This window comes from Cyprinodon tularosa, unplaced genomic scaffold, assembly GCF_016077235.1.
Source record: "Cyprinodon tularosa strain WSP-4 unplaced genomic scaffold, ASM1607723v1 ctg1074, whole genome shotgun sequence".
Taxonomy (NCBI): Eukaryota; Metazoa; Chordata; class Actinopteri; order Cyprinodontiformes; family Cyprinodontidae; genus Cyprinodon; species Cyprinodon tularosa.
The window spans coordinates 137,647-254,232 of NW_024037865.1; the positions used below are offsets into that span (position 1 = coordinate 137,647).

Genomic DNA, 116,586 nt, shown 5'->3' on the forward strand with positions numbered 1-116,586 from the left:
TTTTTCAACTTCAGCGATCTCCTCTCTCTCCATGCGGTGCTGCTTTTTCACAACACCTCAGCTCTATCAAGTGGAGAGGGAGGAGCAGTGAATGCTCTCACCACGTGGAGTTCACCGCTCGCCCCTCCAATAGCCTTTACCGCACGATTTGTATAGGCCATACCAAAAAGAGAGATGCGGTTATAAAGTAAAACACATCCGATTTGGGGAAAATACAAATTAAAATCTGTTAAGCGCACAGAGAAACAGCCAGGTTTGGAGTCGCACAGATCATATATAGCGAGACAGACAAATGCAAAAACAATCAATGAAACATTCAAAAACTGAAAACTTCACCCATGATAGTTCCGGAGGCCAGAAAAAAGATATAGTAGTGATTCATTTTGAGACTCATAAAAACAAGGGACAGCTTATCTCTATGTCTTCAATGAAAAAAAAAACTTCAACAAGCTTCAGGGGGACAGAAAATGGATATAAAATAAGTGATGTCCTTTGAGTCTCACAAAAAAAAAAAAAAAACAGTGTGCAGGTAATGGTATCATTCACAGATCTCTCTCTGGGAATCAACTCTTTCTGTCTTAGCCAGCATATAAACCGTCCCACAACGGAGCATTTGCCCTTTCTTTAGACATACTTCCCATTATGTTTTTAACATAGTCCTATAAAAAGTATCTCTCTGTTCTGGTTTGAGATGCCTCACAGACTCATTAAGTGGGCTTTTGGCTTTATAACTGCGCCAGTTATCTATTTTTAATATATTGTTTTAATTTGTGTGGCACAGAGACAGAAGTGGAAAAAAAATCTCCACAGATCTGCTCATCCTGTTAGTCGGAGCCTCTCTACGCAGTCAGTGACAAAAAATGCAATCGGAGATTTTTAAAAAGCCGCACACAACCGGTGTGATCCTACACCACAGGAATGAACAGTAAAGACCTTTTCTGTGTTTTACTTGTGATAAAATATCCATCCATTAATGTAATTACTTCTAGATTGATGTACTGAGCAGAAATATAAACCTGATGGGTTCTTAAACTTCATATGGTTTCATATAAGTTACAATTTTTTTCCCATGTTTTCTCTATTTTTCAGACAACCTAAAGCTGTAAAATAAGTTGTTTAATGGTATTAAAATGTTCAGAGGATGATTAAGAAACATGTCTTAAGTTTTTCTTTGTGTTCATTCCTTGGTGAATTTAATTATGCCAGATTTAGTTTCATTTCCACATGTTAGCTTTAAAAAAGAAAGATGGAGGTGGCACATGAGACCTTAAAGAAAATCTGAATATATCTCTAGAACCTGAATGTCAGTGGTTTTTAACCAACAATTTATCTTTAACATAAATTCTATAATAATTGGTGGGGGGGTCAGATCTATACTGTATACAGTATGGTATATGCTTATAAAATAAGTATTGAACACACCACCATTTTTCCCAGTAAACATATTTCAAGAGGTGCTATTGGCATGATATTTTCATCAGATGTCAGTGACAACTTACACAAATTTAATCAATGCATTCCATGTAATATACACATAAAAAGAAATCAAACCATAGATATCCAGAAATTGAGTTATTTGTAAGAGAGTAAAATAACTGGGGGGTTATTTAACACATTTACTGAAATGTATTTAAGACTTTGTAAAAAAAAAAAAAAAAGCCTTTTATTGGCATTGACGGCTTCAAGACGCCTCCTGTATGGAGAAACTATTCGCATGCCTTGCTCAGGTGTGATTTTGGCCCATTCTTCCACACAAAAAGTCTTCAAATCTTGATGGATTTGTGGACCTTTTCTATGAACTCTTATCTTTAGTCCTTTCCATAGATGATCTATTGTATTCAAGTCAAGGAAATTGGCTGGGCCATTCTAGCAGCTTTATTTTCGTTCTCTGACACCAATAGAGAGTTTCCCTGGCAGTGAGTTTGGGATCATTGTGTTCCTGAAATGTCCAACCATGTTTAGTCTTCATCATCCTTGTAGATGGTAACAGATGTTTCTTAAAAATGTCTGTGTATATTTTTTCATTCATCCTTTCTTCAATTCTATGAAGTTTGCCAGTACCATATCCTGAAAACAGCCCCATGCCATGATGTTCAAACTTCACTGTTGGTGTGGTGTTTTTGGGGTGAAGTGTAGGGCCATTTGACCTCCAAACATGTATTGTATTATGGACTCCAAAGTGTTCAATTTGGTCTCATCTGAACAGACTGTATTCTCCCAGTATTTCACAGCCTTGTCTAAAGGCAAACTTTAAAAGAGCTTCATCATGCTTTTTCTCCAGCAATGGCATGGTTAGCGTGCATACAGGCAATGGTGGTTGAGTGCATTATTGTACCTGTTAATGCCAGGTCTTTCTGGAGTTCTCCAAAAGTGGACTTTAAGAGGAGCACCTGGTTGGTTTATGGTGAAATAGTTCTTTCTAATTCCGGATTATGGCCCCAACAGTGCTCTCTGGAACATTCAGAAGTTTAGAAATTCCTTTGTAACCAATGCCTTCATTAAGGTTGTGGAGGTCGCAAGAAAGTTCTTAACTTTTATCAATCATGAGATGTTTCTTGTGTGATGCCAGTAAAACCCTTTTATAGGCCACCATTAAGGACTGAACCAGCTGAAAATAATTTGCACTGACCAGGAGCAGGATCGCTTTCTAATTACTGAGAGATTTTAGTTGGTGTCTTGGCTTTTAATAGCTGTTTGCACCTCCCTTTCTTCACATGTTCAATGCTTCTTCCCTACGCCATTCCACTTTATTACACACAACTTAATTTCTGGACATCCATGGTTTGATTTCTTTGTATGTGCGGATTGTTACTGACATCTGGTGAAAAGCATCTGGATGCTCTCTATAAATATATTTACTTAGAAAAATGGTGCATATTTGTTCAGTTTTGCTCCTCCATCAGTTAAATAATCACACCGTCTGTAGTCATGCAGAATGTTTACTCTGTCTATTCTTCATCATAGCTTAGCTTCTTCATTAAAGAAAGTGCAACATAACAGTTAATTTCTGTTTATTTATATAGCGCCAATTCACAACAAATGTCATTTCAAGGCACTTTACAGTTCAACCAGATCATACAGTCGAATTGATTCAGTTTTCTATCTAAGGAAAACCAGTTGATTGCATCGACTCATTGACTTGAAGGCAATCCGTCACACTAAGCATGCTTGTAGCGACAGTGGAGAGAAAAAAACTTCCTTTTACCAGGAAAAAACCTCCATTGAACCAGGCTCAGTGTGAACCGCCATCTGCCGACTGGGCCCCAAGAATACAGAAGCAGACCTACAGAAAGAAGATGAGATACAAATGGCAACCGTCAACCAGATCCACAGGTGGCCCCATCCAGGAAACACACAGCCAGGCAGACAAGCTCTGAGCCAACTCCCATATCAGAGGACGAAGAGAGCACATTCAACCAGTCACAGTAAGAGAAACAGGACTATACTGAAAAAAAACACACAAAAAAACAGGCCGAGCTGAAACATCTATAAACAAGGGTGTTGATGGCAGCAGCACAGCTGATATTTCTCTCTAGGATGGAGTCACAGCCAAAAAGGAAGAGACCAGATGAAGCTACTATGAGAAAAAGCAGAGAGAGCAAAACGTTAGATAGTCAAGTAACAAATCCTGCAGAGTGGGAGAATAGAGATAGATGAAGCAGAATGATGAAAAATGGGTCCCTATGACCTCCAGAAGTCTAAACCTATAGCAGCATAACTATAGAGATAGCTCAGGATAACCTGAGCCACTCTAACTATAAACTTTATCAAAAAGGAAAGTTTTAAGCCTAGCCTTAAAAGTAGACAGGATGTCTGCCTCAGTCTAAAACTGGTAGTTGGTTCCACAGGAGAGGAGCCTGATAACTAAAAGATCTGCCTCCCATTCTATTTTTATAAATTCTAGGAACCACTAGTAAACCTGCAGACTGAGAGCGAAGTGCTCTGTTAGGAACATAAGGAACAATCAGATCTCTGATATAAGATGGAACTTGGCCATTTAAGGCTTTATATGTTAGAAGGAAGATTTGAAATTCAATTCTGGATTTAACAGGAAGACAATGAAGAGAAGCCAGGATAGGAGAGATATGATCTCTCTTTTTAATTTTCATCAGAACTCTGGCTGCAGCATTTTGGGTCAGCTGAAGGCTTATAAAGGTCCTGTAGGAGATCTTTGGAAAACTGTTCCAGCAGGCTATATTTTTGAATATACACACCCATCCCCCTCCCTTCAGACCACCCCTTGAAACCACACCTTCAAAACATATAAACGCGCATTCTGTCTGTTGAGGTGCTTGAGAACAAAATTTGCAGCCATGGCATCCTCTTCTCCTTCTACGTTAAGATTGTTCAACATCTCAATGAATGTAAACAGGCTGTCACAGCTGTAACTTCGAGAAATATTGATAGTAGATGTATACTATACGAGTTGATGAAATTTTACTTGTTGGTTTGATGCGTGTTACTGACCCATTCATATAGTAATAACACTGTGACGCCCGTAGCCTGTAGGTTACAAAGTAACTGATTATGCGTAAAGAAAACAACCAAAGCGATAAGCATTAATGAAAGTGTGATTGGTTTTTGATGGTGTTGTCCGCATATTTTACTTATGTATTTAGACAATCTTTGACGAGAGCTCGAGCTCCGACTTGCCCAGGCCATCACAAACGAAACAAGCGAAATGTCAGCCCAGTAGAAGAGGTGGACAGAGGGCCAGAGATCGAAGAGGAAGAGGAAGCAGAGGTCAGAGAATGGGGCGAGGAAAGGGACGAAGTTAGACTGCTGGTCTGCAACTTTCACAGGAGGACTTGGACAGAATTGAAGCCCTGCAAGCCGACAAGTTTGCAAATGAGGATGTACGTTCATCATGTATTTATATTCTTTTTTAGTACCAGACACTGTTTGGTTCCAGAGATGTATAAAATAGAAGTAGGCCTGTTGTAATGGATGTTATTACATCACCAGTAGTTTAATATTACATGTTTGTAGGTACATAACATCAATAGTCTTGAAATTGCATCCATAAGAGCCCTTCTGTTTTATACATCTGTTTGCCTCTGACACAATACAGGTTTTTAATCTAAATCGAGTGCTCAACAGCTTGTATGCTTACTACATCGGCACATCTACCCAATTACATAATTGCTAAAGTCCTCACAAGGATCATCATTAAAGACAATACATAAAACATTTATTTCTTTACAGGCCCGGATTCAATCGCTGAATTTAGAGCAAAGCCTTCATTTACTGCGGTGCGCCCTGACCCGTAACCCCAGTCTGATGTTTGACTTGGCACACCTGACAGCCTGACCTCCAGGTCCACAGCCCCCAGCAGCTACACCTACATGGTGTGTCTGAACAAACTGCAAGGAGATGCCCACGGACATCGAAAGGAAGTGTCATAGAGAAATCATTGACTCTTGCATGTCCATGATTCAACACATGGACCAGTTTGTGTTGTCAGAGGGGGTTCTGTGTTTCGCCAGAAGAATTTGGGCAGAAATCCGGGCAAAGGCTGATGTTATAGGGTCAGGTGAAAGCAACAGAAGCTTCAGGCATGCAGCCTACAGACAGTTTGTGATATGGCAGCATGGAGCACTGGGGCATGGTTTGGTAATACCCAGTTTGTGTGAGTGGAGAATCCATTGCTGTTACCCTGATCCACTAGGGCAGTACAAACGGGTTGAACCAAGTAGGGTATAAACAATAAATGCCAGTGTACATTTTTTAAATTTATATATATATATATATATATATATATATATATATATATATATATATATATATATATATATGTAATTTATTTATATATATTTATATTATTATATATCTATTTATTTATACCTATTATTATTTATATATATTTCTTTATTTTCTGTTATATATTATTTTCTATTATATTTATTTTATCATTTGGTTTATTTTTTCATACTCTTCACTTTTTTTGGTTTAGAACAATGTTTGTTTATTAGATTTTTTTTTTTTTTACATGTTTCAAAGCAAAATGTCACATAAGCTTATGCTTGTTGTGTAATATATAATTTTAAGATTTTATTTGCAAAACGGTGTATCCACCATTTTTGACTTTTGCATTTTCTTATAGCAAATGACTTCAGAGCTCCTATCACCTACTTGTGAATTCTTGCCATTCTATTTTTTCGAGAACATGTTATTTTATATGTCAACCTATAGAAAAATGCATTTTGCAATGGAAAGCCCAATACTAAAATGTCAATTTCCCACCATTCTACAAAACAGAGATAAAACATTCTGCACATCAACTCTTCATTTGTTCCCATCCATATTCTGAGCAGAGAATGAATAAAAACTAAAGCACAAAGCCAAATAGTGTAAAAAAATATTTAGTGAAATATTAAATAGTATGGTCATTAAAAAAATATGTCAAAAATTAAACTTTTTTTAGAAATTAAAGGGAAGAGGCTAGTCTGTTGGTGGAGGGGTCTGTGCGGTAAAGAGAAAGAGAAACAGCAAAGGGAATTAGAAATCACATATCTGACAGTTGTGATATTTCAAAACGTGGGAAACATTTAATAAAACATACCAATTCCTCTGATGACTTGTTTCTATAGCAGCTCTGGAGTTTTTGGGGCAGGGTCACCCAAGAGCGAGGCCAAGTCTTCTCTGATCATGTGGCCTTGAGGGTCTGGTGTCCTCCATCCCTCTTGTTACAGCCAGTCTTCCACGCAGGATGTTGCTCTGGAGATCAGCACTATAGCTGCGACCCTTGTCGACCTTGATGGTATGCAGCCTCCAGGTCCTGGACCTTTTCTTATACAACTTGCCATGTCTGACACATGCAATGTGTCAAATTTTACTATAGCTTTATTAGATTACATCACACTCAGCTGGTGCTTTTATCCAAAGCAGATTATTGGTTACAGTCCCTGTAGCAATGTGCAGTTTTGTCCCTTTCTAATGTGCACTCCAGCCATGGATTGAGGTGTAAGTATAGATTAGGACCACCGCTTTAACCATTAGGCGATGCCTGCTTCAAGTCTAACTTATGCCCCTAGTTGTGTTTTGAAATTAACATATTCTTTACATCTTTAAAAAAATAAACAATATAAATGCATTTATCATCATCATCACTCTCTAGGCCTTTAGAGCACATTTACAGAACTAAATCGGGATGTTGATGATGATACATGCTGAATGGAGCCACCTTTCTCTTGGCTGGTTTCTTGAGGTGATGGTTGTAATCCAGGCCAGCCAATGAGGTCCGGGCTTCATAGACGGGAGGAGTGAAGGCATAGCATTTGCTGGCATACATGAGTATGCGGTTGTGGAAGGACTCCAAGTCTGCAGTTCACCTGAGCAAAGAGCAATAGCTATTATATATTTATTATTGATAATATAATATAATATTGATCCTGTAGTGAATTTTAAGTGTACACAAATACACATTGCAAAAGAGATTAACCATATGTTATAGGTTCAGACAAAAGACAGATAAGTCATCTGGTGACCTACAGTGTAGTGCATAGAGAACAAGCCAAACTAGACCACCGTAATGCACAGACACGCAGACAAGATGGATGTGCAAGCTGGGCCCAGACAGTTACACAGACAGAGATGTGATGTTTGCTCTTGGGGCCAATGTTTCATGGTAATATATTCCCTCTTTCTGGTTGTAGCCCTTTGCTACATACCTATATTTACTTATCTTGTTGTTGTCCAAGTGCTTAAGGGTATTAAGGATAATATACCGGTACCCATTCTCCTCCCACTTGATGATTACCTTCAAGTATCTGGGTGATTTAAAATGTGATGTTTGCTTTTAGTGAGTTTATCTTCTCCTTCATGTCCTGTTCCCACTTGAGCATTTCAGGTAACATCCTGGATTCACTGTATTTTGGGGGGATTACACTCACAACCCTTTTAACAGTGGTTAACAGATGTTTGAGTTACATCGTTTTCATACCTAGGGTGTTTCTTTTCCCTTCTAAGGTAACAACGGGTCTGGTTTTGTTTTAGTTCTGTGTCTATGTCTTTATCATCTTCATTTTGTTCTTGTTTAAACTGTATTTTGTTTATATCTTCCTCTCTCTCTGTCTCGTCAACGACATCATCTCCACGGTTTTCCTGATTCTGTGACACATCTGTGTTCTTCTGTATATCTAGGAGCCAGAGATGGGGACTCGAGTTTGTGGCTCGTACTCGAGTCACACTTAAGTCGCATATGTAATGACTTTAGACTCGACTCAGACTTGCATTTGAAGGACTTCAGACTCGACTGAGACTCGTGATTTCTGACTTGTGAACAATATTTTAAGTGTTTTTTGTTTTACTAACTTGACCGATCGCCGCTCGCCTTACCCGCACACAGCAGAGGTAAAAAGAAAATAAAAAAAAAACGGCAGAGGGGCTGTTAAACTGTCACGTAGCACTGACGTCACTGACGCAATGCTACGTGACATATATGCCCACGCGCCCGTGCGCATGCATGCATGATCGACAAGCCAAGCTTTAAAAACTTCATGTCAGTCGTAGAGGAGATATAAGTTGTGAATAATGTTGTGAATTGGCACTAAATAAATAAACTGAATTGAATTTAAAATACTGCCCGCCAAGTTGGTTCTGTCTGTTCCAGGGCATTAAGTTACAAAAAGTTATTGCCACAATGTTTCTTTCATGAAAGAATTGTTATTGTCCTGGTATTTATTTTGGGTTTTTCTTTATCTTTATCATATGTATTAATAAAATACATACTAGAAACTAGAAAAAGTTGTAACCACACATGTCAGGTAAATACTGTAAGAAAATTGTTGTTTTTGAAAGAAAAAAATAAAGATGCAAAATTTAACTGGAAAAAACTGCGTGTGTGCTTTTTTAAATTGTATTTTTCATTTACCGGTACCAGTTCAAGATAATGATCATTCCATAGATATAATAGTAACCTTTAAGCTATACCGTCTCAGTGACGGAGATGAAAACACAAGGAGAAACAAGCAAGCACGAAAATTATTGCACTTATTTTAATAAATCGAGTGATTAGAATTTATTGTGCGATTAATTGATAATTGTGACAGGCCTTCTCAAGACTTGAGACTTGACTTGGACTTGAGCTCTTAAGACTTGACTTGGACTTGCAAAAAATGACTTCTGAACATGTCTGCTAGGAGCACCAGCTTCTAAATCACTCCCGGCAGTTTGAGTTTGCTGTTCAATACTGTTCCTATGAATGAATTTTATTATTAAGTGTTTTTTACCTTTTCTGTAACTGGGCTAAAGATCAGATATGCTGGGCTGTTCTTACAGTGACCAAAAAATATACCTCTTTCACATTTGGGCTGCAATTGCTGTTGTTGTCTGTAAGCATAACAGTCTGATCCAAACACCTACATTTTTAAAAAATATCTGGTTTCTTCCAGTCTTTGTTTGAAATAGTGAATTTTTGGTCCTCTCATTGTAACATTTGTCATGAATATAAGCAGCAGGCTGCACAGCATAAGGCCAAAGCAGTTTTTGTAGCCCTTTTCCTAGCAATATTTTGATGAGCAGAATAGAGACAGGATGTTTCGTGTCTTATTCCTTTTTCCCTTAAAATTGTCTGGAATGCATTACTTGTGTATTCTGTGCCATTATCAGATCGAATGCATTTGCAATTTCCATAATGGTGCCATGTCAGCTAAGGACTTTTCTGTAGCTACAGTCAATTCACTTTTATTTCTGAGCAAAGAAACTGCACCTGAGAGTCATCTATAAGGATGGCTTATTCATGCCTCTCCAGGCCAGTGGCCCGATGGGCCTAACCGCAGAGTTTTTGAGGTATTTTGAATCTATTTGTTTGTACTGTGTTCAATTTATTATATATAAAATAATTATTATATAATATTTTTCCAGATGAAAATCTAAACTTCTCTGGGCTCTGATTGTTCTGCTGTAATATCTGTATTGATGGATCAGGATGTTCTGGTTTCTCTTCCTCCTTTCAAATACTTATTTACAGCTGTATCATAAAAATAATTAGTTTAAAAATCCTACATTGTGTTTTCTGGATTATTATTTTTTTTTTAGATTGTGTCTCTCACAGTGGACATGCACCTACGATGACAATTTCAGACCCCTCCATGGTTTCTAAGTGGGAGAACTTGCAAAATAGCTGGATGTTCAAATACTTATTTTCTTCACTGTAGGTATATATACTATTTACCCCGCTGCTCAAAGTTGAAGTGTCTGTTCCTAATTTTCCCTCAGACATTGTTCTGTGAATGTTTATCTAATATCAACGTTCTTCATCTTGAACATCTGTGTTTAATATTTCTGTAATGAATGTTGAAACTCTGTTTTAGATGGTTGTTAATCTTCCACTGTGTGTTTGAAAAGCGGGCTGCATGGTCACATAGTTTGTAGCACTGATGCCTTGCAGCAAGAAGGTTCTGGGTTTGATTCCCGGTCCGGGGTCTTTCTGCATGGAGTTTGCATGTTCTCCTTGTGCATGGTAGGGTTCTCTCTGGGTACTCCAGCTTCCTCACACAGTTCAAAGACATGGTTTGTCCTTAGGTGTGTGCGCATGGTGGTGTGTCTCTGTGTTACCCTCTGATGGACTGGCATGTGTCCAGGGGTAACCCCTCCCTCTGCCCATAAGCTGCTTGAGATCAGCACCGACCCCACTACAACCCTGAAGTTATCCTTCAGGGTGGAAAAGATGGATGAATGTTTGAAAGCACTGCTCCAGTTAGAACGTAAAATGTATAGATCCCTGATAAAAGATTGGGCAATAGTAGAGAATTGAAAATGAAAAATAAACCATTTAATATACACTCACTGGCCACTTTATTAGGTACCCCATGCTAGTAACGGGTTGGACCCCCTTTTGCCTTCCGAACTGCCTCATCTCTTCGTGGCATAGATTCAACAAGGTGCTGGAAGCATTCCTCAGGGAGTTTGGTCCATATTGACATGATGGCTTCACACAGTTGCCGCAGATCTGTCGGCTGCACATCCATGATGCGAATCTCCCATTCCACCACCTCCCAAAGATGCTCTACTGGACTGAGATCTGGTGACTGTGGAGTGTTGGGATCCAGAGGTCTGCCCTCCAGAGGGCGATGTGGATCCCTTTCTGAGGGGTTCTGCTGTCGGTTGGGATCCAGAGGCTTGCCCACCAGAGGGCGCCGTGGATCTTCTCCTGAGAGTTGGTGCTCATTAGAAGCAGCTGATCCCCATCTGCTGATTAAGGAGCTCTCCCTATATAAGCTGAGTGAAAGCTCCCCTCTAAGCCGGATTGTTGTCCTTGCCATGGAAGCAAACCTGAGCCACCCTGCCTGTCTGAACCTGCAAACCTGTGAGTTTGAGACCTGTAAACCTGTGCATCTGAACCTAACCTGCTCTGTCCTCTCTGCCTTCCAGGGCAGAACCCTGTGTGTTTCCAATAAATATTGGACTTTTAATCCTGCCTGAGTCTCTGTGAGTTCTGCATCTGGGCTAGTAAACCTGCTACATCATGACATGGAGGCCATTTGAGTACAGTGAACTCATTGCCATGTTCAAGAAACCAATCTGAGATGATTCCAGCTTTATGACATGGCAGATTATCCTGCTGAAAGTAGCCATCAGAAGTTGGGTACATTGTGGTCATAAAGGGATGGACATGGTCAGCAACAATACTCAGGTAGGCTGTGGCGTTGCAACGATGCTCAATTGGTACCAAGGGGCCCAAAGAGTGCCAAGAAAATATTCCCCACACCATGACACCACCACCACCAGCCTGAACTGTTGATACAAGGCAGGATGGATCCATGCTTTCATGTTGTAGACGCCAAATTCTGACCCTACCATCCGAATGTCGCAGCAGAAATCGAGACTCGTCAGACCAGGCAACGTTTTTCCAATCTTCTATTGTCCAATTTCGATGAGCTTGTGCAAATTGTAGCCTCAGTTTCCTGTTCTTAGCTGAAAGGAGTGGCACCCGGTGTGGTCTTCTGCTGCTGTAGCCCATCTGCCTCAAAGTTCGACGTACTGTGCGTTCAGAGATGCTCTTCTGCCCACCTTGGTTGTAACGGGTGGTTATTTGAGTCACTGTTGCCCTTCTATCAGCTCGAACCAGTCTGGCCATTCTCCTCTGACCTCTGGCATCAACAAGGCATTTCCGTCCTCAGAACTGCCGCTCACTGGATGTTTTTTCTTTTTCGGACCATTCTCTGTAAACCCTAGAGATGGTTGTGCGTGAAAATCCCAGTAGATCAGCAGTTTCTGAAATACTCAGACCAGCCCTTCCTGCACCAACAATCATGCCACGTTCAAAGTCACTCAAATCACCTTTCTTCCCCATACTGATGCTCGGTTTGAACTGCAGGAGATTGTCTTGACCATGTCTACATGCCTAAATGCACTGAGTTGCCGCCATGTGATTGGCTGCTTAGAAATTAAGTGTTAACGAGCAGTTGGACAGGTGTACCTAATAAAGTGGCCAGTGAGTGTATACTGGTATATTAAATGCAAAGAGTATTGGTTTATGTAGTATTATTCATCAAAAGAAAACTGGAATTGATGACATCATTTTAGTGAGCGGCGTAACATGATGCAACAAAGTATATCAATGTTAAGCAAAATCAAATAATTCACATCTACTTTATTTCATAATGGCAAATTCTAGAGTGATACTAAATTTACCCACCACTTTCATACGTATGAAACATAAGTAAACTTGTTTGAATAAATATCTTCACAATTGTTGTTTTATATAAAGTAATTCATTTGATCCTGGTGTTACTTCACATTACAGCATTAAATTTGTGTGCAAATACATACATACAATATATTTTCTAGTAAATCTTACGAGTTGTTTATTTTTTCAGTGAGGTTCAGGAACAACAGTCTTCTTCTGTTCTTCCTGAACCTTTAATGCATGGGCGTAGGTTTGCTTAGGGACCATAGGGACATGTCCCTACCAAAATTTTGGATCGACCTACTTGTCCCTACCAACAATTGGATGTGAGCAACATGTTTATAATTTACTATACAGCGTTGTTGCAGCAGTGGATTCTTTTCCTCTCTCAGCTCCTCTGCCTGGTAGCTGCAGCTGCCTGGTCTTTCATGTTTCTTTCACGTAGCAGCACATCAACTGTGCAGTTTAACTCCATTCTCTGATTTTTTTCCTATAAGTTCCTCCTTCTCTCTTTCTGATTGCTTGTTTTCTAGTCTGTATGTGTGTGTGCTTGGAGCGCAAAACAAAAAAAATTGACACTAGAATACAGCGGTTACCAAAATAAATAATAGGCTACAAAACTAGTTCCAATTAAAAACTAAATATTATCTATGCTAAATATGGCAAAAGCTTCTAATTGCAGTTCTGTAAAGAAGCAGGAGAGAGTTTGGATTTGTGGAACTTGAGAAATGAAAGTAACAAATTTTAGGATTTATTTTATAAAACTAAATAGAGACAGACAGGAGTTCTGAAAACTGCTGTCAAAATGGACTACAAAGACTATCAACATCTCTGATTGCCTTTCACCAATATTTCTTTGCTATTACTGATTTCATTTTTGACTGCAGTTCAGGTATAAATAACAGGTTTTATTTCTTTTTTAGAACATAACAGATAAAGATGCTAAAGAATCCATCACCGTTACCCTGATCCACCAGGGCAGTACAAAGGGTTTGTACCAAGTAGGGTATAAACAATAAAGGTCAGAGAAAGATGCTAAAGATCTGCTATTTTTGTTTTCCACATAAAAATTATTCTATTTAATTTACTTCTACTTCTAGAAATAGGATGCTGTTTATTTTGGTTAATATTACATTACAGATAAGATAGTGTTATATCGTCTTTTATAATTGTTAAAAGTTATTTCATATTTGAATAAACTTAGGCTCATTCTTAGTGTTGTGTTTGTAGATGATGCCATTAAAAAAGAAGATAAAGAGCTATTTTAACATTCAGACAGTAAGCAATATAGGATGATGATAAAAGGTTGTTACATTTAATCCTTTAATATTAAAAACCCACTTGTATAATAGAAACATTCTATGATTGAAACACAGATATAATAATGAAGGGCAGCCTCAAGGTGAAGCAGCTGCCCTTCAGTATTATGGAAGAAATGTGTTTGGAAAGTTACCATAAAATTAGGGCTGCAATTAATGATCACTCTACCGGCTAAAGGCATATTTTAGTGGCCCTATACTCTGGTTGACGATTAATCAATTACTAAATTAGTTGATGATTACTTGAATAATCAATTAATATGATTATTTCAGCCCCGGATAAACTTCATGAAATGTGCTACACAGAGTAACTACAGCCCAGATGTACAACTTGTATAGTGAAGTTAATATTTTAAATGCTCAGTGTCAGTTCCTCTTATAGTTCCAGTGCTCATGTAAATACAACACATTTCTTTGCCGTCCCTTTAATGAAGCTCTAGCGGAAGTTCAATTGAAGAAACTCTGACTTACCTCCATCCAATCAGAAGCTAATCCGTCTCCGAAGCGAGCCATTCAGCTTCGAACTACTCCACCTCAAGCCCAATCAGCGTCCTGCTCTCACTTTATAAACGCTCCAAATCTTCATCCCAGCCGTTATCCTGCAATCGCAATGTCGGACTTCGATTCAGACGACAATTCAATTCTCCCTGCTCACAGAGGCTCCCGTTTGGCTGCTCTCGCATCTCCTTCTTCCGCATTGCGCTCCGAGGGCGTGTTGCCGGGCTCCGGCAGGGACTCTGCTCGTCTGTCTCGGCTGGCCTCCCTCCTGCCTCCTCGTGGTTCATCTCCCTCGCCCTCCGCTCTTCAATCTGCTCCGATACCTGGCCGCAAAGACATGCAAGTCCTCCGCTCCCCCCGCCAGCACAGAGGGCTCCAGATGCGCCCGCTCCTCTCATCGTATCGATGCGGGCTTTGGACTTTCTTCAGCTTCCCGATTTGTGGCGGCACCCACGTCCGGTCCTTCAGCTGTTTGGCAGCTCCCGGCCTCCCTCCACTCCTCTGGACTCTCTAACTCAATCCGTTTCGACACTGTCCGCACGCTCCGAACCTGGAAAATCCCCGCACTGCCACGTCATCCCTGCCGCTGCCTGCTGAGACGGACCTCCCCCCTCCCCCTCCCATTCACATTAAGGAACGCCCGCGGGCCAGCCCTAGGTAAGATGTATGCAACCATGTTTTCTTCCATATCTTCTATTATTAGATTCGCTTCATGCTTGTCTGCCCCTTATTTAGGCATACACTTTATTTCCATGCATGCTATTTCACTAGCTAGCTAATTATTCTAGGGAAACTTGTTAATTTAGTCTCTCTTTTCCTCCCTCCCCTGAGTCGCATCAGCAGGTGACGTCTCAGCTTTAATCATTGATCAGCCCGTCATCTTACTACCCCTTATTATTTTCTGATTATCGTCTTGTCTCCTCATCATCTGTCGTCTATAATATATAATAATAATAATAATAATAATAATAATAATAATAATAATAATAATAATCAATAATAATCATAATAATATAAAAATAATAAATAATAAATAAATAATTAGATATTTAAAAATAATAACAAATATAAGACGATATTATCAATCTTCTGCATGCTCCATTCACGGGTGCTGGTTCATCCTTAGGTTTTGGGGGGTCTTCAGGTTAGGTGTTCGTGGTCCACGGCCTTTATTCTTCACCCATCATCTGCCCTGGAGGCTACCCCGTTCCATAGCCTGCCGTCAAGGGGCGTTGGGAAGATCGCATATCCGCCCACCACGATATTTGCAGTAGTAAAACTTTATTAGGTCGCTCCCGTTTCTTATGCCCTCACAGAGCATCATCCGGCAGCAGTTCTAACATTTCATCATCTAGCGCATCATGTTCAGGCATTCTAGCTTCATTACACCCGAGGGTTACCCCACGTCACTCGATGGTTCTTCATCACCTCAGGATACTTCAGATTCATGCGGCTTTCCTCAGGGTGTATCTGGGCATCGTTCCGATTGGAGCAGCTACGTAGTCAGCTACTCACGGGGTTTCTGAGGCTTCCCTCAGTACTGGGCCGATGGTCTTAGCTATACCTCATCTTCCGCCCAGATCTCATCAATTCTCGCAGCGCGGCACTCTCTGCCTCTAGGTAACTCTAACACAAATACTGGTGGTGGTTCGAACTCTTTCTCATCATTACCTGACCTAACCATGCCCATCCTCTAGCTCGTCTTCTCCTCCTCCTACTCATCAGTTATCAACATTCTTGCTTTGTGCAGCCTTCATGCTGTCTCCCTGCTATACTTATGCTGTCTTAATTCTGGCTTATACGTGCATCTCACCTTTATGTCAGGCAGCATCATGCCTTCCCTTGTGTGTCTCGTCGTGTCTGGTCTACGTCTCGTCATGCTCTTTACGCCATTTTGATGCATTTCCTAATGCACCAATATGCACCATGTCTGCGTCTCGTCATGCGTCTGTATTTCGTCATGTCTTTTGTTCATATATGTCATCATCCGCAAGATATATGTTTTATGTCATCCGCAAGAATCATCCGCAAGATATATGTTCTATGTCATCCGCAAGAATCATCCGCAAGATATATGTTCTATGTCATCCGCAAGAATCATCCGCAAGATATATGTTCTATGTCATCCGCAAGAATCATCCGCAAGATCATTATCAAACTCATCCGCAAGATTCATCATCATCTCACCTTATGCCAGGCAGCAACATGCCTTCCCTTGTGTGTCTCGTCGTGTCTGGTCTACGTCTCGTCATGCTCTTTACGCCATTTTGATGCATTTCCTAATGCACCAATATGCACCATGTCTGCGTCTCGTCATGCGTCTGTATTTCGTCATGTCTTTTGTTCATATATGTCATCATCCGCAAGATATATGTTTTATGTCATCCGCAAGATCATTCAGCTCATCCGCCAGATTCATTATCAGACTCATCCGCAAGATCCATTATCAGACTCATCCGCAAGATTCATTATCAGACTCATCCGCAAGATCCATTATCAGACTCATCCGCAAGATCCATTATCAGACTCATCCGCAAGATCCATTATCAGACTCATCCGCAAGATCCATTATCAGACTCATCCGCAAGATCCATTATCAGACTCATCCGCAAGATCCATTATCAGACTCATCCGCAAGATCCATTATCAGACTCATCCGCAAGATCCATTATCAGACTCATCCGCAAGATCCATTATCAGACTCATCCGCAAGATCCATTATCAGACTCATCCGCAAGATCCATTATCAGACTCATCCGCAAGATCCATTATCAGACTCATCCGCAAGATCCATTATCAGACTCATCCGCAAGATCCATTATCAGACTCATCCGCAAGATCCATTATCAGACTCATCCGCAAGATCCATTATCAGACTCATCCGCAAGATCCATTATCAGACTCATCCGCAAGATCCATTATCAGACTCATCCGCAAGATCCATTATCAGACTCATCCGCAAGATTCATTATCAGACTCATCCGCAAGATCCATTATCAGACTCATCCGCAAGATCCATTATCAGACTCATCCGCAAGATCCATTATCAGACTCATCCGCAAGATCCATTATCAGACTCATCCGCAAGATCCATTATCAGACTCATCCGCAAGATCCATTATCAGACTCATCCGCAAGATTCATTATCAGACTCATCCGCAAGATTCGTCGCCGTCGTCATCATCATCGTCGCCGTCATCATCACCATCGTCACCATCGTCATGGGGTTCATCATCATCATGGGATCATCATCATCACCATCATCATGGGATCACCAGCATCATCACCATGGGACCTTCAGCATCATCATCATCATCATGGGTTCATCGTCATCATCATCGGGGGATCGTCATCATCAGCAGCAGCATCAGCATCATCATCATGGGGGAATCATCATCATTATCTTCATCATCACGGGATCATCGTCATCACGGGATCATCGTCATCACGGGATCATCGTCATCACGGGATCATCATCGTCATCACGGGATCATCATCGTCATCAAGGGATCATCATCACCATCACGGGATCATCATCACCATCACGGGATCATCATCATCACGGGACCATCATCGTCATCATCACGGGATCATCATCAACATCATCATCATCACGGGATCATCATCATCATTATCATCACGGGATCATCATCAACATCATCATCACGGGATCATCATCATCATGGGTTCATCACCATCATCATCATGGGATCACCAGTATCATCACCATGGGACCATCATCATCATCATTATCATCGGGGGTCATCATCAGCATCATCATCATGGGGGAATCAGCATCGTCATCATCTTCAGCATCATCATCATGGGGGAATCAGCATCATCAGCATCATCATCATGGGGGAATCGGCATCATCATCAGCATCATCATCATGGGGGAATCAGCATCATCATCAGCATCATCATCATGGGGGAATCAGCATCATCATCAGCATCATCATCATGGGGGAATCAGCATCATCATCAGAATCATCATCATGGGGGAATCAGCATCATCATCATCAGCATCATCATCACAGGGGAATCAGCATCATCATCAGCATCATCATCATGGGGGTATCAGCATCATCATCATGGGGGAATCAGCATCATCATCAGCATCAGCATCATGGAGGTTCATCATCGTCATCATCATGGTTTCATCATCGTCATCGTGGGTAAGTATTCATCGTCATCACCACGGTTTCATCATCGTCATCGTGGGTATGTATTCTTCGTCATCATCATCATCATCTTCAGTAGTAAGTTTTCAGCGTCAACCTTGGTCACCATTCTCTTCAACAACCTGGCTCGGTAAGTTGTTCTCAAATCTTCTCAGCATTTCACTATGCACACTTTTATTCTGTCCTTAGCGTATGCCTCACGAGCATACGGACTTTCCGGCCTCTACCTCGGCTTTTTTTTGGGGTGAACATCCCTATTCTCATTTATCTACTCATGCATGTTAAAGCATAATTCAGCATGAATGTTCCTGCCGAGGTCTGAGCGCCAAAGACTATACTTTCTATCAATAAATTCTTCTAATTATCTTTTCTCTCTGTGTGAGTTTTTCAGATTGAAATGAAGCTCTAGCGGAAGTTCAATTGAAGAAACTCTGACTTACCTCCATCCAATCAGAAGCTAATCCGTCTCCGAAGCGAGCCATTCAGCTTCGAACTACTCCACCTCAAGCCCAATCAGCGTCCTGCTCTCACTTTATAAACGCTCCAAATCTTCATCCCAGCCGTTATCCTGCAATCGCAATGTCGGACTTCGATTCAGACGACAATTCACCCACCTCCATCCCCTTCCCCGCCATCGCAGCTGAATCGTCATCCATGACTCGACTTCGCCTCAACCTCATCAGAGAGTATTAATCCCAGTTGTCACCATCCCCTGTCTCACCGCATTGGTCCGGCAGAAGACCACCATGTTGAGCCCGGTTCTGCCAGAGGTTTCTTCCCAAGGGGGAGTTTTTCCTCTCCACTGTCGCTTCATGCTTGCTCATCATGGACAGTTCCCGAGTCTCCGAGTGAAGCCTGGCGTCAGCTCCCTCAGTCTTCTAGTCCCACATTCTGCTCAGCAGATCACCTTGTCAACCAGCTCAGATTAAACCACCACCAGTTTCAGGCCGGGGGAACACCCCTATTCTCATTTATCTACTCATGCATGTTAAAGCATAATTCAGCATGAATGTTCCTGCCGAGGTCTGAGCGCCAAAGACTATACTTTCTATCAATAAATTCTTCTAATTATCTTTTCTCTCTGTGTGAGTTTTTCAGATTGAAATGTATACAGTCACCACATTCCACATTTTAAACATGTTTAGTTGCCCTTCCACCTTGCAGCAATGTGACCGTACCTCTGAAAGTGGAGGAGGAACATCAGGCCTGACTGGATAACAGAAAACAGAGACTGACATCAAGAAAGAACTGCTGGGAATGCCCAGATCCCGCCTACTAGTTAATATGTTAGCTAGAAATACCCAGAAGGCATCACCAGGTAACCATGGCAACAATGCTGTCAGAGAGAGACTGTAGTCGACACTCCTCAGAGATTTATTCCAGTCGACCAGCAACTGATTGACATCAGAGACTCCCTGAAGAAAGCTGCTGAAAATAAAAAGTCTGTAGGCTCTGTTTGGTTCTACAACATTTGGATGAAGTCCAAAAGGTTCTGTCTGCTGCTGCATTGAGCTCAGTTATCGCTTCATGCTGATTGTTTTAATGTTTTAAATCGTTATTAGGAAAAAAGGATGTCATATTTCTATTAGGGGCGTCACCAAGCAAATATCTGTAGGAGGCGACACTGAATGTTAGAAACCATAGAAACCAAAACTAGAAGCAACAGAACATCCTGACCCAACCTGTGGCCTGCCTCCTCTGAGCCCCGACTGCCCCCTGCTGGTGTTCTGATGGATGAGGAAGATGAAGAAGATGTTCTTATGAAAAATGATTTATTGATAAACAGCAAACCTTTAGATGTGATCAGGATATCTATCCTGGTTCTGATCCAGTTACTGATGGGAGGAGATTCTGTCTCATTCAGCTTGACGGCATGCTGATTCAGTTTGGTTTTTAATAATTTCAGCCTTAAAGTACTTTAAACTAAACAAATTGTACTATTTATAAGTAACATTTAAAACTGAATTATTTCAGTTCTTTAATTATAATTATAAATTGATTTCAGAATAACAGAAAAGGGGACAATTAAACCAACGTTTTATTTAAACAACATTGAATTATTTTCAAATCTAATCATTTTATGTAATTATGCTGGTGTTTTATGGCAGAGGAGGTCAAACATAGAATCTACTGGATTATTTGTATTTAGATAAGGAGTCTTTATCTCCAAATTGTGTCTTGTGCCTAAAAAACCATCAGGAGGTTCAGTGAATCTCAGATAAAATTCAAAAACATGAAGTAACATGATCCATAAACTGCTGCCGTCCCTCTGTAGTCTAGTTCAAAACAGCTCCTGCAAACATCAGTTGGCTTCAAAATGGGAACTACAGAACTAATTCTTTTAGAATAGGTATATATTAGGGTGAGTATATTTAGATTTCCATAAAGAAGACACTTTGCCTCCAGACGGATTCAGACAGGCTTCTCAAAGGTTAATGAACAACTTTATTATACATAAATGGTACAAAAAGAACATTTGTAGTAAGACAAAATCTGTAACAACCAGAAACAAAATTATAGCTCTTTTTCAATCCATAAATAAAATAAAGTTCTAAATATGACCTCTTCTGTATTAGAAAATACAGCTTCAGCAAATGTTCCCAGGTCTAACAAAGTACTCAGTCAGCTTTGCAGAATAACTCTCACCTCTCAGAGCTTTTTCAGGTTTTTCAGTGTCCATGTGAGCTTTGAGATCTCCAGCACCTTTATTAGACACTGAAACTAATGAGCCAGCTTTGCACACGGTGCACTCAGCCTCCCACTGGACTCCAAAGGTTTTCTGGAGTTCATCTGTGAAGCTGATCTTTCGATTTGGCATTTTGTAATGATTTTTAAAGAATAAAACATCAGATTCGGTTCCCTTCAGGCTGCATTGTGAACATAGCCATAGTCAGATCCTTCATTCCTCTAGTTGCTTGGTTGCAGCTGCTCTGGACACACACAGTTATAGCAACTGAAACACTTGTTTTATCAGGTGCCAAACCAACTGGGCCAGAATACATACCTACATTATTTCCTAATCTAAGTTCTCCAACAAGCAAAGGAGGATTTATCCAATGGCCAGATTTGAACACACTCAGGATCTAAAAAGCAAAAAAAGATTAATGCTGACGGAGGAGCAACAGGAAAGACTGGAGAATGACATTAAACTATTTATTTTACAGCTTTAGTTTGGCTGAAAATATCAGAGAAAACATGGAAAAAGATTGTTTGAAACCATATAAAGAAGCACATGTTTACAATCCATGAGGTTTTTATTTCTGCTCGTTCATATATTTAGAATCGATTACAATAATTAAAAACATCCACAGCAGAATATAATCCATAAAATCAGTTGTATAAAATAGGTGATAGTTACTTTCAATCATAGCAGGTAAATAGAACATCTACAGAATCAAGGACAAAACTGTTAAAATTAGTTCAAAGGAAAATTATACTTTCAAAAAATCTTTAAAAAGCAGAAACTTCACACTTCTAGAGGAGAGTCAGATTTCTTTAATACATTATTAAGACAAAGGCTTTTTACCAAGTTAAAGCAGGTTCAAACTGATCAGTAAAAATAACAACATCATTAATTTTGTTTATTTTTTTGTTGGGCCTGGTTTCAACAACACACATAACAGGGCTGATTGATGCATTGCTAATGAAAGGTAACAAGATACTGAATTAGCAAAACTGATCATTTACAGCTGATCTCTTAAAAAATCCTCCAAAAACATCAGCAAAACTGAGCAAAGCTCATTAAATCTGTCCGAGCTTTGCTTTTCTGCTCCTGGAATATATCTGTAGTGACTATCTGTACAAAACTAAAATTTCAAAAAACTTAAGATGTGATCTAAGCAAAAGGTGAAAGTTAAGTCAAATAGCCGCCTGATGCACCATGGATTCTGGCTTCAGTCTAAAAAGATCAAAAGAGGGTCAAAATCCAGTTCTCTGCTTGCTTTATCTGACCAAATTGTTTTTATAAACATTTTTTTTTTAATAAAGCATTTTAAATGCCACAATAAATACATTTAATGAATTTTAATGCCAATTAAGGCCTTAATTTAAGAAATAATTTAATGACTTTTGATAACCCTTTATTTATACTGTGAAACACCCAAATCCCAAACTAAAATGAATTAACTAATTAACCGAATCACTAAACAAATCTTATTCTAAATAACAAATCAAACTAAATAATCCAAATTCTAAGACTTAACTGAAAATGGATAAATAGCTCCTATAATATCCAATCAATAGCAGAAAACGTTGTCCCACACCATATCAAAATGGCACAGTAGGGGTCAGTCTGGTTTCTTTAATTTAAACTTCTTATAATTTCTCAATTGCTTGCTGAATGGACAGCAAACTTGCTTCATCTGTAAACAAGATGTTGTCGTTGCACTTTATTATGTTTATTCCATTCATCACAGAGAAATTAAGAAATTTTGAATGCAAACAACTTTTTCCTTTTTTAGGGAAACATTCTTTTTTTGGCCAAACATTCTTTTTTTTTAGTTTCTATGTAAACAGAGTGGTAAATGAATGGCTTTATCAAACCTTTGCTTTAAAAAGACCATTAACACGTGAGTTTCTCATGTAATGAGGTGAAGAAGTTTCTAGATGGACATTTTATCACCACTTAAACATGGAAAACGTCTCTACTGTTCATTCCTGTGGCGTCTAACTGGTGCAGCTTATTTGAAACAAATATTTTTTTAAATATAAATCATTCCAGATCAGGTATGAATAAGTGTCATATGAATACTCACATAATCTTCTCGTTTAAAACCTTTGTCACAAATCATTCAGGAGAACAGCATATCACCTGTGTGAGTTCCCATGTGTCTATTCAAATGAGGTTTTTGAGTAAAACATTTGCCACAAATCGTGCAGGAAAAACGCTTCTCACCTGTATGAATTCTCATGTGTTTATGAAGGTCGCTCTTAAAGGTGAAGCTTTTTCCACAGGACGGACATCCAAAAGGTTTCTCACCTGTGTGAATTCTCATGTGTCCAGGCAAATGACTTTTTAGAGTAAAACTTTTTCCACAAATCGTGCAGGAAAAAAGGTTCTTATGACCTGTGTGAATTGTCATGTGTCTTTTCAAATGATTTTTTTGGGTGAAACTTTTGCCACAAATTGTGCAGGAAAAAGGTTTCTCACCTGTGTGAATTCTGATGTGTTTCTCAAGATTAGACTTAGAGATGAAGAGTTTTCCACAGGAAAGGCATACAAAAGGCCTCTCGCCTGAGTGAATTCTCATGTGTCCAGTCAAATGACTTTGTACAGTGAAACATTTGCCACAAATCGTGCAGGAAAAAGGCTTCTCACCTGTGTGAATTCTGATGTGTTTCTCAAGATCAGATTTCTTTTTGAAAATTTTTCCACAGGACGTACATTCATTAATCTTCTTAGCTGTGTGAGTTCTCATGTGAACCATTAAATGTTTCTTTTTAAGAAAGTTTTCTCCACATGTCAAACATGGGAAAGTTTCCTCTTCTTTATCTTCCGGCTCCTGCTTCAGAACAAGCTGCTCTTTCTGCTCACTTATAGGGAGCTCCATGGTTTCTTCTTTTGTCCAGGGATGTTCTGGTTCTTGCTGCTCTTCTTTTATCTGCAGAGGTTCTGGTTCCTCTTGGTCCAAACTGGAATTCCTCTCCTGTCCATAGAGCTGCTGGTCAGAGAAATCCTCCTCTTTTCCAACATAATCCTGCAGGTGGTCTGGAAAGAGAAACACAGCAGAAAGACTTTGTTGGTGGTTATAGAAAGGACACCTCACATAAAAGCACCAAACTTTGTTTGAGGAGCGAGTGGATCCAGTAAAGCAACCTGAAGATATGAAGTTCATTCTGGCCTAAATTTGCTAAATTAAAGTTTACGGTAGAGGTGGGGAGGTTGGGTTTTATGAGAAACAGCTTACAATGTAGGGTAAAAGTTCTTCTCAGTATATACTTGTTTATGGAAAAAAAGGATTTCTCATAATACTACTGACTATTGACTGTGAGATTGTAATGTTACCCAAAGGTGACAAAGAGGGGATCCTTTTAACCAGTGTTCATTAATCTAGTTAAAGGGTTTAATATCATTCTTTGCAGAATACTGTAAAATTGATCATCTAGAATGTTTACTGATCCGACAGCTGAAACCCTGATCCTATAGGTTTTTGACATTGTTTTATCTTCTGCAGACCGATATAGTTCTGACTAAGTGGTTATCTTGGGGGCTCGTCCGGGATCAGCGCCACAGTTATATCATGTTTAAGGGTTAAATGCCTACAGGATTGATAACAGACTTGCATTAAAGAGTACAAACATGATGGTTCCATTGTAAAAAATAAATAACCCAGATAATTTAATTAAAAATATTATATTCACATGACTTCACTAGTTGGTTATTCACAGAGATGATGGTACGATCACTGAAAGCGTAGATGTTTAAGACTACTTAGAGGTTGGTTTGAATCTTGTTGCATTCGTGATGTGGAGTTTCTTCATAAAGAAAGCAAAAAATAAAGTCGCAGACAAAGTTAATAATGTTACATCCAACACCACAGTGACTGTCTGGCAAATGATGGAGCAATGAGACACCCTAGCCTCAGCAGAGCTTAATCTACGCCTCGGCCTGAAAGAGACATACCCCAGCTCAATGTGTCAGAGGTTGAGCAGATTTTAAGTTATTTTCTAATGAAATTTCTCTGTTCTATCGTATTAAAAAGAAGCATTATGGTTTACGAGAAAAAAAGGCCCAACTATAAAGCTGTCTGGAGCAGCTTCCTAATTTATTGCAAAAAATGTTGCTTTTCAGCAGGGCAACAATGCTGCTTTTTTCCTGTAAAAATAGTTTGATTCATAAAATGAAGTGAGGACAGTTATAAAAAGATCAGTGCCAGAAGAATTCTGTTGTTGAAAAGTCTAGACTCTACTGGAGGCAGGAAGGCCTGGATGATGAGTTGATCACCTTCAGTCCCTTACGTGGAAATGCAGTATTCCACTCTGGACAGGTTAAAGAGGCAAGTTTTTGATCACATGGAAACTCTTGTCTGAGTTCCTATCACAGAGGAGTAAAGTCACTCAGCCATATCACTCCAGAGGAGGCTTTCATCGCCAAAAAAAGCTATTTGACCAAACCAATTTCAAATGCTCCGAAGAAACGAAGAAAAAGAAATTTGACCAGACCAATTGAAGAAACTCCAATAGACAGCATAAAGAACGGATGCATTTGATACAGTTTATCAATATTTTCTTTTAGAAAGACTTGAATATTTTGTTGGAATTAGAGGAACAGCACTAGACTGGTTTAAATCTTATCTGATAGATTTCAGTTTGTTCACGTTAATGACGAATCTTCCGCATGCTCAAAGGTTACCTGTGGAGTACCACAGGGATCAGTGCTAGGAACAATTCTCTTTAGTTTATATATGCTCCCAATCGGTAGAATTATTAGACAGCATGGAATTAATTTCCACTGCTATGCTGATGATACCAAGCTATATCTGTCTATAAATCCAGATGAAGCTAACCCATTACATAGATTACAGGCATGTCTTGAAGACATAAAAACCTGGATGACTCTTGGCTGTGACGTCATCCTGGAAAGAAATATCAGTTGTGCTGCTTCCATCAACACCTTTGTTTATAGATGTTGGAGATCGGCCTGTTTTCCAGTGTGGTCCAGTTTCTCTGACCGTGACTGGCTGGATGTGCTCTCTTCGTCCTCTGGCATGGGAGCTGGCTCGGAGCTCGTCTGCCTGGCTGTGTGTTTCCTGGACGGGGCCGCCTTTTACAGCTGCTTTTTGTATTACTGTTTCTGTCTCCTTGAACCCCAGTGGGCCTCAGCAGATGGCCGCTCACACTGAGCCTGGTTCTGCTGGAGGTTTCTTCCTGTTAAAAGGGAGTTTTTCCTCTCCACTGTCGCTACAAGCATGCTTAGTTTGAGGGATTGCATTCGAGTCAATGAGTCAATGAAATCAGCTGGTTTTCCTTGGATAAAAAAACTGAATCAGTGTGACTGGATATTCTGATAATATTGTTCGTAAAAAAAAAAAAAAAAATCCAGTCACACTGATTCAGTTTCTATCCAAGGAAATTCCGCTGATTGCATCGACTCATTGACTCAAATACAATCCCTCACACTAAGCATGCTTGTAGCAACAGTGGAGAGGAAAAACTCCCTTTTAACAGGAAGAAACCTCCAGCAGAACCAGGCTCAGTGTGAGCGGCCATCTGCTGAGGCCGACTGGGGTTCAAGGAGACGGAAGCAGAGACACAAAAAGCAGCTGTAAACCACATTTCTGTTTTTGATTTCGCTTAATTTCAAGAAACTTTATGGATCCAATGTATCTCCACAAATGTTCTTCTGCCTTCATGTGAAAGACAGTTTTCTGTTGGTTGAGTCTAAAATGTTAGCATATTAGCTCAATAGAATCCAGATCATGTGATCAATTGACTGCTTTAATTTTTGCATTTCAAATCGTTTTCAATAATACTTATGTGTAAATTTTAGAATTTTTGGACAATAGTTTCCAGGTTTTGTGATCGATTGACTCAGAATCTGTGGTACTCTGCTGGTTTCATGAGATACACCTTTTAGTTTTGCATATCAAACCTCTAATTGTGTTATAAATATCTTAGTATATAGGTAGCCTGATAGCTTTTCGGCTTCAAACCGAGGCCTACAGTTTTAGTTTGAGTCAGTACACACTGTAGCAGTTTTCTCTATAGGCATAATATAAGAGTAGACTCTGCATCAACCACTTCCACCAATGGATGCTGGCGTGATTTGGTGGCGCCACCTTGGAGCACTTGACACTTCCACTCAGTATAATGTGTTGAGCAGGAACAGAATCAGTTTTAATCAACTTTAACTCACTGATATTGAACTAATTTTATCAGTTTTGTTTTTTTTTGTTTGTTTTTTTTTTTGTTGAAAACAAACAAATTGTTCAGTGTATTTAAATATTCATAGTGTGGTTAAGAGTAAAAGAGTATTCTGATAGGATGTATACATGTTACAAAGCACAGACACTCATGCATTTTTATAATTTTTATTACTATATACAGAAACATATTTATACGGGTATGCACAAAAAGTATTTTTATTTGTAAAAACACTGCACAGTACAGTATTTTGTTTCCGTTTTATATTTATTTATTTACATTTTATGTGAATGTTATTTTTACCCATGTTTTACTTGTTTAGTTTTTTTTACTGTTTTGTTTTACCAATTTTTTTTTTTTTGGATTGTTATTATTATTATTTTTTATTATTATTATTCCACTTATTCTATTATTATGCACTTTTTAAGGTCCACATTGTGTGGCCACTTTTACTGTAATCTGTTGCTGCTGTAACTCTGTGGGACAACAAAGTGAGTTTCTATTCTATGTAGTGTATATCTGCTGTTTATTTAGTAATGTCTTCCAAAGCTCTGATGCCTTCATGAAGTTCTCCCTCCAGCCCTGATGTCAACAGTCTGTTGATTTAAACAAAAACACTCTGCAGTGCTGAGGCATCCTTCTACTGTTCTGCATAGAGCAGCAGGTCGACCTTCCCAAGATGGCGGCCGCAATTTCTGCGCCGCGACAGTCAATGCGGGGTCTGCTCTTATATTATCTCTATGGCAGGGACTACTTTCTCCGATTGCAGTGAACTCTGAGCGAAGAACAGGTTTAACCGGAGCAAATGACAAACTAGACCGCAGTCATTAGAACCCAATGCTGTAAGTGAGCGAGCTGACCCTAGTAAGATGGCCGCCGACCGGAAGTTAGCTTTAGCTTAGCATCTTTATCTCCTCTAAGCAGTTTTGTCAATCAGATGAGGCTAAAATCCACAGTGTGCATCATCAGGGAATCGTTTCTATCAGGTGTTTCCTACCTATCCGGTGTAAGATGATCTGGGGGATCCTGGTGAAATCCAGCAGTAGATGTTGATCGTCCATCTTTTCCTCCGAATTGACCAAACTCCCTTTAAACTCCGTGAATGTTTCTTCAGCAGGAGTTAACTGCTCGGTGATAAACTCTCCTTGAAGCTGGACTGAAGACATTCTCACTGCAAACACTCCCAGATTATCAGCCTCTCTACAATGACTCCACACACAAGCTAAGCTAATGCTAGCAGCAGTAGGAGCATTAGCTTAGCTTCTTCTTCATGTGTTATTGGCGGTTGTCAAGCAACCTTTGGCGCATTGCCGCCACCATCTGCACAGGACTGTGGTTTGGGATTTAAAACACAATAAAAGAAAATATATACAGGTGCTGGTCATAAAATTAGAATATCATGAAAAAGTAGATTGATTTCAGTAATTCCATTTAAAAAGTGAAACTTGTATATTATATTCATACATTACATACAAACTCATATATTTCAGATGTTTATTTTGTTTAATTTTGATGATTACAAATGACAACAAATGAAAATCTCAAATTCATCATATCAGAAAATTAGAATATTACTGAAGACCAATAAAAACAAAGGATTTATAGAAATGTTGGCCAACTGAAAAGTATGAACATGAAAAGTATGAGCATGTACAGCACTCAGTATTTAGTTGGGCCTCCTTTGGCCTGTATTACTGCAGCAATGCGGCGTGGCATGGAGTCGATCAGTCTGTGGCACTGCTCAGGTGTTATGATAGCCCAGGTTGCTCTAATAGTGGCTTTTAGCTCTTCTGAATTGTTGGGTCTGGTGTATTGCATCTTCTTCTTCACAATACCCCATAGATTTTCTATGGGGTTAAGGTCAGGAGAGTTTGCTGGCCAATTAAGAACAGGGATACCATGGTCCTTCAACCAGGTACTGGTAGCTTTGGCACTGTGTGCAGGTGCCAAGTCCTGTTGGAAAATGAAATCTGCATCTCCAAAAAGTTGGTCAGCTGCAGGAAGCATGAAGTGCTCTAAAACTTCCTGGTATGTGGCTGCATTGACCCTGGACCTCAGAAAACACAATGGACCAACACCAGCAGATGACATGGCACCCCAAACCATCACTGACTGTGGAAACTTTACACTGGACTTCAAGCAACGTGGATGAAGTGCCTCTCTTCTTTTCCTCCAGACTCTGGGACCTTGATTTCCAAAGGAAATGCAAAATTTACTTTCATCAGAGAACATGACTTTGGACCACTCACCAGCAGTCCAGTCCTGTTTCTCTTTAGCCCAGGCAAGACGCTTCTGACGCTGTCTGTGGTTCAAGAGTGGCTTGACACAAGGAATGCGACAGCAGAAACCCATGTCTTTCATACGTCTGTGTGTGGTGGTTCTTGAAGCACTCACTCCAGCTGCAGTCCACTCTTTGTGAATCTCCCCCACATTTTTGAAGGGGTTTTGTTTCACAATCCTCTCCAGGGTGCGGTTATCTCTCTTGCTTGTACACTTTTTTCGACCACATCTTTTCCTTCCCTTCGCCTCTCTATTAATGTGCTTGGACACTGAGCTCTGTGAACAGCCAGCCTCTTTAGCGATTACCTTTTGTGTCTTGCCCTCCTTGTGCAAGGTGTCGATGGTCGTCTTTTGGACAACTGTCAAGTCAGCAGTCTTCCCCATGATTGTGTAGCCTATAGAACTAGACTGAAAGACCATTTAAAGGCTTTTGCAGGTGGTTTGAGTTAATTAGCTGATTAGAGTGTGGCACCAGGGGCCATCAATTTTGAACCTTTTCACAATATTCTAATTTTCTGATATGATGAATTTGAGATTTTCATTTGTTGTCATTTGTAATCATCAAAATTAAACAAAATAAACATCTGAAATATATGAGTTTGTATGTAATGTATGAATATAATATACAAGTTTCACTTTTTAAATGGAATTACTGAAATCAATCTACTTTTTCATGATATTCTAATTTTATGACCAGCACCTGTATATAGTATAAAGAATTACCCTCTGATTTAGAGTCTTTATCTAAAAGGTCTTTAATGTTTAGTTGTAATTTGTTGGCTTGTAATCTATTTACCAATTAATTCCTCTGATCTACAAATTTAATGCAAAACAATAAATCATGATCCAATGAGTCTTCTGGAAAATAAAAATCTAATTTCCCTGTAGTATGTTTCCCTAATTTAATTAACATTCGGTTTAAACCTGTTTGACCAAAGTAGAATCTTGATCTGATTATTTATTCCTTTCTATTCTTTCCTGTTTTTCCTTCTATTATATCAATCTGACTGCTTTTAGTAGCTGGTTTTGCAGATTTAGCAGTATCTCATTCCATTTTTATTCCTATATGAGAAATAATCCAGACGAAAGAAATTATTAATCCCAATACATTAAGGACTACTGATGAATTTCTAATTAGATATCAGGTCTGCTGTCTGAATGATTGAATTAATATAACAATGAAGTAGAATCAGGGCAAACTAAACTAAACTGATGGAATTCTAAATGCCCCATAAAGTACTGAATGTTATATATTATTATTATTTATTAACTTATGTATTTATTCTTAAACAAATTTATTATTAGATTAAAAATTCCCTATCAGGGATTGATAAAGTATCTCTGTCTGTCTATGTGTCTATGTGTCTATCTGCCTATCTATCTTCTTCAATCCATTCTAACACCAATGGCATCAGGTCATTTTTCCTCTGTACACTAAAACTCCATCACTGATTCTTTTACCTGATTTGAAATAAAATTCTTAATTTTAAACAATTGTAGCATGATATAGACAATTCACGTTTATATAGTTAGTGCCAGCCATGTTAAAGCATTAAGAAAGTTCTACATATGTACGAAACTATGGGTTCTGTCATTTGCACAGAAGAATAGAAAACATTTTATTGCTTGATAACCAACATTTGTGGTTCTGCTGTTAATTTGCACCATATTATTATGTGACACAGTTTATCTTACATGGTATCTAAGTCAAATCACAATTGCTTCTTAATTCACCTCATCTCTAATGATTATTATGAATCAGGAGTCACTGCAATGATCAGAGGAATATGTTGATATTAAAATCATGGAGATGCTGGGGATTGAACCCAGGACATTATACATGCAAAGCATGCGCTCTACCACTGAGCTACATCCCCATGTAATTAGCTGATAAAATATGTAAAAAACAGAGCGCTATAACTATGATCTACTGTTATAGAGGTATGAATTACATCCCTCCATGTAAAGCTCCTTGATAAAATGTGTGAACAACAGAGTGCTATCGCTATGTGCTACTGTAGAATGGAATAACACTGAATTGTTATTTGGAATAGCAATGAAACAGAGATCTCCCTTAAGTCACATAATTTCTAATGATTATTATGAATCAGGAGTCACTGTAATGATCAGAGGAATGTGTTGATATTAAAAGCATGGAGATGCTGGGGACTGAACCCAGGACCTCATACATGCTAAGCATGCGCTCTACCACTGAGCTACATCCCCTCATGTAGATGGATTCAACGAAATGTGTAAACGCTCGAGTGCTAACGGTATGCGCCATTGATATGGTCAACTGGCAAAATCTTATTATGTTGGTTTTCCTGTAGTATGGAATAACAAAGACTTGCTATTTGGAATAGCAATGAAACCTCCCTTGTATCCTCCATTGTATCTCTTCGTAGTCGGTAGGATCCAATCCAAGGGACCAGAAGAATTTTCTCCCTGCTCTGACCTCTACGTATCACACCCAACTGTTTTGTTAAACTCAGTGATACAGAATATTTATTCCAGGTGTCCTTTTTTTTTGCTTTTTCAATATACTATTTATGAGTGCTGTAATTTAATGATCAGTTCTATTCCCAGCCAGCTGGGAATTTATACTTCTGATACTTTAAGATGTTTATTGCGATCCCTGAAATGGGGCGGGTTAAAATATCTTATTTTACAGATATTGTTTCGGCTGTTATATACTGTTTATGACACACAGCCCTATTGGCTGTACGTTAGAACAATAAATGAAAGAGTGATTCGAGCTCTAATCATGGTCAAACAGTTAATTCTGCACATATATGGAATAAATTCACCACAACTTCTGTTCAAAATATAAGAGTTTATTAACAAAAATCATTCAGCTCCAAGTCAAACATATTTCAGTTTAACACTCTCAACTAAGTCTAGTAAAACTCAACTAAACTAAACTAACTACTATCTACAAAGAGGAAGGGAAACATGGTTGAAAACCATATTACAGTTTAAGATGGATTTTGTGTTTGAAACCAAAGTTTATCTGGAAGAATTTGAGATATGTTCAAATTAGCTTTTCACTAATTTGATAGAAATTGGAATGTTTTCAGACCAATTCACAATGTAAATCCATGAGGTTATTTGGCCAAATAATGTTTTATTGAGTGATTTGCTTAAACAAGAACCAACAACCTTTATTTAAATGATTCTTTACCCTCTTTGAAATAGCTAGCAGTGAATAGACATCAGGATTCCACTAAATGACTCTTGGTCATACTTGCTAATGGAAATGTAATGAGTATCTGAGGAACACATGAACACTAATGTTATATCAGTGTTTAAACCCTTAGTGAAATAAAGCTTGTCCAAGCTTCAGCAACAGCTCAACACATATTCCTGTAGCATAGCGTAGCGTGCAGTCTATTCTGTTAGCTTGACTTTACTCATCAGTAAACACATGTTGTTCGTTCTGTCCCTAATCATGCCAGACCTGCAAACCTTTTTCCATGTCCATTTGGAAAGCTTGAGTTTCATCCATTTGCACAGCAGGGGTTCTTTGTCTCAGTGGTTCATCAGGCAGTCCTTCTCTCCAGTCTGGTTCTATAAGTTCTGAAACTCCAGAGAAATGTGTTGCAAAATGTCTGTTTTGCAGCAGTTTGATTCTGAAAGGTTCTGACTTATCCTTGATGGTTCTGGAGATCTGGTTCCCCTGGGGCCCGCATCTCCACTGTGGTGGAGAACCAGCTTAAGCAGACCTCAGCTTCCTGGGCAGGGTAGAGGAGGCAAAGAAGGCAGGAGCAGAAGAGAAAAGAGAGAGAATTCTGTGTGCTCTGTGGTTTTGTCTGTCCTCACACAGAGGGGGCTGGTGGTTGGTCAAACCTCTGTGACTTGCCACATGACTTGTCTGTGGAGGCCTTGGCTGAAACAGGGTTGTTGCAGAGATTCCCCAGCTGATTCCACATCATCATGTCAAGATGAAATATGGACACTGGTTCCCAATATCCAAAAAGTATGATCATGGCATATGGCACAACATGAGTGAAAATGACTTTTGCTTAAGTCTGACACAGAATAGACGATTCCCCCTTTTCATTAAAATGAGTCATAAGCAGTGGTGTCAAAAGTACACACATTTGTTACTTAAGTAGAAGTATACACTCACCGGCCACTTTATTAGGTACCCCATGCTAGTAACGGGTTGGACCCCCTTTTGCCTTCAGAACTGCCTCAATTCTTGGTGGCATAGATTCAACAAGGTGCTGGAAGCATTCCTCAGGGAGTTTGGTCCATATTGACATGATGGCATCACACAGTTGCTGCAGATTTGTCGGCTGCACATCCATGATGCGAATCTCCCGTTCCACCACATCCCAAAGATGCTCTATTGGATTGAGATCTGGTCACTGTGGAGGCCATTTGAGTACAGTGAACTCATTGTCATGTTCAAGAAACCAGTCTGAGATGATTCCAGCTTTATGACATGGCGCATTAGCCTGCTGAAAGTAGCCATCAGAAGTTGGGTACATTGTGGTCATAAAGGGATGGACATGGTCAGCAACAATACTCAGGTAGGCTGTGGCGTTGCAACGATGCTCAATTGGTACCAAGGGGCTCAAAGAGTGCCAAGAAAATATTCCACACACCATGACACCACCACCACCAGCCTGAACCGTTGATACAAGGCAGGATGGATCCATATTTTCATGTTGTAGACGCCAAATTCTGACCCTACCATCCGAATGTAGCAGCAGAAATCGAGACTCATCAGACCAGGCAACGTTTTTCCAATCTTCTATTGTCCAATTTCGATGAGCTTGTGCAAATTGTAGCCTCAGTTTCCTGTTCTTAGCTGAAAGGAGTGGCACCCGGTGTGGTCTTCTGCTGCTGTAGCCCATCTGCCTCAAAGTTCGACGTACTGTGCGTTCAGAGATGCTCTTCTGCCCACCTTGGTTGTAACGGGTGGTTATTTGAGTCACTGTTGCCCTTCTATCAGCTCGAACCAGTCTGGCCATTCTCCTCTGACCTCTGGCATCAACAAGGCATTTCCGCCCACAGAACTGCCGCTCACTGGATGTTTTTTTCTTTTTCGGACCATTCTCTGTAAACCCTAGAGATGGTTGTGCGTGAAAATCCCAGTAGATCAGCAGTTTCTGAAATACTCAGACCAGCCCTTCTGGCACCAACAATCATGCCACGTTCAAAGTCACTCAAATCACCTTTCTTCCCCATAGTGATGCTCGGTTTGAACTGCAGGAGATTGTCTTGAGCATGTCTACATGCCTAAATGCACTGAGTTGCCGCCATGTGATTGGCTGCTTAGAAATTAAGGGTTAACGAGCAGTTGGACGGGTGTACCTAATAAAGTGGCTGGTGAGTGTAGATACTGCAGTTTAAAAACACTCTGGTAAAGGTTGAAGTATCAACTTGACCTCTTTACTCAAGTAAAAGTGAAAAAGTATCTACTCCAAAAACTACTTAAAGTATAAAAGTATAAAGTAACCTTAAAAAAAACAGCCAGATGGCTCTGTATGAATTGAAAGCAAAATTTTTTGACTATTTAAAAAAATTCTCTGAGATAGGGCCAAGCCTGAGGGAGGTCATGGTGGTCTCCGTCTCCATCTCCCGATACGCTCTCGCCTGTGTCCAACCTTTCAGACATTTCAACATCTTTTTCTGAATCCCACATTGTAGCATGGTATAGACAATTCACGTTTATATTGTTAGTGCCAGCCATGTTAAAGCATTGAGAAAGCTCTACATATGTACGAAACTATGGGTTCTGTCATTTGCACAGAAGAATAGAATACATTCTATTGCATGATAACCAACATCTGTGGTTCTGCTGTTAATTTGCAACATTATTATGTGACACAGTTTATCTTACATGGTATCTAAGTCAAATCAAATTTGCTTCTTAATTCACCTCATCTCTGATGATTACCATGAATCAGGAGTCACTGCAATGATCAGAGGAATATATTGATATTAAAATCATGGAGATGCTGGGGACTGAACCCAGGACCTCATACATGCAAAGAATGCACTCTACCACTGAGCTACATCCCCTCATGTAGATGGATTCAACGAAATGTGTAAACGCTCGAGTGCTAACGCTATGCACTATTAATATGGTCCACTGGCAAAATCTTATTATGTTGGTTTTCCTGTAGTATGGAATAACAAAGACTTGCTATGTGGAATAGCAATGAAACCTCCCTTGTGTCTTCCATTGTATCTCTTCGTAGTCGGTAGGATCCAATCCAAGTGACCAGAAGAATTTTCTCCCTGCTCTGACCTCTACGTATCACACCCAACTGTTTTGTTAAACTTAGTGATACAGAATATTTATTCCAGGTGTCCTTCTTTTTTTTTTTTGCTTTTTCAATAAACTATTTATGAGTGTTGTATTTTAATGTTCAGTTCTATTCCCAGCCAGCTGGGAATTTATACTTCTGATACTTTAAGATGTTTATTGCGATCCCTGAAATGGGGCGGGTTAAAATATCTTATTTAATCAGATATTGTTTCGGCTGTTATATACTGTTTATGACACACATCCCTATTGGCTGTACGTTAGAACAATAAATGAAAGAGTGATTCCAGCTCTAATCATTGTCAAACAGTTAATTCTGCACATACATGGAATAAATTCACCACAACTTCTGTTCAAAATATAAGAGTTTATTAAGAAAAATCATTCAGCTCCAAGTCAAACATATTTCCGGTTAACACTCTCAACTAAGTCTAGTAAAACTCAACTAAACTAACTACTATGTACAAAGAGGAAGGGAAACATGGTTGAAAACCATATTACAGTTTAAGATGGATTTTGTGTTTGAAACCAAAGTTTATCTGGAAGAATTTTAGATATGATCAAATTAGCTTTTAACTAATTTTAAAGAAATTGGAATGTTTTCAGACCAATTCACAATGCAAATCCATGAGGTGAATAAAACATTATTTGGCCAAATAATGTTTTATTGAGTGATTTGCTTAAACAAGAACCAACAACCTTTAGTTAAATGATTCTTTACCCTCTTTGAAATAGCTAGCAATGAATAGACATCAGGATTCCACTAAATGACTCTTGGTCATACTTGCTAATGGAAATGTAATGAGTATCTGAGGAACACATGAACACTAATGTTATATCAGTGTTTAAACCCTTAGTGAAATAAAGCTTGTCCAAGCTTCAGCAACAGCTCAACACATATTCCTGTAGCATAGCGTAGCGTGCAGTCTATTCTGTTAGCTTGACTTTACTCATCAGTAAACACATGTTGTTCGTTCTGTCCCTAATCATGCCAGACCTGCAAACCTTTTTCCATGTCCATTTGGAAAGCTTGAGTTTCATCCATTTGCAGCTCTGCAGTCATTGCACAGCAGGGGTTCTTTGTCTCAGTGGTTCATCAGGCAGTCCTTCTCTCCAGTCTGGTTCTATAAGTTCTGAAACTCAAGAGAAATGTGTTGCAAAATGTCTGTTTTGCAGCAGTTTGATTCTGAAAGGTTCTGACTTATCCTTGATGGTTCTGGAGATCTGGTTCCCCTGGGGCCCGCATCTCCACTGTGATGGAGAACCAGCTTAAGCAGACCTCAGCTTCCTGGGCAGGGTAGAGGAGGCAAAGAAGGCAGGAGCAGAAGAGAAAAGAGAGAGAATTCTGTGTGCTCTGTGGTTTTGTCTGTACTCACACAGAGGGGGCTGGTGGTCGGTCAAACCTCTGTGACTTGCCATGTGACTTGCCTGTGGAGGCCTTGGCTGAAACAGGGTTGTTGCAGAGATTCCCCAGCTGATTCCACATCATCATGTCAAGATGAAATATGGACACTGGTTCCCAATATCCAAAAAGTATGATCATGGCATATGGCACAACATGAGTGAAAATGACTTTTGCTTAAGTCTGACACAGAATAGATGATTCCCCCTTTTCATTAAAATGAGTCATAAGCAGTGGTGTCAACAGTACACACATTTGTTACTTAAGTAGAAGTATAGATACTGCAGTTTAAAAACACTCTGGTAAAAGTTGAAGTATCAACTTGACCTCTTTACTCAAGTAAAAGTGAAAAAGTATCTACTCCAAAAACTACTTAAAGTATAAAAGTATAAAGTTACCTTTAAAAAAAACAGCCAGATGGCTCTGTATGAATTGAAAGCAAAATTTTTCGACTATTTAAAAAAATTCTCTGAGATAGGGCCAAGGATGAGGGAGTTCATGTTGGTCTCCATCTCAATCTCCCAATACGCTCTCGCCTGTGTCCAACCTTTCAGACATTTCAACATCTTTTTCTGAATCCCACATTGTAGCATGGTATAGACAATGCAAGTTTATATTGTTAGTGCCAGCCATGTTAAAGCATTAAGAAAGTTCTACATATGTAAGAAACTATGGGTTCTGTCATTTGCACAGAATAATAGAAAAGATTCTATTGCATGATAACCAACATCTGTGGTTCTGCTGTTAATTTGCAACATTATTATGTGACACAGTTTATCTTACATGGTATCTAAGTCAAATCACATTTGCTTCTTAATTCACCTCATCTCTAAAGATTACCATGAATCAGGAGTCACTGCAATGATCAGAGGAATATGTTGATATTAAAATCATGGAGATGCTGGGGATTGAACCCAGGACATCATACATGCAAAGCATGCGCTCTACCACTGAGCTACATCCCCATGTGATTAACTGATAAAATATGTAAAAAAACAGAGCGCTATAACTATGCTCTACTCTTATAGAGGTATGAGTTACATCCCTCCATGTAAAGCTCCTTGATAAAATGTGTGAACAACAGAGTGCTATCGCTATGTGCTACTGTAGTATGGAATAACACTGAATTGTTATTTGGAATAGCAATGAAACAGAGATCTCCCTTAATTCACATAATTTCTAATGATTATTATGAATCAGGAGTCACTGTAATGATCAGAGGAATGTGTTGATATTAAAAGCATGGAGATGCTGGGGACTGAACCAAGCACCTCATACATGCAAAGCATGCACTCTACCACTGAGCTACATCCCCTCATGTAGATGGATTCAACGAAATGTGTAAACGCTCGAGTGCTAACGCTATGCGCCATTAATATGGTCCACTGGCAAAATCTTATTATGTTGGTTTTCCTGTAGTATGGAATAACACTGACTTGCTATTTGGAATAGCAATGAAACCTCCCTTGTGTCAATTCAATTCAGTTTATTTATATAGCGCCAAATTCACAACACATGTCATCTCAAGGCACTTTACAGTTCAACCAGATCATACAGTCAAATTGATACAAAGTTTTTTATCTAAGGAAAACCAGTTGATTGCATTGACTCATTGACTCAAATACAATCCCCCACACTAAGCATGCTTGTAGCGACAGTGGAGAGGAAAAACTCCCTTTTAACAGGAAGAAACCTCCAGCAGAACCAGGCTCAGTGTGAGCGGCCATCTGCCGAGGCCGACTGGGGTTCAAGGAGACAGAAACAGAGATACAAAAAGCAGCTGTAAAAGGCGGCCCCGTCCAGGAAACACACAGCCAGGCAGACGAGCTCCAAGGCAGCTCCCATGCCAGAGGACGAAGAGAGCACATCCACTCAGTCACGGCCAGAGAAACAGGACCACACTGGAAAACAGGCCGATCTCCAACATCTATAAACAAGGGTGTTGATGGAAGCAGCACAGCTGATGTTTCTTTCCAGGATGACGTCACAGCCAAACAGGAACAGACGAGGCAAAGCTACTCTGAGGAAAAGCAGAGAGAGCAGATGGTTAGAGATTGAACTAACAGATTCTGCAGAATAGGAGAACAGAGAGAGAATGAAGCAGAATGATGAAATGGGGGTCCCTATGTCCTCCAAAAGTCTAAGCCTATAGCAGCATAACTATAGAGATAGCTCAGGATAACCTGAGCCACCCTAACTATAAGCTTTATCAAAAAGGAAAGTTTTAAGCCTAGCCTTAAAAGTAGACAGGGTGTCTGCCTCACGGACTAAAACTGGTAGTTGGTTCCACAGGAGAGGAGCCTGATAACTAAAAGATCTGCCTCCCATTCTACTTTTAGAAATTCTAGGAACCACTAGTAAACCTGCAGATTGAGAGCGAAGTGCTCTGTTAGGAACATAAGGAACAATCAGATCTCTGATATAAGATGGTGCTTGGCCATTTAAGGCTTTATATGTGAGAAGGAGGATTTTAAATTCAATTCTTGATTTAACAGGAAGCCAATGAAGAGAAGCCAGGATAGGCGAGATATGATCTCTCTTTTTAATTTTCATTAGAACTCTGGCTGCAGCATTTTGGATCAGCTGAAGGCTTTTAACTACAGTTTGTGGACTTCCTGATAGTAAAGAATTACAATAGTCCAGCCTTGAAGTAACAAATGCATGGACTAGTTTCTCAGCATCACCCCTGGACAGGATATTTCTAATTTTTGCAATGTTCCTCAGATGAAAGAAGGAAATTCTAGAAACCTCTTTGATATGGGATTTAAATGACAGGTCCTGATCAAAAATAACACCAAGATTTTTTACTTTATTATCTGAAATCAGTTTAATCCCATCCAAATGAAGTGACTGGCTAATCAGTTTCTTTTTCAGAGACTCTGGTCCAAAGACTATAACTTCTGTTTTATCTTCATTCAGAAGCAGAAAGTTAAGAGTCATCCAGGTTTTTATGTCTTCAAGACATGCCTGTAATCTATGTAATGGGTTAGCTTCATCTGGATTTATAGACAGATATAGCTGGGTATCATCAGCATAACAGTGGAAATTAATCCCATGCTGTCTAATAACTCTACCAATTGGGAGCATGTATAAAGTAAAGAGAATTGGTCCTAGCACTGATCCCTGTGGTACTCCACAGGTAACCTTTGAGCGTGTTGAAGATCTATCATTAACATGAACAAACTGAATTCGATCAGATAGATACAAGATTTACAAACCAGTCTAGTGCTGGTTCCTTTAATTCCAACAATATATTCAAGTCTTTCTAAAAGAATATTATGGTCAACTGTATCTAAATGCAGCACTAAGTTCCAAATCGACAGCACAGATACACAAGTCCAATATCTGAGGGCGCGCACATTATCATTCGACTTTTCACCAGAATCTGTTTCAGTGCTTATGATGAGCTCTTCAAAGCCAGACGGAAACTCTTCAAACAAGTTCATTATGGTGTAAGTGATCGCAAAACCTTGTTCTGAGGCAACCTACTTTCTCAGAATTTTTGAGGAATAACAAAGGAAGATTGATATAGTCTATAATTGACCAAGTCACCCATGGTCCAAGAGACGGTTTCTTCGCAGAGGTTTAATTACAGCCAACCTTAAAAGCTTAGGTACATATCCCTGTAACAGACGATTAATCACATTCTAAAATGGAGGAGGAGATCAAAGGGCCATACCATCCTGTAAAATACACCCTGGTTGGAACTGGATCTAACATACAGCGGTGATTGGAATGCTGAGATGCGAAGACAAATAATTTTGCTAATATCAGGGGGAGATTTCAACTGGATCAAAGCACCTATAACCCGGTTCAGATTCCATGACTAACTCAGGTACAAATCGTCGGATAAGAGGACTGCTTGTGATCCAGATGTTTTAATACAAGATTCTCTTATGCTAAATACACACATCCCATACAAAGTCATTGCTGCTAAGAGCAGGTGGAATGGACTGTTTCAACAGAGCTATGGCTCGAGGGTGAAGTTTGCAACTGTAGGTATCAAATACGAAATCTAGAGTAATTCTTATTCCTCCCATACATTAAATGATGGAGAAGACCCTGCTTCCAGCTTTACTAAAGGTCCTCTTATAAGCATCAACCATTATTTCCCAGACCTAGCGAAGGACTCTCGCAGGCCTGTGGAGACGATTCTTTACATATCCATTTTGAATACCAGAATTTTGCTTCAAAACGTAAGCAGCTCTGCATTAAACCAAGGAGCAACGCGTATCTAAGCTTTTTAACGGGTTTCTTTTCATTTTCTAAGGACTGGTCTGTCTAAGGCAATACGCAGGAGATCGAGCAACCCCATCAACAAAATCGATGCTACAACCTGTGACAAGATCTAGGACAATCAGCTAAGTCTTTATTCTTCCACTCTGTCAGCACTGCGTCAGTGACAGCAGAGGAGAGAGAAAAGTGAAGCTCAGATTCTTTAAAATTTTTTTAGACAACTGCACATCTGAATAAAGACTTACTAAATTTGAACCTTACTTATTATATGCGGGAAGGACAGAACTCTGTTAAACTACAATCTGAAGTTATTAGAAAGCTGGTGCAGAGGAGGACAGAGGTTGTGAAGGAATACGATTATTTTCTTCACATTCTATGCCGTATTCTCTCAGCACACGTGCGATCATCCAAGCGTGAGCATTGAAGATGAGAATAGGCGTGGGAGGACCACTCACTACTCTGAACAAGTTCCCCCCCAACTAGTGTCCTCAAGACAAGCATTATAATATATCTGGCTCCTACTCAGCTCTTGCGCCTTTCAATTGTGCCAAGCATGGATAGTTAAAACTCTCTCCCACTATGATAACTCTGTCATATTAGCATACCAAGAGTCTAGAAAGGAACTCTGAACAACGTCATCTAAAACTAAAAAGTCAGAGTAAGGACCTGGTAGGACAATACAACTAGTTACAAAAAGAGCGAGGATTTTCTTGCCTCTGAATCATTTATGGATTCAGTCAAACTTAAGAGAGGTTACAATGTTCAAAAGAGTGTTGTAGGTATTAATTGTTTCGGGAGTAATCAGTATAAGTCATACTGGAAGATTGTTGCTACTCCTCCTCTCGCCCAGACTCTTCTGGGATGGTGAAAAATTTAAATAGCTTGAAGGGAGTTGGCCCTCACTTATGCTCACATAAGGGTCCTCTTGCTGCAGCCAGGGTTTCCACGTAAGGCAAAACAAGTCAATGGATTATCACAAATCAAGTCCATTAACTAATAGACTTTTTAGAGGAAAGCGATCTTATGTTAAACAGACGCATTTTAAATTGAGTTTTAACTTTTTCCCCAATGGGAGTTATTTGGATTTTAATTAGATTCATCTCATGATTTACTCCTTTGGAAGTCTTGCTACATTTTATTAGATTATTGGTCGTGGGCAAGACACTGTCTGGTATGGTGTAACGATGGGGTTAACCAGTGAGAGATACCTGCACGATGACATGTGTGTTAAACTACAACTCTGCTTCCTGAGTCTGCACCCCTGGGTGGTCAGGGTTTGAGGACTAATAAATGTGGCCAGATTCCCTAAAAGAAGAGCTGCAGCCATCCAAATGGATGGATCTGACGTCTCTACCGAATCCACCTAGGACTTTCCGCCAAAAGATTTGCCAATTAATTAATGTAGCCACGTTTTTGTTTTTCAGGACACCACCTTAGACATCCACGGTTGAATGACGACATGCGGCTAAACAAGTCATCACAGTGGTTCAGATCAGGGGAGGGGACCAGAGAAAATTTACGGAGTCGGGGTGGGACAATTTTTTGGACAAACTTACACACCAAGCACACTACGGTTCATAGTGACTCTGCGCGATCGTCGTAAACCGGGTCTGTCATTACACCAGGCTTGACTTAGACAATCTTACTGTATTTAACCTTATCCTTAGCCATAGTTTTCAGTATGATTTGATGTCGCCCGTTCTGGCCCCCGGCAAACACATTTGACTATGGTCCCTGTGGAGTCTCTAATGACCACGTTCCTGAATATGGGGAAGACTTAACCACAATCACCAGAGTGGGCTTTCTCAGTGGGTGTGTCCCTGATTGGGGGAAAACCGGTTTAGAAACGTGAACGGGTTGGTGTTGATCCAGTGGGGACCAGAGATCCACGACTACGCTTTGCCTGCGTACAGTTACCCAATCAGTGCCTGGCTCTGCTCAGGCACTTTTGTATGAACAGCTACGTGGGGGGCCTAACTTTAACTCCATGATGATTCAACACGCACTGAAGCCTGGGATTCTAACTCCTGTCGTTCCATTGTACTCTTCGTATCGGTAGGACCAATCCAAGTGACCAGAAAATTTTCTCCCTGCTCCTGACCTCTCACTATCGCACACATCAACTGTTTTGTTAAAACTCACGTAATACAATAATATACTTATTTCAGTTGACACCTTTTTTTTTGTTTTGTTTTTCAATAAACTATTTATGATTGTTGTAATTTAATGTTCAGCTTCTATTCATTTTATACTTCTGATACTTTCAAATGTTTATTGCGATCCCTGAAATGGGCGGGTTAAAATATCTTATTTAATCAAGACATATTGTAGTTCGTCTTATATATACTTTTTATGACAACACAGCCCTGTTACACTCGCTGTACTTTAGTAACATAAATGAAAGAGTGATTCCAGCTCTAATCCTTTGTCAAACAATTAATTCTGCACATATATGTAATAAATTCACCACAACTTCTGTTCAAAAAATAAGAGTTTATTAACAAAAATCATTCCAGACACCAAGTCAAACAAATTCTCAGTTTTAACAGCTCTCAACTAAGTGTAGTAAAACTCACCTAAACTAACTAACTCACTATGTACAAAGAAGGGAAGGAACCATGATTGAAAACCATATTACAGTTTAAGATGGATTTTTGTGTTTGAAACCAAAGTTTATCCTGAAGAATTGGGATATGATCAATATTGCCTTTTCTCTAATTTATAGAAATTGATGTTTGTCAGACCAATTGACAATGTAAATCCATGAGGTGAATAAACATTATTTTGCCAAATAATGTTTTTATTGGAGTGAGATTTGCTAAACAAGGAACCAATAACTTTAGTTAAATGAATTCTTTAACCCTTCTTTGAAATAGCTAGCAGTGAAAGAACTCAGGATTCCACTAAATGACACTCTTTTCATACTTGCTAATGGAAGATGTAAAAGAGTATCTGCTATGAACACATAACACTAAATGTTATATCAGTGTTTAAACCCTATAGTGAAATAAAGTCATATGTCCAAGCTTAGCAGACAGCTCAACACACTATATTCCTGTAGCATAGCGTAGCGTGCAGTCTATACTGTTACTTGACTTACTCATCAGTAAACCACATGTTGTTCGTTCCTCTCCCTACATCATGAGCTCAGACCATGCAAACCTTTTTCCATGTCATCTTTGGAAAGCTGAGTTTCATCCATTGAAGCTCTGCAGATCATTGCACATAGCAGGGTTCTTGTCTCATTGGTTTCATCAGGCAGGTCCTTCTCTCCAGTCTGAGGTTCTATAATTCTGAAATTCAACAGAGAAAGTGTAGAGCAAAATGATCCTGTTTTGCAAGCAGTTTGATCTGAAAGGTTCTGACTTATCCTTGTGGATCGGAGATCTGGTTTCCCCTGGGGCCCGCATCTCCACTGTGATGAGAACCAGCTTAAGCAGACCTCAGCTTCCTGAGGCAGGGTAGAGAGGCAAAGAAGGCGAGGCAGAAGAGAAAAGGAGAGAATTCTGTGTGGCTCTGTGTTTTGTCTGTCCTCAACACAGAGGGGCTGGTGGTTGTCCAAAACCCTGTGACTTGCCCATGTGACTTGCCTGTGGAGGCCTTGGCTGAAACAGGGTGTTAGCAGAGATTCCCCGCTGAGTCCACAATCATCATGTCAAGATGAACAAAATGACACTAGTGTTCCCAATATCCAAAAAGAATTATCGAGAGGCATATGGGCACAACATGAGAGAAAATGATTTTGCCATTAAGTCTGACACGAATAGATGATTCCCCCTTTCAGATAAAAAGAGTCATACGCAGTGGTGGTCAAAAGTACACACATTTTGTCTTACTTAAGTACAAGTATAGATACTGCAGTTTATAAAAACACTCTGGTAACGCAAGTATGAAGTATCAACTAGACCACTTACTCAAGTAAAGTGAAAAATTATCTACTCCAAAAACTACTTAAGTAATAAAAAGTATAAAAGTGACCTATTAACAAAAAACAGCCCGCGTGTGCACTTGTATGAATTGAAAGCAAACATTTTATCGAACTATATTAAAAAAAATTCTCTTGAGGATAGGGCCAAGCCTGAGGGAGATCATGTTGGACTCCGCTCCATCTCCGATACGCTACTCCCTGTGGTTCCAACCATTCATACATTTCAACATCTTTTTCGAATCCCACATATGTGACATGGTAAATCAGAGCAATTCCACGTTATATATTGTCAGTGCCAGCCATGTAAAGCATTGAGAAAGTTCTACATATGTAGCGGAACACTATGGGTTCTCTCATTTTCCATCAGAACAGAATAGAAACATTCTATATGAGCATGATTACAACCAACATCTGTTGATAGTTCTTGCTGTGTAAATAGTGCAGACATTATAATGTGACACAGTTTTAACTTACAGGTACTAAAGGCCCATTCAGGTACCGGTCACGTTCGTGGCCTGCCACACTCCGAAGTTTCTGTCCGTGCACGTTTCTAAGCCGTTGACTCCTCATACCTCCGTCCAGTTGAGGTGCGCAATAAACCCAATTTCCTCTAGTGGTGGCGATCGCTAGGGTGCCAAATGATTCAGTCCTTGATCAAAACATGGCGATGGGTCCAGATGCGCGGCGATGATTCTGTTGGGCTTTTGCTCGTAACGCGAAAGAAAAAGTAAAAAACGAGAGTAGAACGGTGGGAACGAGAGGCCCATTGAATACAGTCGCCCCTTTTGAATGGGGAATTTTCAATATTGGTGTTGCCCTATAGCGGAGGTAATCGGATACACAACAGAGCTAGGCATTTCCAACTACTTCAGTGATGATTCCGACTCCCACTTTTGACAGTTGCCTTGAGGCACATTTCCCCCCGCATCCAACATGCCGCTTCCCACAGAGCACCGATTGGGAGGCACGCGCCTGGCCGTGACCTTACGGCATTTTTGGCTCCTGGGATTCCAGTCAAGCAAGGCCTACGCAGCCAGCTACAAACTGGGGATTCCACGGTTAGGGTGGGAGTGTGAAAAGGTAGTGTCAGCGCTCGTCCTAGGGAGGAACTGCGAGCGGGACTTTCAGAAGTACCCTGCAAGGTGATGATCTGGGAGGTGATCGACGTGAGTTCTGGCAGCAGGGCAGTTTCCAAATTGTACATTGGGGGCAATAGATGGGAAGCAAACTTATCGAGTGCAAGCGCCAGCCAACAGCGTGAAGTTGTTTTTTAATTATACAAAAGGGTTTATTATAGACTCTTGTATTGGTACTTTGATGACGCTTGCCTGACTGACGCGCGGGAGTTCTTTGCCCGCACAGATTTTTAGTGAGCGCACAACACGAGATCCGAGGTCTCCAGCTTCATCCTCCTTCAGCCTCATGCACCGTTGCCTGGGAATGGACTGACTGGAAGGCCCACAGTTGTTTTGTCGCCTGAAGAGGCCTTCCTCAAAAGCGCCTGAACCTGATGCGCGTCAATATCCAAGCAACGCAAACACATCTCATGACAACACAATGACATAAATTAACAATGAGACCTACTCTTGTAAAATTTCTCACATGAAATGTACATTGCGACACAGCATCTTCAACCCTCTAATTATATTATAATCTCTCATCATATCTATCTAATCAAAGTTCTACAGTTTTTCTCATATTCATTCTGTGTCTTTATCATCCCTTTTTCTACAGCGGTCCAGTCCACATCGAGCGACCAAAAGTGTATAACTTGCGGCACATATAACCAGGGCCCAGGCGCGCGGTGCGAGAACATGATACAACAACGCATTTCGAGCGTTTTAAGCAGCACCGTGTGGAAGGATCCTTGTGCGTGCCTAAGGAGTGCTGCATAGAACAGCGGCAAGCGACATAACAAGCGGCATGCCTCATCCTCCACAATTTCCTGAACGCACCACACGACCACACAGGATGACGAGGAGACACGATACCGCTAACATCCCCCACACCCACGTGCGACGAAGATGGCAACTGCCTACAGTCGAAGTGGAGAGATTAGGTCCAGGGTGACACCAACTTCCGGAGCTCTCGAGGCATACATACTGTCAGACAACTGTCTCGCAAGATGACTGGCTTTAAGAAAATCTTTAAAGAGCACTCTTTCCAAACACGACTAGCCAAGGTAGCAGGTGGATTCACGTGGCAAGAACAGGCACACGGAGCTCTCTACGTTGGGACCCTAGGACATCATTAGTTTGTTATTTATGTTTACTTAATTTTACACGCGCTACATTACAGCTTTGGGCCTGTTCTGCAAAAATATCGCCAATCAACATGTTTTTATTTAGCTAGATAGAAAGAGCGTAACATGTACATCGAACAATTAAAAATAAAGCACTACTATCAATCACAATCACACTGTGAAGCTTTTTCTTTTTTTATTTTTACAGTTCACATACAGAGCATGCCATCACAGACATAGTCAATGCCATGACCATCAAAACAGGTCAAATTTGAGAGCGAATATGAGAATATCTGTATCACATAACATCATATTACTAAACACATATATAATATTATCACATATATATAATCTTATATATAATATATAATATATATATATAGACACTATATAAACATATCATATTATATCATTATATTAGGATATAATACATATTAGATATAGTACTATATATATAAATAAATTATATATATATATTATATACTAAAATAACTTCAAGCATATATAATATATAAAAACATATAATATAAGTAAACAATAGATATATAACACTATATAAAATATATAATCTTAAAACATATACATAGATCTATGCTAAACATATATATATATTAAACACATATATATAGATATATAAAACAAATAGATTAATAAATCATATCTCACACATCTATACTCATTTAGTATTAACCTCAAAATAGATTTAACACATCTAATTATACAGTGCAGTCAAGGCTTTGTTATATTTTGTAAAAAAATAACCAATAAAATCCAAAGTGCAACCATAAACGGAGTGAAAGCAACAAACATCAGTGATATGTCAAACTCTCTCATCCATATAGGTCAGCATAAGGCGCGTATGGATCCCTTTTTGACCAAGGCCTTGCAAATACATTTGCACACACTCGAAGAAGCGCAAGATTAAGATTTGAACATTTAAGCTACATGATCCTACTGGAAATGTCTGGATAGAAATACTCTTTCTCTTGCTCGAGTACAATCGAGAATTCTCCCTAAGACATCGCGGCATCAAATAGGGTCGAATGTCCTCCAACAACCTCTTTTTTTATGTCCTATAGGCTAGTCTTATCTGGCAAAGGACTCTCTCGATCGCAGTCGACACAGAGGTAGTTGTCCACAATGGCTGTGAAGATGGTGATCTGTATGCTGCGTCTGCTTGCTGCTGCTGCAGGTGGTTGAGTGTAGCAGGGGATTACACTGCAATAGATCTCACCCATGTCAGTCATCTTACTTGACACTCTTTACATCATCTGTGTACAAATAAAACACGTTACAGACTGTCCCATTAATGAAGCTACCTAAAAAAAAAGGGCCAACCACACGACGCGATTAATCTTAAGAGGCAAGTCATATCAAAACTTGAGAAAAGGGGGGTACGAAACAAAATTATTACAAAACAGCACTCACTTCCCGCAAGTTAGATGGAAACATTGCTCACAGTGGCTCGATACGAGAATATAGAGGGCTACAAGCCCCACACCAGGCCGTTTTCTATAAAATTGGAGGGCCTGCTGCAGACATCCCCAGTTTGTCAGCCATCGCCGCTTTTTTTACCTCACGCACAGCTAAATATTGGGTGCGCACATAGCTCTCCCTAATCTTCTCGACGAGCCCACTTGGCCTTTGACAGAACAACCTCACTAGTGATGCCCAGAGCCTCGCGCGATCTTCTTATCCTTGAAGAGCGTTATTATATAAACTTTCATTTTTCGTATTTGTCCATTGCACCGCCGGACACTACAACATCAGTATAGCGACACATAGTGGATTAGTTGGACTTAGGACAATGCTCCTAGTACAGTCGTTTCTTCGCCGGAATCCCGCACATTGTTTAAAGCCCAAAACATTCTAACCATTCTTTGTGATTCATTGTTGAGCATTTTGTACAAAAACTTCAATTAAGCGCCCCACCGTTCTTCCGGTAGTATTTGCTCACGTAATGTTCCTGTTTCGGACGTAAGCGTAAGCTCCCAACTTTCGTGTCAAGTAAGGACGAAAACGACGTTATAACCGACGATGAAACTACTCACACACGTCTCCGCTCTTATACGTGAGGCATATGAATGGCCTTAAGTCAAATCACATTTGCTTCTTAATTCCCCTCATCTCCTATATGACTCTAACCTATGAAATCAGGTAGTACACTTCACAATGGATCAAAGGTAATCATGTCATTATAGTCAAAATCATAGAGAAGCTGGTGGATTGAACCAGAGACATCATACATGCAAGCATGCGCTTTTTCTAACACTGTAGCTACATCCCCAATGTAATTAACTGATATAATATGTAAAAAAACAGCGCGCTATCACTAATGCGCTACTCTTATTAGAGGTATGAATTACATCCCTCCATGTAAAAGCCTTCCTTGATAAATGTGTGAACAACAGAGTGCTATCGCTATGTCACTTACTGTAATGTGAATAACCACTGAATTCTGTACTATTTAGGAATAGCAAGTCAACCAGAGATCTCCCATAATTTCACATACTATTTCTAATGATTCTATATGAATTCAGAGCCACTGCGTAAGTGATCAGAGGAATCTGTTAGATATTAAAAGCAGTGGATGATGCTGGGGACTGAACCCAGGACCTCAATAACATCAAAGCATGCGCACCTACCACTGAGCGACATCCCCTTCTCTCTACAGATGGATTCAAACGAATGTGAAACACTGCGTAGTGGCTAACGCTATGCGCCATTAATAATCGGTCCTACTGGCAAAAACACTATTATGTTGGTTTTCCTGTAGTATACGGAATAACACTTGACTCTTGCTACGTGGAATAGCAATGAAACCACCCTTGTATCTTCCATTTTGATCTCTTCGTAGTCGGATAGGATCCAATCCAAGTGACCAGAAGAATTTTCTCCCTGCTCTGACCTCTACTGTAAAAAAAAAGAAAAAAAAAAAAAAATCACACACAACTGTTTTGTTAAACTCAGTGATTACAGATATTTATTCCAGGTGTCCTTTTTTTGGCTTTTTCAATAAACTATTTATGAGTGTTTTAATTTATCTATGTTCAGTTCTATTCCGATTTTATACTTCTGATCTTTAAGATGTTTATTGGCGATCACAGAATGGGGCGGGTTAAAATATCATATTTAATCGGGGGGGGGAGATATTTGTTTCGGCTGATATATACTGTTTTATGACACACAGCCCTTATTGCTGTAATTAGAACAATAAATTAAAGATTGATTCCAGCATAACCATGGACAAACAGTTAATTCTGCACATACAGGAATAAATTCACCACAACTTCTGTCAAAATATAAGAGTTTATTAACAAAAATCATTCAGCTCCAAGTCAACATATTTCCTAGTTTAACACTCTCAACTAAAGTGTAGTAAAACTCAACTAAACTAAACTAACTACTAATGTACAAAGAAGGAAGGGAACATGGTTTAAAACATCATTACATGTTAAGAGTGGATTTTTTGTTTTGAAACCAAAGTTTATCTGGAAGAATTTGGGGATATGATCAATTAGCTTTTCACTAATTTTATAGAAATTGGATTTTTTCAGACCAATTCACAATGCAAATCGCATGAGGTGAATAAAACATTATTTGGCCAAATAATGTTGTTTATTGATATAGTGATTTTCTTAATCAAGAACCACATCCTTTTAGTTTAAATGATTCTTACGCCTCTTGAAATAGCTAGCAATGAATAGACATCAGGATTCCAACTAAATGACTCTTGTCATACTTGCTAATGTGAAATTAATGAGTATCATAGGAACACATGAACACTAATTATATCAGTGTATTAAACCCCTTTAGTGAAATAAAGCTTGTCCAAGCTTCAGCAACAGCTCACTCACTTATTTCCTTTCTAGCATAGCGTAGCACTCATTCTATTCTGTTAGCGCTTTTACATTACTCATCTCGGTAAACCATGTGCTGTTTCGTTCTCTCCCTAATCATTGCCAGTTACTGCACACCTTTTTCATGAGTCCATTTGGAGAAAGCTTCTGAGTTATCTACTCCTCTTCTACTTTGCTTCTCTGTTACAGATAGTAATCTAATCAAATCACTTGCTTCTTAATTCACCTATCACTAATGAAGATACCATGTAATCAGGAGAGTCACTGCAATGATACAGAGGAATAGTTGAAATTAAAAACACTTGGAGATGTCTGGGGATTAAACTCTAAGACATCATACACATGCATAAGTCATGCTCTCTACCACTGAAGGACGTTACATCCCCATTGTAACTTATCTATTAACAAATATTGTACCAAAGAACATAAGCGCTATCTAACTATGATCTACTCTTATAGAGGTATGAGTTAGAGTGCTATGGCTATGTGCTACTTTTTTGTGCTACTGTAGAATGGAATAACACTGAATTGTTATTTGGAATAGCAATGAAACAGAGATCTCCCTTAATTTACATAATTTCTAATGATTATTATGAATCACGAGTCACTTTAATGATCAGAGAAATGTGTTGATATTAAAAGCATGGAGATGCTGGGGACTGAACCCAGGACCTCATACATGCAAAGCATGCGCTCTACCACTGAGCTACATCCCCTCATGTAGATGGATTCAACGAAATGTGTAAAGGCTCGAGTGCTAACGCTATGCGCCATTAATATGGTCCACTGGCAAAGTCTTATTATGTTGGTTTTCCTGTAGTATGGAATAACACTGACTTGCTATTTGAAATAGCAATGAAACCTCCCTTGTATCTTCCATTGTATCTCTTCGTAGTCGGTAGGATCCAATCCAAGTGACCAGAAGAATTTTCTCCCTGCTCTGACCTCTACGTATCACACCCAACTGTTTTGTTAAACTCAGTGATACAGAATATTTATTCCAGGTGTCCTTTTTTTTTTGCTTTTTCAATAAACTATTTATGAGTGTTGTATTTTAATGTTCAGTTCTATTCCCAGCCAGCTGGGAATTTATACTTCTGATACTTTAAGATGTTTATTGCGATCCCTGAAATGGGGCGGGTTAAAATATCTTATTTAATCAGATATTGTTTCAGCTGTTATATACTGTTTATGACACACAGCCCTATTGGCTGTACGTTAGAACAATAAATGAAAGAGTGATTCCAGCTCTAATCATTGTCAAACAGTTAATTCTGCACATACATGGAATAAATTCACCACAACTTCTGTTCAAAATAAAGGAGTTAATTAACAAAAATCATTCAGCTCCAAGTCAAACATATTTCAGTTTAACACTCTCAACTAAGTCTAGTAAAACTCAACTAAACTAAACTAACTACTATGTAGAAAGAGGAAGGGAAACATGGTTGAAAACCATATTACAGTTTAAGATGGATTTTGTGTTTGAAACCAAAGTTTATCTGGAATAATTTTGGATATGATCAAATTAGCTTTTCACTAATTTTAAAGAAATTGGAATGTTTTCAGACCAATTCACAATGCAAATCCATGAGGTGAATAAAACATTATTTGGCCAAATAATGTTTTATTGAGTGATTTGCTTAATCAAGAACCAACAACCTTTAGTTAAATGATTCTTTACCCTCTTTGAAATAGCTAGCAGTGAATAGACATCAGGATTCCACTAAATGACTCTTGGTCATACTTGCTAATGGAAATGTAATGAGTATCTGAGGAACACATGAACACTAATGTTATATCAGTGTTTAAACCCTTAGTGAAATAAAGCTTGTCCAAGCTTCAGCAACAGCTCAACACATATTCCTGTAGCATAGCGTAGCGTGCAGTCTATTCTGTTAGCTTGACTTTACTCATCAGTAAACACATGTTGTTCGTTCTGTCCCTAATCATGCCAGACCTGCAAACCTTTTTCCATGTCCATTTGGAAAGCTTGAGTTACATCCTCTCTCTGTTTCTCTGTTTCATTGTATCTAAGTCAAATCACTTTGCTTCTTAATTCACCTTATCTCTAATGATTACCATGAATCAGGAGTCACTGCAATGATCAGAGGAATATGTTGATATTAAAAGCATGGAGATGCTGGGGATTAAACCTAGGACATCATACATGCAAAGCATGCGCTCTACCACTGAGCTACATCCCCATGTAATTATCTATTAAAATATGTAAAAAACAGAGCGCTATAACTATGATCTACTCTTATAGAGGTATGAGTTAGAGTGCTATGGCTATGTGCTACTTTTTTGTGCTACTGTAGAATGGAATAACACTGAATTGTTATTTGGAATAGCAATGAAACAGAGATCTCCCTTAATTTACATAATTTCTAATGATTATTATGAATCACGAGTCACTTTAATGATCAGAGAAATGTGTTGATATTAAAAGCATGGAGATGCTGGGGACTGAACCCAGGACCTCATACATGCAAAGCATGCGCTCTACCACTGAGCTACATCCCCTCATGTAGATGGATTCAACGAAATGTGTAAACGATCGAGTGCTAACGCTATGCGCCATTAATATGGTCCACTGGCAAAGTCTTATTATGTTGGTTTTCCTGTAGTATGGAATAACACTGACTTGCTATTTGGAATAGCAATGAAACCTCCCTTGTATCTTCCATTGTATCTCTTCGTAGTCGGTAGGATCCAATCCAAGTGACCAGAAGAATTTTCTCCCTGCTCTGACCTCTACGTATCACACCCAACTGTTTTGTTAAACTCAGTGATACAGAATATTTTTTCCAGGTGTCCTTTTTTTTTTGCTTTTTCAATAAACTATTTATGAGTGTTGTAATTTAATGTTCAGTTCTATTCGATTTTATACTTCTGATACTTTAAGATGTTTATTGCGATCCCTGAAATGGGGCGGGTTAAAATATCTTATTTAATCAGATATTGTTTCGGCTGTTATATACTGTTTATGACACACAGCCCTATTGGCTGTACGTTAGAACAATAAATGAAAGAGTGATTCCAGCTCTAATCATTGTCAAACAGTTAATTCTGCACATACATGGAATAAATTCACCACAACTTCTGTTCAAAATATAAGAGTTTATTAACAAAAATCATTCAGCTCCAAGTCAAACATATTTCAGTTTAACACTCTCAACTAAGTCTAGTAAAACTAAACTAAACTAACTACTATGTAGAAAGAGGAAGGGAAACATGGTTGAAAACCATATTACAGTTTAAGATGGATTTTGTGTTTGAAACCAAAGTTTATCTGGAATAATTTTGGATATGATCAAATTAGCTTTTCACTAATTTTATAGAAATTGGAATGTTTTCAGACCAATTCACAATGCAAATCCATGAGGTTATTTGGCCAAATAATGTTTTATTGAGTGATTTGCTTAATCAAGAACCAACAACCTTTAGTTAAATGATTCTTTACCCTCTTTGAAATAGCTAGCAGTGAATAGACATCAGGATTCCACTAAATGACTCTTGGTCATACTTGCTAATGGAAATGTAATGAGTATCTGAGGAACACATGAACACTAATGTTATATCAGTGTTTAAACCCTTAGTGAAATAAAGCTTGTCCAAGCTTCAGCAACAGCTCAACACATATTCCTGTAGCATAGCGTAGCGTGCAGTCTATTCTGTTAGCTTGACTTTACTCATCAGTAAACACATGTTGTTCGTTCTGTCCCTAATCATGCCAGACCTGCAAACCTTTTTCCATGTCCATTTGGAAAGCTTGAGTTACATCCTCTCTCTGTTTCTCTGTTTCATTGTATCTAAGTCAAATCACTTTGCTTCTTAATTCATACTAATGATTATTATGAATCAGGAGTCACTGCAATGATCAGAGGAATGTGTTGATATTAAAAGCATGGAGATGCTGGGGACTGAACCCAGGACATCATACATGCTAAGCATGCGCTCTAGCACTGAGCTACATCCCCTCACGTAGATGGTTTCAACGAAATGTGTAAACACTCGAGTGCTAACGCTATGCGCCATTAATATGGTCCACTGGCAAAATCTTATTATGTTGGTTTTCCTGTAGTATGGAATAACACTGACTTGCTTTTGGGAATAGCAATGAAACCTCCCTTGTATCGTCCATTGTATCTCTTCGTAGTCGGTAGGATCCAATTTGGGATATAATCAAATTAGCTTTTCACTAATTTTAAAGAAATTGGAATGTTTTCAGACCAATTCACAATGCAAATCCATGAGGTGAATAAAACATTATTTGGCCAAATAATGTTTTATTGAATGATTTGCTTAATCAAGAACCAGCAACCTTTATGTGACCAGCAGAGGAGGTAGATCTTTTTAGGCAAGACGCACCAGAGCACGGAGTAGTCTCCAATGATTTATTAACAAATTTCATTAAAACATTTTTCTTTTAAAACATGGCCTCGGGCCCACTACTCAGCCCCCAGAAGGAAAAGGCATCAAAAATAAGGACAATTTAGATTATTCCCAAAAAATGAATGAACAAACAAATCATGCAATGCAAAAGAAAACAAATTAGTAAATCAAAACAAAGGAAAGTAAACAAATTAGTAATTTAAATTATAAGCAAACAAACGGCAAAGAAAAGAACACAACCACTGCAAACGATGGGACAAACTGTCGTCGTCCGACTTCTTTTCACGGGGCCAGAGGAGTCGTGCCCCGCTCGTTCCGCCAGCCCAAGCGTCAGCAGGCTCCGCCGAGAGCGGCCCCAACAAAACCGACAGGACAAGACAAGACAGCAGGAGCGTCCAAGCGCTGCAACTCCGGAAGAATCCTAAATTAGAAAACTCGTCAACGGTGGATTCAGGTAAGAGTAAATTAAATTCTAAACCAGTAGCTTACCCAGGTGTGGTGACACAGCCGACCAGGGAGGGAGCGGATCAGCAGGCGAGGGGCCGGATGGAAGCCGCTCGCCGCACCAACCTCCAACTGCAGCCGCCAACGCCAGCTGCGCAACGCTGCAGAAACGCACGGCAGGTATTGCACCAGAACCCGACAACAATCCCCAGCCCAGATGGCAAAATGGCACTTACTATTTTGGATGAGTGGATCGAGCACACCAGCCACTCGGGCAGCCGACACACGGTAAGGAAACAAAGCACACGCACCTCGCAGCGGACTGCTCAGCTTTAAAGCTATCTGCCCCGCACCCCAATCAGTCACTACACCTGGTGTGTGTAGTTGCGAGGGCGGAACACCATCCCACCACATTTAGTTAAATGATTCTTTACCCTCTTTGAAATAGCTAGCAGTGAATAGACATCAGGATTCCACTAAATGACTCTTGGTCATACTTGCTAATGGAAATGTAATGAGTGTCTGAGGAACACATGAACACTAATGTTATATCAGTGTTTAAACCCTTAGTGAAATAAAGCTTGTCCAAGCTTCAGCAACAGCTCAACACATATTCCTGTAGCATAGCGTAGCGTGCAGTCTATTCTGTTAGCTTGACTTTACTCATCAGTAAACACATGTTGTTTGTTCTGTCCCTAATCATGCCAGACCTGCAAACCTTTTTCCATGTTCATTTGGAAAGCTTGAGTTTCATCCATTTGCAGCTCTGCAGTCACTGCACAGCAGGGGTTCTTTGTCTCAGTGGTTCATCAGGCACAACTTAAAGTATAAAAGTATAAAGTGACCTTTAAAAAAACAGCCAGATGGCTCTGTATAAATTGAAAGCAAAATTTTTTGACTATTTAAAAAAATTCTCTGAGATAGGGCCAAGAATGAGGGAGGTCATGTTGGTCTCCGTCTCCATCTCCCGATACGCTCTCGCCTGTGTCCAACCTTTCAGACATTTCAACATCTTTTTCTGAATCCCACATTGTAGCATGGTATAGACAATTCACGTTTATGTAGTTAGTGCCAGCCATGTTAAAGCATTTAGAAAGTTCTACATATGTAAGAAACTATGGGTTCTGTCATTTGCACAGAAGAATAGAATACATTTTATTGCATGATAAGCAACATCTGTGGTTCTGCTGTTAATTTGCAACATTATTATGTGAGACAGTTTATCTTGCATGGTATCTAAGTCAAATCACATTTGCTTCTTAATTCACCTTATCTCTAATGATTACCATGAATCAGGAGTCACTGCAATGATCAGAGGAATATGTTGATATTAAAACCCTGGAGATGCTGGGGATTGAACCCAGGACATCATACACGCAAAGCATGCGCTCTACCACTGAGCTACATCCCCATGTAATTATCTAATAAAATATGTAAAAAACAGAGTGCTATCGCTATGTGCTACTTTTTTGTGCTACTGTAGTATGGAATAACACTGAATTGTTATTTGGAATAGCAATGAAACAGAGATCTCCCTTAATTTACATAATTTCTAATGATTATTATGAATCACGAGTCACTTTAATGATCAGAGAAATGTGTTGATATTAAAAGCATGGAGATGCTGGGGACTGAACCCAGGACCTCATACATGCAAAGAATGCGCTCTACCACTGAGCTACATCCCTTCATGTAGATGGATTCAACGAAATGTGTAAACACTTGAGTTCTAACGCTATGCTCCATTAATACGGTCCACTGGCAAGATCTTATTATGTTGGTTTTCCTGTAGTATGGAATAACACTGACTTGCTATTGGGAATAGCAATGAAACCTCCCTTGTATCGTCCATTGTATCTCTTCGTAGTCGGTAGGATCCAATTTGGGATATGATCAAATTAGCTTTTCACTAATTTTAAAGAAATTGGAAAGTTTTCAGATCAATTCACAATGCAAATCCATGAGGTGAATAAAACATTATTTGGCCAAATAATGCTTTATTGAGTGATTTGCTTAATCAAGAACCAGCAACCTTTAGTTAAATGATTCTTTACCCTCTTTGAAATAGCTAGCATAGACATCATACATGCAAAGCATGCGCTCTACCACTGAGCTACATCCCCATGTAATTATCTGATAAAATATGTAAAAAAACAGAGCGCTATCACTATGCTCTACTCTTATAGAGGTATGAATTACATCCCTCCATGTAAAGCTCCTTGATAAAATGTGTGAACAACAGAGTGCTATGGCTATGTGCTACTTCTTTGTGCTACTGTAGTATGGAATAACACTGAATTGTTATTTGGAATAGCAATGAAACAGAGATCTCCCTTAATTCACATAATTTCTAATGATTATTATGAATCAGGAGTCACTGTAATGATCAGAGGAATGTGTTGATATTAAAAGCATGGAGATGCTGGGGACTGAACCCAGGACCTCATACATGCAAAGCATGCGCTCTACCACTGAGCTACATCCCCTCATGTAGATGGATTCAACGAAATATGTAAACGTTCGAGTGCTAACGCTATGCGCCATTAAAGGAGAAGTTCGTTTTTTTACACTTTAAGCCCATTTTCTGTAGTGTCCAGGATGAAATCGAATGATCGACACCAAAAGTTTGACAATTGCTCCTGTCTCTGCTTTTTGGCTCATTTAGAATCCCCCCCTGGCTGCTTCAGAATGGCTTGCATAGAGCATGTCCGATAATGTCCTTAAAACAACCTTAAACGTTCTTTTTTTAAAATATGCTACTCACCGTGTCGTCAGCGCTGTTCAATGACGTTCCAAAAAAAGTTTCGTAAAGAAAAAACATTCCTGTAGTGTTTTATTTAGCATTTTGTAAATCCCATTGAGTTCTGCAGGAATAGTCAATATTCCCCTGCCACCGGAAACGGAAATGGGGCCTGTTTACACAGTTGTAGTCTTTTCGCTTCACTCTGTGTACTCCGACGTCGAGAATCAAGAATCCACCTTTCGTATTCCATTTTCAGAGTTTTTTAAAGTGTTTAACAGAGACGTTAGCACCTCGACGTCGGAGTACACAGAGTGAAGCGAAAAGACTACAACTGTGTAAACAGGCCCCATTTCCGTTTCCGGTGGCAGCGGAATATTGACTATTCCTACAGAACTCAATGGGATTTACAAAATACTAAATAAAACACTACAGGAACGTTTTTTCTTTACGAAACTTTTTTTGGAACGTCATTGAACAGCGCTGACGACCCGGTGAGTAGCATATTTAAAAAAAGAACGTTTAAGGTTGTTTTAAGGACATTATCGGACATGCACTATGCAAGCCATTCTAAAGCAGCCAGGGGGTGATTCTAAATGAGCCAAAAAGCAGAGACAGGACCAATTGTCAAACTTTTGGTGTCGATCATTCGATTTCATCCTGGACACTACAGAAAATGGGCTTAAAGTGTAAAAAACCGAACTTCTCCTTTAATATGGTCCACTGGCAAAATCTTATTATGTTGGTTTTCCTGTAGTATGGAATAACACTGACTTGCTATTTGGAATAGCAATGAAACCTCCCTTGTATCTTCCATTGTATCTCTTCGTAGTCGGTAGGATCCAATCCAAGTGACCAGAATAATTTTCTTCCTGCTCTGACCTCTACGTATCACACCCAACTGTTTTGTTAAACTCAGTGATACAGAATATTTATCCCAGGTGTCCTTTTGTTTTTTTTTTTGCTTTTTCAATAAACTATTTATGAGTGTTGTAATTTAATGTTCAGTTCTATTCGATTTTATACGTCTGATACTTTAAGATCTTTATTGCGATCCCTGAAATGGGACGGGTTAAAATATCTTATTTAATCAGATATTGTTTCGGCTGTTATATTATTCCTAAATTATTCCAGATAAACCAAAGTTTATCTGGAATAATTTAGGATATGATCAAATTAGCTTTTCACTAATTTTAAAGAAATTGGAATGTTTTCAGACCAATTCACAATGCAAATCCATGAGGTGAATAAAACATTATTTGGCCAAATAATGTTTTATTGAATGATTTGCTTAATCAAGAACCAACAACCTTTAGTTAAATGATTCTTTACCCTCTTTGAAATAGCTAGCAGTGAATAGACATCAGGATTCCACTAAATGATTCTTGGTCATACTTGCTAATGGAAATGTAATGAGTATCAGAGGAACACATGAACACTAATGTTATATCAGTGTTTAAACCCTTAGTGAAATAAAGCTTGTCCAAGCTTCAGCAACAGCTCAACACATATTTCTGTAGCCAGTGTTAGGAAAGTTCTCTTTCTACAAGAACTAGTTCAAAGTTCAGTTCACACATTTTAAAATGAACTAGTTCAGTTCATAGTTCATAATTCAAAATTTTGAACTAAGTTCACAGTTCCAAAAAATGAACTAGTTCATAGTTCTTTTTTTTATATATATATATTGCTCAATTATACGGAGCCCCTCTGACATGGTCAAAAAAAAAAAATTTAATTGTGGCCACAAAGTAGTATTTCGTGCGCACGTTATACTTATTGCGTGGCCACGAAGTAGTAGCTATTTCGTGCGCATGAAATACTACTTCGTGGCCACAATTAAAAATTTTTTTTGACCATGTCATCAGAGGGGTTCCGTACAATTACACCATAGCCTACTGTAGAACCACAGACAGCAATTATTTTATCAGTTGTAACACTGAAACTGTGCATCAGATTTCATCTTCATATCCAGTTTTGAATCCTTATCCAACCAGGGTTTACATTAGCATTGAGAGGACAGCATTTCCCCATTGTTGCTTTAATGCTTTGTTGCTGTCCATTCACTTCACACTAGTAGCAGCTGCAGCGTTCACCCCTACAGTATATTCTCAAAAACATCAGGAAAAATGTGCTGCTTGAATGGTCTTTTTTATGAGGAATTATTAAAAGAAAAACAGGAAAATAGTCTTTAAGGTGCAAATGTTTTTTTAATTTTAATATTTTTTCAATTTGAAATTCCATTTCAGTACATACTAAAAAGGAATCCTGGAATCCTGGAAAATTATACCAGGCAGGTTTACATGAATAGTAAATCCCTCAAGAACATTTTACTAACACAAACTGAGGGACCAGGCTGAGGTAGGAATTTAAGGTTACTGAAGTGCAGATTTTTTTACTGAAAGCCGGCGGGCAAAGTTTGCAGAGAAATGTAAGATTGTTGCCATCATCCTCACCAACCACCTGGTCATAAAACTGTTTTAAGTGATCATACTGCTGCTTTGTCGCATCCACGGTCGCCTCCATGCTGCTGTGGCTTCCACGCTGCATTTTGTTTTGATGACGCACGCGGCTGTAGGCTACGACACTGGTAGCTGGTGTTGCCAGATTGGGTGTTTTTTTTTTACATATTAAGGCCTGTTTACGGTGTGATTTAGCCGGGGTTTCGCCTGGAGGGCTCTATAGAAATCTGGCAACCTATTGAACGGAGTTGAACTGAGAGAGCGTGCCGTTCACAGACACCAGGGGGCGACAGTGGCGTTGGATGGAGGAGTTTGCCCTGTAATCGAAGGGTTGACGGTTCAAGCCCCGACTCCGACTTTCATTGTTGTTGTGTCCTTGGGCAAGACACTTCACCTGCATTGTCTACTGATGGTGGTCAGAGGGCCCGGTGGCGCCAGTGTACGGCAGCCTCGCTTCTGTCAGTAAGCCCCAGGGCAGCTGTGGCTACAGTGTAGCTTGCCACCATCAGTGTGTGAGTGTGTGTGTGAATGGGTGAATGAATGTAGTGTAAAGCGCTTTGGTCAAGTCTCCTAACTTGAATAAAGGTGCTATATAAGTACATGCCATTTACCAGAATGAATGAGTTCCCAATAACATTCATCAGGCAGTAATACAGTACGTTCAGTTCACGTTTGCCCAAAATATGAACGAGTTCATGAACTTTCGTTCAATGAACGCGTTCAGGCACAACACTGCCTGTAGCGTAGCATAGCGTAGCGTGCAGTCTATTCTGTTAGCTTGACTTTACTCATCAGTAAACACAGGTTGTTTGTTCTCTCCCTAATCATGCCAGACCTGCAAACCTTTTTCCATGTCCATTTTGAAAGCTTGAGTTTCATCCATTTGCAGCTCTGCAGTCATTGCACAGCAGGGGTTCTTTGTCTCAGTGGTTCATCAGGCAGTCCTTCTCTCCAGTCTGGTTCTATAAGTTCTGAAATTCAAGAGAAATGTGTTGCAAAATGTCTGTTTTGCAGCAGTTTGATTCTGAAAGGTTCTGACTTATCCTTGATGGTTCTGGAGATCTGGTTCCCCTGGGGCCCGCATCTCCACTGTGATGGAGAACCAGCTTAAGCAGACCTCAGCTTCCTGGGCAGGGTAGAGGAGGCAAAGAAGGCAGGAGCAGAAGAGAAAAGAGAGAGAATTCTGTGTGCTCTGTGGTTTTGTCTGTCCTCACACAGAGGGGGCTGGTGGTTGGTCAAACCTCTGTGACTTGCCATGTGACTTGCCTGTGGAGGCCTTGGCTGAAACAGGGTTGTTGCAGAGATTCCCCAGCTGATTCCACTTCATCATGTAAAGATGAAATATGGACACTGGTTCCCAATATCCAAAAAGTATGATCATGGCATATGGCACAACATGAGTGAAAATGACTTTTGCTTAAGTCTGACACAGAATAGATGATTCCCCCTTTTCATTAAAATGAGTCATAAGCAGTGGTGTCAAAAGTACACACATTTGTTACTTAAGTAGAAGTATAGATACTGCAGTTTAAAAACACTCTGGTAAAAGTTGAAGTATCAACTTGACCTCTTTACTCAAGTAAAAGTGAAAAAGTATCTACTCCAAAAACTACTTAAAGTATAAAAGTATAAAGTGACCTTTAACAAAAAACAGCCAGATGGCACTGTATGAATTGAAAGCAAAATTTTTCGACTATTTAAAAAAATTCTTTGAGATAGGGCCAAGGATGAGGGAGGTCATGTTGGTCTCCGTCTCCATCTCCCGATACGCTCTCGCCTATGTCCAACCTTTCAGACATTTCAACATCTTTTTCTGAATCCCACATTGTAGCATGGTATAGACAATTCACGTTTATATTGTTAGTGCCAGCCATGTTAAAGCATTGAGAAAGTTCTACATATGTACGAAACTATGGGTTCTGTCATTTGCACAGAAGAATAGAAAACATTCTATTGCATGATAACCAACATCTGTGGTTCTGCTGTTAATTTGCAACATTATTATGTGACACAGTTTATCTTACATGGTATCTAAAGGCCCATTCATACCTCACGTTTGGCCTGCACATCCGTATTTCTGTCCGTACGTTCTATCCGTTGACTCCTTCATACCTCCGTCCGTTGAGGTGCGCAATAACCCATATTTCCTCTAGGTGGCAGTGCTGGGCGCCAATGATTCGTCATTGATCAAAACATGGCGATGGTCCAAGACCTGATTCTGTTGCATTTGCTCCGTAAGCGAAAGAAAAGTAAAAAACGAGATCGACGGTGGAACGTGAGGCCATTGAATATCAGTCGCCCTTTTGATGGGGAATTTTGCAATTTGGTGTTGCCTATGCGGGAGATGGATGACGAGCGGCATTTCCAATACTTCAGGATGTCCGCTCCCACTTTTGACAGGTTGCTGAGGCACATTTCCCCCCGCATCCAACATGCCGCTTCCCACAGAGCACCGATTGGGGAGGCAGAGCGCCTGGCCGTGACCTTACGGTTTTTGGCTTCTGGGATCAGTCAACAAGCCCTGGCAGCCAGCTACAAACTGGGGATCTCCACGGTTAGTGGGATTGTGAAAGAGGTGTGTCGCGCTCTCTGGGAGGAACTGCGAGCGGACTTCATGAAGTACCCTCAAGGTGATGACTGGGAGGTGATCCGACGTGAGTTCTGGCAGCAGTGGCAGTTTCCAAATTGTATTGGGGCAATAGATGGGAAGCACGTTCGAGTGCAAGCGCCAGCCAACAGCGGAAGTTGTTTTTTTAATTACAAAGGGTTTTTTAGCTTTGTTTTGATGGCTGCCTGTGACGCGCGGAGTTTTTGCCCGCACAGATTTTGGCGCACAACTGTTCCGAGGTCAGCTTCCCCTTCCACCTCATGCACCGTTGCCTGGAATGGATATCTGGACCCCACCAGTGTTTGTCGCTGATGAGGCCTTTCCTCAAAAGGTGAACCTGATGCGTCCATATCCAGGTAAGCAAACACATCTCATGAATGAATGAATAAATTAATGACTACCTTGTAATATTTCACATGAAATTACATTGACACAGCAGCTTCAACACTTAATTATATTATAATCTCATCATATGACTAATAAAGTTTGTTTCTAATAATGCATTCTGTTCTTTATATCCTGTTTTACAGGTCCAGTCCTATCAGAGGACCAGAAAGTGTATAACTTGCGGCACTCCAGGGCCAGGCGGGTCATTGAAAACGCTTTCGGCGTTTTAGCAGCCCGGTGGAGGATCCTTGGGCGTGCTATGGAGTGCTGCATAGAAACAGCGGAGGACATAACTAAGGCATGCCTCATCCTCCACAATTTCCTTGCAGCCAACGACCAAGGTTTGACGGAGACTGACCGCTACATCCCCCACACCATGTGCGACAGAGATGGCACGCCTGGTGAATGGAGAGAGTTGGTCCAGGGTGACACCAACTTCCGGAGCTCTCGAGCATATACTGCTGCAAGGGCTACGCAAGATGGACTGGCTGTAAGAGAAATCTTTAAAGAGTTCTTCCAAACAGACCAGGGCATGATTCACTGGCAAGAACAGCACGTCCAACGTGGGACCCTAGGTCATCATTAGTTTGTTTATTTGTTTATTAATTTGTTAATTGGCTGTTAAAAATCAAAATCAACATGTTTTTTTTAGTAGTAGTAGTAACATGTACATCGAACAATAAAAAAACTCACATCAATCACAATCACTGAAGTTTTTTTTTTAATATTTAAGTGCAAAACAGTGCTGCATAAAGACATTGCATGCCATGACCTCAAACAGGTCAAATTTGAGAGAATAAGAGAATACTGTAACATTATATATATAAACATATATATATAAACATATATATATATATATATATATATATATATATATATATATATATATATATATATATATATATATATATATATATATATATATATATAGATATATATATATATATATATATATATATATATATATATATATAAACATATATATATATAAACATATATATATATAAACATATAGATATATAAACATATATATAGATATATAAACATATATAGATATATAAACATATATATATATAAACATATATATAGATATATAAACATATAGATATATAAACATAAACACATCTATACTCATTAGTTTAACTAAAATAATTTAACATATCTAATTAAACAGAGCAGTCAAGGGTTGTTATATTTTGTAAAAAAATAACAATAAAATGCCAAAGTGCAACAAAACGGGTGAAGATAGACATCAGTGATATGTCAAACATATCAATAGGTCAGCATAAGGCGCTGTATGTCCTTTACCAAGGCCTTGGCATCATTCTCAGGAAGCTCAAGTAAGAATTGATTTAAGTATGCAGTGAATGCTGTAAATACATTCTTGCTCTCATCGAGCTTCCTAAGAATGGCGGCATCAATAGGGTCGATGTCCTCAGCAGACCTCTTTTTTTTCCTCTGGCCTAGTCTTGGCAAAGGACTCTCTGAGGGTGGAACAGAGGAGGTTCCACAGGCTGGAAGAGGTGATGATGCTGCTGCTGCTGCTGCTGCAGGTGTTGGTGGAGGGGAGTCACTGCATGTCTCACCCATGTCATCATCTTCTTGACACTACAAATGTGTACAAAACGTTACAGACTGTCATTAATTAACTCTAAAAAAAAAAGGACAACCACACTGAAATTATCTTAAGAGGCTAGTCATTAAAACTTGAGAAAAAGGGGGGTACGAAACAAAATTATTACAAAACAGAACTTACCGCATTAGATGGAAAATTGCTCACAGTGGCTCGGTGAGAAATATAGGGGCTCAGCCACACCAGGCGTTGTAAAATTGGAGGGCCTGCTGCAGACATCCCGTTTGCGCCATCGCCGCTTTTTTTACCTGTCACTTTATTATGGGTGCGCACATAGCGCTCCCTAATTGCGGCCCACTTGGCCTTTGCGACATCCCCTGTGATGCCCAGAGCCTCGCCGATTTCCTGAAAGCTATTTATAATTTTTTGTTTGTCCCTGTGCCCCGGACACGACACATCGTATAGATGTGGATAGTTGCGGACAAGCTCCGACAGTCGTTCCTCGAATCCCGCCATTGTTTAAAGCCCAAAATTCTAACCTTCTTTGTGATTTTGTTGACATTTTGTACTAAAAACTCAATAGCGCCCCCACCGTTTCCGGTAGTATTGCTCCGTATTGATCCGTTTCGGACGTAAGCGTAAGCTCCCAACTTTCGTGTCAAAGTACGGACGAAATCGACGGTTAGAACGTATGAAACACTCCACACGTATCCGTCTTTTACGTGAGGTATGAATGGGCCTTAAGTCAAATCACATTTGCTTCTTAATTCACCTCATCTCTAATGATTACCATGAATCAGGAGTCACTGCAATGATCAGAGGAATATGTTGATAGTAAAATCATAGAGAAGCTGGGGATTGAACCCAGGACATCATACATGCAAAGCATGCGCTCTACCACTGAGCTACATCCCCATGTAATTAACTGATAAAATATGTAAAAAACAGAGCGCTATCACTATGCTCTACTCTTATAGAGGTATGAATTACATCCCTCCATGTAAAGCTCCTTGATAAAATGTGTGAACAACAGAGTGCTATCGCTATGTGCTACTGTAGTATGGAATAACACTGAATTGTTATTTGGAATAGCAATGAAACAGAGATCTCCCTTAATTCACATAATTTCTAATGATTATTATGAATCAGGAGTCACTGTAATGATCAGAGGAATGTGTTGATATTAAAAGCATGGAGATGCTGGGGACTGAACCCAGGACCTCATACATGCAAAGCATGCGCTCTACCACTGAGCTACATCCCCTCATGTAGATGGATTCAACGAAATGTGTAAACACTCGAGTGCTAACGCTATGCGCCATTAATATGGTCCACTGGCAAAATCTTATTATGTTGGTTTTCCTGTAGTATGGAATAACACTGACTTGCTATGTGGAATAGCAATGAAACCTCCCTTGTATCTTCCATTGTATCTCTTCGTAGTCGGTAGGATCCAATCCAAGTGACCAGAAGAATTTTCTCCCTGCTCTGACCTCTACGTATCACACACAACTGTTTTGTTAAACTCAGTGATACAGAATATTTATTCCAGGTGTCCTTTTTTTTTTGCTTTTTCAATAAACTATTTATGAGTGTTGTAATTTAATGTTCAGTTCTATTCGATTTTATACTTCTGATACTTTAAGATGTTTATTGCGATCCCTGAAATGGGGCGGGTTAAAATATCTTATTTAATCAGATATTGTTTCGGCTGTTATATACTGTTTATGACACACAGCCCTATTGGCTGTAAGTTAGAACAATAAATGAAAGAGTGATTCCAGCTCTAATCATTGTCAAACAGTTAATTCTGCACATACATGGAATAAATTCACCACAACTTCTGTTCAAAATATAAGAGTTTATTAACAAAAATCATTCAGCTCCAAGTCAAACATATTTCAGTTTAACACTCTCAACTAAGTGTAGTAAAACTCAACTAAACTAAACTAACTACTATGTACAAAGAGGAAGGGAAACATGGTTGAAAACCATATTACAGTTTAAGATGGATTTTTTGTTTGAAACCAAAGTTTATCTGGAAGAATTTGGGATATGATCAAATTAGCTTTTCACTAATTTTATAGAAATTGGAATGTTTTCAGACCAATTCACAATGCAAATCCATGAGGTGAATAAAACATTATTTGGCCAAATAATGTTTTATTGAGTGATTTGCTTAATCAAGAACCAACAACCTTTAGTTAAATGATTCTTTACCCTCTTTGAAATAGCTAGCAGTGAATAGACATCAGGATTCCACTAAATGACTCTTGGTCATACTTGCTAATGGAAATGTAATGAGTATCAGAGGAACACATGAACACTAATGTTATATCAGTGTTTAAACCCTTAGTGAAATAAAGCTTGTCCAAGCTTCAGCAACAGCTCAACACATATTCCTGTAGCATAGCGTAGCGTGCAGTCTATCCTGTTAGCTTGACTTTACTCATCAGTAAACACATGTTGTTTGTTCTGTCCCTAATCATGCCAGACCTGCAAACCTTTTTCCATGTTCATTTGGAAAGCTTGAGTTTCATCCTCTCTCTGTTTCTCTGTTTCATTGTATCTAAGTCAAATCACTTTGCTTCTTAATTCACCTTATCTCTAATGATTACCATGAATCAGGAGTCACTGCAATGATCAGAGGAATATGTTGATATTAAAAGCATGGAGATGCTGGGGATTAAACCTAGGACATCATACATGCAAAGCATGCGCTCTACCACTGAGCTACATCCCCATGTAATTGTCTGAGAAAATATATCATATACTGTAATTATCGGAAAAGTACACGTTTTCAAGATTTTCTTGCACAGATCTTCCAGTTATCTGTTCTTATGAAAAAATGTAAATTGTGTTTCATTATCACTTGGTTTGTAATTGTTATTGGGTTATTTATTAAAGCCAGCTATTACAAAAAAATGTGACAGCCATGGCCAGATGGCATTGAATTTTGATCTTTGTTTTTTTCTTTGCTTTCCCCCAGTTCATTCTGACATTTGCAGGTTTGTAAAGTCAATAATGTAAAGGGATTCTTAACCCAAAATTACAATTTAAACCTTGAGTGATTGATATAAAAGTGATCAGTTTTGGGTGAATATCACTTCAACATAGGTGACTTTACAATCCTTGCTGAGAGTTGTGTTGGCACATGAAGTAACCATAACATATTCATGTTCCTGCAGGAGCTTTAAAGAAGAACGCCTTAACCAACCAGATCACCAGGAAGGATGTGGAGAGGGCAGTTTCCAAATGGCTGTTTGGATGAAGGGACAGGGGAGGCAATAGACAGGCCAGAAAGGTCCCATGAATCAGGAGTCACTGCAATGATCAGAGGAATATGTTGATATTAAAAACATGGAGATGCTGGGGACTGAACCCAGGACCTCATACATGCAAAGCATGCGCTCTACCACTGAGCTACATCGCCATGTAATTATCTGATAAAATATGTAAAAAAAAAAAAAAAGAGCGCTATCACTATGCTCTACTCTCATAGAGCTATGAGCTACATCCCTCCATGTAAAGCTCCTTGATAAAATGTGTGAACAACAGAGTGCTATCGCTATGTGCTACTTTTTTGTGCTACTGTAGTATGGAATAACACTGAATTGTTATTTGGAATAGCAATGAAACAGAGATCGTTTGACTTTTGCTTAAGTCTGATAGAATAGATGATTCCCCCTTTTCATTAAAGTGAGTCATAAGCAGTGGAGTCAACAGTACACACATTTGTTACTTAAGTAGAAGTATAGATATTGCAGTTTAAAAACACTCTGGACAAAGTATCATCTTGACCTCTTTACTCAAGTAAAAGGGAAAAAGTATCTACTCCAAAAACTACTTAAAGTATAAAAGTATAAAGTAACCTTTAAAAAAAACAGCCAGATGGCTCTGTATGAATTGAAAGCAAAATTTTTCGACTTTTTAAAAAAAATTCTCTGAGATAGGGCCAAGCCTGAGGGAGGTCATGTTGGTCTCCGTCTCCATCTCCCGATACGCTCTCGCCTGTGTTAAACCTTTCAGACATTTCAACATCTTTTTCTGAATCCCACATTGTAGCATGGTATAGACAATGCAAGTTTATATAGTTAGTGCCAGCCATGTTAAAGCATTAAGAAAGTTCTACATATGTACGAAACTATGGGTTCTGTCACAGAAGAATAGAAAACATTCTATTGCATGATAACCAACATCTGTGGTTCTGCTGTTAATTTGCAACATTATTATGTGAGACAGTTTATCTTGCATGGTATCTAAGTCAAATCACATTTGCTTCTTAATTCACCTCATCTCTAATGATTACCATGAATCAGGACTCACTGCAATGATCAGAGGAATATATTGATATTAAAATCATGGAGATGCTGGGGATGGAACCCAGGACATCATACATGCAAAGCATGCGCTCTACCACTGAGCTACATCCCCATGTAATTATCTAATAAAATATGTAAAAAACAGAGTGCTATCACTATGCTCTACTCTTATAGAGGTATGAGTTAGAGTGCTATCGCTATGTGCTACTTTTTTGTGCTACTGTAGTATGGAATAACACTGAATTGTTATTTGGAATAGCAATGAAACAGACATCTCCCTTAATTTACATAATTTCTAATGATTATTATGAATCACGAGTCACTTTAATGATCAGAGAAATGTGTTGATATTAAAAGCATGGAGATGCTGGGGACTGAACCCAGGACCTCATACATGCAAAGAATGCGCTCTACCACTGAGCTACATCCCCTCATGTAGATGGATTCAACGAAATGTGTAAACACTTGAGTGCTAACGCTATGCGCCATTAATACGGTCCACTGGCAAAATCTTATTATGTTGGTTTTCCTGTAGTATGGAATAACACTGACTTGCTATTGGGAATAGCAATGAAACCTCCCTTGTATCGTCCATTGTATCTCTTCGTAGTCGGTAGGATCCAATTTGGGATATGATCAAATTAGCTTTTCACTAATTTTAAAGAAATTGGAAAGTTTTCAGATCAATTCACAATGCAAATCCATGAGGTGAATAAAACATTATTTGGCCAAATAATGTTTTATTGAGTGATTTGCTTAATCAAGAACCAACAACCTTTAGTTAAATGATTCTTTACCCTCTTTGAAATAGCTAGCATAGACATCATACATGCAAAGCATGCGCTCTACCACTGAGCTACATCCCCATGTAATTATCTGATAAAATATGTAAAAAACAGAGCGCTATCACTATGCTCTACTCTTATAGAGGTATGAATTACATCCCTCCATGTAAAGCTCCTTGATAAAATGTGTGAACAACAGAGTGCTATGGCTATGTGCTACTTCTTTGTGCTACTGTAGTATGGAATAACACTGAATTGTTATTTGGAATAGCAATGAAACAGAGATCTCCCTTAATTCACATAATTTCTAAGGATTATTATGAATCAGGAGTCACTGTAATGATCAGAGGAATGTGTTGATATTAAAAGCATGGAGATGCTGGGGACTGAACCCAGGACCTCATACATGCTAAGCATGCGCTCTACCACTGAGCTACATCCCCTCATGTAGATGGATTCAACGAAATGTCTAAACGCTCGAGTGCTAACGCTATGCGCCATTAATATGGTCCACTGGCAAAATCTTATTATGTTGGTTTTCCTGTAGTATGGAATAACACTGACTTGCTATTTGGAATAGCAATGAAACCTCCCTTGTTTCTTCCATTGTATCTCTTCGTAGTCGGTAGGATCCAATCCAAGGGACCAGAAGAATTTTCTCCCTGCTCTGACCTCTACGTATCACACCCAACTGTTTTGTTAAACTCAGTGATACAGAATATTTATCCCAGGTGTCCTTTTTTTTTTTTTTTTTGCTTTTTCAATAAACTATTTATGAGTGTTGTAATTTAATGTTCAGTTCTATTCTACACCCAAAACATGATTAGCCTTCATTTTCTACTCACCCCCATGCTGAACAACACTCTGGAGTACTTTTTTGATATCTCAAATGCATCTGGAGATCTGGGAGGCTTCTTGCTGTCTGCTGACATTCAAATAATGGAGGTCTATGGTGCCCGAGGCAGAAAGGTCCATAAAAGTCCACAAAAAACGTGTCAATATTCCTCCATACTGCTCGTATAATGTATTCCAAATGTCCTGAGTGGGTAGCGTCCATAATTTACTCGAAATAAAGTCATTTAGAATGTTTTTAGAGCCTAAACAGTAGTGTCTAGGATTTCCTAAAAGCGCGTTCACGAGTCTACGGAAACCGCGGCAGACCAAACCAGATGAAAGTGCGCATTCAGCGTCTGCTCTGCCCATAATACAAGCGTAGAAGAAGAAATGTGCTGTTTACCTGTGCAAAGAAAGAAACAACGAAAGAAAAATGTCTGAGGACTTCAGTGTTGAGGAAGAGAATGAGTTCTTTGCCGAGCTGAATTAGCCCTATTGGCTGTACTTTAGAACAATAAATGAAAGAGTGATTCAATCTCTAATCATGGTCAAACAGTTAATTCTGCACATACATGGAATAAATTCATCACAACATCTGTTCAAAATATAAGAGTTTATTAACAAAAATCCTTCAGCTCCAAGTCAAACATATTTCCGGTTAACACTCTCAACTAAGTCTAGTAAAACTCAACTAAACTAACTACTATCTACAAAGAGGAAGGGAAACATGGTTGAAAACCATATTACAGTTTAAGATGGATTTTGTGTTTGAAACCAAAGTTTATCTGGAAGAATTTGAGATATGATCAAATTAGCTTTTAACTAATTTTAAAGAAATTGGAATGTTTTCAGACCAATTCACAATGCAAATCCATGAGGTGAATAAAACATTATTTGGCCAAATAATGTTTTATTGAGTGATTTGCTTAAACAAGAACCAACAACCTTTAGTTAAATGATTCTTTACCCTCTTTGAAATAGCTAGCAATGAATAGACATCAGGATTCCACTAAATGACTCTTGGTCATACTTGCTAATGGAAATGTAATGAGTATCTGAGGAACACATGAACACTAATGTTATATCAGTGTTTAAACCCTTAGTGAAATAAAGCTTGTCCAAGCTTCAGCAACAGCTCAACACATATTCCTGTAGCATAGCGTAGCGTGCAGTCTATTCTGTTAGCTTGACTTTACTCATCATTAAACACATGTTGTTCGTTCTGTCCCAAATCATGCCAGACCTGCAAACCTTTTTCCATGTCCATTTGGAAAGCTTGAGTTTCATCCATTTGCAGCTCTGCAGTCATTGCACAGCAGGGGTTCTTTGTCTCAGTGGTTCATCAGGCAGTCCTTCTCTCCAGACTGGTTCTATAAGTTCTGAAACTCAAGAGAAATGTGTTGCAAAATGTCTGTTTTGCAGCAGTTTGATTCTGAAAGGTTCTGACTTATTCTTGATGGTTCTGGAGATCTGGTTCCCCTGGGGCCCGCATCTCCACTGTGGTGGAGAACCAGCTTAAGCAGACCTCAGCTTCCTGGGCAGGGTAGAGGAGGCAAAGAAGGCAGGAGCAGAAGAGAAAAGAGAGAGAATTCTGTGTGCTCTGTGGTTTTGTCTGTCCTCACACAGAGGGGGCTGGTGGTTGGTCAAACCTCTGTGACTTGCCATGTGACTTGCCTGTTGAGGCCTTGGCTGAAACAGGGTTGTTGCAGAGATTCCCCAGCTGATTTGCAACATTATTATGTGACACAGTTTATCTTAGGCCCCGTCCACACGAAGTCAAAACGAACACGAAACGCTGATATTTTTCAAAACGTTTGTCGTATAGACGGACACGTAAAATAAATGTGAGCGTCCACACGAATGCATGAAAACGCTGCAAAATGTATGCCAGGCCTGTAAGTGGCGCTGTGGTGCCAAAGCAAAAATAAGCGACGAAATGTTGGGCATGCACACTAATATTTATACATGGTTGCCCTGCGGGTCCATTTTCGTGGTTTAGTCAAATTCAGGTGCTGAACTATGTCGTCGATATTGCTCTGTTCTTCCTGGAGATATTCCAGAAGAAGAAGATTCTGTTGTAAGCCCGACAGCAGGGTGAGTAGCATGAGCAGCAAACATTCAACACAGTACGGCGCCATTGTTGTTGTGATACTGTGTCGCGCATGCGTGTTTAGAGGCGACGCTATGACGCATGCGTGTAAAAAAAATGCGGTTAGAACTTAAAGATGGAAACGCGAAAACGGCGTTTCGAAATCTTCCCACTCTGAAGGCTGAATAAAAAAAAAGAACGTTTACAGACCCCCGAAACGCCGGCTTCGTATGGATGAGAGGCTGGTTTGGTGAAAAATTTGTACGTTTAGGCCAGGGTTCGGCTTCGTGTGGACGGGGCCTTACATGGTATCTAATTCAAATCACATTTGCTTCTAAATTCACCTTATCTCTGATGATTGCTATGATTCAGGGCAATGATCAGAGGAATATGTTGATATTAAAATCATGGAGATGCTGGGGATTGAAGCCAGGACATCATACATGCAAAGCATGCGCTCTACCACTGAGCTACATCCCCATGTAATTATTTGATAAAATATGTAAAAAACAGAGCGCTATAACTATGCTCTACTCTTTTAGAGGTATGAGTTAGATCCCTCTATGTAAAGCTCCTTGTTAAAATGTGTGAACAACAGAGTGCTATCGCTATGTGCTACTTTTTTGTGCTACTGTAGTATGAATAACACTAAAGAAGAAGAATTTTCTCCCTGCTCTGACCTCTACGTATCACACCCAACTGTTTTGTTAAACTCAGTGATACAGAATATTTATTCCAGGTGTCCTTTTTTTTTCTTTATTTTTGCTTTTTCAATATACTATTTATGAGTGTTGTATTTTAATGTTCAGTTCTATTCCCAGCCAGCTGGGAATTTTTTACTTCTGATACTTTAAGATGTTTATTGTGATCCCTGAAATGGGGGGGTTAAAATATCTTATTTAATCAGATATTGTTTCGGCTGTTATATACTGTTTATGACACACAGCCCTATTGGCTGTACGTTAGAACAATAAATGAAAGAGTGATTCCAGCTCTAATCATTGTCAAACAGTTAATTCTGCACATACATGGAATAAATTCACCACAACTTCTGTTCAAAATATAAGATTTTATTAACAAAAATCATTCAGCTCCAAGTCAAACATATTTCAGTTTAACACTCTCAACTAAGTGTAGTAAAACTCAACTAAACTAAACTAACTACTATGTGCAAAGAGGAAGGGAAACATGGTTGAAAACCATATTACAATTTAAGATGGATGTTGTGTTTGAAACCAAAGTTTATCTGGAATAATTTGGGATATGATCAAATGAGCTTTTCACTAATTTTAAAGAAATTGGAATGTTTTCAGACCAATTCACAATGCAAATCCATGAGGTGAATAAAACATTATTTGGCCAAATAATGTTTTATTGAGTGATTTGCTTAATCAAGAACCAACAACCTTCAGTTAAATGATTCTTTACCCTCTTTGAAATAGCTAGCAGTGAATAGACATCAGGATTCCACTAAATGACTCTTGGTCATACTTGCTAATGGAAATGTAATGAGTATCTGAGGAACACATGAACACTAATGTTATATCAGTGTTTAAACCCTTAGTGAAATAAAGCTTGTCCAAGCTTCAGCAACAGCTCAACACATATTCCTGTAGCCATAAGCGTTGTTAGACCTATTTAAGGGTGGCTTCAGTCATCCTTTCTTTGGCATTAGCCACCCTATAATTATTTTGCAATTTTAAAAAAAATAATTTTTTTTTCTGTGTTTATTTTTTTCTCATATTTTCCCAAAACAAATGCAGTAAAGCACCGAATAAAAGCCATAAAGAAGACAAGGTAATCTGAACAATCATAGGCGTAACTTCCTTAAGGACTGGTGTGGACATGTCCCCACCAATATTTTGTACACGTATTTTGCTTTCGGTGCTGTGTATGTCTGATTAAAACCCCATTCATGCCGCTCCTCAGAAAGAAAATAAAAAAAGTTCTCCCCGCTGCTCACCGTCCACAAACCCCGACAAAAAACTCAGAAAAAAGAATCTGTTGCCTCTCGCTTTCTCCCCATCACCCCCCTCCGCCCTCTCCCCATAACATTTGAATTGAAGATATCCGCGGGTGACGGGTCGGGTTCGGTAGTCATCCTAACGGGTTCGGGCGGGTGCGGGTTGGTAAAACTCGACCCATGCAGGTCTCTAAGCTACACTACATTCAGTATCGTTGCCATAGAAACAGACAACAGCGCCAATATATCAGAATTATTCTAAAACACACGCAAATAATTTCCCACATAAAAAACAGGACTTTCAGTCCATTACAGTTTTCCATTTTTAGAGGGTTGTTTATTTTGCGTTTATTAAGCAGTGATTGATTAATTTAAACACCTGCTCTGCTGATGGTCTATCGGAGTTGGTGTTTAGTTTGAATATAAAGAACACCTTTTATTTGAAGCTTCTTGTAGCTATAGTGTTTTAATCCTGGCTTTACTTAAAACTTTTTCCTGACTTTGATAGTGTTGCCATTCAGTAGCAAGCACTGCGCCCCTTTTTCTTTTATATGTACACGTACATTTAAGATTTAGCGTGTTATGTTGACAACTCATGAGCAAGCTGCTTTTTGCAATCTATCAGGAAGGTAAGGATAGGATCTTGCAGGTGTGACGTCACTCTGCAGGGGGTCCAAAGATAAAAGATTTAAACAATTTTGGCATTGGAATTTCAGATTTAAGGGAGTTAGAAAGTTCACTTAGTAAAAGTGCAAATAATAAATCTGATTACTTTTAAGCTGGTTGAACATACTGCGACAGACTGGTGACCTGTCCAGGGTGATCCCACCTCTCACCCAGAACGTGGCTAGAGATATGCACCAGCACCTCCTGATCCCACTGAGGGATAAGGTTAAAGAAAATGGATGGTTGAAGATAGTCCGCTCTCCCAGATTCTATCAAATCAGTATTGATACCCTCAGGGGCGGATTTAGGAAATTTGGGGCCCTAGGCAAAGACAGGCAGGGGGCCCCCTGAGAAGAAAACCCATAAAACAGACCCATTCTACAGATAGAGAAATGTTAATAGAATAGACATCCATTATTTGTTCTAGGTTTTGTCCCTCTCTTCCTGTCCCTTTTTCCTCTCTATTTATCAGCGTTCTGATGGCATTTTAGCCAAAGGATTTTTATCAAAAACATCATTAATGTGCACAAATAAGGATTAGTTGTATTAACCATACATGGAAACAGAGTTTTATGGGGCCCCCAGAACTTGGGGCCCTAGGCAACTGCCTAGTATTGCCTAATGGTAAATCCCCCCCTGGATACCCTGCTGGTGGATGTTCTTGACAGAAAGACGGAGTTGCTTAATCATATTCTGCTTAAGGCCCCTAAAGATCTTCTCTGAGTCCTGGTTTAAAAGTAAATTAATTTTAAAAAGTGACCCAAAATTGACTGTCAATAAATGTTCTACAAAATTGATATATTTATTTGATTTCTTTGATTTGTACTGTCTGTTTAGATTTATGTGATATTTTTTGCACAAAATATATAAGTGAATATTGTAACAGTTATGTTTTCAACTGTAAGCATTAAATTGATAAATGTTATTCGCATTTTTTTGGCTTTATCCTTTCCAACAAAAAAAAAAAGGCGTCACGCAGGGACCTCCCTTTCCTTATGAGCCGTTCCCACCAACTTTCAACACAAAGTTACACCCTTGTCTTAGACAACGCCTTAGCAGGTGCACTGAAAAAATTTCGGCGCCCGCTTAGCGCGCGCAATATCTTCTAGGGGCTGAGCCACCCTTGTCTCTTAAACCTAGAGACGCCCCTGCCTGTAGCATAGCGTAGCGTGCAGTCTATTCTGTTAGCTTGACTTTGCTCATCAGTAAACACATGTTGTTCGTTCTGTCCCTAATCATGCCAGACCTGCAAACCTTTTTCCATGTCCATTTGGAAAGCTTGAGTTTCATCCATTTGCAGCTCTGCAGTCATTGCACAGCAGGGGTTCTTTGTCTCAGTGGTTCATCAGGCAGTCCTTCTCTCCAGTCTGGTTCTATAAGTTCTGAAACTCAAGAGTAATGTGTTGCAAAATGTCTGTTTTGCAGCAGTTTGATTCTGAAAGGTTCTGACTTATTCTTGATGGTTCTGGAGATCTGGTTCCCCTGGGGCCCGCATCTCCACTGTGGTGGAGAACCAGCTTAAGCAGACCTCAGCTTCCTGGGCAGGGTAGAGGAGGCAAAGAAGGCAGGAGCAGAAGAGAAAAGAGAGAGAATTCTGTGTGCTCTGTGGTTTTGTCTGTCCTCACACAGAGGGGGCTGGTGGTTGGTCAAACCTCTGTGACTTGCCATGTGACTTGCCTGTGGAGGCCTTGGCTGAAACAGGGTTGTTGCAGAGATTCCCCAGCTGATTCCACATCATCATGTCAAGATGAAATATGGACACTGGTTCCCAATATCCAAAAAGTATGATCATGGCATATGGCACAACATGAGTGAAAATGACTTTTGCTTAAGTCTGACACAGAATAGACGATTCCCCCTTTTCATTAAAATGAGTCATAAGCAGTGGTGTCAACAGTACACACATTTGTTACTTAAGTAGAAGTATAGATACTGCAGTTTAAAAACACTCTGGTAAAAATTGAAGTATCATCTTGACCTGTTTACTCAAGTAAAAGTGAAAAAGTATCTACTCCAAAAACTACTTAAAGTATAAAAGTATAAAGTAACCTTTAAAAAAACAGCCAGATGGCACTGTATGAATTGAAAGCAAAATTTTTCGACTATTTAAAAAAATTCTTTGAGATAGGGCCAAGGATGAGGGAGGTCATGTTGGTCTCCTTCTCTATCTCCCAATACGCTCTCGCCTGTGTCCAACCTTTCAGACATTTCAACATCTTTTTCTGAATCCCACATTGTAGCATGGTATAGACAAGGCAAGTTTATATTGTTAGTGCCAGCCATGTTAAAGCATTGAGAAAGTTCTACATATGTAAGAAACTATGGGTTCTGTCATTTGCACAGAAGAATAGAAAACATTTTATTGCATGATAACCAACATCTGTGGTTCTGCTGTTAATTTGCAACATTATTATGTGACACAGTTTATCTTACATGTTATCTAAGTCAAATTACATTTGCTTCTTAATTCACCTCATCTCTAATGATTACCATGAATCAGGAGTCACTGCAATGATCAGAGGAATATGTTGATATTAAAATCATGGAGATGCTGGGGATTGAACCCAGGACATCATACATGCAAAGCATGCACTCTACCACTGAGCTACATCCCCATGTAATTATCTGATAAAATATGTAAAAAACAGAGCGCTATCACTATGCTCTACTCTTATAGAGGTATGAGTTAGATCCCTCCATGTAAAGTTCCTTGATAAAATGTGTGAACAACAGAGTGCTATCGCTATGTGCTACTGTAATATGGAATAACACTGAATTGTTATTTGGAATAGCAATGAAACAGAGATCTCCCTTAATTCACATAATTTCTAATGATTATTATGAATCAGGAGTCACTGTAATGATCAGAGGAATGTGTTGATATTAAAAGCATGGAGATGCTGGGGACTGAACCCAGGACCTCATACATGCTAAGCATGCGCTCTACCACTGAGCTACATCCCCTCATGTAGATGGTTTCAACGAAATGTGTAAACGCTCGAGTGCTAACGCTATGCACCATTAATATGGTCCACTGGCAAAATCTTATTATGTTGGTTTTCCAGTAGTATGGAATAACATTAGCTTGCTATTGGGAATAGCAATGAAACCTCCCTTGTATCTTCCATTGTACAGGTGCTGGTCATAAAATTAGAATATCATGAAAAAGTAGATTGATTTCAGTAATTCCATTTAAAAAGTGAAACTTGTATATTATATTCATACATTACATACAAACTCATATATTTCAGATGTTTATTTTGTTTAATTTTGATGATTACAAATGACAACAAATGAAAATCTCAAATTCATCATATCAGAAAATTAGAATATTGTGAAAAGGTTCAAAATTGATGGCCCCTGGTGCCACACTCTAATCAGCTAATTAACTCAAACCACCTGCAAAAGCCTTTAAATGGTCTTTCAGTCTAGTTCTATAGGCTACACAATCATGGGGAAGACTGCTGACTTGACAGTTGTCCAAAAGACGACCATCGACACCTTGCACAAGGAGGGCAAGACACAAAAGGTCATCGCTAAAGAGGCTGGCTGTTCACAGAGCTCAGTGTCCAAGCACATTAATAGAGAGGCGAAGGGAAGGAAAAGATGTGGTCGAAAAAAGTGTACAAGCAAGAGAGATAACCGCACCCTGGAGAGGATTGTGAAACAAAACCCATTCAAAAATGTGGGGGAGATTCACAAAGAGTGGACTGCAGCTGGAGTGAGTGCTTCAAGAACCACCACACACAGACGTATGAAAGACATGGGTTTCTGCTGTCGCATTCCTTGTGTCAAGCCACTCTTGAACCACAGACAGCGTCAGAAGCGTCTTGCCTGGGCTAAAGAGAAACAGGACTGGACTGCTGGTGAGTGGTCCAAAGTCATGTTCTCTGATGAAAGTAAATTTTGCATTTCCTTTGGAAATCAAGGTCCCAGAGTCTGGAGGAAAAGAAGAGAGGCACTTCATCCACGTTGCTTGAAGTCCAGTGTAAAGTTTCCACAGTCAGTGATGGTTTGGGGTGCCATGTCATCTGCTGGTGTTGGTCCATTGTGTTTTCTGAGGTCCAGGGTCAATGCAGCCACATACCAGGAAGTTTTAGAGCACTTCATGCTTCCTGTAGAGCGCCAACTTTTTGGAGATGCAGATTTCATTTTCCAACAGGACTTGGCACCTGCACACAGTGCCAAAGCTACCAGTACCTGGTTGAAGGACCATGGTATCCCTGTTCTTAATTGGCCAGCAAACTCTCCTGACCTTAACCCCATAGAAAATCTATGGGGTATTGTGAAGAAGAAGATGCAATACGCCAGACCCAACAATTCAGAAGAGCTAAAAGCCACTATTAGAGCAACCTGGGCTATCATAACACCTGAGCAGTGCCACAGACTGATCGACTCCATGCCACGCCGCATTGCTGCAGTAATACAGGCCAAAGGAGGCCCAACTAAATACTGAGTGCTGTACATGCTCATACTTTTCATGTTCATACTTTTCAGTTGGCCAATATTTCTATAAATCCTTTGTTTTTATTGGTCTTCAGTAATATTCTAATTTTCTGATATGATGAATTTGAGATTTTCATTTGTTGTCATTTGTAATCATCAAAATTAAACAAAATAAACATCTGAAATATATGAGTTTGTATGTAATGTATGAATATAATATACAAGTTTCACTTTTTAAATGGAATTACTGAAATCAATCTACTTTTTCATGATATTCTAATTTTATGACCAGCACCTGTATCTTTTCGTAGTCGGTAGGATCCAATCCAAGTGACCAGAAGAATTTTCTCCCTGCTCTGACCTCTACGTATCACACCCAACTGTTTTGTTAAACTCAGTGATACAGAATATTTATTCCAGGTGTCCTTTTTTTTTTTGCTTTTTCAATATACTATTTATGAGTGTTGTAATTTAATGTTCAGTTCTATTCCCAGCCAGCTGGGATTTTATACTTCTGATACTTTAAGATGTTTATTGCGATCCCTGAAAGGGGGGGGTAAAATATTTTATTTAATCAGATATTGTTTCGGCTTTTATATACTGTTTATGACACACAGCCCTATTGGCTGTGTTGATCTAGTTTGGAATCCTGTCTCTACCAGAGGCTCTGGATGAGCTAACCTGCCGAGCCTGCCCTCGTGAGCCAAACCTGAAGACTCCTCTGTGGATTCCCCTGCAGCTCTTGGCTAAGAGCTGGTAACTCAAATCAAGGTCTGCCCTCAAAGTCAGAAGTAAGACGCTGAAGCAGTTATTGGACTCTCCTGAACAAACAGTCTCTGGACCCAACAGTTCTCTCTCTCAAAGTGAAACCCGGACTCCTTTAAGGTATTCTTCTGAAATATCAAAGACTCATTACTCATCAGTTCATTTGCTAACTGAACTATCATCTCTGCAGACTCCAGTGAACCTGCCCCCTGACCAGTTCCTGCTCAATATACATGTGCTTGTGAAACAATAAACTCTGTTAAACTTTTCATCCAGCCTCCTTGTGTGTTCTACATATTGGGCTAGCTCTGATACCCATCATGACAGAACACTGCGGCCAAACACTAAGCCCAGCGGGTCACCTCCGTCAGAGGCTTGAGGAGCAAGATGCTCAGATCCAAGGACATGCTCAAACCCTCCTTGAGTTACATACTAAGATTGAATGTCAAAATCAAATGCTTCAAACGTATGCTGGCTACATGGGCAGTGCTAACGCTGCATCGGCGGCACGTCTGTTTCCGGATCCACTTCCGCCTCTAAGGTCACCAGTAGTGACGTCATCTCCTGAATTCCGCCCCTGTCTCCCTGAAAAATTCTCAGGTAACCAGAAGGATTGTAAGGGATTTTTGTTTTAATATCGTCTAATTTTTGAGAACTCTCCAGGCAGTTTCCCTACAGATAAGAAGATGATAACTTTTATTTTGTCCCAACTAACTGGACGAGCCCTAGAGTGGGCGGAGGCAAGGTTCAATTCCGAGGACAGTTTCAGATGTACATTTTCTGATTTTGTTTCTGAATTTTCCCAGGTATTCAATCAGGACTCTGATCAAACAATTGACTCTCGAGCTCTGCTGAATTTAAAGCAGGGAAATTCCACGGTGGCGGAGTTTTCCATCGACTTCCGGGTCAAAGCCGCAGCTTCCGGATGGAACGAATGTGCTCTCAAAAGTGCATATTTTAAGGCACTGAATGACAATATCAAGGATGAACTTGCTACTCTCGACGAACCAGCTAGTCTGGAGGAATTAATACGCCTAACTATTAGGTTGGACAACAGACTTCGTGCTAGAAACAGCTCAAGACAAAAGAATCTAAATTTTTCAGTGTCAGCCCCTGCATTGAATATTTTTTCTGTTTTTTCTGGCTCCACAGAACCCGTTTCCAAGCCAAGGTCTAAAACCCAGACTCTCTCTATGCCTGTCCAGGTCTCTCACTCTGATGGAACAGAAGCCGAACCCATGCAGGTTGGACACACAAGGCTAACCCCTGAGGAAAGACTACGACGTTTCAGGGGCAAATTGTGCATATACTGTGGTGAGACTGGCCACTTCATTGCTTCATGCCCTGCTAAGTCAAAAGCCGGGGCCCGTCAGAGGAACTGAGGAGTCTGACGGGCCATTTGAAAACTGAAAAGTCTCCTCATTTGATGCTTCCAGCCACTCTGTTTTTCTCTAACCAGAATCTCACATTGTCAGCTTTTATTGACTCTGGATGTGAGCGTAATCTTATAGACCCTAACCTGGTTCTGCAGCTACAGATTGAAACGGTCCCGCTAGCCAAGCCACTCAGTGTCTCTTTATTGATGGAAAAAGACTCCATCAAGACTCCATCAAACACAACCCCTAGAGCTGTTGATCTCCGGAAATCATCGTGAGACTTTAACATTTTTTGTTCTTCCTTCTACATGTTCTCCCTTGGTGCTTGGTTTTGAGTGGCTGGAACGACATAATCCCCATATCAACTGGGCTGAACGCCACATTGAGTCGTGGTCGACCTCCTGCCATGAAACATGTCTTCGTTCTGCAGCTCCTGCTGTGCAGTCTCCTAGAGGTAGGGGGGAGATGGACTCTCCTGACCTTACTTCTGTCCCTTCCGAGTATCATGATCTGGCTCCTGTCTTCAGTAAGGTCAGTGCTACGTCTCTTCCACCCCACAGACCATATGACCGTGCGATTGAACTATTACCTGGTGCTCCCCTGCCCAGCAGTAGACTTTATAACATTTCCAAGCCTGAACGTGAAACCATGGAGAAATACATAAATGAGTCTTTAGCTGCTGGGATAATCCGTCCATCCTCTTCTCTCTTGGGTGCTGGTTTCTTTTTTGTGTTCAAGAAAGATGGTTCCTTAAGACCTTGTATAGACTACAGAGGCCTTAACCAAATAACTGTCAAAAATAAATACCCACTTCCGTTACTAGCATCAGCCTTTGAACCAGTTCAGGGGGCTACTGTCTTCACCAAGCTCGATTTAAGAAACGCATATCACCTTCTCAGGATAAGAGAAGGTGACGAATGGAAGACAGCCTTTAAAACCCCTTTGGGCCAGTTTGAGTATCTGGTTATGACTTTTGGTCTCACAAATGCTGCTGCATGTTTTCAAGCGCTCGTCAACGATGTCCTCAGAGACTTTCTGAATATTTTTGTATTTGTATACATTGACGACATTTTGATCTACTCCAAGAACCATTCTGAGCATAAGAAACATGTCCGCCTGGTCCTTCAAAGATTGTTGGAGAACAAACTTTTTGTAAAGGCTGAAAAATGCGAGTTTCACCAACCTTCTCTCACCTTTTTAGGGTTTGTGCTCGAGGGCGGGCAGGTTAAGCCATCCAAAGAAAAGATAAAGGCAGTGTTGGACTGGCCGACACCTGAGAACCAAAAACAGCTGCAGAGATTCCTGGGTTTCGCTAACTTCTACCGACGTTTCATCAGGAATTACAGTCAGACAGCTCTACCTCTCACTACTCTAACATCAGTCAAAAAGACCTTTCAATGGACTCCAGAAGCACAAGATGCTTTTGATAAATTCAAGACCCTGTTTTCCAGAGCTCCTGTGTTAATCCAGCCAGATCCTTCTAAACAATTCATCCTCGAAGTGGACGCCTCTGACTCTGGTGTTGGTGCTGTGTTATCCCAACAACTCGACTCTGATCAAAGGATTCACCCCTGTGCATTTTTCTCCCATAGACTCTCCCCGGCTGAACAAAACTACGATGTAGGGGACCGAGAACTTCTGGCCATCAAACTCGCATTGGAGGAGTGGAGACACTGGCTCGAGGGGGCTGAACACCCAGTTCTGGTGTGGACTGATCACAAGAACCTAGCTTATATCCAGTCCGCCAAACAGGCTAACCCACGTCAGTCAAGATGGTCTTTGTTTTTCTCTCGGTTCAACCTCATTATTTCTTACAGACCTGGCTCCAAGAACATCAAGCCCGATTCTCTCTCTCGTCTATACTCTGCTGATCAATCCGAGACGCCTGAACCTGTACTTCCTGCCTCCTGTACTGTTGGAGTGGTTTCCTGGGAGATCTCCGATCTCATAAACTCTGCCCTAGCTTCAGAACCTGACCCAGGTAACGGTCCTCCTAACAGAACCTATGTCCCTTCTTCTGTCAGATCCCGTTTGATCCAGTGGATGCACACAGCCAAGTTTTCTAAGCTCTAATCTAACGTGGCTACACGTTAGAACAATAAATGAAAGAGTGATTCGAGCTCTAATCATTGTCAAACAGTAAATTCTGCACATACATGGAATAAATTCATCACAACTTCTGTTCAAAATATAAGAGTTTATTAACAAAAATCATTCAGCTGTAATGTATTGAGTATCTGAGGAACACATGAACACTAATGTTATATCAGTGTTAAATCCTTAGTGAAATAAAGCTTGTCCAAGCTTCAGCAACAGCTCAACACATATTCCTGTAGCATAGCGTAGCGTGCAGTCTATTCTGTTAGCTTGACTTTGCTCATCATTAAACACATGTTGTTTGTTCTGTCCCTAATCATGCCAGACCTGCAAACCTTTTTCCATGTCCATTTGGAAAGCTTGAGTTTGATCCATTTGCAGCTCTACAGTCATTGCACAGCAGGGGTTCTTTGTCTCAGTGGTTCATCAGGCAGTCCTTCTCTCCAGTCTGGTTCTATAAGTTCTGAAACTCAAGAGAAATGTGTTTTGCAGCAGTTTGGTTCTGAAAGGTTCTGACATATCCTTGATGGTTCTGGAGATCTGGTTCCCCTGAGGCCCGCACAGTGTGCGAAATACCTGTCAGTATTTGGGGGGGTCCCCATCTCCCGATTGTTGCGCAATACCGATCAAAATTTTCTCGATATGCAGTAGGCCTATAACATTACAGTGTCAAAGTTGAAGTCAGCTTTAATGTAAATTCATCAGATTCACCAGACATACAAGGACTGGAGAGGACGTTTCTCATTCATCAACAGTAAAACAGATAAAGTGCACAGGCACAACAGATAAAATCAATTCCTAATACTAAAATTTAAACATTCAATTTCACAATAAAATATAATAATATTTAAAATATAATAATATGTACAATAATATAAAATAAACAATACTTATGCTAGTGCAAAAAGGCAGATGGCAATGGCAGCAGAAAAAATATTATTATTATTACCAATTATGTAAGATATATTTGTAACAGTTACAGTGCAAAAGAACAGTAAATAAATATAGTAATAATAGTAGTGCAGGAGAAAGTTTGTCCGGAGGGAGGTGGGGTCAGCTTCCTGACAGCCTGGAGGATGAAGCTTTTTGTGAATCTGGTGGAGTGGGCAAGAGCCTGAACAGACAGTCAGTCTATGACAACACACACACGCACAAAGACTCTCTCTCTGTCTCTCTCTCTGTCTCTATCTTTCTCTCTGTCTGTCTCTCTCACTCTCTCTGTCTTTCTCTCTGTCTGTCTCTCTGTCTGTCTCTCTGTCACTCTCTCTGTCTCTCTGTCTTTCTCTCTGTCTGTCTCTCTGTCACTCTCTCTGTCTCTCTCTCTGTCTGTCTCTGTCATTCTCTCTGTCTCTCTGTCTCTCTCTTTGTCTGTCTCTCTGTCTCTCTGTCTGTCTGTCTCTCTGTCTCTCTCTTTGTCTGTCTCTCTCTCCCTTTCACACACACACGCTTGCACGCACATATACAATCACTCTCCAACTCCAAGGCTAGGCTGCTTCACTAAGACCACAACCAAACACAAGGCCTACATACAGGACAATTTATAAAATAGCCTCTTACCTTAAGTCAGAACCAAACTAAATATGCCTCGGCTTGACTTCTCGTGGTTGCAGTCCTGGTTTCCAGGAAGCAGAGAGACGATGTCCTGCTTTAATGCAGTTTATGATGTATGGAACTGGGTCAAATTTGTCCAGAGGAGGTCTGTTGAGGTCCACAAACAGGAGTGAAGACCTGCTGTCTTCGCGCAACCTGTTCTGCATCTCGTTACCGGGTTATTAAGTGCGGAAAAGCACATGGCTAATTTGCATAAGCGAACAGGATTGGCTGGCTCCACTTGGCAAAAAAAAAAAACATATTTGTGAATAAATGTTTTACATTTTAAATATTGGACATGTTGAGCTTAAAAATATTTTTGTTACCGTTGGTGACAAAAAATTTTTTATTTTTAATATTTTGACACAATTTAAGACCCCCTTTAAATTTAACTTTTGAGGCTTTCAGGGGGTCTCATGGGTTAATCGGGGGGGTCGAGCCCCCCCGGACCCCCCCGTATTTCGCACTCTGGGCCCGCATCTCCACTGTGGAGAGGTGGCGAAACGTCTTCAAATCTTGGAAACCAAGTCCCGTGGATTTTTTTTTTTTTTTAACTTTTATGGAATGACTATGACCTGGATGACTGGGAATCTTCATCAGCAATATCTTATGTTACATCTTTAAAATGTGTAAAAACCAAAAGTGCTGTTAATTGTTTTTCTTTTTGTGGGTAAACTTAATCTGCTGGTTTAATGTGCTGTTCTTGATTCTATGTATAATATAATGTTGCTTCTTTATTATTATTACTTTATTATTTTTATCATTGTTCCTTCTCCTTTTATCTTTGCTTTTATTCTATATTAAAGGGGAACACCGTTTTTTTTTACATTTGGCCCTTGATTTTACGTTATTACATCATGTTCTACTCACCCATATTAGTTTTGTGTCATTTGGAGCTGATCTGAAGATCTGAAGATATTCCTTATTGGCAAAGAGTTGTAGGCACAACATTCATAACATGTAGGTGAACTGTTTAAATATATATATATATATATATATATATATATATATATATATATATATATATATATATATATATATATATATATATATATATTTTTTTTTTTTTTTTTCTTCAAAACTTTATGGAAAAGTTGCAAATTACAAAACATTGACAAGATATAGAACAGTGTCTCCTTTTCAATCGGTCTCCGCCAAGTGACGTCAATTGTTTACCTCGGGCGCGGTACACTATGCCTTTTCCACTTAAAATGGCGTCTTAGCAACAAATGTCACGTGACTGGCGGAGACCGATTTTCCTAAATCCGCCCCTGTTTTCAGGCTTATGTTAACTGTAATGACTTATCTTGGACAGGCTGCTATGTAAACAGGCCTTTAGTCCTTCGTTTAGCTATGCTGCGGTTGTTTACACTACACCTTTTCCAACTAAAATGGCGTCTTAGCAACAAAAGTCACGTGACTGGCGGAGACCGATTATGGAGTACAATTACAATTAAGATATAACATACTAACTTAAATAAATAACGGAAGAGACTTAAACACAACAACAACAAACAAATTAAAACAAAACAAAAAAGGCAAGATATATTACATTTCTCCAAATATTTTCAATAGTTATATTTTTTTTAAAAAAGCGGAGTGTGTATGACGTCATCTATGTTTGTCTGTCAATCTTGATATTTTCAATAAAGAAAAGGAGAAAAAAGTGCGCATGCGCAATGAGCTGCTGGTAGGGATCGGGTAGCATTAGCAGCATTAGCTTAGCTTGTGTGTGGAGTCATTGTAGAGAGGCTGATAATCTGGGAGTGTTTGCAGTGAGAATGTCTTCAGTCCAGCTTCGAGGAGAGTTTATCACCGAGCAGTTAACTCCTGCTGAAGAAACATTCGCGGAGTTTAAAGGGAGTTTGGTCAATTCGGAGGAAAAGATGGACGATCAACATCTACTGCTGGATTTCACCAGGATCCCCCAGATCATCTTACACCGGATAGGTAGGAAACACCTGATAGAAATGATTCCCTGATGATGCACACTGTGGATTTTAGCCTCATCTGATTGGAAAACTGCTTAGAGGAGATCAACATGCTAAGCTAAAGCTAACTTCGGGTCGGCGGCCATCTTACTACGGTCAGCTCGCTCACTTACAATATTGGGTTTTAATAACTGCGGTCTATTTAGTAATTTGCTCCGGTTAAACCTGTTTTTTATGGCAAGCCAAGAAGGTCACATTTCGCATTGAATTGTCGCGTTAAGATTGAAGTTAACCCGCAAAAAACGCGCGTTCTCCCGAGATTACGCCGCTTTTTACGCCGTCTTTTACCAACAAGCGCCGCCTTTGACGCGCGTCATGAGAGTACCGCAAGACGCGCGTTAAATACGCGCGTTGTGTCGTTCAGAACGCGCGTTAAATACGCGCGTTGTGTCGGTCAGAACGTTTTCCTAATATGATAATGATGTCCTTCCTTCTTTTCCCACAGCCAATGCATTTGAACTGGTTGCATCCAATGGCTGATCAAGGCAGTCAGACCAAGAAAGTTCAGCACAGATCTGCTTTGTGGAAAACTGCACAGAGCTCAATGTTGCAGCATTGCCAGAATTCACTGCATTGCCGTTTCACAAACCTTAATGTTAGGAGTAAATCCACTACTTACACTTTGCTGTTATTTTGAATCCATTCCATGCCTATTTTCATGTAAAAACGGTTTACATTGCCAACTAATGTTTTGTATTCACCAGGATTACTAGGAATGTTTCACCGGTTCTTACTACCGAGAGGTGGCGTAGTGGGTTAAGTAACTGCCATTGATGCGAATCTTTTGCTTCGTGGCGGGTTCGAATCCGGCAGAGGCCGTCCGACTTTATCCTTTATATTCTGTCTTGTCTCCAACCAAGCCCATTTATTTATTTATTTTTTTCTGAGAATATAATCATAAATGTAGCCTACTTCACTGTTTTTGATCCATCGCCATGCATTCTGTCATGTAAAAACTTTTTATATTGTACTAATAAAATGACAATAAAGGGGACACTTGTCTTCCAGAAAATTTGCCGGTCTGACTTGTTTTCTGTATATTTTCCTGCATATCACCAACCTTTTCCCATAATGCTTTCTACAGCCATGGAGTAACTGCTGTTAAAATTAAATGAACAGGAAAATTTCTTATTAAAAGTGTTATTAGTGCAATGAGAAAAAACTTGCTTAGTTGAGCAAGTGGAGGTTTGATGATCCCCATAGCTCATGTTCTCTGTCTCCTACATATATATATATATATATATATATATATATATATATATATATATATGTATTAACCACGTCACATAAATGTTCTTTCAGTCTGCAGATGGCGCCATATAACGAGTAGGCTACTGGCAGAGCAGCAAACAGGTGTTTGCACCAAAGCTGGGGAACAATATAGGCAAGGTGTGTCTCTTTTTCAAGAGAGAACTGGATACTGGATTCTTCTATCTTTTTTATTTATTATGAACTATTATTTATCTATTTCCCACTACCTTTGACCACTAGTCAATACCTTTACTTATGTGTACTAGAACAAGATCCAAATGTGCAAGAGTCTAATTACATTTTCATTGTGGAGTAGGAGACAAGGTATGGGTGCAGCACCTTCCATTGGGGGTGTATCCAGAAAACAGGTACTACGTTACTTAGATGTTACATTTAATTTTAACAGCAGTTGTTCCGTGGCTGCAGAAAGCATTATGAGCTTGGGAAAAGGTTAGTGATATGCAGGAAACATACAGAAAACAAGTCAGACAGACACATTTTCTGGAGGATAAGTGGCCCCTTTAATGTCATTTTATTAGCACTATGTAAAAAGTTGTTACATGACAGAATGAATAGCGATGGATCAAAAACAACAGAGAAGTGGGCTACATATATGGATTATATTCTTGGTTAGAGGCAAGAGAGAATATCAAAGGCATAGGTTTGATTTCAGCTTTGGCAGGGACACTATTGGTCTTCAGTTTCACTGGTCTAATGTCATTGGTCCTTTGCAAAAAGATGCATACTCCTTTTTTTAATGCTTAATGTGAGCATCAGGCTTTGATGTGTTTAAAGAGAACAGCATAATTTCTTCCTAGATTAATACAAATCTTATAAGCACTACACTCACTAGATGCTGTTTAGCAATGTTTGAAGCATCACTGGCTCTGATCAATGTGCAATTAGGACTTTTTTCCACTTTGAAAATGTTTGCATTTAAACTTACCAGTAAGACAGAAGGTAAATACATTCCTATTTGACCAAATATAGTCTATATATGCCTGTTATATGTTGACGTATCATGGGTTTTCTTTTGAAGATGTATAACTGTACAGAGGTAAACAGGTGAAACCCACTCTTATTTTTTTATCTAATATGCTCTCTCTGTGTCATGCAAAATAATACATTCAACGGACGGCAAATAAATGTATTGTATTTACATGTGCACTGGAACTATAAGAGGAACTGACACTGAGGATTTTGAATATTAACTTCACTATACAAGTTGTACATCTGGGCTGTAGTTAGTCTATGTAGCCCATTTCATAAATTTGTTCTATGGCTAAAACAATTAATCACATCTATCAATAATTTAAATAATCGTCAACTGATTTAGTAATTGATTAATCATTAACTGGAGTATAGAGCCACTAAAATGTGCCTTTAAGCCAATAGAGCGACCCACTTAGAGCAGGAATTATACCAAGATTGTGAAAAAATATGTAAACATTTTGCATTTAGGACAAAAAAAAAAGTTTTAGTCTGTCAATATTCTCCATCCAGAACTCCTCCAGAGGAAACGTTTCTGTTTCACCTGGGGTCATTTCGTAAAAAAATCTACTTTAAGGAACCTTTGGGTGATCTGATTATTAATCAATTCATCAAAAAAATAATCAACAGTTTCAACCCTTATTTTATGGTAACGTTCCAAACACATTTCTTCCATCATGCAGCAGTGAAGGGCAGCTGCTTCACCCTGAGGCTGCCCTGCATCATTATATCTGTTTCCTACAATCATATAATGTTTCTATTCTACAAGTGCGTCTATAATAGTAAAGGATTAAATGTAACAACCTTTTATCATCATCCTATATTGCTTGCTGTTTAAAAGCTCCTTATGTCTATTTTCTTTTTTAGTGGCATCATCTACAAACACAACACTAAGAATCAGCCAAAGTTTATTCAAATATAAAATCACTTTAAACAATTATTATCTGTAATGTAATAGTATCCAAAATAAACAGCCAGATTCAAGCATTATTTACCAGAGATTAATGTACTAATTTACTTATGGACCATGTGGAAATCTAGAAAAATAGAATCAGTGTAAATAGAGTTCCTCTGTGTGTCTTTATCCTATTTCTAGAAGTAGAATCAATTGAATAGAACTATTTTTATGTGGAAAACAAAAAAATAGAAGAACGTCAGCATCCTTCTCGTGTTGTTATGTTCTACAAAATAAATTAAGAGCTTTTATATACACCTGAACTGCCGTCAAAAAACAGAAAACAGTAATAGAAAAGAAATACTGGTGAAAGGGAATCAGAAATGTTGATAGATTACAGACTGCTCATTTCAACAGCGGTTTTCAGAACTCCTGTCTGACTCAGAATATTTTGTTTTATAAAAGAAATCCTAACTTTGGTTACTTTCATTTCTCAAGTTCCAAAAATACAAACTATCTCCTGCTTCTTCATAGAACTGCAGTCAGAAGCTTTCGCCTGTTTTAGCCTAGAGTGTCCCTGCCAAAGCTGAATTAAAACCTATGCCTTTGATATTCTCTCTTGCCTCTAACCAAGAATATAATCCATAAATGTAGCCCACTTCTCTGTTGTTTTTGATCCATCGCCATTCATTCTGTCATGTAACAACTTTTTACATTGTGCTAATAAAATGACAATAAAGGGGCCACTTGTCCTCCAGAAAATGTGTCTGTCTGACTTGTTTTCTGTATGTTTCCTGCATATCGCTAACCTTTTCCCAAGCTCATAATGCTTTCTGCAGCCACGGAACAACTGCTGTTAAAATTAAATGTAACATCTAAATAACGTAGTACCTGTTTTCTGGATACACCCCCAATGGAAGGTGCTGCACCCATACCTTGTCTCCTACTCCACAATGAAAATGTAATTAGACTCTTGCACATTTGGATCTTGTTCCAGTACACATAAGTAAAGGTATTGACTAGTGGTAAAAGGTAGTGGGAAATAGATAAATAATAGTTCATAATAAATAAAAAAGATTAAAGAATCCAGTATCCAGTTCTCTCTTGAAAAAGAGACACACCTTGCCTATATTGTTCCCCAGCTTTGGTGCAAACACCTGTTTGCTGCTCTGCCAGTAGCCTACCCGTTATATGGCGCCATCTGCAGACTGAAAGTATTGTAGACTGAAAGAACATTTATGTGACGTGGTTTATATATATATATATATATATATATATATATATATATATATATATATATGTGTGTGTGTATATATAGGAGACAGAGAACATGAGCTATGGGGATCATCAAACCTCCACTGGCTCAACTAAGCAAGTTTTTTCTCATTGCACTAATAACACTTTTAATAAGAAATTTTCCTGTTCATTTAATTTTAACAGCAGTTGCTCCATGGCTGTAGAAAGCATTATGGGAAAAGGTTGGTGATATGCAGGAAAATATACAGAAAACAAGTCAGACCGGCAAATTTTCTGGAAGACAAGTGTCCCTTTTATTGTCATTTTATTAGTACAATATAAAATGTTTTTACATGACAGAATGCATGGCGATGGATCAAAAACAGTGAAGTAGGCTACATTTATGATTATATTCTCAGAAAAAAATAAATAAATTAATGGGCTTGGTTGGAGACAAGAAAGAACATAAAGGAAAAGTCGGACTGCCTCTGCCGGATTCGAACCTGCCACGAAGCAATAAATTCGCATTGAAGGCGGTTACTTAACCCACTACGCCGCCTCTCGGTGATGATAAGTGGTGAAACATTCCTAGTAATCCTGGTAAATACAAAACATCAGTTGGCGATGTAAAACGTTTTTACACGAAAATAGGCATGGAATGGATTCAAAATAACAGCAAAGTGTATGTAGTGGATATATTCCTAACATTAAGTCTTTGTGAAACGGCAATGCAGTGAATTTTGGCAATGCTGCAACTTTGAGCTCTGTGCAGTTTTCCACAAAGCAGATCTATGCTGAACTTTCTTGGTCTGGCTGCCTTGATCAGCCATTGGATGCAACCAGTTCAAATGCATTGGCTGTGGGAAAAGAAGGAAGGACATCATTATCATATTAGGAAAACGCGCGTTAAATACGCGCGTTCTGACCGACACAACGCGCGTATTTAACGCGCGTTCTGACCGACACAACGCGCGTATTTAACGCGCGTTCTGACCGACACAACGCGCGTATTTAACGCGCGTCTTGCGGTACTATCATGACGCGCGTAAAAGGCGGCGCTTGTTGGTAAAAGACGGCCTAAAAAGCGGCGTAATCTCGGGGGAACGCGCGTTTTTTGCGGGTTAACTTCAATCTTAACGCGAGAATTCAATGCGAAATATGACCTTCTTGGCTTGCCATAGTTTTTCGCTCCTAGTTTACTGCAATCGGAGAAACCGTCCCAACATTTTAAGTGCACCCGTATTACAGACTTTACAGTAATAAACTGCGAGAGAAAACTTCTACATTGTGTAGCGACTACATGTTTTTAAATTAAAAGTGTAGGCTTAGCTTTTGAAGCAGAGAAACTATCAGGCTATAATGTTAGTTAACCTATTTAATAGTTAGTAATGGGTTAAAGAGGCATCTTGAAGCTTTTCCACTCATTGCCAAACTGTATTATTCTGCCTTGCACAATACTGACACCTGCTGGACCTTTAAAGACACTACAGGCAGCTTATTGGACAGGCTAAACTGAATGGATTGGATGACCTAGTACAGTGATATATAATTTAAGTTATTGTTGGTTATATTGTATTATTTAATGTCTATGTTTAAATTGAAAATATCTTTGATATTTTTAGATGTAGCCAATAAATAATGTAAACATATATCATAGCCTAAAAATTAAAGGGAAAATGTGAATGAGGATGCTTGTGGACTAGGATTTAAGTTGTGTGATAACTGAGAAGAAAAGGATGAGAAAATTTAAATAAAAACGCAACGGCTGAAACATTCTTATTTCCGTTTAGGCTGCTGCAAAATTGTTGATAATTTTATTGAGAAACGTTTTTAAACAAAGTTTAGTTAGTCAGTCAGAAACAACTCCTGTATGGGTCACAGGACTTTCTTGAAACGAATTGTGCACCGATACAGTGTTTTGCTCTATGTGCTCCACGCATTGGTGTTACTGGACCCATCACTACTATGCACTAACATTTATAATAAATATTAATTTATTTTGATATGCAAAACTAAAAGGTGCATCTAATTAAACCAGCAGAGTACCACGATGCCACATCGTTTTTGAGTCAGTCCATCACTGGAAACTATTAAGCAAAAATCCCAATATTTGCACAAAATTCATTAAGAGATTTAAAATGCAAAAATAAAAGCCATAACTTTTGAAGCCAATGGAGAACTATGATCCAACATTCATTTTGAGTCAGTCGATCACATGACCTGGAACAATTTTGGATTGAACCAAAAGAAAACTGTAATTCCCATGAAGATAGAAAAACATCTGTGGAGCTACATTAGGGCCATAACGTTTCTTTAAATGAAAAGAAATCAACAACAAAAAAAACAAATTTTCCAACTGAAATGAGATTTAAATCTAAACAAATCCATCCATCTTCTTTGGCTCATCAGGCATTTTCACTGTGGGGCTGGTGCCTGCCTCCAGCACTCTGTCTCTGCCTTGATGTATGGAATGTTGGCCTCAGGCTCTTTCTCTGGTTGCTGAAACCAAATAGTTTTTCACTCTCCATAGAGAAAGATTTAATGAAATTGATTGATTGATTGATTGACTTTATCAATCTCACAGTGGAGAAATGTACTCATTACATCGGCTCAAATAGTCAAAGAAGAAGAAATCAGCTTCTCCTCTAGAACCGACTGTTTATGCAGCCTGTAGAACAAAAGGCAGAAATAGAGAAACAATCAGATTAAATTGTGACAAATGGGGTCTATAACACAGATGATAGGAGAGATTAGGTGGCTGCAGGGTTGCCCCATTAAAACTGAAAAACTTAAACAATTGTGTTACATTTCCTAATTTCTGGCCCCAGATATATCGAGCACATGTTTGGTCTGTGTTCTAGCCACCCAATTTTAATTTATATATTAGGAAACTTTATTAGCTTAGATATATTTCTGTTAGTTAATATTTCAGCTGAGGGATTACTGTATAATATTTTCCATAACTTGAAATAGATATTCCCAATGAACCCTATTGAACGCCTTTTCGGCATCTAACAATAAAACAGCTGAGTCTGAGGTACCTTTATTATAATGAATTATATTTAATACTCGCCTCACGTTATGAAAGCCTTGCCTCCCCAAAATAAACCCATTTTGATCTCAGTTAATTGTCTTTGGTAAAACCTTTTGTAATCGTGCTAGCAACTTAGATATTATCTTTAAATTCAATAAACTAATGGGCCTAAAATTCCTAAATTTGAAGGTCTTCTATAAATCTACTGGGATACCGTCTGGACCTGCTCTTCTGTTGCAATTTCTTGACTTAAGTTGTCCTTATCTTCATTGGAGAATTTGGGTTTATTTAAGTTGACTAAAAATGTATTGTTTTCAAATTTTATGTTTATTTCTGTTTTATACAATCTTCATAATAGTTCTTAAAGGCTACATTAATTTCTTGGGGATCCTGTAAGATTAGATCATTTGATATAATCGAGGTTATTGGTTGTTTTGTTTCCAGCTGTTTTATTTGCCATGCCAGTAGTTTGCCTGCTTTGTTACCCTGTTCATAAAATGTTTGTCTGAGTCGTAAAAGACTTGCTGCTGCTCTGGAGGCTGAATACTCGTCATATTCTGCTCTCAAAATCAATAATTCCTTTCCTAGTTGTGGGTCATTTTCTTTGTTTACTTTAGCTTGAATTACCTGTATTTTATCTTCCATTTGTATTCCATATCTGTCCATTTGTTTTGTTTTAGACCCTGTATAAATGATAATTTGTCCTCTAAGGAAGGCCTTAAACGCTTCCCATTTTATACTCGCTGTTGTTTCTGCAATATTAGTTAGGAGGAATTCATCGATCTGTTTTTCTAGATATTCCATAAAATGTCCATCTTGTAACCATTTATGTTGAAATTGCCATCCCGGAGTGTCTCTTTAATTTATCATCTTTGTAGATCAAACAACATGGAGCATGATCTGAAATTACAATATTATCATGAGAACAATCTTGAATTCTAAACTGCAACCCTGTAGAAATTAAGAAATAATCTATTCTGGAGTGAGTTTTGAAAGTACTCGAGTAACAGGAGTATGTTTTATTTTTTCTCTCTACAAACATCTAACTTCAGCTCCTTCATCATTCTATGAATCGCAGCTCTGCAATTAATATGTGACTGATCTAGTCCAGTTGATCTGTCCATGTTTTGGATTTAATGTACAATTAAAGTCTCCCCCTATTAAGTGTGATCCTTTAATCCTTAAATACTGTCATCCACATTGGGTCCATAGATATTGGTTAAAATTAGATTTTCCGACATTAAGGAGCTTTGGAGTATTAAATACCTTCTTCTTTTATCTTTAATAATGTTTTTAATTTGCAGTGGCAGTGATTCATGTATTAGGGTCACAACTCCTCTGGAGTGAGATGTGAATGTTGCTATATATATATATATATATATATATATATATATATATATATATATATATATATATATATATATATATATATATATATTTAGCCCCTCCACTTCGTCTTCACCTTTAAACTATTCTCATCAAGAAGATGTATTTCCTGAAGAAATTTTAAAGTTAATTTTTTTCAATCTTTTTCTAACTTGCTTGACTTTTTGGAGACGTTGCAGACCCCGGCAGTTCCATGAAATAACATTTTACAGTTTGAGGCATAAAGTAACAAAAGTAGTAGGTCGCTTTACTTTATAGAAATGTGAGGCATAACAAAAGCAGATGCTAGAACATGCATCCAATACACAAAACGTTAAAAAAAACCTTTCTACCTTTTCCCTTCCCCAAATTGCAAAAGTCCCTCCCACATGCATTAGACTCCCCTTATAGCAAGAAGCCAATAACAACCAGTGAGGATCTAAACCACCCTTAGCTTATTCTATAGGAATTATTCCTGTCGTTGCTAATAATAATTTGACTCCTGTCCACTGAGACTGAGAAAATATTTTAAGGGACCACATTAAATTTAAACACTTCATTGCTACAACATTGAGAACATGGATATGTAAGATATTAAGGAACGTAAAAATAAAACAAACCAAGTCAACACATTGGAATATGAAGAAAAAACTCAAATAGCCTGAAAACGTTCTAACTGTAAGGCATCATATGCTGGATTTCTATTATTTGCGCACCCTACTTTACTGTCTATATGAAGCTTCATTCTTCAATTAATGCTCTTTGTGTCCTGAGCCCTCTTGAATTTTCTTGAAAAACTCCCCTGCATCCCCAGGTTTTAAATGTCAGTGTTTTATTTTCATCACTAGAAGCGTTGCAGAGTGAGTTACTCCGTTACGAATGCCCAATTTACGCAGCTCCTCCCGATCGAACTTTTACCTCAGCTGGTGAAGCCCGGTTTCCAGGTCTGGGTAGAAGCAGATCTGTTGTTCCTTTTAGAGGACGTCCTTTTTCTTCCATGCAGCTGGAATGATGGCTTGTCTTTCTCTGTAGTTGAGAAACTGTGGTGGGAAAAAAGTATTCAACTATTCACCCTAGTTAAATAAACAGAGATAGGTGGATTTCACTCAGTCGTCATTTTATTCATCGTATCTTTGAGAGAACAGTTCATCATACAGCCCTTATGGCACAGTATTCAGCCCTGTTCTGCCTGAGCAGCGTTTGTTTCCCCTTACTTAAAACAATGGAAAGTAGTCAGAGTTAAAACAAATTACAGACACTTTGGTTAACAGTAACATGTTATGCATAAACCATGAGAAAGAATTTGGTTTGTTATGAGAAGAAGCTATGTCTGGTCTACAAACACCATCCCACAGAGAATGGTGTGGCCTTCAAGGTGAAACAGACTGAGTGAAAACTTTTATAGTGAGTAAATAGGATAAAATAATATACAATAGAAGAGAAATCTTAATTTTCCAATAACAGAAACTTCATTATCAGGGCTCTTGGTCCTAATCTGCTCTTTCCAGGCTCACCAAGGGTTGCAGCTCCTCATTCCCCAACGCCCCCGGTAACCACTTTTCCAAAAAGGCTCATAGATCTGGACCCTCGGCAACGTCCCGTAAATTCACAAGTCTCAAGTTATTCAGGCGAGACCTTGTTTCCAAGTCCATGAGTTTGTGCCCCATCGATTTTATTTTAAGCCTGCAAGGAACTCACGTTAGCTTGTAGATTAGCCACGTCATCTTCTCCAGTAGAAATAGAGTCCTCCACCCGTGACATACGTTCATTATAGTCTTTCATTTCTTGTTTTACATCTTGTAGTGTCACATCACTCCATTAAGGTTCACAGAGAACTCGTTTCTCAATGAATCCAGTGCAGCAAGGATTTGATCCGACTTACTATTGTCGGATTCACTTTTCCCTTCTTGAGCAGCCATGTTTTTGTCCTTTATGTTATGTTCAAACAGCTTTGTTTTCTTGGATGCCTCACTTTCCCTTTGTGTTGTCTAGTCGTGCTAGGCATTATACATCAGATTGTCCCTTTTTTTGAATCAATCTTTGTGAGCAGCGGTTATTTTCCCCTTATTGAAGCAACAAGCAGCAGGGCAAAGTACAATGCCTCTTCTCATGTGGCCGCCATAACCGGAAGCCTTTTTTTCTTTTTCTTTTATTAGTGAGTTTGGAACTTTATTAAATCACCCTATCTAACACATCGGTTGTATGGAAGCTGAGAGGCTCTCTGGTGCTTTATGGGTGGTTGAAAATGGCACAACTAGAAATATTTCAAAACCATTATTTCCATAGCAGCATTTTAATGATCAGACAAGAACACAGCCACCTAACTTTGTAAAGACATCTGTTTTGCAGATCTCATTGGTCTCAGCTGAAGGCTTTTAACTACAGTTTGTGGACTTCCTGATAGTAAAGAATTACAATAGTCCAGCCTTGAAGTAACAAATGCATGGACTAGTTTCTCAGCATCACCCCTGGACAGGATATTTCTCATTTTCGCAATATTCCTCAGATGAAACCTTTTTGTCCCTGATTATTATCTGAGACCAATTTAATCCATTCCAGATAAAGTGACTGACTAATCAGCTTCTTTTTCAAACCCAAAGATAAATACTTGTATTTTGTCTGCATACAGGTACAGAAAGTTAAGTCATCCAGGTTTTAATGTCTTCAAGACATGCCTGTAATCTATGTAATGGGTTAGCTTCATCTGGATTATAGACAGATATAGCTGGGTATCATCAGCATAACAGTGAAAATTAATCACATGCTGTCTAATAATTCTACCAATTGGGAGCATGTATAAAGTAAAGAGAATTGGTCCTAGCACTGATCCCTGTGGTACTCCACAGGTAACCTTTGAGCATGAGGAAGAGTTTTCTTTATTTTATTAACGTGAACATACTGAAACTGTTCAGATAAATATGATTCAAACCAGTCTAGTTCTGTTCCTTTAATTGCTACAAAATATTCAAGTCTTTCTAAAAGAAAATATTGATAAACTGTATCAAATGAGAACTAATAGGACATACAAGTCTATTATCTGAGACCAAGAGATTATCAGTTCTGACAATTCACAGCAGATCCTTCCCTTATCCTAATGGCTTTTGGAATACTGGTCATCCGTATCAATATTAATATGGTTCAACCATCAGACCCCTCCTTTATGCTGTCTATTGTAGTTTCTCCAATTGGTCTGGTCAAATTTCTTTTTCTTTGATTCTTCTGCACATCAAATGTATTTTTCTTCTGCAGTGAAAGCAGGTATGCTCCTCTTCAGTGATATGGCTGAGTTACTTTGCTCCTCTGTGATGGGAACCCAGACAAGAGTTCCCGGATGAGCAAAAACTTGCCCCTTTTAACGTGTCCAGAATGGGATACTGATTTCCATATAAGGGACTGAAGATGATCATGTCATCATCCGAGCTTTGTAGGCCTTCCTTCCTTCAGTACAGTCTAGACCAGGGGTGCCCAACCTTTTTTAAACCAAGATCTACTTTTGAAGTTGACGGCATGCCGAGATCTACCAAGCCAAACACAAGGGATGGGCAGTATTTGTTTTTTATTTGCACAGGTGGAGAATAAACAGTAAGTCCAACAAACGGGGAAATGATCAATTGTGTCAAAAAATAGGTAGCAAAAACAGAACTCAACAATCTCATAAGAACTTCACACCATATCACTCACTCACTCACTCACTCACTCACTCACTCACTCACTGAAACTATAGAAAAGAGCAGTCAAGATCTCCAGGCAAAGGCTGTGCAGTCAAAAAATCTAAATACACCAATTGATACACACACACAGTCCAGTAGAGAGAAAACAAAAAAACTTTACAACTGTAAATTTACAGTCATATGTTTATATCACTGTTTATATATATATATATATATATATTAGGGATGGAACGGTTTATGAAAACCGTCCGAACAGTTCGGTTCGACTGTCTCGGTTCGGTTCGCGTGTGTTTCATTCGGTTCATGCGCTGCTCCATTTTCTCATAGGCGAAGTGTTTACACTCCCGAGCAGAAGGTGGCGGTACTGCGACCAAAGCCAACTACCAGTAGTAAAGAAGAAGAAGCGAAGCGCAGCAGGGAAAAAAATCAGTTGTTGTGGAGAATTGTGTAGGTATGGCAAGTGGGAAAGAACAGGAGTTGGAAGACGCGCCAGCAGCACTTTGTAGGTCCCACTTTGCATTTAGATTGACCTACGATGACGGCGGAAAGAAAGTTGTGGATAAAAGTGCAACAGTGTGCAAGCATTGTGCGACACGTTTTGTTTACGCTAAAAGCAAATCCCACATACTCCGTCAGCAACCCCCACTCCGCCCCGCTGCCCTCCAGACCGGCTGCTCAAAGCAAAGCCTACAGCCTCCACTGTGGCTCCCTCCGCTCCCCTCTGAGTTCCTTGGAGATGGTAGAGAGCATGCGCCAGATGATTAAATTCAAAGCAGCAAAACATACGGAAATTATCCAGGGTTTCCGCGGATCATTTAAAATAATTACAATCCATTATTTTTTGGGGGATTTTTTCATTAATTCCATAAATTTTTATGGGATTTCGGTGTAACAATCGACATGTGTCGAATCGAACCGAACCGAAAACCGTGACCAGAAACCGTGAATCGAACCGAACCGTGGATTTCTTTTGTTTTTTGTTTTTTTGGGCTTTGAGGCTGTTGTGTGTTTTGCTACTTTTCAAGGCTGCACTTTAAAAAAAGATTAAATTGTCCAGAGAGATGTTCAAAACTAAATTTTCTTTTTGTTTTACACTTGTGTAAACAAAATGACAAATAAAATCTGTCTAAGATGACTTCAAAGCAGAAAGAAGGAGAAGGTAAGTCCCCTATTTCAGAATGATAAACTTCACTGGGCATTGGCAGAGAAACTGGCAGATGGATTAAAATTCAACAGGAAAACAGATAAAAATAGGAAAATACTAAGAACAAACTATGTGGATGTGAAGATGTAACATACAGCAGAATGGGTTGTTGTTTCTTTAATTTAGGGGAAAAGTTCCTGTGATGTTATGAGCCGGAAAGCTCTTGTACTCCAATACCCAGCATGCAATGGGGCGCGTGGCGTCACGGGTTGAAGGCTAGAGCGAGAGGGCAGTTCTGAATGTAGCTTGCTACTGAAAGGTTCTGTGGAAGTTTGGAAATAAATATACAGAACAAATATACAGAATAAACGCCTCTGAAAACTCCCGGCCCGAACAGAGCAAGCGATCTTCATCGCAGCGTCCATGACATGCTTCATATTTAAAATACTGCAGCACAGCTGTTGCTGAATGATGCAGTGGTTGATCCAAAAAATCCAGGAAAGTTTCAGACAGCTTGAACAGAGCAACGAATCCAGCAGTGAGCCCAACCATAGATGGAGCCCCATCAGTTGGGATAGATTTCATTATCTCATTATCTCTTCAGATTCCTCTTTGCAATTTAGAGTCCGTGGTAACACCCTAGCAACCGTGGCAAACCATGCCCAGCAATCAGCATACATAAAAAAGGTTCCCTGCATACTTTTTACTTCTCATTTTATTATTATGAAAATAGACGTTGGCCTCTCGTGATCAATGTTTTGATTATTTTTTTTAAAACGTTTTTGTTTTTTTTATGTCATAGCCATAAATAGATCTACATTGTAAAACTTCTCGCGATTGACTGAAACTCCGCCCGCGATCGACTGTTAGATCGCGATCGACTAGTTTGGCACCCCTGGTCTAGACTTATCAATAACTGAATTCTTCCAGCACTGTGATCTTTTTATCACTGTACCCACATCATTTTATGAAAAAACCATAGCCCTCTTGCCCTGTTGATTGCTACATTTTGCTTTTCCAGACGGCTTGATCATTGAGGCCTGTTTTTCTCTTTCTTACCATAATGTTTCTTTTTAATACGATAGAATAATTTAAAATCGGCTCAGCCTCTGACACATGGAGCTGGGGTATGTCTCTTCCAGGCAGAGATTTAGAGGTGCTGTTGAGTTTAGGGTGTCTCATTACTCCCTTATTTGCAAGACAGTCACATGTGGTGTTGGATGTAAATGCTTTACTTTCTTAAATGATTTCTTTTCACGAAACAAATTTAGGCCTTTGCTTTACTGGATCCACTTGTTCCTCAAACTAAAGGAGAGAGTTTGGTGCTTTATGTGAGGTGTCCTTTATTTAACCACCAATAGAAAGTCTTTCTGCTGTGTTTGTCTTTCAGACCACCGGCCGGATTATGTTGGAAAAGAGGAGGATTTCTCTGACCAGCAGCTCTATGAGCAGGAGAGAAATTCCAGTTTGGATGAAGAGGAACCAGAACCTTTGCAGATAAAAGAAGAGCAGCAAGAACCAGAACATTCCTGGACAAAAGAGGAAATCATTGAGGTCGCCATAGGTGAGCATAAGGAGCAGCTTTTTCTGAAGCAGGAGCCTGGATATAAGGAAGAGAAAACTTTCCAGTGTTTGACATGGGGAGAAAACTTTCTTAAAAACGAACATTTAATGGTTCACATGATTACCCACACAGGTGAGAAGACTGAAGGTGATCACCTCATCGTCTGGCCTTCCTTCCTCCAGTACAGTCTAGACTTATCAACAACTGAATTCTTCCAGCACTGTGATCCTTTTATCACTGTACCCACATCATTTTATAGTTCAAACAAATTTTACAGGGGAAGAAAACCATAGCCCTCTTGCCCTGCTGATTGCTACATTTTTAGCAAAAAATGGGGAAACTTTTCCAGACGGCTTGATCATTGAGGCCTGTTTTTCTCTTTCTTACCATAATGTTTCTTTTTAATACGATAGAATCATTTAAAATCTGCTCAGCCTCTGACACACTGAGCTGGGGTATGTCTCTTCCAGGCACAGGTGTAGAGGAAACGCTGCTGAGGCTAGGGTGTCTCATTACTCCCTTATTTGCCAGACAGTCACTGTGGTGTTGGATGTAAATGCTTTACTTTCTATGATGATTATTTGTTGAGAAACAAATTTAGGCCAGAATGAACTTCATCTCTTCAGGTTGCTTGATAGGATCCACTTGCTCCTCAGCCTCAAGGAGAGAGTTTGGTGCTTTTATGTGAGGTGTCCTTTATTTAACCACCTATAGAAAGTCTTTCTGCTGTGTTTGTCTTTCCAGACCGCCTGCAGGATTATGTTGGAAAAGAGGAGGATTTCTGTGGCCAGCAGCTCTGTGGACAGGAGAGGAATTCCAGTTTGGACCACGAGGAACAAGAAGCTCTGCAGATAAAAGAAGAGCTGCAAGAACCAGAACATCCCTGGACAAAAGAGGAAACCGTGGAGCTCCCCATAGGTGAGCATGAAGAGCAGCTTTTTCAGGAAAATGAAGAAACAGGAGAGAAACGTTTCCCATGTTTGACATGGGGAGAAAACTTTCTTAAAAAAGAACATTCAATGGTTCACATGAGAACTCCCTGGTTTAAATAATTCCAAGATAAGAGCAGAATTTTTAAAACTCCCTTTTGGTTTTGTGAAAGCTTATTTCTGCATGGTGAGACTTTGTTTTGCATCTGGGCCACATGTTTAACCTGGCATAAGCCAGATTGAAACACGTAGTTCTAAACAGTTCCTACACCGTATCAATCTGGGTATCGTTCTGTAGAACATGTCAGCAAAAGGGAGGGACATTCAGTACAATTCTTCGAGCTGATTGGATACCTACCTCCCATGTCGAGTTTTTAGCCAATCTCAGCCGCAAAAGCTGCAGAGAAATATTACATTCTTGGTTACTACTACCGTTTATGTTGTTAATTGATAAATCACATTCTTATCAAATCCTTTTTAGATGAAAACGCAAACATATTTTCCATCCACAGAGGCAAAATTCATGTCCTTTTGCTAATTTTTCTAAAAGAAAGATGAGGTAGTCCAGCTAAAACAGGCACAAATATATTTGCGCCTGTTTTATTATTTTAATTCAGCCTTCTGCCTCTGGTTGACATGTTGTCATCATACACGTCTGTATTTCAAATAGTTCAAAAGGAATTATTGGCTTTGTCATTATTCTATTCTCATCATGTATGATATCTAAATGCTTTAGACTTATGATGTATCATAATGATGCACAACTTATTCACCACAGACTGAGTCAAATAGAAGCTACAGCCGCATGAATGTTTGTCATGATAATAACAAAAAGTTTGTCACAGGAATGTAGTGTGGATTAGTTTTTACTCTAGGCTTCAGAGTGAAGAAGAAATAAACTGGGGAGGGAAAAGATTGAACTTTTTGTGATTTTTGTGATTGAAGTCAATATTTCATCAGCTTTGTTAACTTAATCCTGTTTTTCTTAAGATGTTTTGTATTAGCCATATTGCTCCATAAGAAGAGGTGCATTATGTATTCTTACCATCCTTTTACATTTTTCTCTACTTATTGTGTCTAAGGGGTTGGAGTCTGAGAAGTTTTATAATCTAGCTCTGCACTGAGGTCAGCAAAGACAGGATGCTAGATAAAGAGCTGGATCAGACCAGAATGGCATGGAACTCTGGCTTTTTGGAGAGCACTGCACTTTTCTTCTTCTGCCTTCTGGGATAAATGTGTGTGCATACCCTCATTTGGGGCTTCTATGTAGGGTCACAATGGAACTGGTGCCTTTCTCCAGCAGTCTCAGGGCAAAAGGTGCAGTAAAACCTCAATAGTTCAGCAAAAAAACAAAAAATCTAAAGAAATAGCTTAAACATTTCTTTAATGTTGACGAATCTGCAGGTAATCATATTTTAAAGCTTTGATGATGGTGGATCATTTGCCACTATTTTCTAACCTCTGATTGTGGTTTCAGAGCTGAAGTGCATGCTGGGAGATGTAGTTCCAGTCTGTTTATATATAGAAGGATCAACACAAGGATGACTGAAGTCAGGTGTCCTTTCTTTAACCTATAATGGAAAGTATTTCTGCTGTGTTTGTCTTTCCAGACCGTCTGCAGGATTATGTTGGAAAAGAGGAGGATTTCTCGGACCAGCAGCTCTGTGAACAGGAGAGGAATTCCAGTTCGGATGAAGAGGAACCAGAACCTCTGCAGATAAAAGAAGAGCAGAAAGAACCAGAACATCCCTGGACAAAAGAGGAAACCATAGAGCTCATCATAAATGAGCATGAAGAGCAGCCTGTTTTGGAGCAGGAAATGCAAAATAAAGGAGAGAAGCCTTTCTCATGTTTGACATGTGGAGAAAACTTTCTAAAAAAAGAACATTTAATGGTTCACATGAGAACTCACACAGGTCAGAAGATTTTTGAATGTCTGTTCTGTGCAAAGAATTTCACAAAGAAATCTAGACTTGATAGACACGTCAGAATTCACACAGGTGAGAAGCCTTATTCCTGTTCGATTTGTGGCAAGAATTTTACTTACAAGAGTCATGTGACTTATCACATGAGAATTCACACAGGTGAGAAACCTTATTCCTGTTCCATTTGTAACAAGAATTTTACTGAAAAAAGTGGTTTGAGTAAACACATGAAATTTCACACTGGTGTGAAGCCTTTTGTATGTCTGTCTTGTGGAAGAAGTTTCACCTTTAAGTTTGATCTTAACAATCACTTCCGAATTCATACAGGGGAGAAGCCTTTTTGCTGCACGATTTGTGGTAAAAGTTTTGTTCTAAAAAGAGATTTGACTAGACATATGAGAATTCACACAGGTGAGAAGCCTTTTTCATGCACAATTTGTGGCAAATGTTTCACTCTAAAGAGTGATTTGACTAGACACATAAGAATTCATACAGGTGAGAAGCCTTTTTCCTGCACAATTTGTGGCAAAAGTTTTACTCTAAAAGGTCATTTGACTGGACACATGAGAATTCACACAGGTGAGAAGCTCCTTTCCTGAATGATTTGTGAAAAAGGTTTTATGTGAGAAGATAAATAAAGTATTCAGATAACATTTATTCATGCATGATGTAGAATGATTTATATAAAAAAAAAAACTTAAGTTTCACTTAAGTCATAGCAGTTAGACACCACATGAATGAACAGTAGAGGCTTTTTCTATGTTTGACTGCTGATGAAATGTCCATCTTGAAACTCCTTCACATTGTTTGATGAGAAACTCATGGGTTAATGGTCTTTTTCGAGCAAGGTTTTGAGAAAGCCATTAATTAACATCTCTGTTTTATATAGAAACTAGAACGTCTAAGGTGTTGTATTTTAAACCTGGTAAATATTCGGGTCTTGGGCGAATATATGGATGTGAACTTTTGAAAGTTAAGTATTTTGGGTTTGTAAATCAGATTTAAATGGACATAAAGAACGTTGCCCTATCAAAAAAAGATGTTTACATTCAATTTCTTACTTTTTCTGTAATGAAGGGAATAAACATAATAAAGTGCAACATCTTGGTTGCAGATGAAGCTAGTTTGCTGTCCAACAACAAATTGAGAAGTTATAGTTAGTTATGTTTAAATTGAAAAAATCCAGGCAGACCCCTACTGAGCCATTTTGGTATGGTGTGGCACAACTTTTTCCGAATGAATTTACACAGAAAAAAAATAAAGTAATAATGTTAATAATGTATTAAAGAAATCTGCTTTTTAAAGATTTTTTGAAAGCCTAATTCTTTTTTAAACTAATTCTAATAGTTTTTTTGTTGATTCTGTAGATGTTCTATTTACCTGCTATGATTGAAGGTAACTATAACCTCTTTTATACAACTGATTTTATGTATTATATTCTGCTGTGGATGTTTTAAATGATTGTGATCACTTCTAAATCGATGAACGAGCAGGAATAAAAACCTCTTGGATTGTAAAAATGTGCTTCTTTATATGGTTTCATATAAATTACAATAAATCTTTTTCCATGTTTTCTCTGATATTTTCAGAAAACCCACTATCAATAGGTTATTGGCATTCACCTTCTGTCTGGATGACCAGAGAAGTTAGATCAGGAAATCTTTTAGGAATGTAGTCTGGACAGAGTTGGTTTTGGCTATTTGCACCTGATTGATAAATGTTTCAGTTGATATAACTAGGTGTGTCCAGTGCCCCTACAACCAAGCAACTAAAGGAATGAATGATAACTATGTGGCAGTGTTGGTTCCTGTCACTATGCCTTTAAGTGATAATGCTTCCTATCTACTTGGTAACAAGGTTGTCCCTTTGACTGTCTGGTAAGCGCGCATGAATTTCACCCTGGAATTTGTTGCGGACCTTATCTTGTACCATAAATCATGACGATGATTTTGGACATGGGGAATAAATGTCCATGCTTTACATCTAACGTGTCCATTGGGTTTGGAAGATGGCAGTTTTGCTCTGCAGCTGACTTTGCTCTACAGCACCTCCCCCCAAGATGGTATCACAGGACAGTCCTACAGACGTGCCTTTGCCAGAAAACTCCAAATCACACAGAATTTCTTTGTCTTTTTCTGGGAGGCTTTTAGAGATTCACATCAGAGAGACATCATCATGGTCTCATGTCCAGGGAGAGTTTCTGGCTAAATAATGTTTCTTTGATGATGTTTGATCATTTTATGTGTTTACTGCTGAGTAAAGCAAATATAAAGGAATAAAAACCTGGATGACTCTTAACTTTCTGCTTCTGAATGCAGACAAAACAGAAGTTATAGTCTTTGGACCAGAGTCTCTGAAAAAGAAACTGATTAGCCAGTCACTTCATTTGGATGGGATTAAACTGATTTCAGATAATAAAGTAAAAAATCTTGGTGTTGTTTTTGATCAGGACCTGTCATTTAGGTCCCATATCAAGGAGGTTTCTAGAATTTCCTTCTTTCATCTGAGGAACATTGCAAAAATTAGAAATATCCTGTCCAGGGGTGATGCTGAGAAACTAGTCCATGCATTTGTTACTTCAAGGCTGGACTATTGTAATTCTTTACTATCAGGAAGTCCACAAACTGTAGTTAAAAGCCTTCAGCTGATCCAAAATGCTGCAGCCAGAGTTCTAATGAAAATTAAAAAGAGAGATCATATCTCGCCTATCCTGGCTTCTCTTCATTGGCTTCCTGTTAAATCAAGAATAGAATTTAAAATCCTCCTTCTCACATATAAAGCCTTAAATGGCCAAGCTCCATCTTATATCAGAGATCTGATTGTTCCTTATGTTCCTAACAGAGCACTTCGCTCTCAATCTGCAGGTTTACTAGTGGTTCCTAGAATTTCTAAAAGTAGAATGGGAGGCAGATCTTTTAGTTATCAGGCTCCTCTCCTGTGGAACCAACTACCAGTTTTAGTCCGTGAGGCAGACACCCTGTCTACTTTTAAGGCTAGGCTTAAAACTTTCCTTTTTGATAAAGCTTATAGTTAGAGTGGCTCAGGTTATCCTGAGCTATCTCTATAGTTATGCTGCTATAGGCTTAGACTTTTGGAGGACATAGGGACCCCCATTTCATCATTCTGCTTCATTCTCTCTCTGTTCTCCTATTCTGCAGAATCTGTTAGTTCAATCTCTAACCTTCTGCTCTCTCTGCTTTTCCTCAGAGTAGCTTTGCCTCGTCTGTTCCTGTTTGGCTGTGACGTCATCCTGGAAAGAAACATCAGCTGTGCTGCTTCTATCAACACCCTTGTTTATAGATGTTGGAGATCGGCCTGTTTTCCAGTGTGGTCCTGTTTCTCTGACCGTGACTGAGTGGATGTGCTTTCTTCGTCCTCTGGCATGGGAGCTGCCTTGGAGCTCGTCTGCCTGGCTGTGTGTTTCCTGGACGGGGCCGCCTTTTACAGCTGCTTTTTGTATCTCTGCTTCTGTCTCCTTGAACCCCAGTCGGCCTCGGCAGATGGCCGCTCACACTGAGCCTGGTTCTGCTGGAGGTTTCTTCCTGTTAAAAGGGAGTTTTTCCTCTCCACTGTCGCTACAAGCATGCTTAGTGTGGGGGATTGTATTTGAGTCAATGAGTCAATGCAATCAACTGGTTTTCCTTAGATAGAAAACTTTGTATCAATTTGATCTGGTTGAACTGTAAAGTGCCTTGAGATGACATGTGTTGTGAATTTGGCGCTATATAAATAAACTGAATTGAATTGAATTAAAGACAAAGCTAACAAGATGGATCGCATGGTACTCTATATACCTGTTTACACTACTTTTTTTGTTTGTGCCGAGATCAATCCAAGCACGGTAACTGAGATAACTGTTGAGTATAAATGTCACGCAAAACTGAAGCAAACCGTGGTAGACAACTGAATCTTGCTAAACTGGTACTAGTTCTACAGTAGGGCTCGGCGAGGTTAAGTTCAGCCTCGGTTCTCGGATTAGAAAGGGTGCATTAGCAGACAACATCATCTCCTTACAGTCAGCCTCCGTAATCATGAGATTTCAGAAATTCATTAAAATCCTAGCTTTGTTTCACTAAGGGGTAAAACACTTTACTTTAACAGTCCTGTGTTCTCGGTACAATTTGATTACCAAGTTATGACCAAAAGTCCTTTAATGGGAATCCTCATGTCTGCTAGCTCACTCAAAGAAGTTAAAGAATCAATTAACTAAAACATATTGGTTTCTGGTTAGGCAAATAAATTAATAATTATTTGACCAAATAATATTTTATTCATCTCTTGGATTTGCATTACTAATTGGTTTGAAAACATTCCAATTGCTGTAAATTGGTTAATGCTAATTTGATCAAATTCCAAATTTTCAGGATAGATCTTTCTCAAAAACAAAATCCATGCTAAACTGTGAAAACATTTCATCAACTCATGTTTTTTAACCCTGTGTTTCCTTTGTGTATCTAGTAGTTTAGTTGAGTTTAACTAGTATTGTCAACAGTTTTTAACTGGAATATGTTTGAATTGGAGATGAATGATTTTTATCAATAAAATCTTATATTTTGAATGGAATTTGTGGTAAATTTATTCCATATATGTGCAGAATTATCTGTTTGACCATGATTTGAGGTTGTTTCACACTTTAATTTGCTCTTCTAACACACAGTCAGTAGAACGTGTGTTCACATATAATGTATGACAGTCTGAATATTCTCTGAGTAAATAACTTGTTCATCACCCCTACTGAGGTGGGCAAGAAATATATGAAAGTTGAACAACACCTGCAACATTATGGTGTTGCTTGTAGCATCCATGTGCAATACCTGCAAATGGTCCATAGATTGATAAATGGTTCTTTCAGCCCCTATGGAGGTTGTGGAAAGGAGGGATCTGATCCCAAATCCTTCTGGGTTAAAGCCACACACTCTTTCCAGTCAATCAAAGGCATTTCCCTAAAGCCAAGTAGCCAGGATGCATTATCAATCCGAGACATTGTGACATGACCCTATACTCTCACACGTGCAACTACCATAGCTGCTCTAAACCATACAACTATTAGGAGGTAGATTACAATCTTTTATGCTAGGAATAATTAGAGGGAAAATAACTGCAATTTCTTCAACTAAAACAATTCAAAAACAGAGATTTACAACATAATCTATGGAGTTACAGAAAGAACCTTTAAAAACTTTAGAAGACACAATTAAGACAAAATAGCACAAGGAATGAAATTGAGGAAATAAATCCTCAAGAGTTACAAAAGAAGCTCCTTTTTACAAACCAGCAGTATTATAAAACAGTGGGAAAAGCTTTGAAATGACTCTAAATATTTAAAAAAACTGCAAACAGAAAGGACAATACGCAATATTAGAAACCCATTGGCAACCAAAACAGAAATCCAATCCAGAGAAAATAAAGAAGTGTTTTGAAGAATATCAACAAAAATTGTATTCTCAGCCACAATTAAGGAATAACAACAATGATGCTTTCCTGTCCTCATTAAATCTGCCAAGGGTTACTGATGTTGAAAATGAAAGCCTGATATCAAACTTTACTAAAAAGCGGTTTTATCAGCCGTTAAACGACTGAAAAGAGGGAAATCTTCTGGAACAGATGGCTTCAATTCAGAGTGATGGAAATTTAACAGGGATAACAGGGAGAAATTAGAATGTAGTAATTATCATCCAATCAGAGCATTGAATATTGATTATAAATTATTCGCTTCCGATTTGTCTTAAAGATTCTAAACTATTCTACCAGACCTGATAAAGATCAGTCGGGTTTTATAAGTTAAGGACAAACTCAAGATAATATTTAAAAGGCCCTGCACATTATGAACCATGTTAATCAGCTGAAAATGGAAACGTTGGTTCGAAGTTTAGATCCTGAAAAAGCATTTGATTAGTACAATGGATATTTTGATATAAATATATAAGCTTTTTTTTTTCCATTCACCCAAACATAAATAATGATGTTCCATTGTTCATAAGGTTGAGCTGGATGCTTGTTTCAGTTGTACAGTACAGATAAGGGATTTTTAAAGAGAACGAGCATGATACGAGTAAAATTCATCAATGCGTCTGCTGCAAAATCCTTTTTTGATAACTGACGTCTATATTGATGGTTACGTGATTGGCTGGTCACACAGAAACTGTGACTCATCTGCTAGAATCATACAGACATCATAGTGACAGTCAGAATGGAGGTGGTGATGATGATACTGGGGCTGCTTTGATGTCATGATAGAACCCATGAATTAAGCTTAAGCAGATAACTAAAAGAGAAGATCTGGCTCAGGTACCTTGCCCACTACTATAAGCTTTATCAAAAAGGAAAGTTTTAAGCCTAGCCTTAAAAAGTAGACAGGTTTGTCGCCTCACGGCTAAAACTGGTAGTTGTTCCACAGGAGAGGAGCCTGATACCCTTTAAAAAATTGCCTCCCATTTACTTTTAGAAATTCTAGGAAACCACTAGTAAACCTGCAGATTGAGAGCGAGTGCTCTGTTAGGAAATAAGGAACAATCAGATCTCTGATATAAGATGAGCTTGGGGCCATTTAAGGCTTTATATGTTTAGAAGGAGGATTTTAAATTCTTATTCTTGATTTAACAGGAAGCCAATGAAGAGAAGCCAGGATAGGCGAGATATGATCTCTCTTTTTAATTTTCATTAGAACTCTGGCTGCAGCATTTTGGATCAGCTGAAGGCTTTTAACTACAGTTTGTGGACTTCCTGATAGTAAAGAATTACAATAGTCCAGCCTTGAAGTAACAAATGCATGGACTAGTTTCTCAGCATCACCCCTGGACAGGATATTTCTAATTTTTGCAATGTTCCTCAGATGAAAGAAGGAAATTCTAGAAACCTCCTTGATATGGGACCTAAATGACAGGTCCTGATCAAAAACAACACCAAGATTTTTTACTTTATTATCTGAAATCAGTTTAATCCCATCCAAATGAAGTGACTGGCTAATCAGTTTCTTTTTCAGAGACTCTGGTCCAAAGACTATAACTTCTGTTTTGTCTGCATTCAGAAGCAGAAAGTTAAGAGTCATCCAGGTTTTTATGTCTTCAAGACATGCCTGTAATCTATGTAATGGGTTAGCTTCATCTGGATTTATAGACAGATATAGCTGGGTATCATCAGCATAACAGTGGAAATTAATTCCATGCTGTCTAATAATTCTACCAATTGGGAGCATGTATAAAGTAAAGAGAATTGGTCCTAGCACTGATCCCTGTGGTACTCCACAGGTAACCTTTGAGCGTGTTGAAGATCTATCATTAACATGAACAAACTGAATTCGATCAGATAGATAAGATTTAAACCAGTCTAGTGCTGTTCCTTTAATTCCAACAAAATATTCAAGTCTTTCTAAAAGAATATTATGGTCAACTGTATCAAATGCAGCACTAAGATCCAACAGGACGAGCACAGATACAAGTCCATTATCTGAGGCCATGAGAATATCATTAGTGACTTTCACCAGAGCTGTTTCAGTGCTATGATGAGCTCTAAAGCCAGACTGAAACTCTTCAAAAAGTTCATTATGGTGGAAGTGATCGCAAACTTGTTTGGCAACTACTTTCTCAAGAATTTTGGATAAGAAAGGAAGATTGGATATAGGTCTATAATTGACCAAGTCATCTGGGTCAAGAGACGGTTTCTTAAGCAGAGGTTTAATTACAGCAACCTTAAAAGCTTTAGGTACATATCCCTGTAACAGAGATAGATTAATCACATCTAAAATGGAGGAGGAGATCAAAGGGAATACCTCCTTAAATAACCTGGTTGGAACTGGATCTAACATACAAGTTGAAGGCTTAGATGAAGACAATAATTTTGCTAATTCAGAGAGTTCAACTGGATCAAAGCAGTCTAAACCCAGTTCAGATTCCATGACTACCTCAGGTACAATCGCGGATAGAGGAGTGCTTATGATCTTATTTTTAATAAGATCAATCTTATTTATAAAGAATCCCATAAAGTCATTGCTGCTAAGAGCAGGTGGAATGGACGGTTCAACAGAGCTATGGCTCTGGGTGAGTTTGGCAACTGTATTAAAAAGAAATCTAGGATTATTCTTATTCTCCTCTATTAATGAGGAGAAGTATGCTGCTCTTGCTTTACAAAGGGTCCTCTTATACAGCAGTAAACCATTTTTCCAGACTAGGAAGGACTCTCGCAGGCCTGTGGAGCGATATTTTCTCTCCAGTTTCCTAGCATTTTGCTTCAAAGTACGCAGCTCTGCATTAAACCAAGGAGCAAGCTTTCTATTTTTAACGGTTTTCATTTTCAAAGGAGCTGCGTTGTCTAAGGCAATACGCAGAGAACTAGCAACCCCATCAACAAAATCATCAACCTGTGAAGGGGAATAAGCTAAACTTTTGCACTCTGCAGCACTGCTCAGTGACACAGAGGAGAGAGAAAGTGAAGCAGATTCTTTAAAATTTATAACTGCACTATCTGATAAAGATCTACTAAAATTGAACCTTCTTTTGGGGGAGGAGAACTCTGTTAAAGTAATCCTGAAGGTTATTAGAAAGTGGTCAGAGAGGACAGGGTTGTGAGGAAATACTGTTATTTCTTCACATTCTATGCCGTATGTCAGCACAAGATCCAAAGTATGAAGATGAGAATGCGTGGGACTATTCACATTTTGAACAAAGCCAATAGTGTCTAAGATAGCATTAAAGGCTGCTCTTAAGCTATCGCCTTCAATGTCAGCATGGATGTTAAAATCTCCCACTATGATGACCCTGTCAGTATTTAATACCAAATCAGAAAGGAACTCTGAAAACTCATCTAAAAATTCAGAGTAAGGACCTGGTGGACGATACAAAGTTACAAAAAGAAGAGGTTTTCTTGCCTTGAAATTTGGATCAGGGAAATTAAGGGTTAAATGTTCAAAAGAGTTGTAGGTATTAACTGTTTTGGGAGTAATCAGTAAGTCAGACTGGAAGATTGTTGCTACTCCTCCTCCTCGCCCAGAACTTCTGGGGATGTGAAAATTTAAATAGCTTGAAGGAGTTGCCTCATTTATGCTCATGGTTCATGGTTCTATCAACTGAAGCATCAAAGCAGCCCCAGATCATCACACCACCACCTCCATGTCTGACTGTCACTATGATGGTCTGGTATGATCTCTCAGCAGATGAAGTCACAGTTTCTGTGTGACCAGCCAGAGAAAATAAAGAAGTGTTTTGAAGAATATCAACAAAAATTGTATTCTCAGCCACAATTAAGGAATAACAACAATGATGCTTTCCTGTCCTCATTAAATCTGCCAAGGGTTACTGATGTTGAAAATGAAAGCCTGATATCAAACTTTACTAA

The 116,586-nt window shown here is 39.1% G+C and overlaps 1 protein-coding gene and 21 non-coding genes across 22 annotated transcripts; 1 reads left to right on the forward strand and 21 right to left on the reverse strand.

Annotated features, from left to right (window-relative positions):
- Positions 1-31,576: 31,576 nt before the first annotated feature.
- trnaa-ugc lies at positions 31,577-31,648 on the reverse strand. The gene has a single exon. It is a non-coding gene; the product is annotated as a tRNA-Ala (tRNA).
- A 277-nt stretch (positions 31,649-31,925) lies between these two features.
- Positions 31,926-31,997, reverse strand: trnaa-agc. Its single transcript has one exon. It is a non-coding gene; the product is annotated as a tRNA-Ala (tRNA).
- Positions 31,998-35,732: 3,735 nt separating this feature from the next.
- Positions 35,733-35,804, reverse strand: trnaa-ugc. Its single transcript has one exon. It is a non-coding gene; the product is annotated as a tRNA-Ala (tRNA).
- A 2,542-nt stretch (positions 35,805-38,346) lies between these two features.
- On the reverse strand, positions 38,347-38,418 carry trnaa-ugc. The gene has a single exon. It is a non-coding gene; the product is annotated as a tRNA-Ala (tRNA).
- Positions 38,419-52,363: 13,945 nt separating this feature from the next.
- trnaa-ugc lies at positions 52,364-52,435 on the reverse strand. The gene has a single exon. It is a non-coding gene; the product is annotated as a tRNA-Ala (tRNA).
- Positions 52,436-53,854: 1,419 nt separating this feature from the next.
- trnaa-ugc lies at positions 53,855-53,926 on the reverse strand. Its single transcript has one exon. It is a non-coding gene; the product is annotated as a tRNA-Ala (tRNA).
- A 247-nt stretch (positions 53,927-54,173) lies between these two features.
- On the reverse strand, positions 54,174-54,245 carry trnaa-ugc. Its single transcript has one exon. It is a non-coding gene; the product is annotated as a tRNA-Ala (tRNA).
- Positions 54,246-55,630: 1,385 nt separating this feature from the next.
- trnaa-agc lies at positions 55,631-55,702 on the reverse strand. The gene has a single exon. It is a non-coding gene; the product is annotated as a tRNA-Ala (tRNA).
- Positions 55,703-57,900: 2,198 nt separating this feature from the next.
- trnaa-ugc lies at positions 57,901-57,972 on the reverse strand. The gene has a single exon. It is a non-coding gene; the product is annotated as a tRNA-Ala (tRNA).
- A 205-nt stretch (positions 57,973-58,177) lies between these two features.
- Positions 58,178-58,249, reverse strand: trnaa-ugc. The gene has a single exon. It is a non-coding gene; the product is annotated as a tRNA-Ala (tRNA).
- A 726-nt stretch (positions 58,250-58,975) lies between these two features.
- On the reverse strand, positions 58,976-59,047 carry trnaa-ugc. Its single transcript has one exon. It is a non-coding gene; the product is annotated as a tRNA-Ala (tRNA).
- An 8,124-nt stretch (positions 59,048-67,171) lies between these two features.
- Positions 67,172-67,243, reverse strand: trnaa-ugc. The gene has a single exon. It is a non-coding gene; the product is annotated as a tRNA-Ala (tRNA).
- Positions 67,244-67,520: 277 nt separating this feature from the next.
- On the reverse strand, positions 67,521-67,592 carry trnaa-ugc. Its single transcript has one exon. It is a non-coding gene; the product is annotated as a tRNA-Ala (tRNA).
- Positions 67,593-68,999: 1,407 nt separating this feature from the next.
- trnaa-ugc lies at positions 69,000-69,071 on the reverse strand. Its single transcript has one exon. It is a non-coding gene; the product is annotated as a tRNA-Ala (tRNA).
- A 618-nt stretch (positions 69,072-69,689) lies between these two features.
- Positions 69,690-69,761, reverse strand: trnaa-ugc. The gene has a single exon. It is a non-coding gene; the product is annotated as a tRNA-Ala (tRNA).
- A 929-nt stretch (positions 69,762-70,690) lies between these two features.
- trnaa-ugc lies at positions 70,691-70,762 on the reverse strand. The gene has a single exon. It is a non-coding gene; the product is annotated as a tRNA-Ala (tRNA).
- A 247-nt stretch (positions 70,763-71,009) lies between these two features.
- Positions 71,010-71,081, reverse strand: trnaa-ugc. The gene has a single exon. It is a non-coding gene; the product is annotated as a tRNA-Ala (tRNA).
- Positions 71,082-71,806: 725 nt separating this feature from the next.
- Positions 71,807-71,878, reverse strand: trnaa-agc. The gene has a single exon. It is a non-coding gene; the product is annotated as a tRNA-Ala (tRNA).
- Positions 71,879-74,766: 2,888 nt separating this feature from the next.
- trnaa-ugc lies at positions 74,767-74,838 on the reverse strand. The gene has a single exon. It is a non-coding gene; the product is annotated as a tRNA-Ala (tRNA).
- Positions 74,839-79,530: 4,692 nt separating this feature from the next.
- trnaa-ugc lies at positions 79,531-79,602 on the reverse strand. Its single transcript has one exon. It is a non-coding gene; the product is annotated as a tRNA-Ala (tRNA).
- A 277-nt stretch (positions 79,603-79,879) lies between these two features.
- Positions 79,880-79,951, reverse strand: trnaa-agc. The gene has a single exon. It is a non-coding gene; the product is annotated as a tRNA-Ala (tRNA).
- A 9,204-nt stretch (positions 79,952-89,155) lies between these two features.
- LOC119786726 (gastrula zinc finger protein XlCGF57.1-like) lies at positions 89,156-108,011 on the forward strand. The gene is made up of 4 exons (XM_038290233.1): positions 89,156-89,211; positions 104,229-104,402; positions 105,147-105,320; positions 106,942-108,011. The coding sequence occupies exon 4, from the start codon at positions 107,151-107,153 to the stop codon at positions 107,853-107,855; it is 705 nt and encodes a 234-aa protein (XP_038146161.1). The 5' UTR covers positions 89,156-89,211; positions 104,229-104,402; positions 105,147-105,320; positions 106,942-107,150; the 3' UTR covers positions 107,856-108,011.
- Positions 108,012-116,586: the final 8,575 nt, after the last annotated feature.

Coding starts and splice junctions, on each gene's coding strand:
- LOC119786726 (XM_038290233.1), top strand. CDS start 107,151: ATGCAAAATAAAGGAGAGAAGCCTTTCTCATGTTTGACATGTGGAGAA.